We start from the raw sequence: 103,161 nt of genomic DNA on the forward strand, positions 1-103,161 counted from the left end.
AGAAAACTTGCAAATAAATTATCGAGCTCCCATATACACTCTCTTTCCCTAACTATATAACCATAGTACATTTGTCAAAACTAGGAAATTATCAGTGGTAAAATACAGTTAACCAAATCGCAGATTTTACGTACATTTCACCAATTTTTCCCCTAATGGCCTTTTTAGTTTCCAGGATCCAATCCAAGATACACACTGCATTTAGTCACTATGTCTCTTTAGTCTCCTCCACTCTGTCAATTTCTCTCCTTGTTGGTCATAACCCTGACCATGTATTTTGTAGAATGGCCCTCAACTTGGGTTCCTCTGATTTTTTTCTTAGGTAAAGTTAATTTTTAATACAGTCAGACTTACCGACCTTTTCCTTTATGATTAATATTTTCCATGTCTTGATTAAGAAATCTTTTCCTATCCTGAGTTCATGAAGATATACTACAGTTTTTCCTTTAAATTTTAGTCTTAAAACTACCTGGGAATTGATGTTTGTATAGGCTTGTACATGATATGCTATAGAGGTACAATTTCAATTTCCCATGTTGACATCAACTCCGGCATCATTTATGGAAGTCTTTCCTTGTGGCTCGACAATGTCATTGTCAATAAATAGAAAGTCTTTAACATTTGCATGAAGCTTTCTGTTTTATTATATTGGCTTACTTGTTCATCCCTGTAGCAGGTATTCATGTCGCAATGTCCCATATAGATACTTTCAGTGTATCCTCCTGTTTTCAGTCCTACCTAACTCCTAATTTCAGAGGGACTCGATGCCTCGGAGGTTCTTTAACACAGAGAGGGGGTTTTAGGATGAAGTTAATGAGGCTTTGATTTCAGTGCCCCTCCACCTACATAGGACCCTTCTAAGACTCAGTGTGTTCTACTGAGGGGAGGTGGGAAGGAAGCAGAAACCCCATCTACGCCCTGAAGGTAGGAACACTGCCCCCAGCATGGGGTCAATCTCTATGCCCTGGTCCACATCATGGGGCAGCTACTCAGAGGGATCAGAATGGGTCTAGGGACGGGGTACACAGGACACTTCTTCTGTAAGGGTTCCTCCCTCTCCTTCCTTTCTATTTTCTTCTTTTTAAATAAAACTTAATATCAGTATTTGACAAGTTACTCTAAAGTTGATAAACTATGTAATTTTAAAGGGTGATATGTACATTGCTCAACTTAATACTGTTTTGTACTTTCTTTGTATGATTTTGATATCAAGTCAGCACTTGCTTCATAAAAATGATTTGGGAAGTATTCTGTCCTCTTCTCCTTTCTGGAAGAGGTTGTATAGAATTGATGTTAATTCTTCTTTAAATATTTGGTAGAATTTGCCAGTGAAACCATCTGGGCCTGGAGACTTTGGGAGTTTTTAAAATTATGAATTCTACTTCCTCAATAGCTATTGGGCTATTCAAATGATCCATATCATGTTGGGTGAGTTGTGGTTGTTTGTGCCTTTAAGGTCCATTTCATCTAAGTTGTCAAATGTATGTGTGTAGAGTGTTTTATAGTGTTTCCTGATTATCCTTTTGAAGTCTGCAAAGTCTGAGGTGATATATCCTGTTTCTTTCCTGACACTGGTAATTTGTGTTTTTTCTTTACCAGTCTTCCTGGATGATTATAGATTTTATTGATTTTTTTCAAAGAGCCAGCTTTTTGTTTCATTGATTTTCCTCTATTGCTTTTCTGTTTTCTTATTTTAAAAACAACTTTATTGTGGTATAATTCCTGTGCAGTAAACTACACGTATTTCAGACATACAATTTGATGAATTTTAATAGCTGTATACACCTATGAAACCACAGCTACAATCAAGATACCTAACATTTTCATCACTCCCCAAGAGGTGCAAATTTCGAACTCCCAGTTTATCCCTTGCCACCCTCCTTACCCCTGGTAACTGTAAGTCTGTTCTCTGTGTCTGTGCATCTGTTTCTGTTTTGTAAATAAGTTCTTTTGTGGTCTTTTTTTTTTAGAATCCACATATATTGCTTTTCTGTTTTCAATGTCATGATTTCTATTTTCATCTTTATTACTTCCTTACTTTTGCTTTCTTTGGTTTTATTTTGTTCTACTTTTTCTGGATTCTTGAGGTGGGATTATTGATAACCTTCCATTTTCTACAACAGAAGGGCTAAATGTAAAGGACATTTGGCATTACTTACCTTCCCACAGAAAACACAGTCAACCCCACAGTAATTTTATGACTTGCATAATAGTCTTCCAACACTACTTCATTGTAAGTGCCATGCCACACAATTGGAGCTGACCAATTGGTAGTCATTTTCATGGGCCTTGATGCACTGGAAGGAAGACATAAGATTTATGAACAAAATACCTTTTAATAAAACTGTAGTAGATATTACTAATGTATAAAGCCTGGGCCAGATTGCAGCATTTCCTTACTCCAACCCAAAGTCTTGATGGTCATGATAAACTAGAGAAACTATTTATCAGAAATGGCTGGATCATTACAAAAGCACATGTACAGATTAGTTATACTGTGATTCCAAGATCTTTGAGGATACAGAGTTGAAATGCCACCCAAAGTATAAAGTAACAAGTTCTCTTATATTTGGACAAAATCTATTGCCTTAGGCTTTTGGACACTGATTATTTTCAGAGGCCTTATTTTGAAAAATGAACCTCCCAGTTTTCATAATCTGAAATGCTGCCAATGTTAATATTACTACACTCTGTCAGAATCAACTTTGTCAGAACTTTGGAAGATAGCCAGAGAGGTTCAGAGCAACTAAGCAAAAACTATCTCAAAAAAAAAAAAAAAAAAAAAAAAAGGAAGAAAAGACTCAACATGGTAGGAGTAAGAAAGCTCTGTTGTATTTTAACTTAGCCTTACACCAACTCCCTCCCCAGTATAGCATTGGAATTGAAAACAGCAAGCCATGTTCTCAGTGTTGGTATGCGATTCTGGAGGAAGAAGAGTGGATCTAATTCCCAAGGAATTGTGCTTGTCTGGTTTGATCTACCTGAGAGTTCCTTGAAGGACCAACTCATAATGCTTTTACTTAACTCAGAACTCTCTCAGAATGGAAAAGTGGCTAAATAGAGAGTGTTCCTTGAAAACATATTTAAAAAGAACAAGCCCCTGCCACCTGGGTTAAAAGATTAAGTTGGAATAAACCCTAGATATGCTGAAAGCCTGGGGAGGAATCATTTGGAAGACAGTTCTTTGAAAAGTAAGGGCTTTGACAAGATCTCATGTGTAACAGGAAACTGAGAAATCCATGCACATGTTCAGGGCAGAGTGCATGTTCAGAAAGATCTGTGGATACCCTAGGTTTTCACCTCTGGCTGGTATTTAGGCTCAAGGCACACAGGAAGTGAAGGCTAAGGCAGAGTTGTAAACAGCTGGGTTGTGTTGAAGGAGGGCCCAAATACAGAGCCAATCTTCAAAGACTGTGTTTTTTTCTTGTTCTCTTTGTTTTCTTTTATTTTCCTTTCTCTTTCCTCTTCTCTTCTCCTCCTCCTCCTCCTTATGCCCTCCAACACCTCCCTCTCTCTTAGGCTCTCAGCACTTAAGGAAATCTCTGTCTAACTGCTAGCTGACCACAAGCTAAAGGTACAGAGACTTCTAAAACCAAACAAGATGAAGAATACAGTCTTTAAAAAGAGGTTCAGAAAATCCACTAAGCAAACAAACAACCATAAGCAACAGCAAATAACAACAAACTCTGAGGAGGCAAAAGTATCTGATCTCCAGAGAGATTATATTATAATACTCAAATTGTTTAGTTTTTAACCAAAAATTAAGAGTTATGCAGGATGGGGGGAGGGTATAGCTCAGTGGTAAAGTGCATGCCTAGCATGCACGAAGTCCTGGGTTCAATTCCCAGTACCTCTGTTTAAAAAAAAAAAAAAAAAAAAAAAAAATATATATATGCCTAAAATTACCTCCCCCCCATTAAAAAATAAAAAATAAATTAAAAAAAAGAGTTATGCAAAGAAAGAAGAATGTATGGTCCATTCACAGGAAAAAAATTAACAAAAACTATCCATACATTGAGCTTTTCTAGAAAGATTTTAAATCAACAGTTTATACTGTATAGCAGAGGGAAATATATACAAGATCTTATGGTAGCTCATGGAGAAAAAAAGGTGGCAATGAATATATATATGTTCATGTATAACTGAAAAATTGTGCTCTACACTGGAATTTGATACAACATTGTAAAATGATTATAAATCAATAAAAAATGTTAAAAAAAAATTTAAAATAGCCTTAAAGGGCCAAAGGAAACCATGGACAAAGAACTAAAGGAAAGTAGGAGAACAATGTCTCATGAGAAAATATCAATAAAGAGATAGAAATTATAAAAACAAACCAAATAGAAATTCTGGAGCTGAGAAGTATATAGCTGAAATGAAAAATCTCACTTTGGGGTTCAACAGCAGATTTGAGCAGGCAAAAGAAAGAATTTGATATACATAGAACACTTTACCCAACAACAGACTACATATTTTTCTCAAATACAAATGGAACATTCTCCACAAAAGATCATATGTTATGCCACAAAACAAATCCCAATAAACTTAAAATGTTGGAAATATACAAACCATCTTTTCCATTGACAATGGAATGAAATTAGAAATCTATAACAGAAATAGATCTGGAGCATTTACAAATATCTGGAAATTAAACAACACATCAAACAACCAATGTGCCAAAGAAAAAAATCATAAGGGAAATTATAAAATACATTTAGATGAATAAAAATGAAAATACAACATGCCAAAACTTATGGGAGGCAGTGAAAATCAGCACTCAGAAGGAAACCTAAACATCTATATTTAAAAAGAAGAAAGATCTCATGTCAATAACCTAATCTTCTACCTTAAGGAACTAGGGAAAAAAAAGGTCAAACTAAACCCAAAACAAGCAGAAGGAAGAAATAATAAGGTTTGGAGCAGAGACAACTGAATAGAGAAAAAGAAAAATGATAGATTCAATGAAACCAGAAGTTGGTTCTTTGTAGAGGTCAATGAAATTGACAAACCTTTAACTAGACTGACCAAGAAAAAAAATCAGAGCAGAGTCCAATTACTAAAATCAAGAATGGAAATCAGGACATTACTATAGATCGTACAGGCATATAAAGGATTATAATAGAATACTATGAACAACTATACACCATGTAACCTAGATGAAATGGCCAAATTCCTAGAAACACAAACTACCAAAACTGGTTCAGGAAGAACTAGAAAATCTTAACAGACCTATAACAAGTAAAGAGATTGAATGGATAATCAAAAATCTCCTAACAAAGAAAGCCCAGGACCAGATGGGTTCACTGGTGAATGCTACCAAGCACTTGAATTAACACCAATTATTCTCAAAGTATTTCAAAGAAATAGAAAAACTTTTTTTATAACATTTTTTATGATTTATAGAAAACTTTCTAACTCATTCTGTGAGGCCAGCATTACTCTGCTACCAAAACCAGACAAAGGCATCTCAAGAAAAGAAAACTCTAGACCAATATCCATTATGAATATAGATGTACAAATCTTCAACAAAATATTAGCAAACGAATCCAGCAGCATATTAAAATCCCACCATGACCAAGTGGGATTTTTTCCCAGGAATGCAAGGCTGGTTCAACATACAAATATTAAATCATTGTGAAACACTGGATTAATAAAATGAAAGGAAAAAACACATGAACATTTTTACTTATGCAGAAAAGGCATTTGACAATAAAAGTCACACTCTTTCACAATAAAAATACCCAGCAAACTAGGAATAGAAAGGAATTCCTCAACATGATAAAGGTTATCTATGTAAAACCCATAGTTGACATCATATTTATTGTTGAAAGACTGAAAGCTTTCCCCCTAAAATCAGGAATAAGACAAGGATGTCTGTTTTATCCACTTCATTCAACATTGTACTGGAAGTTTAGCTAGAGCAATTAGGCGAGAAAAAGAAATAAAAGACATCCAAATTGGAAAGGATGAAAACTAAATACTAGCAGAGAAAATTCTAACTATCTCTGCTAGCAGAGAAAATTCTAAGAAATCTATAAAAATTCTATTAGAACTAGTAAATGTTGTGGGATACAAGATCAACATGCAGAAATCATTTGTGTTTCCACACACTAGAAATGAACAATCTGAAAATGAAATTAAGAAAACAATCTTATTTATAATATCAAAAAAGAATAAAATGTTTAGGAATAAGTGTAACCAAGTTTGTGCAAGACTTGCACAATGAAATGTATAAAACATTGCTGAAAGAGATTAAAGAAGGCCATATGAATGGAAAGACATCCAGGGCTTATGGATTGGAAAGCTTAATACTGTTAAGATGGCAATACACTGAAAAGTGATCTATAGATTCAGTGTAATCCTTACCTATAGAGGGATTAAATAATGTACCTCCCAAATTAAAGTCCACTTGGAATATCAGAATGTTACCTTATTTAGAAATAGCATCTTGCAGATGGAATTAATTATCTTGAGGTCATTCCGAATTCAGTTGGGCCCTAAATTTTATGACAGGTGTCTTTATAGGAAGATAAAAGGATACATAGAGGAGAGACACAGAGAAGAAAGTTATGTGAAGACTAAAGCAGAGGTTGGAGGATTCTTCCCTAGAGCTTTCAAGGGAGGCATGACCCTACTGACACCTTGATTTTGGATTTTTGCATTCCAGGACTGTGATAAAATGAATTTCTCTTGTTTTAAGCCACCCACTTTGTGGTGGTTTGTTATGGCAGCCTTAGGAAACGAATGCACTATCAATTTTCTAACTGCCTTTTTTTTTTTTTTTTTTTAGAAATAGACAAGTTGAGCCTAAAATTCATAAGAGATAGACGGATTTCAAAATTGTAGAATAGATAAACAAGATTATACTGTATAGCACAGGGAAATATACACAAGATCTTATGGTAGCTAACAGAGAAAAATATATGTGACAATGAATATATATATATGTTCATGTATAACCGAAAAATTGTGCTCTACACTGGAATTTGACACAACATTGTAAAATGATTATAAATCAATAAAAATGTTAAAGGTGAAAAAAAAATTCATAAGGATTTGAGGGACCCCAAATAGCCAAAACAATCTTAAAAAAGAACAAAGTTGGAGGACTCACTTCTTGATTTCAAAATTTACTACAAAGATACAGTAATCAAAACAGTATAATATTGGCATAAAGATAGATGCATAAATCAATAGAACTGAGTCTGTAATAAACCTGTACAATTATGATCAATTAATTTTAAATACAGGTTAGAAAGAAAACTACAGTAAACTTAGAAGAAAACTACAGTAAATTTTCATGATCTTGGATTTGGCAGTGGTTTCTTAGATATGACACCAAAAGCACAGGCATCCAAAGAGAAAAAAATAGATAAATTGGACTTCATCAAAATACAGAACTTTGTGCATCTAAGAACACTAACAAGAAAGTGCAAAGACAACCTACAGAATGGGAAAAATATTTGCAAATAATATATCTTATAAGAGTCTAGTATCTGGAATATATAAAGAACTCTTAAAGTGCAACAACAAAAAGACAAACAACCCATCAGGCAAGAGAGAGAAATAAAAGGGATCCAAATTGGAAAAGAAGAGGTAAAAGTGTCACTGTATGCTGACGACATGTTACTATATATAGAAAGCCCTAAAAGGTCCACACAAAAACTACTAGAGCTGATTGAAGAATTCAGCAAGGTAGCAGGTTACAAGATTAACATTCAAAAACCAGTTGCACTTCTTTACACTAATGATGAAAGAACAGAAAAAGAAAGCAAAGAAACAATCCCCTTTAAAATAGTACCCAAAGTAATAAAATACCTGGGAATAAATCTAACCAAGGAGATGAAAGAATTATACCCAGAAAACTATAAACCATTGATGAAGGAAATTAAGGAAGACTTTAAAAAATGGAAAGATATCTCATGCTCTTGGATTGGAAGAATCAAGATTGTTAAAATGGTCACACTGCCCAAGGCAATCTACAGGTTTAATGCAATCCCTATCAAATTACCCAGGACATATTTCACAGAACTAGAACAAATCATAATAAAATTTATACAGAACCATCAAAGACCTAGAATTGCCGAAGTATTACTGAAGAGAAAGAAAGAGGCTGGAGGAATAACTCTCCCAGACTTCAGACAATACTATAGAGCTAGAGTCATCAAGACATCATGGTATTGGTACAAAAACAGACATATAGACCAATGGAACAGAATAGAGAACCCTTCTACACTGCTGGTGGGAATGCAGCTTGGTACAGCCACTGTGGAAAACAGTATGGAGATTCCTCAAAAGACTAGGAATAGACTTACCATATGACCCAGGAATCCTGCTCCTGGACTTATATCCAGAAGGAACCCTACTTCAGGATGACACCTGCACCCCAATGTTCATAGCAGCACTGTTTACAATAGCCAAGACATGGAAACATCCTAAATGTCCATCAACAGATGACTGGATAAAGAGGAAGTGGTATATTTATACAATGGAATACTACTCAGCCATAAAAACCGACAACATCCATTTGCAGCAACATGGATGCTCCTGGAGAATGTCATTCTAAGTGAAGTAAGCCAGAAAGAGAAAGAAAAATACCATATGCGATCACTCATATGTGGAATCTAAAAAACAAACAAACAAAGCATAAATACAGAACAGAAATAGACTCATAGACATAGAATACAGACTTGTGCTTGCCAAGAGGGTGGAGGGTGGGAAGAGACAGACTGGGATTTCAAAATTGTAGAATAGATAAACAAGATTATACTGTATAGCACAGGGAAATATATACAAGATCTTATGGTAGCTCACAGATAAAGGAATGTGACAATGAATATATAGATATGTTCATGTATAATTGAAAAATTGTGCTCTACACTGGAATTTGACACAACATTATAAATTGATTATAAATCAATAAAAAATGTTAAAAAAAGACAAACAACCCAATTTAAAAATGAACAAAAAATTTGAATAGACATTTCTGTCCATATGCAAATAGCTAGTTAGCACATGAAAAGATGCTCAACATCATTAATCATTAGAGAAATGCAAATCAGAACTATAATGAGATATTTCACACACTAGGATGGCCATAATATAAACAAAAACACCCCCCCCCCAAAACCCCAAAACATTAAAATAACAGGTGTTGGATAAAATGTGATGAAATTGGAACACCCATACCTTGTAGAAATGTAAAATGGTACAGCTGCCATGGAAGCGTTTGGTGTTTTCTCAAAGAGTTCACATAGAATTACCCTGTGATCCATAATTCCACTTACAGATATATACCCATATTAAAGACATGATTTCAGATTAAAACTTGGACATGAATGTTCATAGCACCGTTACTCAGAATAGCCAAAAAGTGGAAACAACCTAATGTCCATTAACTAATGAATGGATATTTAGTATGTCCATACAATGGAATATTATTCAACTATAAAAAGGAATGAAGTACTAATATATGCTACAACATAGATGAACCTTGAAAACATGCAAAGTAAAAGAGGCCAGACATTAAAAAAACCCACATATTATTCTCCATCCATATGAAATGTCCAAAATAGATAAATCCAGAGGCAGGAAACAGATTAGTTTATCAGGGACTAGGGAGAAGGGAATGAGAAGTTACTCCTTAATGGGTACAAGGTTTCGTTTTGGTGTGATGAAAATATTCTGGAATTAGATAGTGGTGATAGTTGTACAACTAAAAGCCACTGGATTGTACATTTTTAAGTGGCTGAAACAGTGAATTTTACATTATGTGAGTTCAAATCATAAAAAAAGAAAGCTTATCGAACGAGGATGGTGTTGGGGAGGGGAAGAGATAAGAACTGGCATTTTACAAAAGTGAATGTCCATGTGGCCAATATTCATATGAAAAGGTGTTAAACCTTAATGGTCATGAAGAGGAAAAAAATGAAAAATGCAATGGGAATTGAAGTGCAGTTGGAAGAAAAGGATTGTATTAGCTGTTTCAGAACCTGTTATAGACTGAGTTGTTTCCCCCAAATTCATGTTTGAAGCCCTAATTCCCAGTGAGACTATTTGGAGATGGGGCTTTTAGAGAGGCAATGAAGTTTAAATGAGATCATAAGGATGGGGCCCCAATCCAATAGGACTGGTGTCCTCATAAGAAGAGGAAGAGACACCATGGACATGTGCACAGAGAAAAAGCCACGTGAGGACGCAGCAAGAAGACAGCCATCTGCAAGCTGAGAGGAGAACCCTCAAGAGAAGCCAAACTTGCCAACACCTTGATCTTTGACTTCCAGTTTTCAGAAGTGGGAGAAAACAAATTACTGTTGTTTAAGCCAAAAAAAAAAAAAAAAAAAAAAAAAAAAAAAGGCAGTGGGACTTGAACTTTATCAGTAACCTATTTCGAATCTATTTAAATGCCTGTATGGTTTTCTCCTTTGTTCAACTGTTGTGGTTGATTATCACCTTGAATTATGAGGATATGCCTGTCTTGTTAGTGGGATGCTGTGTCAGTTATTAAGCTACTATCTTTCATAACTAATCCCCCCCCACTCTGCTTTATTATGTTGAGCGGGGGCTCTGTAAACCACATTTCCCCTTTGCCAGTGGGCATCTTGTTAGGCTCTGCTAATAAAGGGCATTAGAGGAAAATTACAAGACTGAGGAAAGAAGGAACTTGCTCCTTCCTGTTTCCTGTGAGCTTTTTGTTTACATCCTGTTCCTGCAAGTCCCTTTCCAGCAATGCATCTTCACCACAGCAATAGCAATTCCTTTCCCAAACAGTGGTTGAATCCAGCTTTCAGTTTTTCCAGCACTTGCAAAGGCAGTCTCACTGTGCCTTTCCTTAGAGGGCTGGTTCCCTGCCCCAACGGGCCTCCCCAGAGCTCAGAGGCAGTAGTGCCAGCTGAGCAGAATTGGTGTTTCTTCTCTAAATTTTTAAGGTTTGATGATTCCAGATGCTTCCTTTTGTTTCTTCAGCCCTAGGGAAAATAGTCACTTTCTAGTGTTCCCTCTGTGACACCTTAGAGTTCTCTTTTCAGTCTTTCAAGTTACCTCGTTAACAACTTTGTATTAGTCAACAATTCTTTATATTAAATTCTCTGTTTAAATAATTGGTATGCTTTCTCTGTCCTGATTAGATCTGACAAATGCCATGATGTTATGGGAAGATGAGTCATGGTCCATTATCCAATTGTGATCTTAACTAGACATCTTTCAAAGTTTTAATTGAGAGAAGTGCTCAGAAAAACATAGAACACTCTGACATAAATTGCAGCAATGTTTTTTGATCCATCTCATAGAGTAATAGAAATAAAAACAAAAATAAGCAAATGAGACCTAATTAAACTAAGAAGCTTTTGCACAGCAAAGGAATCCATAAACAAAACAAAAGGCAACCTATGGAATGGGAGAAAATATTTACAAATGATGCAACTGACAAGGGATTAATTTTCAAAATATACAAAAGCTCACACAGCTTAATATTAAAAAACAACCTAATCAAAAAATGGGCAGAAGACCTAAAAAGACATTTCTCCAATGAAGACATACAGACGGCCACCAGGCACATGAAAAGATGCTCAACATTGCTATTAGAGAAATGCAAATCAAAACTACGAGGTATCACCTTACACTGGTCAGAATGGCCATCATTAAAAAGTCTACAAACAGTAAATGCTGGAGAGGGTGTGGAGGAAAACAAAGCCTCCAACAATGTTGATGGGAATGTAAATTGGTGCCACTGGAGAACACAATGGAGGTTCCTTAAAAAACTAAAAATAGTTACCATATGATCCAGCAGTCCCACTTCTGGGCATATATCTGGAGAAAACTCTTAACTTGAAAAGATAAATGCACTCCAATATTCATAGCAACACTATTTATAATAGCCTAAATGTCCATCAACAGATGAATGAATAAAGAAGTTGTGGTATATATTTACAATGAAATACTACTCAATCATTAAAAAGAATAAAGTAATACTATTTGCAGCAACATGGATGGACCTAGAGATTATCATATTAAGTGAAGTAAGTCAGGCAGAGAAAGAAAAATACTGTATGATATTACTTATATGTAAAATCTAAGAAAATGATACAAATGAACTTATTTACAAACCAGAAATAGACTCACAGACATAGAAGACAAATTGTGATTACCAAAGGGGAACGGGGTGGTGGAGGAGGGATAAATTAGGAGTTTGAGATTAACATATACACACTACTATATGTAAAATAAATAAAAAACAAAGACCCACTGTATAGCATTTGGAACTATTTTCAATATCTTGTAATAACCTATAATGAAAAAGAATCTGAAAAAGAATATATATGTATATGTATAACTGAATCACTTTGCTGTACACCTGAAACTTACACAACATTGTAAATCAACTATACTTCAATTAAAAAAAGAGAGAGAGAGAGAAGTCCTCAAGATGAAAGATAGGTGGGTAGGGTGAGAAGGTGGAGGCAAAAAGGCCAGAGGAAAGCTGTCGTGTTAAAGCATGAAGTGCACAGATAGCCCATCTATCTGATTTGGGCTTTGGTTCTCTCATTGGTGAAATGTGGAGAATCGACCAACTGATCTCAAGTTTACCGTTACACTTTTGACCTTCCATCATTCTAGGACCTTTTGAGTTTCTATCATCTAAATTCTCGTTCGTGGAGGATGTAGATCCTAATGTCCATTCACAGGGTCTTGGCTACTGCTTATTTTTAAAATGCAATCAAAGATCCATCTGCTCTCAAACATCTGGAATGCCAGTCATGGTATTGTTGCCATCTGTTAACTTCTATTTAGCAATCTATGGATTAATCTCACATGTGTTAGATTTGGAATACTTACTTGGGCAAAAACCAGTCTGATAGCTTTAATTCTTCTGTTTGAGTATTCACAGACCTATCAGGAAAAATAATGCAAAGAGTTACATTGTATCTACTAGGGTTTGAGAAAAATGAATGCCTATCAAGTCATGAGCTGTGTTCTCAGATATAAAATGCAAAATAAGCATGAAGTGGTCAGAAAAATAATAATGAACTTTGATGGTGGTGGCATGGAAAAATCATGATTTCCAAACTCAAGTGAATTCTCTGTGCTTCCCAGAAGCTTTTATGTGTTTCCATAGCTCTCACTGTCATCTTCTAACTCAGAGAAAAAAGCAGCCATCAGATGAAAGCTCCCTCAGCTTTGTGCCGTCTCACTTCCAAATTTACCTATAGTACTGAGTATTTTTTCTTTCTATCACAATGAAAATATATTCCTACTTTTCCATCTATGGTTGGCTATGGTTTCCATCTATCTGCTCATCAGCCATGATTTGATAATTAGTCTCAGAAGGGTTTTTCTTAGGCCTTCTGTTTGATCAATGGATCCGTTTGATCTTCTGGGCATTTTCCTGTGGCTTCAAATTCTTATGTATAACTAATACTTCTCCCTTGAGTTTAAGACTCGTGTCTCCAGCTGTGTCCTGAAGTTTTCTACTTGAATTTTGCACAGACACTACAGAATGAAGACGTTTAATGTTAAAGTCATCACCTCTTCCCCAAAATAGGTCCTCTTCATATGTTGCCTTAATGAACTCTTTGGATCTCCTTGGATAGGCAAGGCAGAAATAGGAGAGTCATCCTACACTCAGAGCACTTCCTAAATCTCAACATCGAAACCATCATTAAACCCTGCTGGTTTTACCTCCAAAACATCTCTCAAATCCATCCCCTATCTCCATTCCCTGCCACCATATGACTTCATCATCTCTTGTCTCGGCTACTGCAATAGCTGCCTTATAATTGGCCTCACTGTACACTTTTTAAAAAGACTTTGTAGTCTGAAAAATTTCAAAGGTACAAAAATGTAAAGAGCATAATATAACGACCCCTCATATTTTCATTGCCCCTTTTCAACTCATTCTCCGTATTTCCACTCTGCTTCCAGTAGCATGTTTCTGAAGCTCCTGTGCTACCATGTCCCTATTCTGTCTAACAGTGTCCAGTGACCTCCCATTGTCATTTCTTATATGGCCATGATATTCTACATGATCTGGCCCTTCACACTGTTCCAGCCACCTCTCCTATTTAGCCCACACCTACAATTTTCCAGGCTTGCTGACCTTTTGTTATTTCCGTAAACATGCCACAGCTTCCATCAGTTAATTCCCACATAGTCTTTAGGTCTCATTTCAAATATCCCTTCCTAAAGGGGAGTGTTCCCTAACCTGCTAGATGAGGTTAATAGCTAATACTTATTGAATACTTTCGTAAGTGCTATCTAATTTAATCCACCCCTATGAGATAAACTGAGGCACAGAGAGCTTTTATTATCTTGTCCCCAGTCACACATTAGGTGGAAAGACAAGCAGCTGTGCCTGAGTCCTTCCTCTTCTTCTTTGCTAACTACTCTGATAGCTAGGACGCCCTTGGGGAGCTGATTCTGGGCTGAGTTAATGAGGGGATGAGGCAGCTATGGAGCTGAGTTGTATGTCATGAGGCTGTCTTTGTGCCTGTGCACATGGAAAAAAGCGACTGCAATATCCGGGTGTGACTGAGATGTGATATTCTACCCGGGCACCCACTTCCATCAACAGTGATGCCTGGGAAGATGAGTATTGCTATGCGAAGGCTGTAGAGTCCTGATGCTAAGAACTAATATTAATAATAGAGACAATGATTGTTAGGTTGTATTGCTTTGAGTACATTTTGCTAGAAAACATTTCAATCCATTCTTTCTCCCAGCGTCTGCTGCAGCAGACTTACCTTGAATGTTCCCACTTTTGCCTAGGAGTTTTTCTGCCCTTTTCAGGTGATTGACAGTTCCAATGCCCTGCTAGCCATGGCTGTATATAGGGGGAACATACTCTGCCTGGTACATGAAAACCTTCTGACTCTATTATTTTCGTGCATAGCACAGCTCACCCACACATGGAATCTTAGTCTTAGTGGGACTGTTGTAAATCATGGAACCACCAGAGAGACAAGGCCCCTGGATACAACAAGCATCAGAAAGGAAAGTTGCTTTCACTTCACTATGTATGTTCCCATGACTATAAGGAGAAGCTGAGGAACATCTTATGATATTGACTCTCGGATAATCTTTGGAGAAATTTCCTCTCTGCACTCATTTCTCATGGCGTGATTTTTGTAGGTGGTATGGGATTAATACCTGAGAGTCTTTTAGCCAAGACTTGACTCCTGTGTATTTGCCCAAAGCTCTAAAGGATTCAGAGTTCCTGGAGGCTGAGTTCTTGCTTCCATAACATGTTTCCTCTAACCAGGTTTCAGTCTTCTATCAGAGACTGCACCCTGCCAGTCTGCTCTTTCTTTGACTCCTCTTACTCTGATCTTAAATTAATATCTCCAATGCCTGTTTGTAGAATTGCTTCAGTTTACCCTGCCTATGGGAACCAAGGACTTACAGGTAGTCCATTGCCCTCCAACTGGTTTTGTCTTCAAAGAACTTATAGCATATTTGTAGTTAGAGACTTACCAGCACTGATATATCCTCTGAAGTTTCTTTGTGCTTAGGATAAGTGAAAAGCGTTATATTAATTTCAAACTTATATAAAGAGTTTCCACATTTAAGATGACTAGAGTTATATATACCCCCATAAACCCATTCATTTTATTACCTAACTTTACTACCTAATATTACCAAATGTTTAATGTTTGCATAAGGTTTTGCATGGAATGTTTGTGTCCCCATCAAATTCATGTGTTGAAGTCCCAACCCTCAATGTGATAGTTTTAGGAGGTAGGGCCTTTGGGAGGTGATTAGGTCATGAGGATGGAGTCCTCATGAATGGGATTGGTTCCCTTGGAAAAGAGATCCCAGAGAGCTCCTTTACTTCTTCTACCATGGGAGGACATAGCTAGATGGTGGCTGTGTATGAACTACAACATGGGTCCCCACCAGACACCAAAACTGCTGGTGCCTTGATCTTGGACTTCCCAGCCTCCAGAACAGTTAGAAATTTGTTGTTCATAAGCCAACCATTCTATAGTATTTTGTTATAAAAGTTCAAATGGACTAAGATATATAGGATGCATCAAGTACAATAAACATGCCAAAAAATCACTACAATTATGACCTTGTATGCTATATCTTTTTTTAAAAAAAGTAATTCTTTGTGATACAAATGAAAAAGAAACTTACTTAATAACATTAAAACAATAAAATTTGCCAGTTGCCAATGAAGCCTTTCTACTTGTCTCAAATATGTGGAAGGTAAATACTATACGTAGTGACTGAAGTCAGCAACATTAGGAATATTTCTTTAAAAAAAAAAAAACCACCTATTTAAAAATGGCAGTTTCTCTATAACATTTGCTAAACTTACACTGCCGTAATTACATGGCAGCTGTCTTGGTAGCTTACATTGCTTCTCCTCACATGTATGAGCCTACAGAAATTACATTTAACTTTGATCACATTAGAAACAAAGAACTTTTTGCTGAAGGCTATGTTTATGTTGATATATTTGGATGTTATTTGGATATAATTGGGTATATTTGGATCAATATATTTGGGTGCTGTTTCATTCAGGGGGCAAGCCTATCACCTTTGTAACATACCAGATCCTTACCAACCTCAGGATAAAATATTCATTAATTTTTAAAAGTTACCTGAGATGATAATACTTTCTATGCAAGGCCCATAGAAACAATAAAAGTAATAAAAATCGAATTGTTTTTCTTTTGTGTCTCATCCTTTCCTGGGAGGAAAAAGAAACAGATAACAGATTAAATAAAGCACAATGTACAGAGAGTATGCTGTGTTGAATCCTGCCTCTCCATGACTTAAACTAGAAGAATTAATAGACCTTGGCTAGGATGTAAGGCACCTCTGGTCCTTGGATATCTTCTGATATGAAAATAGAGTTGAGTCAGTAGACACTGTTTATTTGAGCTAGCTGCCCAGAGACTTAGGACATTATGTAGTCTAAGCTGACCTTGGTACAAGAGATCTTACAACCTTTGTCTTTTCTAAAGTACAAAGGGCTTTTCCTACAGAAAAGAAAAATATAAATGCCATTTCCAAGCCTAGCTCTCAGAGTGGGTGTCAGAGAAAGAAATCATTATGAAAATACTTACTTGGACTCTAAAGAGTTGTATAGTTATGAAGGAACTCATTATTTTTAGTTAAACAATATTATGAAGTTGATCATTCCAAGAAAGGTGATAGGACTGATAACAGCATAAAATATATGCCCCATCTCAAAAGTATTTGAATATAAAATTGATCCAAACCACTGGCTGGAGGTTAAACTGTAATTTTTATATTATTTGTGCATTGACCTTGAAATTTGAGCCATCCAGTTTACAAAACTCCTTTGAGATTCATCTTTCATCTGTGGAATATGAAATTGTCTGCAGAAAAGGAATTGGATGTGGCTAAATTTGGCTGACATTAAGGACAAACTCTTACCTTTTGTTTTACAAAGATCACATAGGAATTTTATACAGCTTCTTCCTTGGAGACTTAACGTTTATGGTGTAGTGGTTTAGGAATTCACGTGGAGAATCTAAAGAGGGTAGGCAAGTTTTAGGCAGGACATTTTGAGACTTTTGAAAAATCGTGAATCAGGTAACCTAGTATTGTTTCTGTGATGCTCTCCAGTTTGTGTGTTTGTTATTTCAGTCTTCTGTGATTGATGATGTCATCAGATTCTCTTTTGATGATGAAAGAATTAGACACTTGTAGCCTTAACAGTTCATATGCCACTAGCTTCTCTTTGTCATTACCAGGGGATTAGATTTTGTCCAATTAAAAAAAAAAACATAGAATGACTGAACTTTTTTTTCTTGGGGATTTTTAAAGCTTTATAATACATTTCTAATTGAAGTATAATTTTCATAAAGTAAAACACATACAATATAAGTGTACAGTTCATTGGATCTGTAACAAATGTACTTGTGTATGTAAAAATCACTTGAAGATCTAAAACATCTCCTTGACGCCAGTAACTTTCCTTGTGCCCCTTGGAGTCACTACCCTCCTCCACCCAGGAAACCAGTGTTCTGATTTCTATTACCATAGCTGAGTTAGTCCTGCTATAGAACTTCATATAAATAGAATTGTACTGGATGCATCCTTTGCATTTGGCTTTTTTCACTCTAAGGTTTTTCAACTCACCCATGTTGTTGTATGTATCTCACACCACACAAAAAGTTAATTCAAAATGAATTATAGATCTAAGCATAAAAGCTAAAGCCACAACCTTTTAGAGAAAAACATAGGAGAAGATCTTTGTAACTTGGGGATAGATAAATAGATAAAATAATCTTTGGTGACAAAACAACAACTGAAAAAATGACAAATTATATTTTATTGAAATTAGAAAAGCTTTGGCTCATCAAAAGACACCATTAAGAAAATGAATAAGGAAACCATTACTAGTCATCAATGGTTTACAATTATCTGATATAATATATACCATACGTGATCCACACAGGAAATAAAATCCATATCAGTGTTAGAAATTTTCTGTTGACTTCTATTCTTCCTAGAGGAAAAAAAAAAGGTGATGAAGGAGGATAATTAAATTAAATTAGTGCAGAATTAGAATCTGTTTTGAGTCACAGCAGAGTAGATTATACCAGACTAATGCTCCTGTAGATAACAGTCATAAGCTCTGGATGAAATTTAAAGAAAAATTTAAATAAAACTATTTGAAGGCAAAAGAGAGGGACCAAAAACAGGCCAGTTCTTGAAAGGAGGAAAGTGTATTGGGCAAAATTCACATTTATACAGCTTTTCATTTGAGGTTATCCCCCAATTCACACAGAGCTAGGTGGCTAGAACTCATATAGAAAAACTTGAGGAATCAGAGGATGGAGTTGTTAGATGTAAAGGAGATTGAAAATAAGAGAAATCCTAGAAAGAGGGAATACAGAATGGACTACCCCCAAATTGGCATAGAAACTCAACCCAAAACCTTGGATGACAACTGAACTGTCCATGCATAGGAAAGCTTTCAGTTTCCCCAGGAAATAGCGACATTTGAAAAGCTATAAAAATTGAGTAATTTCAGCTGATGCCCCTTTCAGAAGAAATAGGGTTTGGAATTTGGGTCCAGATCAGTTGACTAACTGTTCAAACAAAACCCAGCACTCTACAGAGGAAAATAACAGAATCCAGACTCTCTACCACATGTCATCCATAGTGTCAGATATATAGTTTTAAAAGGTTACTAGACATACAGAGAAACAGGAATATGTGATCCACAGTGAAGAGAAATGGACCTCAATATAACTCAGATTTTGGAAGTGGTAAACAAGGACTTTAAAGCAGCTATTATAAAAAATGTTTGAGAATTTAATGGAAAACTTGGTCTAAGTGAATAAACAGATAGGAATTCTCAGCAAAGAAATGGAAGCTATTAAAAATGGCATTCTAGAACTTGAAAAGTATTAAATTTGAAATGAAAATGTTGATGGATGGGCTTAAACACAGGTTGAAGATATAGAAGAAAAGGTCAGTGAAATGAAAGATAGATCAATGTTAGTCATCTTTTGTGAAAAGGAGAATAAATTAATATCTATTTACATTTAAATTGTAATCAGAAGCCACCTTCACCACCCACATATGGGAGTTTCCACACTCTCTCATTATGAGAATCTCTCCAAGTTGGGAGCCTTCTGGAAGAAGGAAAAAGAGGGGCAGAACTAGGGGATGCAGTGCCCTTTGGTTGGACAAATAACGTGGTGAGGCATGAGCAATAATAATGATATTACAAAACCTATTTTAATGCCCATCTACTTTTAGGAAGTGTTTGAGATGGCTTACAATAAAGGTGTGGTTTTAATAAACAGGGAAACAATACAAGAATAAAAAAATGAACAAAAGGGAACAGAAACAGAAATATTTATTTAGTCACTCAGGTAGGAATTTTCACATAGCTTTGGTCATCCTAGGCACTCCATGAGAATAAAGATTTTACCTTTATTTTCATTTACATTTATAGTAAAGTGCTGATAGAGAGGAATTACTTCTGTTATTTTGCTATTTGTTTCATATATGCCTTTTTTGTCTCTTATTTCCTACATTACTGTCTTCTTTTGTGCTTAGTTGACCCTTTTTTGTTAGTGAAATACTTTAATTCTTTTCTCATTTTCTTTTGTGTGTATTCTTTTTTTTGTTGTTGAGTTATAGTCAGTTTACTATGTTGTGTCAATTTCTGGTGTACTCTTGTGTATATTCTATTGGTAGTTTCTTTGTGGCTATCATGGGGATTACATTTAACATCCCAAAGTATAACACTCAAATTAGAATTTATGCCAGCTTAACTTCAATAGCACACTAAAACTCTATTCTTTACAGCTCTGTCTCCACCCCTTGTCATTACTGATGTCATGAAATTACATCTTTGTACATTGTGTGGCTCAAACATTAAACTAATAATTCTTTTAAATGCACTAGCCTCTTAAATTATGTAGAAAGCAAAATTTGCTGTTACAAAGCAAAGTTATAATAATACTAATTTTAGACCAGTAATTTTTTTAAAAATGTATTAGTCTCTTTAATAAAGTAGAAAACAAAAAATACAGTTACAAACCATTTTACAATACTATATTTTATAATTGCCCATATATTTACTTTTATTGAGATCTTTATTTCTCCATATGGATTCAAATAACTGGTATTGTCTTTTCATTTCACCCTGCAAGACTCCCTTCTGGCTTCCAAAGTTTTTAATGAGAAATCTGCCAATAATCTTATTGAGGATCCATTGTATGTGACGAGTCACTTCTCTCTTGCTGCTTTCAAGGTTTTTCTCTTTGTCCTTATCTTTGTCTTTTAAAAGTTTGATTATAATGTGTTTCAGTATGAGTCTTTTCAAGTTCATTTTACTTGGAGTTCATTGAGCTTCTTGGATGTTTATTTTCATGTCTTTCATCAGACTTGGGAAGTTTTCAGGTGTTATTTCTTCAAATATTTTTCTCTCTCCTGTCCTTCTGGGACTCCCGCAATGCATGTGTTGCTCAGCCTGATGGTGTCCCATAGGTCTCTTAGGCTCTATTAACTTTTCTTCAGTCTTTTTTCTTTCTGTTACTCAGACTCAATAATTTCCATTGTCCTATCTTCAAGTTTACTAATCCTTTCTTCTACCTCCTCAAGTATGCCTTTGAATCCCTCTAGTAGATTTTTCATTTTAGTTATTATACTTTTCAACTCCCCAATTTCTTTGGTTTATTTTTAGGTCTTCTGTCTCTTTATTCACATTTCCATTTTGTTCATACATCTTTTTTAAAAACTTTTTCCACATCTTCCTTAACAACTTTGAGCATCTTTGATGGTTATTTTAAAGTCTTTGCCTAGTATATCTGTCATCAGGTCTTTTTTAGAAATACTCTTTATTTTTTTCCTTTGAATAGGTCATACTTTTCTATTTCTTTGTATGCCTTGTGATTTTTTTGTTGTTGTTGAAAACTGGACATTTGAATCTAATACTGTGGTAACCCTGGGAAGCAGATTATCCTCCTTCCCCTAGGGTTTGCTGTTTTCTGTTATTGTTTTTGTTTATTATTTTTGCTTTTTTGATTCTTGTAGGCTGTGTCTGTGCCGAGAATCAGACTAACATGTAAACTTAAGGTCTTTTGAAGTCTTGTCTGAGACTTTCCCTGGGCATGCAAGATCACTTACTAATTTTTCCCTTATATGTGTTGTTTTTGAATGTCCTAGTCTTTAATGTCTGTTCCCAAAGGAGGAAAAAGAAAAATGAAGGAAGAGGTAAAGGATATTGCCCTTTTAAATCCCCTGGAAGTCACTTCAGCTGGAGGGGGAGGGGCTTGCAACAATGAGGGAGGGTGCAACAATTGCTGCCTGCCTCTTTGTCTGCACCTCTGTGATCAGAAGCAGTAATCAGCAATAAGAGCACAGAGACCCAACATTTGGAGTATAGGGTCCTTTTGGCCCACCCTGGCTTCCACAAGCTATGTGTAAGCCGCTCCAGGAACATATGCACAGCTGTCTGCCAAATGGCTAGAAGAGGGGAATGAGTGGTTGCTACTGTGCTAAGAGCTGAAATTACTGAAATTAACCTTAATTTACCATCTAAGACTTCCCCTGGAAGTTTCAAGCTTTCAATAAACTCCAGAGTTCCAAAATCGTTACATCAGACAGTTCTGCCAATGTAATTATTGCCTAGGTGGAGAGACAGATTCCTGGTGCTTCCTACTCCATCATATACCAGAATCCTCTTCACCTGGGAAGCACTCAAAAGTCCCAATGCTTACCCATAACAAGTGAATCCGAATCTCTGGGCTTGGAACCAGGCATTAGTATTAGCTCTCCAGGTAATTCCACGATGCAGCTAAGTTTGATAATCAGTGCCTCTGTCTCCTTCAACTAGAGAGAGGCATCGTTCCTATGGGATACTTTGGATTTTGAGGCACTGTTCCCACACATCAGAGTATCCAGCTACTTCCCACTTGCCTGACAAGTGTAAAAACAGTGAGCTTCTAGTAGGACCCTGGACAAGAGAGGGCTCTCCAGCTAGTCCAAGTTGTAGGCAAGTTGCTCTGCCACTGGACTCTTATGACAAATCATCTCTTACATAGTTAAAAGACTCTGAAGTCGACTGGGATGATGGATGAAGACTGTTGCTAGAAAACTTAACAGCAGAGGCCAACTAAATTCCAGAGTAAGGAAATTCCCCTTGAGCAGGTAACCATAATTTCCTCTTTTTAAATAGGAGTTACTGTAATTTTGTCCCCTCTTCCTTCCTTGTCTCACACTATTGACTCTCGTGTATTTGGGTGTGAGCTAAATTTACCATTTATATGACAGATTGCAGAATGGTCAGATGGGCTAAGGAACCCAGGGAAAAAATAGTTATTGTCTGGAGATAGTAGACTCTGAGAAGCCTGGCCTCTGACATTATCTGTGGATTCTGTTATCTGCTATTAGGAAAGAGGGCTGTGCTAGAGTAGTGCCTAATGGTTTTGAATCAGGGTAGTTGGGAATATTTTAGATATGTGGAAAGAAGTGATTGACAGCCAGACAGCTACAAGTCAGTGTGGTAGACATTTTTAGAGGCATCCACCCAGCTCACAGCAATATGTGCTTCTCTGAGAACTGCTCCACACTATAATCCACCCTCCAGCAAACCTACGCCATGGCACAGCTGCTGGGACCATGAGTGGATGCTGTACCATTTGGGTTTTCTTTTCCAAGAATTTAGAGTTTTGAAGGAAGAAACATTGAATCTGGAGATAGTTGGAGCTGGGTCCTATTTGCAGGGGAATTTCACAGTTTTCAGCTGTTGAAGCCCTTGAACTTCCCTGGCTCTTGCTTATGGTCTGCTTGTAGTGATGTGCTAGTAAATTTTTACACAACCACTTCCTAAAAAAGAAAGATGAAAAGGAAAGGAAGGCAAAAGGATTGAAGGGATCTTTGATTTTTAGTGTTTGCTGATTCCCATGGTGTAAATACCCCCACCATGGCCAGTATCAAGCTACCACAGTGAAATCACTGAACAGAACAGGGAGTTGGCGAGTATTGCATACAACAGGTTCTCACAAGCAAGTGAGAACTAGCTTCAGTATACCACTGTCTGGTTGTCAACTCTCCCTTATATTCTGTAGAACTCTCCAGTAGCCTCCCAATAATCTCCCTTGTGGGTTTAGACAACTCAAGGAGAATGTTTGTTCTTTGCAACCAAAATATCTTTAACTGAAACACCTAGCTAGCATAACCATCCTTTATTCCTAACAGTTACAGTCAGTTCACTAAGAGTGTGTTCTAATTTTGGCTGACTTTTCACAGCCACATACCTTAAATATTTATAGCGATATTCATTTATATGCAAAATTTATATCTATTTCTACAAAGGTGCAGTCTTGGCCAAGTCCAGAAAAGAATGTTTTTAATTACTGCAGTTGCTTGGGGTAACAGTATTATCTTTGGAAATTCCTGCCCTCTAGTGTTCAGTATGGAGAACTACTTTTGTCTTAGCTGTTTATGTTACAGGAAGACTAAGAAAAGATGAGTTCAAAGCTTTGGACACCCATCGAGGACTATTCCCAGGGTATAGACATGTGGGTATTATGCATATTGGCTCCCCACGTTTCTTTCTTAATGAAGTTCAAGGGAATTTTATGCCAGGTTTCTCAAACTCATCACGAATGACATTTTGAGTCAGATGATTCTTTGGTGTGAGGCTGTCCTGTGCGTTGCAGGTTGTTTAGCAGCATCCCTGGCCTCTACCCACTAAATGTGAGCAGCAACCCCTGCACAAGTTATGACAGCCAACAATATCTTAAGACATTTCCAAATGCCCCTGGGGTCAGTGCAGGGGGTGGGGCGTGGGCATACAGTGCTGGTGGTTGTGCACATCATCCTGGTTGAGAACCACTGCTCTACTCTGATGGAGCAAATCTGTCCCATGCACCCTTGGCCTTACGTAGCACCAAACCCAGTAGGTTATGGTACCAGCTTAGAGCCTGAAGCTCAGACCGCAACTCTTGAGTTCCCATACTGTGCACTGTAGGAGAAGTAATTCCAGCTGCCAAATAGAAAAGCACCTGCTTTGTAATAGGATACAGAGTTCATAAACAAAATTTAAAATTTTTTAATTAAAAAAAGCACTTCTTATGAGGCATGATGGGAGTGGATGTGATGATTCATTCATTCATTCGTCTGGTGGATATTCACTAAGCAGCGCCTCTGAGACTGTGACGTAACAGGTGCTGGAGCTGATGCAAAGGCAGGCGATGATCCTACCTTTAAGGAACTAACAATTCTAGAAGGGTTCCGCAGGAATATATTCAGTTATAAGAGAAACCCCTATTTTAAGTGGCTTTAACAATATTGGGACTTCATTGGCTCATACATTCGAAAAGCCCACCGGCAATGCAGTCTTTAGGTAAGGCTGGAGACAGTGGCTCAGTGTTGTCATCAAGGGCTGCAGTTCCTTCAGTGTCCCTGTTCCTCATGTCCTGTTGTCAGTTTCATCCTAAGGCTGACCTCCCTTGTGGTCCCCAGAGGTGTTAGCAGCATCTAATGTTACATGCTTCCTCATTTGCAGTAAAAGACCTGAGATTCATTTTGGTTGGACTAGTTTAGGTCACCTGCCTACCCCAGAATCAGTCATTTCCACCAGGGGGAGGGAAAGAGCTGACTGGTCTAGTCTAGGTCACTTGCTTTAACCATGGCACCAGTTTTCATAGAAATCACATAAACTCCATAAAGGAGACCTAGCATTGCTGGGAAGGGAGAAAGAGAGCCACGGATGCCAGGGAAAGGTCCAGCCTTTAACCAGCCAAAGCCCTCTCATGGTCTTTGCTGCTCTCCTCACAGGCTCTGCTATGAGATTTCATCCAGGGCATCAGCACCATTTGTGTGGGCCTCCGTGCGAGTCTTATCACAGTCCTCTGTGCTTTGCCTCTGCTCCTTCTCCCTCTGAAACCTCATTCCGTCTCCACTCCTCACAGCCATCCCCTTCTCTTCTCTCAAAGCTCCATTCCGAGGTAGCCCCTCTGAGGCTATTTCCACCTCCTCGGACATCCTTCCCTCCTCTGCACTCCCTTGGCCCTTGAACTTCCCTGGACATTGTATCACTCAGGTTTCACTTGGCTGCTCCTCTAGCGTGGCTCTAGGATGAGTTTAGACCTACCTTCTGCCTCTGAAGAGTTTCTGGTCTAGTAAGTTCTTGCTCTTTAATGCCTAATTGAGAGCTCTTGGTGGTGATTCCTTGCTGTCCTCAGATTTCAGACAAGATGGTTAAAGTGTGTGTGTGTGTGCATGCGTGCACGTGCACAGCAGACTGGAGCTGTGGGAAGAGCAAAAGATTTAAAGTCAGACTGTCCTGGGTTGAATCCTACCTCTGCACCCTTACAGAGCTGAGGCTTTGACCACTGGATCCCCACTTAACACTGCTTTCTCTCCTTAAAAATGTATATATTGTATGTTATGTGTTCATGCTTCCTATGATGTTTCACACGTGTTTGTATGCTACCATGCCTGTGTTATTCATTCACGTAAGGTACATTTAATGAACAGTGATTTAATAAATATTTGTAACTATAAGTATTGCCATAGTTCCCTTATTAGTAAACCACATGGTGGCTTTGGCTGGGAGAGATACAAAAAAAATGAGTTATTCCAGGAAGGACAAGAGCAGTCAGGCCCTTCTGGCCTTTAAGAAACTTCTTGTCTTTCAGCTGCGTGGGACCCCCAGATTAGAGGTGAAGTGGAAGGAGGAGGTGTGGCTGTGCCTTCCACGCCACCCCCGCCCAGCCATGCCCTCGGGGAACTGCCTTGAAATAACAGCGTCCGTGTGCCCATGGGGCTTACAGCAGCTCCACAGGCACGATATCAAGTTGAGAATGATCACAGAGTCTTTTATTTATTTACTTATTTTTACACGATCCATTTTAACTAATTTAATGCACTTGGGCAGTTTTTGTGCATAAAAAAGTGGGAAGTGGTACAGGTCTAGGAACATATCTTGTTTTTCTTTTAAAATATTAATTCTTATGGCAAAAATTCCTCTTTATTAGATTCTTCTATAAAGCGACATTTTCCTCGATAGGAAACATGGCCCTCCATATGTGTGGTGTCAACACTTCTCCTTATCGGCTTCTCTGATGTGACCTCAGCTCAGCTGCCTCCCAGCTGGGTGGCTTAACCTTTCGGAACCTCACTCTGCTCATCTACAAAATGGGAATAATTCTCTACTATGAGGGAACCATGCCTTGTTGTGTACCCCATGCACCACACTACATCATCTTGCTCCCCTTCAATCTTTATTACAAATACAGCCACCAGCCTTGCTGGAAATCCATCCAGAAAGTCCCTCCCAGGCCTCCCTTGGCCAGATGTACTCCCCAGGGGTCAGGACTAGTAACCAGACAATGGTTTGGTATTGATTTCCCCCTCTGACCTCGCGCCCCGCCCTGACCTTTGGGGGCAAGGCTTACTCTAGTGGTTCTTCCACTGGCAGTTAATTTCTTCAGTGCTTCACTTTGGAAAGTTCTATATGAGCATTTGTTGTTACATAAGTTAGCAAATCTCAACCATGTTCTTTCTATCTTTAGAATAGTGGACACAGTTTTAAAAGGACATGAGGACTTTTCAGAGTCTAAGTATTTAAAATTCTGCAATCAATGGTTCTGAACATCTTTGGAAGAAAATGTACAATCTATGACCAGACCAGAATATACTGAGAAAATAATTTATTCCATTGGAAATCAGGAATTTTATTTTATTTGTTTAAAATATTGAACTATTAATGAGATCTTGACTTTGTCCACTTGGAATTTAAATTTAAATGAATTTGTTTAAAAAAAAAATCAAGATTCCCTCAAAAGGAAACATCAGTCCTTTGACCTCTGAGGACAGATCATTTCTTTGGTTTGGGACTGAAACCGTGAACTTCCCCTACTCCGGAACGGATCCCAGAAAACTTGAGTGTAGAGAGGAGTCCGAACTAATCTGTGATCTCCTTTTTCTTTTACAAGGCCACTTCTCCAGGATTTTTGTTGGTTTTATTTGTTTTGCTGGGTTGTGAGAATTTTTGGCAGGAACGGAAGAGTAGGAGGCACAGTGAAATGGTAGAGAAAATGTAGGTTTCATTTTATCAAAGCAGCCCGTTGTGCTGAACATCAAGCCAGTGCAAGCCTCTTCAAGTAAATCCCTTGAAAATGGAAACAAATGACCTAAACTGGAACACAAGCAAAACATAAACAGAACTGCATGTGTAAATATTGCCTCCTAACTTCCTTTACATTGAATTGCTTAACTTTAAATAATATGTAGGGTTTCCTAGCTTCTGTTAGAGAAAGGAGCTGAATGTTAAGCTGTTTAGTCATGAGGACTGGGTCTTCATTGCCATCCCCTCTACTCTTGATATAAAATCAATTAACCATTTTATTTATTAAACGTGTCTGGTTGCTACACTTCAGTAGTGCAGAGAGGGCAGGGGGAAATGAGAGGTTCCCTGATGAGTGGGCTTTTCCTCCACTCCAGTCCTTGATGTCAGCCCTCCAGGTTGCGGCCTGATGGGCTGAGGGACCCTGAGGGTTAGAGCAAATGGTGGCAGGACTTGCTGATGACTAACCGTCATGAAGCCCAGGTCTGGGAAATGTGACCCTTTGCAAGCCTCTTCAGTCCATGGTGGGCCTTTGTCTACTCTGGCACCATCCACTTCCTCTGGCCAAGGATTTGAAGACACAAGTTCCAGAATCTGGCAAACTGAATGCGACTTGGCCCAGACAAGAAGCATCTTCTAAGACAACGCTGCTCTCTGGTTGTCTTAGGGTTGAGGAGGCTGGAGACCAACCGCGCTGCCTCCCGTTCAGCGCCTGGATCCACGCTGTGTTTACATGCCAACCCCATGCCCTGTTGTCCCTCAGAGTGGCACTGCCCCACAGTGATCAAACTCTCTTTCCACTCTCTCTTTGCTATTTCATGGCCAGCTTACTTTGAGGCTTTGTTTTCACTTCATGCTGAGCACCCACTGACTCATTCAGATTCCCTGTGACCCCCAACATTCACCCCATGATATCCGCTGGGACTCTTGACCAGTCTCTGCACAGAAGCCAAACAACGTCCTGATGAGAAAAGGCCACGGACTACAAACTGCCTGAAGCACTCTACTATTGAAACCATTTGAGGATTCCCAAGGTAGACTATGTCCTTGAGTTCTCCTGCTGCAAAGCAGCTCTGTGTTGCTTTAGACTTGGCAAAGACAGGAGGACACTGGAATCAAGAGGACAGCCCCTCAGGATTGTATCTTGTTGCCAAACACTTCCTTTTGCACGCTTTTCTCCAGTATATCATCTGGCACTTGTAGAGTGTTTCTGACTTTTTCTTTGCCTATGACAATTTTTCTTTTCTTTTCTTTTCTTTTTTTTGGTTCAGCTGATCACATATTCCCCAACCCAGAATAGATAAGAAATCACTGGGAATTTACATCTGATTACAATATGTTCATTCTCCCATATTATAAGGCTCAAAGTTGCAAGGAGGAATAATATGTACTTGCTGTGTTGGTATTTTGTTAGTACTTTTTTTTTTTAAGTTAAAATTAAGTGTTACTTTTCTGACAAAGTAGCCAGAATAATACTCTCTCAAATTCAGAAACCTACTGGCACAATTTAAAGTCAGACGTTATTTCTAACCAGATTATACTCTTTTGCCTGCCAAGATACCTTGACAAGCTTAATATCTGAAGGCAGGCCTATATGATAATCCCAGCAATATTCTGGGGATAAGATTTTAGTGGGTTTGTTGAGAAGGAAATACTTGTTTAGATGGCTTTCATCGTGCCACTGAGCTTCTATGTCATTTTTCTTGTCCTGGAGGATTCCCTTAAAGCACTCGCGGGTGATATTTAGGACCTGAGTGGGTGTTCCCCCAAAAATGGCCGCGTGGTAATAAAAATCCCCCTGGCCGAACGGAATATATGCTGCGGACTCCTTCCGCCTCTCGTAGGTGAACTCGTCAGGATCTGCCTTGTACCACCAGGCCTGTAGCTGAGCCACCGACTGGCCCAGGGTCTCCACCCCAAAGCTGTCTTGGAAGACCTGGTCCACGTCCATGCAGAAGAGGAAGTCCACCTCGTGCTGGATGTGGGCCACGATGTGCTCCCCGATGGTCTTCATGCGCATCATGCTGATGTCCTGCCACCTCTTCTCAGGCTTGATCTCAAACACTTTGAAGGAACGCAGAGGACCCAGCTCTATCAAGGGCATCCTGGAGACGTCATCCACCAAGATGTAAAATATGACTTTGTGGCCAACCATGAAGTGCCTGTTGGCAGATGTTAAGAACTCTTCCAAGTAATGCTCAATGTATCTGAAACAAAGAAGAATGGGGTAGATATAACCTCTGGGATTTCTACAGGAGGTGATGTGTTGTTCTGACTATCTTGTCTGTAATTTGCTCTTTAGGAAAGGAATGACTTTTCCCCATTCCAGATGAGTGTTTTCACACAGAGGGACATCTGCTGCTGTAACATTCCTGCCAGTCTCCACCATTCATTCACTCAGCTTTGGGGAGGCGGAGTAACTTACCTGACTGCTGATTCTGGAGGGGTGACTGGGCACGCACAGCCCGGCCCCCTCCTCTCCCACTCTTAGAAGCTGGCCAGGCGGGGAGAACATGTGTTCTCAACTGCTCTGGGCCTTGCAGTAAGCTTAGTGGTACAGACCCTACTCCCACATCCAGAGGCCTGTAATTTCTGGTGCTGTTGGTGCCTGGATGCCTAAGTCTTTCTAATTCTGTGGTTCAGTATTAGGAGGCCCAGGGCCTGCAGAGATAAGCCACATTCTCCAAGAACAGCTTTAACTGTAATGAACTATTTTGAAGGTAATATTCACTACTGTCTGCCTTTGTCTTATTTATCAATTGGTTCAGACTTCAGGCAGGCACAGTGGGCGCTAGTTCTATTTTTTTCCGCCTTATTGAGATAAAATTGACATATATCATTGTGTAAATTTAAGATGTGCAAAGAATTCATTTGGTACACATATATTACAAAATGATTACCACCTCAGCATTAGTTAGTACCTTCATCACGTCACATAATTACCATTTCTTTTTCTGTAGTGAGAAAATTTAAGATTTCTTCTTTGAACAACCTTCAAGTATGTAATACAATATGATTAACTGTAATCACCATGCTGCACATTAGATCCCTAGGACTTATTCATCTTATGACTGGAAGTTTGTGCCTTTTAACTAACATTAGGGGGTGCTAGTTCTTAGGATTCTCTCAAAAACTCCAATCTATACCCCAGTGAAAACCTGTTGTCCCACCAGATGCAAGGGTGACTTGACTCTTGGGTCCTTTGGGGATGCATGAGCCTAACCATCGCCATTCTTTTATCCTTTTCTGAGACCCAGAGACTGGGTTATGGGACATGGACATCCTTCCACATTACATACTCACTCTGTGAGTTTCCCACTGCTCACCCCAAACACCAATCTGTTATCCAGACACCATCATTATGAGACCCAGCCATATACCAGAGCAAACAACCTCTGATTTAACCTGATTTTAACTATCTCATTTCCTTTTTTAAAAATAGATTTTATTTTCTAGAACATTTTAGGCTCACAGCAAAACTGAGCTAAAAGCGCCGAGAGTTCCCTCATACCCTGCTGCTCCCTCTCACAGCTTCCCCCACTGTCAACATCAGGCAGCACCAGGGTGGCACATGTGTTGCAATCAATGAATCTACACTGACACATCATTATCACGCCAAGCTCAGTTTACATTAAGGTTCACTCTTGGTGGTGTACACTCTGTGGGTTTGGACAAATGTATAATGACATATATCTATCCTTATGTATGTACTATACAGAGTACTTTCACTGCCTTAAAAGTCCTGCATTCTGCCTGTTCATCCATTCCCCAGCTCCAGCCCCAGGCAACCACTGATTTTTTCACTCTCCTCATAGTTTTTCTTTCTCCAGAATGTCACATAGTTGGAATCATACAGTATGTAGTCTTTTCAGATTGGTTTCTTTTTCTTAGTAATATGCATTGAAGGTTCTTCCATGTCTTTTCATGGCTTGATAGATCTTTTTTTTTTTAAGTTCTGATAATATTCTACTGTCTGGATGTGCCACAGTTTATTGACCCATTCAACTACTAAAGGACATCTTGGTTACTTCCAAGTTTTGGCAGTTATGAATAAAGCTGCTATAAACATTCGTATGCCAGTTTTTGTGTGGACATAAATTTTCAGCTTTTTAGGATAAATACCAAGGCATGCAATTGCTGGACTGTATGGTAAGAGTATGTTTAGTTTTGTAAGAATCTGCCAAACTTGTCTTCCAAAGTGGTTTCTGCATTTTGCATCCCCACCAGCAGTGAATAAGAGTTCCTGTTGGTCCACATTTTCACCAGCAGTTGCTGTTGTCGGCATTTTGGATTTGGGTCATTCTAAGAGATATGTAGTGGTATTTGAGCTAGATACCTTTTCATTCAAAAAACATCATGTTCATGTCTTCTGTAAGCCAAGCCACATGCTAGCTTGTGAAGTCACAGAGCTGATGGAGTAGGGGAAAGAGTGGTCAGCTAGCTTAACACAACTCTTGCCACCCCAGACTCACGCTCAGTGAACATGGACCGAATTTAATTTGCTGATCACACTAACAGCCAAATTACCACATTTTGTGAGTAATAATAACTGGCACTTTTTGCTTTTTGGTTGCTGCTTGGATCCCCTTTCATTACCACAAAAGTAAACTGTGCTTTTAATGTTGGTCTCTGGAAACCCAAGTGTTTACAGTACTGATTTTTTAAATAGAACATATCTGAGCAATATACAGAGGGACTTCGACATGGCTCTGGGGCTGGTAGCCAGGAAATTCTTTCATTCTCTGGAACTTTAAAAAAAATCCATTGTGTCCTAAAGCTTGGGAGACAGTCCAGAGAGGGAGGGAGCCTTTGTGAGGTTTAACATTGTTTAGAGATTAAAACACTGCTGTTGGCTCTGTGCATTGTTATTTGAAAACAAACCAAATATCACACCTCCTAAAAGTCCAAATCCTCTCTTGGGAGGATTTATTGCTGCTGAGTACAAACAGTCCTCTCCTGCCTTAGAGCGGAGAGCACGGGGTTTTCACCAGGGTATGCCATCTACAGTTTAGTTCTGCTAAGCTGCAACGAGATAGCTGAAGCCATAGTGGAGCGGTATGATACGTTCTGCTCTTTTCTGAAACACCACGATTAAATCGATCTGCAATGTGCTGGTTTGTCCCCTCCTGTACCAAAGGATTAGGTGAGCTGAGCATCCTGTTCCCAACTCCTAACAGTACAGCTTCTTCTAGTAAAAATGTCAAAACTCCAGAGTCAGCCTTCTCTACAAGAGACGCCACGTAGGTCCCGGGGACGAGCACATTCAGTGACAATAAGGCTTGGTTAGTATGGTGATGGTGATGGCTTCTGGGCTCTGAGTTGGAGGTCTCGGGAGAACTCTCAGATCTTCACAGAACTCTCCTCTAGGCCCTGCAGTGGGCAGAGTTCAAGCTCAAATCCACCTGGGACTTCAAATCTCTTTGTACAAGCAAGGGGTCAACTTCCCACGTGGCTTTCGGAAAAGATACAGATGGAAAGCCCATTGATGGGGAGGCAGGGCGAATAGGGAAAAAACATTGTCTGTTTTTTGTTTTTTGTTTTTTTTTTTGAATTTCTTTTGAAAGAAAAAATTCTCCTAAAGAGCAAAATGAGTTATATTTTAAAACTAATATTACAGCTACTTCTTTTAAGTAAGAATGATTGCAGTTTGGGGAGAAATGTTCTAATCAAGGAAATGGAAGCTGACACAGGAACCTCTCTGACCTCTGGAAGAGGCTGTTCTTACCAGCCAAATGTCCTGGGGCCAAAGCCTCCAGGTGGAATAGGGCAGAGGAACCCATGGAGGAGTGGTCATCTGTGCTGATGTGGAAAACCACTGCGCTTAAGTCACTTCTGTACTTGGTCCTTGGTCCTTGGTCCTTGGTCCTGGGTCTTGAGAGCAAAGGAGAAACAATGGTATACGTTTGGGCTAACAGCTGGCATTCTTGGAATTTCCAGAGAGCCATGGAGGCCAGGGAGGAGATGGATGTGGGTGTGCTGTAGACTCCAGAGTGGGTGTAGCAGACATTCTTACCTGCAACCCGAGCCCCTCACTTTGAGACTCCTGTTTTGTTCTCAGCTTTTTGGGGCCTCATCAGAAACGAGCCTGCAATGGTCCCATTACACCATTCTCCTGCCCAGGAATTCAAACAAGTCACAAACAGCTTCCATAAGCCCAGGGGGCCCCTCACTAACCCTCTAACAGCGGAACCAGAAAAAGTCAAGGTCAATTTTATTAGTGACACCTACCTTCCGACAGCAAATACTGTCAAACCCACGGTAATTTTCTGTTTGGCATAATAATTTTCTAAGATGGCTCTGTTGTAAGTGCCTTCCCACACCACTGGCGCCTTCCATCCGGTCATGGTCACAACCTCTGGGCGTTTCCTGGTGACAAAACAGAGAGTTCATGAGTCACTTTGAGAAGCTGGGGCAGAGACAGTCTGGGGGAAAATGGGTCAGCCATGACTTGTGGTGACTGTCCTTGAGTCCTGACTGTAGTTTAATCCCAAGCATTCAGCTGGAGATGTGACTTCTGCAGCATCTTCGGGGTGAAGGACCAGAGGACTGCCTTGCGGAGCCCTGTGGGGATCTGACCTGTACAGCTCATACCCTCTTGTCTCCCTTTCCTGCTTTCCTTGTCCTCATCCTCATCCCTCTAAATCCCTTCCCCTCCCTCCCCAGCCCCTTCCTAAGCCGCCAGTGGCATCTCTGGGTGTTATTTATCCCTGTGGATGACATCTGACCCTGAGAAAGCCCTAATGCTTGACGCAGGGGGATGAGAGAGTGACATTAGACCTCAAAAAGGGAAAAGCTGTTTCAGTTTGTCTTTTGCCAGAAAGGGATTTCTGGGCAGGAACCTGGTTATAGGACGAAAAGGGCCCCAGACTTAAAGGAGTTCTGGTGTTATCATTCATTTTACAAACACGGAGACAGAGTCACCCAGAAAAGAAGGGACTCATCAGACCACGCTGCCTCTTTACTCGGAGCACAAAGGTGGGGGGATGTTCTCTGCACTCAGAAGACTTGAAAGGGATGTGGCAAAGCCAACACAAACACAGGAAGCAACGTCAGAACAACAGCAAACTGGCAGACTAGACAGAGCAAATGCGTAAAGGCTGAGGAGCAGTGGGGGCCCAGCCTGAAGTGGGAGGGGGTGGCGGGGACCAGGCTCTGACCCCGATTTGCTCTGGAAGTGGCTGCATTTCCCCCACTGGGAAGCAGAAACTGCAACCCAGTCATTTAGATTCAGCCCCCAGCATGAGGGCCCGGCCCCTGCCAGCCCTGTGCTTGCACTCCAGCCACTGTGGGGAGAAGACCGGTGACTGGGGCAAAGTCTTGGTGGCCCCATCGGGTCCCTGCTGGCTGTGTTCTCACCACGTGGCACTGTTGAGGAGATATTAGCAAGTAGATCGGCCCAGTAAAACTTTCCCCTACCCTCACACATGGATTTTCACGAAACTGCCCCTCCCACACTGGCAAAGCTGGGTTTTTCCAGCAAGGCTAGGTCACCCCCACGTCGCCTCAGCCCTCAGTAGACTCTCCCTCATGCCTCCTGTCCTGCCTCCTGTCCCTCCTGCACCCAACTCTGCACTCCTGTTCTTGAGCTGACTCAGCCTCCCACCCCTGCCCTATGCCCCCCGGCAGGCCTGCCTCCTTCTTCCCTGCACAGTGATTTGCCTCCAGAACTGGGAGGGACACCGCCTGGCTGCTCTCTTGGTGCCCCCCCATCTTGTCTGGAGTCTCAAACCCCACACACAGCTCTGCCCCTGCACCCCAGGTATGCCAGCTGCACGGGGGACAGTTGCTCTTATTTTCTTTCCATCATAAAAGAAGTTGTTTTGGACTCTGTTTTTGCCAGGCACTTTCTCATTTCATCCTTGCAACAGCCTTGCCACATATTATGTCCATTGTACAGATAAGACAGCAAGGCTCAGAAAGGCTTGTTAATTTGTCCAAGGCCAAACATCTGGCCACTGATGATGGTAACTAACACACACTGGCTACTTCCTATGGGGCCAGGCACAGGGCCAAGGGCTTCACCCTTCAGAGGTGGTCACTGTTTTGATTCCCATTTTATCACTGAGGAGACTGCAGCACAGAAAGGTTAAATAACTTGTCTGAGATCACACAGCTGGTAAGGGGCCAAGCTGGGCCAGATAGTCTGAATCTGTAGTCAGTACTCTGAACCATTACCTTCTATTGCTTCTTGAACTGGATTTGTACTTGCCATGCTCATGAACTGGGATTAAAAATCCAGGTTTGTCATCCTTTCCACTCAACTTAGCTACTTTGGCATTTTTATCAGTGCAGAGTGAGAAATGATGAGTTTTTTTTTTTTTTTTCAAGAAGCTTATGTGATGTTTTTAGTCATATAAAACCCCCAGCTTCCTTGAACGACAGGATTTCAGACCAAAAACCACACTCACACACACACCCACCCACCCACACACACACACATGGCTTAGAATTCTATAACCAACATTTTAGAACTAAACCCTCCCTGTATCGTCACCTCATTCACTTCAGTCCTTAGTGTATAGAGCCTGTCAAAGATCTCTTAGACGTTCTGACCCAGCCCGTCAGCTAAGCCATGCAGCTGCGTGTGAGCTGAACATTTGGCAAGCAGGTATTATTGTTTTTAAGAAAAGGAAGAGAAAGAGGAGGAAGGGAAGGTATTCTTAATACTCCTGGACACAGGGGCAAGTACTTGACTTTCATTCTCTCATTGAAGCCTCGCAACCTTCCAAAATGGGTGCTATCACCACTCCCATTTTACAAATAAAAAAGTGGGGGTAGGAGAGCAGAAGGGCACCATGTCTTTAGCCAGTTAATCGTTAGGGAGGGCTAGACCAGGGCACCCCTCGATGCACATTTGCTAAGTGCCTGCTCTGTACCAGGCCCAGTGCTGAGCATGAAGATCAGAGGAATGAGACCCGTCCCAGCCTTTGAGAATCACCTGCCACGCACTCCTCAGTGGCATGACCACTCAGTCTACACCTTCTAGAAAGACTGAGTCAGGAAACCAGTGTCCAGTTTGGTTACCTGGCTGGGAAGATTCCTTCCAGCAGGAAAAAAAAACAAAACAACCTAGCAATATTAAAAATTAATGTTTAATTAAAAATTAAAATGTTCTATTTCCCAGCTGTTAATTATTAAATTCCACTGGCCATTCCAACATGTCAGGGACCCTGACTAAGAAGCCAGACTACAGGCTGAGAACACAGGCAGTAGAGGAGGAAGAAGGGGTGGGAGGATCAGCTTCCTGGATGAACCTCTGCTCAAAATCCACCCCCATTCCACCCCCAACCCCTCAACAACAACAAAAAAGAAGAGACAGCCGGCAGATGAGCTAGCATTTGCCAGTGTCAACTGCCAAGGTCACCAAGATGGGGTTCTAAAAGGAGGAAGAAGTACCAGGAAAGACTGAAAACAGCCCATATGCCTTCTTACCAAGCAGGGCACCCACTGTGTTCAGCTTGTGGGGTCCCACCAGTCCAGGCCAAAGGCTTCCCACAAAATAAAATTGCCTCCATAACCCAAATACACACCTACCTAGGTAATTGGTAGCTTTTAAATTTTATGTACTTAATTTATGAGTACATTGTGGTCCCCAAGAGTTGCGTAGAGGAAATGTTAAAATTCTGTGAATCACACAGCAGGTCAGAAAAGATGTGGAATGCATACAGTGCATTATTTACTGGACTCCTCCCAGGTAGCAGTGCGTGGACAGTGATCCAGCAAAAAGCTGATGGCGACATGAACAAGGGTGCCTGTGAGATGGAGAGAAGAGATGATGTGGGAAGAATCTGGGAGGAAGAATTAACAGAATATGTAAACGAATTAGACTGTAGGGGTGAAGGAAAGGATGAAGGATGAATCAGAGTGGTCTCCTGGACTCAGGCTTGCTTGTGATGGGAAATTAGAAAAACAAGGGTGGGGTGGAATCAAGAACTCCATCTGGGTCACGTGAGACATGCAGAGCTGTTAGGCAGTCAGTGAGACACAAGCAGGGGCTCAGAAAACCTCTGGGCTGAAGATACAAAGGCGGGAGTCATTCTCCCACAAATGGTATCTAACGCCATGGAAATGGATGAGAGCACATTGGAAGATGATGTATGAAGAAAAGAAATGAGGACAATGGACTCAACCTCCAGAAACTACTATTTGATGGCTGAGGAGAGGCAGGGTCCCCTGTCAAGGAGACTGAGAAGGGAGACAGGAGAAGTAGGAGGAAAATTAAGAGGATGCGGTGATCAGGTGATCAGACATACAGAGACTAAGAGATCTTGATACAAAAATGTATACACAATATACTTAATTGTTTCTGATAGCTTATAGAAATGGATACATTTATATAAATATATTTGTAAATTTAGTTGCTCATCTTTCATTCATTTATGCAAGAAACATACTTTGGTGCCTTGAGAAGGCTTGGATTTGGTGCCACGTCAAATCGATATTCTTTAAGTATCTGCTCGCCATTTGTTTGGAGGAGAATCGTACATGGAGGAGAGCGGAAAGAGTGACAGCTGATGGCTGTGATCTGTTTCTTCTCTGACCCCAGTAATTCAGCTCTGGCCTTGCCCCCCAAGTCCCACTCAGCAAACCACAAGTACACAGTAAAAGCGGGCCCCCCTCCTTTGAAGGAAGTTTGGCAACCATCTCTAGCTCATCTAGCTGGTCCTTGGCTGGGGTGGGCAGGGGGGTCTCACTCCAACATGCACACACACATCTAAGGGACTTATCAAAGCTGCAGTGCTTCCATATTCTTACATTTCCAGGAATGGTTTAGCATCTCATAGATGGCTACCCTGTTGTCCAGTTCCTCGAATGACATACAAGGGGCCAAAATTCCCATCCTTTCACACAGGCGTGAATCCCAAATCCCAAAACAATAGGAGAACTTGCTAAAACATATTCAGTCTTCCGAGATCCCAAGACCCCTCGTGCTAGAATAGTTGCTATTCTCCCCTGATCCTCCTCCTCCCTCTATGGCTGCGCCTGCTCCTTTTCAGACTTTTATTCCTCCACTGGCCCTTTAAATGCCGATGTCAGACAGGATTCGGGGTTTTGCTTCTCTGCCTGGTGGCCTCATCCTGGCCTAGAGATCCCACTGCCACCCGCACCCTGATGGCTTCTCTTCCTGTGTCTCCACCACGTATCTTCTGCCACAGGTATGGGCACAGTTATAGACTGACTACTGTGTTCCCCAAAATTCATGTGTTGAAACCCAATCCCCAAAGTGATGGTGTTAGGGGGTGGGACCTTTGGAAGGTGATTAGGTCATGAGGGTGGAGCTCTCATGAATGAGATTAGTGCCCTTAGAAAAGAGACCCCAGAGAGCTCCTTGCCCCTTCCACCACATGAGAACACAGAGAGAAGCTGGCATACAGAAACTAAGAGGTGGGTCCTCCTCAGACACCATATCTGCTGGTACCTTGATCTTGGACTTCGCAACTTCCAGAACTGTGAGGAATACATTTCTGTTGTTTATAAGCTATCCCATCTGTGGTATTTTGTTATAGCAGCCTGAACAGACCCAGACAGGTACCCTGTGAGTCTCTGTCCAGATGCCCCACAAGTATCTAAGTCCACATACATCCCTAATTGAGCTCATCGCCTCGCCCTCTCCTAGACCTGCATCTCCTAGTCCCTTTCCTGGCCAGTGGCACCACCACCCATCATCTCTCAGACCTCATGGTCATCCTGGGCAGCTCCCCTCTGCTTACTCTCCAAACCACACCCTTCTAAATCAAGTTGATCACACGTCCTTACTAATCTTGGTAAATATTTCATGTCTAGTGTCCCTACAGGACCGTGAACTTCTTGCATATGACCATACTCACTGATTTCTCCTGTCTCCTGTGCCTAACACGATGTCTAGGACAGAATTTTTGACGTTGACTCATAGTGAGGAATACATGTTGCATCACAACAAAACACATACACATACATACATGCCGAAACAAAAATTCCGCTAAACAATATTTATCCTTACTTCATGTGATGCCCTCTGATTTTCCATTTGAGTTCAATTTTTTTAAAAAAAAATCTGTTTTTGACCCATTAGCTAGTTTCTGAACACATTAATGGATAGTGACACCAGCTAGCATATGAGAGGTGTTTGATAAACATTTGTTGTATGCTTGCTTAGTGAACACATGCATGGCCCTGTGAGATTTTGTATCATCACTACCACTTTACAGATGAGTTAACTGAATCTCAGAATTTTCTTGCTCTGACTTTAGAACCTGTGGCTTTCCACAACAACCTGTGGCCCGTAAGACCCCTCCCAACCCCAGGATTGTGTGATCTGCTGCTGCTGGCTAATTGCCATCAGAATCACTGCAGTTGTTACTCAAGCATTTGAGTCAAAACGTCCAGATTGTTTCTCATCTAATCTGTGTTAAAGGTCCCATAGGTGCTAAGGCTCCGCCTCCCCCATCAGGAATGTTCTCCACGGTACCGCTGCCCACACAGCCCCCACCACCTCCTGCTAAGCTGTGGGTTTACTGGACTCAGGCGACACTTCTTTTCTTACTGTGGATCAAACCAGTCCGAAAGCTGAAGCTTTTCTTCCTCGTCTTCCTGTCTTTGTCCCTTCTCTTTGTCTATGTCTTCTTCATGGTAACTGTGGGTAATGAACAAAGGGAAAACAAGTTGAGGAAGGCAGGGAAGGTGACTTGTGGTGTTGGGATGGTGGGTGAGGATCTTGTCAAAATGGGTTCTAAGGCAGAGAACATGCGCATCAAGTGAGTGGAGGAAGGTTTGTGGTACTAAATGTTCACTCATAAAGATGTACTGTGGATGAAAAGGTGCGGGACTCGCCTTTCTTGTTATCCTTCCAGGTCAGCACGGTTAGCAACTTTATGAGCCAACAACCCTCTGGTTATTTCAGGGGGAGTGAAACTTGATAAAACAGTCCTCAGAGGAGCATTTCAGCTTCAGCCTGGGCCTCACTCACCACCCCGCCACACCCCGCCTCCCCAGCTGAGTTAAAAGGGAAAAAAACAAAAACATGAAAACCAAACTTAATGTCCAGCTCCCAACCACAACATGAATTCCCTGTGTGATTCCATAAGCCAGAAAGACAAGTGACTGAGAAGGTTACAGCCAAGAAACCATTTGATTTGGACTCTGTAGTGCTAGGTGGAGACACAGATGGTCATCCCACCGCCTTACCCATGGCTAAACCAGATCGGAAACCACCAGCCCTTCTGACTGCTGCTGTCACCAACTTCTGGGTTTCTAAGAAATGAGAAAGATGACAAACATTTTTAGAAAATGAGGCAGTCCCAAACTTGGGCGGGGGGGTGGGGAGGGAGGATTTGAAACTCTTTTTATGGCAGATTATTAAGAAAAAATTGTTTTAATTGCTAATTTGTAAAATGAAAAGTACAGCTGCTCTAGCCAAGTAAGAAGATAGACCTGACACCCCCTGGATCTCCCCTCCCTTTGGTGGCTTCCCACACTCAGCTTGTCCACGGAGCCCTAGCGGGGAGAGAAGGAGAGAAAAAGAATGGCAGGGTTGGGGCATTAATACCTAAATCTGAGTCCTGAATCTGCCTCTTACTAGTTGTATGACTGCAATGGGACATTTTCCCTCTCTGAGTCTCAATTTTCTCTACTTTCAGGAAATGCTTGAGATGGTTTATGATAAAGAAGTTGTGCGTAGAATAAACGGTGGAACAATACAATAGTAAAAACAAAACAAAAGGAAACAGAGAAACATTTTAGCCATTCAGGTAGGTGTTTTCACATGACCTTGATCATCTCAGCCACTCTGTAAGAATCAAAGTTTTACCTTTATTTGTATTTTATAGCTAAGATGTTAGCTGAGTGGATTTGGGCAAATTGCCGAGATCCTGTGGTATGTAAGCACAAAACAGCAGGGGGTAAATGGTATCAGAAGTGAAGGCTGAGGAAAGTACAAGCCGTTAAGTACAACACTCTGTTCTGAGCGTCCTGACAACCAAGCCAGGTTGAAACCAGAGAGAAAACTGAAGGCTTACAGATTCCTCACTGACAACAACAATAATAATATATATACTAGTTCATCAGGAGACCCAAACGTTTTTCTTGATCCTTTGCAAACGTCTTTATGTAACATGTATTGGGCAGCCTAATGGACAATGTCTACTCTGATTCTTTTTATGAGCAAGGCAGGAATGTTCTCCAGTGACACCACTTAAAGAGGCAGATGCTTGATGAGAAGCAAGAGCAAAACACGATTCATGCCCATGAGTCTGTAAAGGCAAATCTAGGGGGCTGGAGGAGTACAGTGCAGACCCCTGGGGCCCCATCCCTGCCCTCCACCTGTGACCAGAGCGCCATCACCACCTGCCATATTTAGAATGGACGGTAGGGGGTAGCAGAATGGACAAGGGAGACCTCCTATTGATATCTAGAATTCAAAGCACTTACTTTGAGTGGTATATCCACAATAAAGAGCCTTCTGGGCTAAAAGCAAATGAGAAATAAAAACATATCATGTTACTTTTAATTCGGAGAAAAGCTATTTTGCAATTATTATCATTGAAGCCCTAGGCTGAGTTGAGAGCTTGGGTTTTGGCCACTTCTAGGTTTCTTCCTTCCTTTGAGATGGAACCAATGATATCAAGGGACTGCAGTCACTTCAGGATTACTCAGAACAAGGGGTGGGAAAGAGGTCTCTGGAGAATCTCAAATCTTAGTTTAAAAAAAAAAGATGGCAGCTCTGCATTGTCTAGGGTGGCTTCGCTGAGGGAGAGAGGCTCCACCTGGGTCCTCTCCTGCCACCTGCTCAGGAACACCATGGCCCAGCCATCCTTCACCCAGGATTTACCTTCCCCCAGAAAACCGACTGCAGAGCCAGCACCCCACCAGCTCAGAGCCTTCTAAAAAACAGCCTCAAAGGGCATTTGTTAAGCTAATGAAGGCAATGAGACCATCTTAAGGCACCTACAAATGTGGACCAGTGAATATATGACTCCACTAGTGGATCACCTCCATTCATTCAACAAATATTTGCTGAGCATGTGTTACAGAGACAGACACAGTCCCTATGTGTCCTGGTAGTGTAGACGATCTAATGGGCAGGGTGGACCCTATTCAGATAATCACACAGCCATAGGACTTCAAACTCCAAGAAAAGCTATTAAAAAAACTAACTAACTAACTAACTAACTATCTAACAAAAAAACATAAGTAACTAGGAGCACTTAACATGAAGACCTGGAAGGCTTCCCAGAGGAAGTGGTAATGTTTTAGCTGAGTTCTGAAGCATAAATAGGAATCCAGGTGAAGAGGAAGTGGGAATAGTATTCCTTACTGAGAGAAAAATAAACAAAGGCCCTGCGAAAGGAAGGAAGCATTTAAATGTGCAAGGAAACAAACACAGAAGTAGCCAGAGGGCCCCTACTGGGACTGCTGGGGATTTTGCCCTTGAAGAGTTTTAAGCAGGAGAGGGATAGGGTCCTATCTGGAGCGGATGTAAGAGTAGATGTCGGTGGCCAGTCAGAGGGTGATGGCAGTGGTCCGGGCACAGACCAAGGCAGCTGAGGACATGGAGGAAGAGGAGTGCACTGACATGAGAGACATTTGGGGGTGGGGTAAAGGGACAGGACTTGCTATACTGGATTACTCCATTGTTCTGTGCCCAACAGCTAAGCCTTAATTGCTCACTCCCCTCCCTGTAAATAAAAGGGACAGAGCCGGGTAGAAAGAGTCCTGGACGTGGGCAAAGGCACCTGCCCTGGCTCAGCGCCTGTCTGGCCCCAGCTGCCCTCATCTCTGAAAAAGATAAATGACTAACATTTGTTTCAGACCCTGTCAAAGCCACTTAACTCCTCCCTCTGCCTCTGCCTCTGCCGCTGCTGGGAGTCCACATCTCCTGGTAGGAATGAAATGCATGCCCTCTAACCACCTATGGTTTCCCCTCTGAGCTCAATACGCACTGAAGTCCCTTGTTTCTAAATCTGTTTATTGATCTGACAATATTCATAATAGCTAATACTTGGCCAGGGACTGTTCTAAGCAACTGACATGTATTAGCTCCTTAAATTCTCACAACAATCAGTGAAGGAGGTTCTGTTCTTCCTCAGAGGCACAGAGGCATTAAGTGATTTTGCCGAAGGACGAGAAGAAACAGTACTTGAACCTGGGGAATCTGACTCCAGATCCTACAAGAGGAGCAAGGGAAAAGGGAGAGAGAAGGGGGAGGGTCAGCTGCAACACAGCACTCAGACCCCCAGCTGGCACTCAGGGCATCAGTTTGTAGATTCAGATTCGCCACCACATCCCATCTTTTTAATTATTCATCCTTCTTGCCCCTCATCGCCCTCAAATTCCAGACCCCTTCAACATCTCAGGTCACAGCAATATCCACCCTGCAGTGTATGGCATTTAACACATTCTCACCCTTCATGCACAGCTCAAATACCACCTCTTCTGTGCCTTCCTTAGTACGATCCTAGCACAGTGCCTGGCACATAGTAGGTGCTCAATAAATATTTGTAAATGAATGCAAAAACATAGATCCCCCTCTAAACCAAACATAATCATTTCCTCCTTGAACTCTCATGGTTCCGTTTTTCTCCCTCCAATATCCTTCCTCCAGTTTGCATCCTTGGTTATTTTTGCATACATCTGCTTGCTCCATCTAGAGCATAACCCCTAGAGGGCAGGAATTCTTGGCTCCGACTATTGCTCACAGCTCTCGGCATGAACAACAAGCTCAAGAGGGAGCCCTGGGCAACAAACCAGAAGACCTGAGTTCTAGTTAGAACTTGGATGTAGCAAATGGGGGTTACATAGCTCAGTGGTAGAGTGCATGCTTGGAGTGCATGAGGTCCTGGGTTCAATTCCCAGTTCCTCCATTAAGAGGAAAAAAAAAAAACAAACCTGGACATAAATTCACTGTTAAGTCAGTTCAACTATTAGGTCTCTATTTTGTCACTTGAAAAATGGGAATCCTCAAAGGAAGAGTAGTGCAAGTAAGAGAATGAGCTGCAGTCAGACAGCCCTGGACCTAAATTTTCCTGAAACTATGACCTTAAACATTAACATTTAACATTGTGGAGACTCAGTGTTCCTCATCTAGAAACATGGACTAATTCTTAACTTGCAGCACTACTGTAAGAACTGGAGGGACAGCAGAGTGCGGTTCCTGACACGTGCACACACTCAGTAACTAGTAGCTGGTATCATCATCATCACCATCACCATCATTACTTTTAAAGTTTCTTCCATCTCTAAAATTCTAAGTTCTTTTTTCATCCAGCTTCAAATCAAATGCTGCCCTGGATGACTTTCTTGCAGGATGCTCTCCTGACAGGAGTGGTATTAACTAATCAGTTGATGTGTTTGATTTAGTTACCTTATGATCCTTTTTTAGCTACAGTGCAGCCCACCTGTCTAAGGTTAATGCCCTCAGCTTACCTCAGACCATCCCGTGGCCAGTTCACATGGTGGCAAAGAATCTGCTGCCTTTTAAACCTCTCGCAGACATTCAAGCAGATTCCTCACATTGAAGAATGATGTGGCTGCAGCCTGGCTGCCAGACTAGGGCCCTGAAGAACAGCCAGAACCTGCTCCAGTTACCGCATAGAGAGAGTGTGCCCAGCACTGCAAAATAACCCTCTTTAGGTGAGGCCAGTGCCAATACACACATTTGGGCCTTTGGCTCCCATATTTTAATTTTGTGAAGTACCCAAAATATGGAAGTATGACTCTGGCTGCAGTTCAAAACACCAAGGTGATCTAATCAAGCGTTCAGAACTTAAAGGTTACCTACACAAGCATCTCAACTGAGGGCAGGGACCCCAAAGGATGCTTGTTCTTCTGTTGGGTTCTTCCAACTGCTAGAGCTCCTCCTTCTATTTGCCAAAATCCCCTGTCCTAGTCCGCCCTCTGGGCAGATGATGAGGAGGGTGGGGATGATGATGGTGGTGGTGGTGATGGTGATGATGGTGGTGACAATGGCTAGCATTTACTGAGTGCGTTGCCCTAAGTGCTTTATACACAATAACTTATTTAATTCAACATGTTAAACAACTATGAAGCAGGTAGTACTATTATCCCCATTTTTAAAGATGGAGGAGGGAAATAGCTCAGTGGTAGAGCGCATGCTTAGCATTCACAAAAGAGGTCCTGGGTTCAATCCCCAGTACCTCCATTTAAATTTTTTTTAAACGATTAAAAAAAATATATCAGGAAACTGAGGAAGAGTGGCTGAGTAACTTGCCCAAAGTCACAGAGGAGGTAAGTGGTGGCCCAGGCCCCGGCCCCGGCACCTTAGCTCCAGACTCCAACGAGGATATTTCCTCAGCCTCAGGTACCCAGGGGAACCCCAGGGCCCCTGCATCCAACTCTAAGTCATCTTTTCTTCGGACCATTTACCTCCTGTTTCTTCTGTTTGAAAGACCTGGTTTGTGACCACTTTACCTTGGTCACTCTCTAGCTTGTCTTGTTCATCTTGAGTTGTTCAGAATTAAACAGAGTAACATTCCAGAAGTGGTTAGATCTATTCAGCACCCTGGGGAATAACAGCTCCTATTCTGGAGGCTCTTCCTACTGAGGTACCTGAAGGTGCAATTCTTGGTCCTGCTGACTCATCAAATCTTTAGAATTTAAAAATTGAAAGGGACATCCTGATATTAATCCAGGCCACCATCTTGAACTTGGGGGGCTACTAAAACACTTCATCATGAAAATATCAGTGGTGACGAGACAGCTGTCCCAGCGCAGTTGTACGGTGGCCTTTTTGAAAGAAAGGCTGAGCTGTACCAGTGCCTCTTACAGTCACAGGCATCGTGCATTTGTGTAGCTGCTTGTGTCAGAAGCCTCTCCAGCTGGAATCCCCAAGGCACTGTAGTTTCCAAAAACACAGAAGCAGCTCAAATATTTGGGGTGAATCCACTGATGAATTTGAAAACTCAGAAATGTTTAACTCATTTTGCTCTCCAGAATTAAAAAAAAAGGCAAAACACCCAAAATTTTAGCCAGGCACAAATGAATCACCAGCGACTCAGAGTGTATTTTGCAGCAAAAGTCAACAACTTGAGTTGTTCCTTTGAACTCTGCAGATATTTTAGGACTGCAAAAATTAGGGTGGATTTCTCATGGAATTCCTGCCTGAAGTTTCTTAAGGTAATTTCCATATCTGGTCATATAAATAATTTAATATGACATTTTGGTCTTAATATGACCTTGCTGTTTTCAGCTCTAGCCAACCCAGAACCACAAAAGTATAAAAATCAAGACATTCGGAACATGGCAGGAAGGAAGATAATAAGCTGGGAGGTGCTTGACGATGTAGTGATTTTAAAGGCAGTCGGGCTCAGGGGATGCAGGAAGGGTACACTCCCTTCTTAATGGTGTCAGTTAATTCTAATTTTAATTCAACCTGGTGACTTGGCTGATACTAGGAGATTAGAGGAGACTTTGATCAACATCATTTCATCATATTTTGTAATTACCTGTTGATATATTCCCAAAACACAACAATTACAGTTGAGACAGCCAGCATTGACAGAATCACTTTTCCTTTGACATTCATTATTTTTTCCTAGGGGAGGGGAAAAAAAGAAGAGGGGAAAAAAATAGATTAAATAAATCCAGAGTGAGATACGGTTTTTAAGAAATGCTTCTACCCATATCCTTCCTAAAAGGGAAAGCCAATGAATATTTAACGAGGGCTAAGAAGTGTGTTCTACCTTAAATTGCATAAGCCTGCAATGGCAAATTAGCCGATTCAATTGAATTGACAGGGCTGCCTGTGTTGGGGAGGATGCTAAGGCCACTTTGAGGCTCAGAGGGAAAGTATCCTGACTTTCCTGCCAAGGGCTGCCATGGGTGTGGGAGAGTGAGGGTCTAGCTAATGGTTACCAGGGCTCCAGCTGCCTCTGAATTCAGATCGCCCCAATTCTCAGCACATGACTTCAGGGAACCATCCATCCAGAGCTCTGCTGCTCTGGATATACCGACTGTACACCCCATCCTCAGAGGAGAAAACCATGCTGTAGGCTCAGCCACTTCCCAGCCCCCCCCCACCAGCTTTTCCCCACCACGCCCACACCATTGGCGCACAGTAGGTACATAAATATTTCCTGGTTGCTTCATGAAATTGTCGTTGAAGAGGGGAGGGATACTGGGTGGGGGTGACAGGTTGGAAAGTACTTTAATTTGGGTGGCCGGGGACGGCCTCACTGGGGAGGTGACTTTAAAGCTTCCGAAGGGATGAAGATAGGATAGAAAAGGATGAAAAGTGCCATGAGAAGGGATGGGACTATTTTGGAAACAGCATCTATAACAGGCTGACAGGAGAAAAAGCTGCTTGTGTTTGAAGGAAAAAAAAAAAAGCAAAAACCTGGACAAGAAAAAAAGTAGTGAAGCTCTCTCACCTGAGTGGGTGGAACAAGGGAGGGGTGATGGTGGGACGCAGGCAGAGGGTGGGCAGGGGATGTCAGAGCCCAGAAAGGCATGGAAAGTGGGACGGGGACCCACAAAAGCATCTGAAGCTGGAGAATCACCTGATCCAACTTCATTCAGAGAGACCCGTCTGGGTGCTGGGGTGTGGAGAATGGATTAAAAAGACAAGGGCAGACTATTCTAAAGGCCAAAAAAGAGGGGAGATGACCTGGCTCAAAGGGTAGCTTCATTCAAAGTATACTTTGGAGAGAGAATCAACAGGGTTTGGCTGGTTAATTTCATCATCAGGGCTGAGAAAGGGAAGGAGCAAGTTTTCTGCTTAAGCAGGTGGGTTGGAGGAAAATCATCATGAATTCCCTTTTGGATGTGTGAATTTCAAGGAGTGGGTGAACACCTAAATTGAGATGGGTAGGCAGGTGGACGTTCGAGTCTAAAGTTCATTGGAGAGATGTGGGCGAGCCATGCAATTGGACCAGGGACCAAGGATGGTATTTAACATGAAAGGAATAGATTCAATTACCAAGGAGAGAATGGGGATAGAACAAAAGGAAGGAAGAGGGATCTGGGCTGAAGACTGAAGATGTGGACATTTAGGGGTAGGATAGAGGATGGGGTGAGAAGGAGAGGAACAGGAGGTAAGAGAAAACCCAAGAGTGGACACCTGGGGGGCAACGTCACGGCCTTTGTGAAGCCACTTCCCACCCTGACCCTAACCACCAGCAAAGCCCCCTTTCTCTTATCCAGCTCTTCCATCATGTTGCTCCTCCAGCACCTCCTGTATTCATGTTGCTGTACACATTGCCTTGGGAGGGGCTCACATGGTAACATCCGCATTTGGCTCTGTCTGCTCTACCCATTTGTTCGAGCTTCCTGAGGGCAGGAGGGCTGTTTTCTTATTCGATCCTGAACCCCAGTGCCCCGCAGAGAGCAGAGAAGGCCATCAATAAATATCTGGTAAGTGAATGAAATAAAATGAGAATGGCATTGAGATGTGTCCTTTCAGGGGACAGGTTATTTTCCAGTTCTTTTCAGAGAGGGTTGTGAGATGATTCCAGGCTTGGATCCCATGGGCTACATCACCTTTATTATTAAATTCAGTTAAAGAAGAGAAAGTAATGGGATTATCAGCCATGACACTCGATTCTTTCTTGCTTAGAAAGGGAGTCTGATTGGAAACAGAAAAGCCATGACTCAACCTCCAGCTTTCAGATACAACCGTGATCCGTGGCCTTCTGGAGACCGTGAGAAGATAGGCCCACTGGGCCACAGGGAAACCTCAGTCTGGAGCTCCTTCCCTGTGAGTACCTCGTGAGCTGGCCCCTACAGCCAGGGCCCTCTGCAAAGTGATGAATTGCAGAAGGCTGCATGCAGATCGGCCCCTCTGCTGGAAAAAGCCACTTGATGGCTACACTGAGTGCTAGGAAAGTCCTGGGTTTGGGAGCAAACAGATCTGGATGCAGGCTGTGGCCACATTTGCTGCTGTCTGCACTCCCAGAGAGGTGTGGATGGCGATAAACCACATGAGCTTTGGAATGAGGCTGGGACTTGAGACACACATGGAACTGGGTAACCCTGAACCCGGAGGCATCTCTCAGACCCTCATCCAACTCCAACAAGCTCTGAAAACCGAAAGCCTGTTTGTACTTCAGTTGGCATCCAGGTTCTGACTGACATGAGGCTGTTTATCATCTCCAACCCACTTAGGGAGACTGTTTAAACGTTTCTTTGCATAAATATTGATGTGTTTTGTTACATGCTGCTGCTGCACTGGGGGCATTACATAATATATGATAAATAATCCACATTCAAAAAATTCTGAATTCCAACATCTGGCCCTAGGGATTCAGAAAAAGGATGGTGGACCTGTAATTGATCTCATTCAATTGGTTCCCTCATCTTTAAAATGGGGGTAAAAATGGTACTGTTTGCAAGAGATGGTATCCATAAAATATTTAGCATTGTGCCTGGCACCGTATAAATGATCCAAAAAAAAAAGCTAGTTCTTTTTACTGATACCTATAATACAGGCTGTTGGGAGGATCCAGTGAAGATAGCACAGTGCCTGGTACTTAGCAAGAGCTCAAAACATATTTGAGGGAAAGGGATAAGGGTATTGGAATAAGAACATGCTAAACAGTGAAGCACAAACTGATGCAAATTCAGGATGCTAAAGGTTTATCCGTATGTTCTGTGTGGCAGCCTGATTAAGAGCTCCTCGGAAATGCCACGTGACTTCGATTTTCTTTCATCAAGTCCAGGCCATCCGAAGCTTTATCATCCCCACTTGCTGAGAATCAAAGACAAATTTTCTCCCGGTGTAAGAAATGTTAAACCGAGAAACACACAAACTCCCGTGGAGAACACTGACGTTTAAATCAGGGAGAGCCTGAGGTAAGATCAGACACACTTCCTAATCCTCTTGCCAGATTCAGGTGTCTGATTTTTTTAATTTCAGAAATTAGCATCAGAGGCAACTCTTGAAGCCCATTTCTTTCTGGACTTTACAGTGATTGAATCTGCTTGCTTTATGCTGAGGTCAGGCATCACTCTTGCTGGAGACTTATAGTTGGAAGCTGCCTAAATCAGCCAATATTGTGTCTTTTAGCAAAATGCTGGAAATGGGTGTCTATAAGCTTCCTGGAATCTGGAACCCAAGTCTCCAGGGAAGAAAGGGTTGGCAGGGTGTCCAACCGTTCTTTTAAAACATTTTTATTTTTCTCTCTGGATAAAAATGAGGCACGTGGCAGCCAGCGTGGTCTAAAAGCCCTTCACTTATGTGTCCGTCCCTCAGAATTTTCAAAACGGTGTAATTCTCAAGATTGGTGGTTAGCTCTCTTACCCAAGTAGGAAAGTAGGGTTGCTTCTGAACTTCCCATTTAAGTGGTAGAGCACAGAAATAGGACGTGCAGAGTGCTAGCACCCTGGCTCGCGGGGGGAGCGTGTAACCACCTCCAGGTCACCTGGGCCCCACCCCTCAGGGGATCAGGTGCACCCAGCCAGGTCTGGTTCCAGGGGAGCCCTCCCAGCGTCTCCTCGGCCCTCTTGTTGAGGTGTTTGTGAGGTCTCTTTGAATCCATCCTACCACCCACATGGGCTGCTCCTGGGCCCCTCCCAGAACTCAGCTCCTGCAATGGTTTCCAAATGAAACCATTCACAGCCCCAACTCCTGGAACATGTGCAGACTGTGCTAAACTCAGGTGCATTTCGCAAGGCAGGGTCACGTTGTTAAGCCTGCCATTTCTCCACACTCCTCTCCACCCACCCCCTTCGCCTTTTCCACTTCTATTTCCCTGGAGTGTCAGACAGACTTTTCCACGTGGCCTATCAATTTAATTCTTCCTTACACCCCCCCGGCCTGTCCTACACAGACCGATGCCCACACCCAAGACCTCAGAGAAGCTCATCGTTTCACCCCAGCTGGGCTAAGTCAAGGTATTCCTTCCAAACACAATCCCTCTCTGAAAGGAATTCAAGTGGACCTTGTTTTCTCCATCTCATGTCACGGGGAAGGGTAAGTGTCTCAGCTAAATCAGAGCACTCAGAAACCCTGGAAAAGCCATTATCTTGGGAGAGCAGGGGAAAAGCAGTGTCAGAGGAAACCAAACCTTCCCATAGGCTGAAGAGTCTTCCTCTGCCTGTGATACACCCCCTGCCCCTGAAACCTATCCCGTCCTCCCCAGGAAACTGCCCCTGCTAGGTGGAGCCTGAGTCACTTCTCCACCATTGCAATGGGTCAAGACACACAAAAGGACACGTGTCAGGTGGTGATTAAGTGTTGCGAAAGAAACAAAGCAGGTAAGTGGTAGGGGAGGGCGCAGGAATGAACTGGGTATTAGTCACCTGGGGCAAAACTCCTATCTTTAGTCCTCCTTTGCTCCACTGTACCGTTTAGATCCCGCACTCCAGGCAGCAATGAGGTCAGTGCTAAGGCTCTGAAACCTGCAGTCCTAGATGCACACCCTGGGCAAGTTCTCTGGCTCTGAGCCTCTACTTAAAGAGACAAACTGGAGCATCAGATGCCCTCCTCTAGGGTTCTAGAAAGGACAAAAGGAGACCGTGTATATGAAGCACATTGTGCCTGGTGGTCAGTAACGCCCCACAAATGGCAGTCTTCACGGGGATGATGTTGTTAAGGGGAAGATTCAGAAACACGTGGCTCTGAGGTTAGAGCTGTGGCTTCATCTGAGAGGAGCCCTCCGCCCCAAGCTGTGAATGTGGTGACAGTCAGCTCCCTGACCCGCTGCCCCCAGCTCAGGGGCCCCGCTGCTCAGCATGTCTGCCCTCATCACCTGGCGCTCAGGTTGGGCAGGGAAGGAGGGTGAGGCTCAACCATCACCCCAGCCCCCACACAGAGCGGCTCTGTAAACTGGGGGTCGTGGATTTCTCTGGCCTCAGTCTCTTTGTCCGTGAAACAAGCCCTCTGGACTTCACTTTCCACGACAGGCTTTCCTGATCAACCCAGGACCTGGGTGAGAAATCGGCCACAGGGCTGGAAGTCTCATTTTACAAGGGTAAGTTCACTCAGCCACATGGAGCTCATCTTGCCACCACGGCAAACATGGATTCCTTGATGTGAAGATCTAGCGATAGGACTGACAACCAACATGTGCTGAGTCCGAGGCCAGTTCACCCAGAAGCTAATGACACCTCCTGCCAGGCCCCCTGACACTCAAGAAGGGGCCTGGTCTCCTGCTGGGGTGGGGCGTGAGTGAGGCCCAAATGCTTCCCCAAGGTGAGGCGAGGGGAAATCACTTCAGCCTGGGTGCCTGTCCTGGGGCTGCAGGTGGGGCCAAGGGACTGACCTGACTCGCTGCACCCCAACCTGGGTCCCAGTAACAACCTGCCCCAGGTGGACCTGGCAGAGCTCCCAGGAGCCTCCTACTTTGATCCCAATGGAAAGGAGCTGAGCTAGACGCTGCTCTGTGCCCTGCTCAGGGGTCACGGGGATCCCTGGTGTCCATACCTCCCACCCCATCCAGGATCAAAGAGCTGAGTTTTCTGGAGCTCTGGTCAGGGCCACCTGAGCAGGACTCTGCCAAAAGATTTACATCCTTGATAAGCTGGAAAGCCGAAAGAAACTTTTCTAAACTCGTAGTAATAAAGGGCAACCACTGATTAACCATGGTAGAGGCAAAACCAGTTTGTCTTCCTTTTGTCTCTATTGAAAATGATATTACAAACTCATTACCAGATAAAGAGGCAGTCCAAGAGAATGCAGCTGACATATGACAAGTGCGTCAGACAGCTAAGTAATACTAAGTATTTTTATATTATTTTTCACATCATTTGATTATGCTGTTGTTTTCTGGATTTTGCCCTCTTTGGAGTATTTGTCAGTTTTTGTTATCTGTTGCGATACCTCCTCATATTCTAAATGCAGTCAGCCTTCTGTAGCCATGGGGTTCCACACACACAGATTCAACCAACCACAGATTGAAAATTTTTGAAAACAAAATATTCTGGAAAGTTCCAAAACTTAAGTTTGCCACACACAGGCAACTGTTGACATGGCACTTACATTGTATTTATGACTATTTACATAGCATTTATATTGCGTCAGGTATCATAAGTAATCTTGAGATGATTTAAAGTATATGGGAAGATGTGCTTAGGTTACATGCAAATACTTCACTGTTTTATGTAAGGAACTTGAGCATCCTTGGATTTTGGTATCCGAGAGGGTCCTGGAACTAATACCCAATGGATACTGACGGAAGATTGCATTCACTTCTATGCCTAATATTATATTTGCAACTTTGCATTCTTTTTCTTAAAGCGGGCCCTGAAAATTGAATAAGCTTCCGGCCCTGCAACCCTTGGACGCCCCCCAACTGAACCAGGCCAGGCCCGGACTAACCACTTTACCAGCAGCCTCTCAGGTAAGCCTCACAACAACCCTGTGAAGTCACTCTCGTATTATCCCCATTTACAGACATGAGAACGGAGGCTCAGAAAGGTTAAGCAACTTTCCTAATGTTACACAGCAGAAAGTGATGGAGCTGGGATTCAGGTTCAGACAATGGGCCTCCAGTGTCCACCCTTTTAACTCTTCTGTTCTCAGTAAACAGAAGGCTTATCCATGCACTAATCACCCAGGTCTCTTTGGCTTAGCCTCTCATTTTGCCTTTCATGATTATCACTTAAAAACTGACCCGAAGCTAGCCAGTCACGGGCTAGCCTCACTGAGGGTTAGGCTCTCCTTGGACCAGCTGCTGAGCATGGGCTCAACTCCTCTGCCATTTCCAGGTGCCTCCTGTGTGCCTGGTGTGCCTGGCATGAGCCTTCCTCACTCACTCCATCCTGTTTATCCCTCATCATGGTCAGGACAGTGGCTTTTTAGCTGAAGAAACTGAGCTTCAGCAGAGGCTGAGATCACTTGGCTCCCCCACAAGGGAGGTGCTGAGTTTGAAAAGCAGACTCTCTGCCCCCAGCCCAACTCTCTGCACGGGGGTGGCGCTGGGGGTAAGGAGGGAGAGCGCTGCTTTATCCTAAAACCTCTCCAAATCAGTGCGCATGATAGGGAAATACTCTCTGTTGGAAGAAACATGGTACAATTTGTGGGAAAAAAAAAAAAAAAGAAAGCGCGGGGAAGGCTGTTTCCAGTTGTGTTTTTCATTATGAGAGTCAGAGTAAACACAGACAGAGGAAACTAAGAGACAAGCCTCAGACTAAATACATGACTCGCTGACACTCCAGCCATCACAGACTGAACAACCTGTTCTCTGAGGGACATCTTGTAGTGCCCTTTCCTGTATCCCCTTCAGGAAATCTGAAGCCTGGATCCAGCCAGCTTTTCCTTCTGCTTGGCCCAGAAATCATTGTGCAAGAGTTTTTCCAAGAGACATAAGGCGAGGTAAATGAAGGGTCGGCACAGCCTGAGAGGACGCTGCATCCACCCACAACGCGGCCCCAGGCCCGGGCCTCACCCTCCAGCCCCTGCAGGGGCACCCTGAGTCCTTCGGAGGGAACTCCAGGCCACAGCCACACCCTGGGAGGTCCTGCTGAGGGAGCAAACTAAAGCCGAACTTACAGTGACCGAGCCAGCATCCCACGAGCCCCACTTCTAGGTCCAAGGATGCCGGGGAGAGGAGGACTGTGTCTTCTCCCAGATCTACCGAGGGGGCCAGCAAGGTGAGGAGGAGAGCAAGCTCCCTCCCCGGGTGAATCCACACCACAGCCGGCTCACCGTACCCCCAGTGACCCCAACAAGGCAGAGGTAAATCATTTCAACGTTTCACCTACCTCATCGTCTGCGTCTCTCCCCCCAGAGTAAAAGGCAAAACAACCAAGTTCTATTGAGCTCCGTTCCACAGAAGGAGGCAGGGCTGGGAGGAAGGGAAGGTGCCGCGTTCCAGCTCCTGTCAAAAGAATAAACAGCTGTTTCAGGAAGAGGGAGGAAGATGGATCCCGCAGCAGCCCGGGCTTTGTTCCTTGCTGGCCCTGGGAAGTGGGCTGTTTATCAGGCCTGTGGACTCAGCTGCTTGCCAAGGCAGGGCCGTTTCTCTCTGGGCCCGTGGACGGCCTGGCCTCCCTCACCAAGTGAAACTACAAGTCCAGACTCAGCTTGGTGTCGGAGGAGGGAAAGCCACCACCCCGGGGAGAGACACACAGGCTGCCTGCGACACCCACTCCTGGGGGAAAATGGGACCGTTTTGAACCCAAACAACCCCAAGTGACAATGGCCAGGAACAGCCAATGGAGAATAAAGAAAAGAAAAAAGAAATCAAGAGGAGGGTGGCTGAAGGAGAGAGTCCTCAAGACTCCTGTTGAAATGCTACCTAAATGTTCCTCAAAGTCGAGCCTCTCGTCCGCATCCTTCAGGCTTAGGAAGTTGTTTTGTTTGAACGCTATTTTTGTAGAATGTTCTAAGGTCTCCTGCATCGCAGGCCAAGCTATAAGAACTTGAAAAGGTCACTGAGGCCCAATGCTGCTCTTTGGCTGAATAATGCTTAACCCTTCCCACACCCACCTCCTGCTCCCAAAATAGACTTTTCCGGCTGGAAGGGACCTCATGGCAGTGGGTTTTCAAATGTCGAAACAGCCAAAGCTTTAAAACACAAAAACAAAACCAACAAACACGTGAAGTCATCCTCAGCGTGTAAAGCAGAGGACATGGGGGACTTTGGCTGAAGCAGGGAAATGCAGCTTAAGGCCCCCTTATCCCTCCCAAGTGGCCCCGGACACCTCCTGGGAGTACAGACTGGAAACCTCAGACAAAGGACAAGGGGCCAAAACTGGACAGAAAGGAGCCACGGACTGCCCCCCAGCCCCTCCCTCCTGTTCTGTGGAGGAAATTTCATGGCCCCCTCCTCTGGGGGCATGAGCTAATTGACTGCAATCTTCTGGGTCTGGAAGTCCTGCTTAACAACTTACTTAAATCCTTCCTGCTGGCAGCTACTGAGGCTGAGCCAACCCCACTTACGACCCTGTCATTCCACCCCAAAGAAAGTACACATGAGCTCACTCCGAGACGTGGACTGGAACATTCATAGTGCACCAAAACCCGGAAGCGACCCCCAGGCCCGTCATCAGAACAGGTCAGGTGCGATGTCGCGTGGCAGCCCACCAACGTGAGTGACAATGAACCAGCTACAGCCACTGACATCAGCAGGGTGACCCTCACACAAATGGTATCGAGAGAAAGCAACCCTGAAAAACTGCACTTACTTAACGTTCAAAAATAGGTAAAGCCAAACTGCAGCGTTAGAAGTCAGAGTGGGTATGGTGGAGACAGGGAACGTGCCCAAGAGAGTTGCTGGAGGCATGGTCACATTGTTTCTTGAGCTGGGTAGTGGATACACAAGTGTGTCCACTAAGTGAAAATTCATCACTAATGTGCCTTTTCTGTGTGTATGTTAAAAACAAAAAAGGAACAGAAACCTCTTTGCCAGAAGCTGCCTTCTCAGGCATTCTGTCTTCCCCTGACTCTAGCTCGTGGGCCACAGAATCATGGATAGACCCTGCCTTTCTCTTCTCTTGTGTCTGATGCTCCAATTCCGGGCACCATGAAGCATCTCACTGTGGGCTCAGGCAGGATCTGTTGCATCCAGCGATCCAGGCATCTGGACTCTGGTCAAAGGGGAAGGGAAAGATGGCAGCATTTGGAGGGCTAAGATACAACTGCGCCTTTCAGCAAGCGGCACCGATCACGGGTCACAGGGGGCTCCCACTTTACAGTTACAAAGCAGCCTCTCTCCTTCACTTCAGTGGATCCTCAGGCTCACGCACCAAGTGGTTGGGGCGGGGGGGAGTCTCTGGGAGCCTCTGACCTGCTCGAGGTCGCCGGCTGGTGGGTCCCATGCTGCCCTTCCTCCTTAGCTGCCTCTGGTGGACACTCAGCAGGCTTCTGAGGACAGTCTAAAGGTTAGCAAGATTAGAGGCTCGAGGTTGGTTAACCACAGCTCACCAGAACGTGTAAATCTGGAAGGCAGAAATTTCAATTTCCAGAAGATCCAACGTGATCTTCCTCCTTGCCTGACATACCTTCATGTTCAGACTCTCAAAACAAGGGTGCACATACTTATGGTCCTTCCTTAATTGAGAGGCAGGGAACTGTAGCAAATAAGCCTCAGGCCACGTAGCTCTGCTGATCAAAGGAGGCCAGAGGCTGCCCAGGTAAGAGCTTGGCATGGTTCCCAGCCAGGCTGACTAATCTCATCGCTCGACAGTCACCAAGGCTGAGTCCATGGGCCTAGCAGATGACAGCCAGCATTCAATTCTGTCCACCTGCCACACCCCGAGCCTGAGGACTGCAGGGCCTTGGAGCTGCGGCCAAGGCAGCTGCAGCCCAGGTGTGCGGTGCCCTGGCTTCACGTCCCAGACCTCCTCCAGCTGGGGAACACGAAGGTCCAGATCCTCACTCTGCTTACCTCTGTGGGAGTGAGGATTAAGTGTTCTTGGCAAAAAGGCTACAGACACAAAAGTTGCAGGCTGTCACTGTTTGCTTTAATCCTAAATGTGTTTAGCGCAGTTAAAAAAAAAAAAAACATTCTTGATGTTGCTTATGAGTGATGGAGCAATCTGATTGGTTTCTTCTTCTGTGCATTGAAGAAAATTATAATCCCCAGCTCTCAGGATGTGTGAAGGGCTTAGAGCATGGTGGTTATGAGCATGGACTCTGGGCCCAGGGTACCTGAGGTTTGAGTCCCACCTCTGCCCCATATACTGTGCAATCTTTGGCAATTTACTTCTCTGTTTCTGTTTCTGTAGTTGTAAAATGGGAATAATAGCAGTTGGATGGTAGCTGGCACACAGTGAGTGTATAGAGATACATATCACCCATTAGTGCAAGAATTAAGAGGCAGTCCTTGAAGAGTGCTTGAGGTACTCAGTCATTGTCAGTCTCAGGTGTTAAATTAATCCAAGGTTGCCACTCCCTCGATTTTATGTTTGTGTACGAAATATATATTTTGATCACGTAGTCCTGCATGTGGGGGAAAGGTAGGGAAGGAGATGTTCCTGGCACAGTGTTTCCATTACGAGGAAGCATTGCCACACACCTGTGAGTATCAGAGCTGAAATGATCTTGGCGAAAGCTGATGCAATAAATAACTGCAGTCAGAAGCATTTGCACCTGTAAGTCTATAACCTTGAGAAGAGCTGGAAAAATGAAATCATAGCTCTTTCCAAGCAGAACCTTGCAAACCATCTTGAGATCTGCCTCCGCCCCACCTAACTCCAGGACGGACCCCACCAAAGCCATGCTAGAGCATTCCCTCTGCCTCCACAAGCTTCCATCCTGAGCCTCAGCCGTCCTCCCTTACACCAAGAAGTCCCTCCAGGGGGCTAACCTCGGTTCTTCATGCTGTAGGTCAGACACTTTCTAGAGAAGGAAGAAGCTGGCTTTGTTAACAGCTTGGAAGATGTGAGGAGCTCCCACGAGGGGCAAGGTCCAGGGACTGATGATAGCTCGGACTTGAGCTCCCGGCACAGGTGGGAGGAGGATTTTTCCAACCAAGGGGTCTCTGCCCTCCTCCTGCCCTCTCTCAGTTCCTCTCACCACTTCCTCAGGCTGGTGACTGCAAATGGAGATGAGAAAGATGAACCTGGTCGTTCTTATCACAATCTGGCCATGGGTACCAGGGGGTGCCCTCGCCTCCCTAGAAGTTCTCACTCCTCCCTGGGCAAAGAGAATCTTGAAGCCAGGTAGGCCAGCTCCCTGCCTCAGAGCAGAAGTTCTTCTTGAACAGAGGAGAAGCTCAGTGCCCCTCAAGGTGACAGTCCTGCCCTGTTTAGAGCCCACTGCCTGTCTACAAGACCCATCTAACTTTCTCACATCCCTAGAGGGTAAGCAGGGTAAAGATTACAGTCCCAAATTATAAGAAAGGGAACTGACAGGGAAGGGATAGCTCAGTGGTAGAGTGCATGCTTAGCATGCACAAGGTCCTGGGTTCAATCCCCAGTACCTCCATTAAAATAAAAATAAATAAATAAAACCTAATTACCTCTCTCCACAGAAAATATTTTTTAAAAAAAGGGGGAGCTGAAAATAAGGTAAGAAACTTGTGTGGTCTGAGGAATCAACCCTAGAATGGAAGACAAGTTTGGGGGTCTTTCCATGATTCTATCCCACCTTAACCTCTCCCCCCTCAGTGGTTATTTGTTGAATGAATGCTGAGTGGAAGCCTACAGGAGCCAGGCAGGCAGTCAGCAGAAGGGTGTGAACTGACCAGGTATAATGCAGTCGGGCAATTGGGAGTGGTGGGGTCTGCAGTCAGCTGGGGAACTTTGGCCCAAATCAGATCAAAGTCAGATTATAAAAAGAAAAAAAAAAACAAAACAACTGTGTGCCCCAAAAGCACTTCTCTGATTACAGAATGGGCCATATTGGCCATAGAGAACTCTTTTTTTAAAGGGTATTATTTTTTTACCAGAAGCTAAAAGTGTTGTTTGAACCCTTGCTTCACCATCACCAGCTTGTGTGATATAGGCATGTCCGATTCCCATCTCTGTGCCTCTGTTTTCTCATCTGTGGCGTGCAGCGTCCCTCCTAGCTCCACCCTGCCCTGCCTGAGCCTGAGTCTGGGGGTACAGCTGTGAATCCAGGTCCTATAGAAATATGACTGGGGGAATCTCGGAAGGCTTCGTGGAGGAGGTGTCATGACTGGACCTTTTCAGATGGGCTTCTCCTGCTTCCCAGGGACCTGGCATGTCAGCCTGCACAGGCCCTCATCCCTCTCTCCCTTTCACATGCTTCCTGAAGACAGGCTCGAAAATTAACCTGCAGGGGGAGGTGGGCGACCCCACCCTTCAGGATTTACAAATCCTATTCTACTCAGGCCCCCTGGGAGGTCCTCTGGGGTCATCTTATGAACCAACCAGCTTTGGCTTTCAGAGGGGGCCAGGATGTCACAGAACTGCCAGCCCACTCAGGAGCCCCACTGAACCCTCCTCGGGAGGCTCAAAATGCACTGGTGATAGAAAAGAGGAAATTGGGCACAATCTAGCCCTGAAACCGAAAAACCCAGCCAAGCAAAAAAAGGGGAAACCAGCTTCCTGAGAGAGGGGACTCAGAGTCTGGTAGGGCCTCAGAGAACTTTCTCCCACCCTAGCTCGCTGCAAGGCCAGCGTGAGGACTCCAGCAACTGTGAAGATAAGGAGGGCAGGCAGGCCCCCACCCCCTAGCTCAGCCCCAGAAGCATTTCTCTCCAAAGAGCCTGTGGAAGGGAGTGGTTTGCTGTGAAGTAACTTTTGAAAAAAACTGAAGTCAATACTAACAATACAACCAGATAAAAGAAAGCCCAGCGAAGTGCTTTATAAACCCAATGATGTGGTTCCACAGGCCGTGTGGCCCCAGGCGCGTTATTTTTCTCCCTCTGAGCCTCCTACCCCATGTGGGCACTGGTCAGCTGGAAGCAGACATTCCCAGGATCCCTATGGCTCCTTGGCAGGGACCCACGTGGGCTCAGTGGCTGCTAGGAGCTTGTTCTCGCTTGCTCTGCAAACCTGGCTGATGAACGTGCAGCCTTCAGAGCTCAATGCCACCTCCTCTGAGATCTGCTTCCTGGCCAGAGCTGATTGTCTCTGCCAAATTCCCACAGCCCTTGTGCAGCTGCTTGTTTCATGGCACCTGGAGCACAGGTTGCCGGGCACGTGTCCATCTCGCCCTCACGTGCAAGTTCTCAAGTGCAGCAGGGAGCTCTGCTTGAACTCAAGGTCCCTGGTGGTCCTCACACATGGTCCGGTTCAGAGGAGGTCCTGAGGACTGGTAGACCAGTGGATAGATGGGCAGGTGGATGCTGTATTGGCTTGCTAGGGCTTACCATAGCAAATACCACAAACTGGGTGGCCTTCACAGTTCTGAAGGCCAGAAGTCCGAAGTCAAGGTGCCGGCAGAGCTGGTTCCTTCTGAAGGTCATGAGGGAGAATCCATTCCATGCCTCTCTCCTAGCTTCTCGTGGTTGCCAGCAACCCTTGGCATTCCTTATGGCAGTATAACCCAACGCTGTCTGCATCGCGACACAGTGTTCTCTGCGTGTGTCTGTGTCCAAATTTCTCTCTTCTTATAAGAACACCAGTCACTATTGGAGTCCACCCAAATCCAAAATGACCTCATCTTAACTTGAGTCATCTGCAAAGAATCTATTTCCAAAAAAAACCTCGTATTCATAGGCACCCGGGGGTTAGGGCTTGAACACATCTTTTTGGAAGCCACAGTTCTATCCACTAGAGACAGTTATCCAAATAGCTATTGGTTGGCAGCCTGTAAACACTAGTGGAACCAGAACTACCCTCGAGGTCAGAAACACTGCATGTAATTAGCAGCGTTGAAAGCAAAAGGTTGGAGATGGACGAGGAGAAGGGGTAGTCTTGAGAAAGGGGAAAGTGGATGGACTCCTTAGAGCATCTCTGTGTGACTAGGATTATGGGAAGAAGGGAAGTCCCTCCCTGGGACAGGCTCTGTGGGATGCACAGTAGAGATGCTGCAGGTCTGTCAATACTCAGCTCTGGGTGTCATAGAGATGTGAGTGACTGAGATCACCCCAGGAGGGGTAGGATGTGAAAGAAGAGGGGGCTTCCAGGGCAGCTGGCATCAAGAACCCACGGCAGCACGGAACCGGGTGCCAGATTGCAGTGGGTCAAGGAATGAACCTCAGGTGAGGAAGTGACGTCAGTGAGTGTAAGGACCTCTTTCCAGCAGTTTGCCTTGGGAAGGGTTGGAGAGAGGGTGCCAGCTAGAGAAATCATGAAGATAAGGGGAAATGCTCCTGAGTACACTGCTGACAAAGGGAAACCCTTGATAAGACAGAGCAAAGGAGAGGAGGGTTTGAAGATTCAGAAGAGACTGAGGACAAGTGTTAAGATTATCTCTGCGGGGAGGATGGGGAGGAGGTGCCACCGAGACAGGCAGAAGGTGCTTCCCCTAGTACAAAAGGGAAAGAGACAGAATGGATGGGATGGTAAGTTTAGGGAACAAAGCTCCAATCCAGAGCAACTCAAGTGTGGAGGGTGAAGGGGTCAGAGTAGGAGGGGTGGGGTCAGGGAAGAAGCTAGAGGGCCGTGCAGAATCTTATCACCAGGAGCCTCGAACCCCCACCTGAGGAGTCTGCATTTCATCCTGAAGATACTGAGGAATCCTTGAATGCAATTCAGCAAAGAGATTTACATAATTTGCTTTTTAGAAGAATTCCTTGGCTGCAGGGTGAGGGTGGGTGGGAGAAGTTAAATCTCCAGCCAGGGAGCCCAGCCAGGAGGCTGCTGGCTGATGTCCAGGGGAAAGAGTGGAGACCTTGCCCCATGGAGTGAGCTAGAAGACAAGAAAGAAGTGGCATCTTGAGACCTTGGGTTACATGAATTGAACTATCTTTCAAAATTTGCTTCAGTATCACCTTGGAGAGACTGTCCCGGAGTTAAAATTACTTTCTTTTTTGTAGTTTACTTATTTATCTTTTAAATTTCTTTCTTCCTCTACCAGAATGGCAACTCTATGTGCAGATAGATACTTTGTATGTTTTGTACAAATGCGAAAAGCCCTCTTACAGCACCTGGCACTTAGTACATCTTCGTAGTTTGTTAAAGCACATGCCTGGTGCAGCGTGTGGCACCTGAGTGTTCGATAAATGTTAACTATGGAGATAATAACAAGAATAACAGTGAGCAATGGGATGAAGGGAGTGAGGCAGAGATGAGTCTAGTCTAGCGAGACTCAAAGTGTGGACCGCACGACAGCAGCATCAGCATCACCTGGGAGCTTGTTAGAGATGCAGAGCATCAGGCCCCCCCCACCCCTAACGAATCGGGACGCCCAGAGTGGGGCCCAGGAATCTGTGTCCGCATGTGGTCTGCAGGGATCAGAAACCAGATGGGTTCCCCGGTTTCTAGCTGAAGTAGGAGAGTGGATGGTGTTGCTATTGACTGAGAAACAGAGTGTGAAGGCTGGAGTAGGGGGAGTTGGTGAGTTCTGTTCTAGATGTGTTGAGTCTGAAGACTCTGCAGAAGCCCGCTCAGCAGGGGCATCCTAGAGAGAGAGCCCGGGGAAGAGCCCGATTTGGGAGCTGCCAGCATGCAGGCAAGAGTGGGCAGGTCTGATGTGAGCAGAGGGAGGGGAGCACCGAGGACAAAGCAAGGCGTCCTTAATGGGCACCACCCTGAAACTTAAGGGCCACAGCCAAAAAAAGTTGTCAAGAATGCTGGGAGAAGCCCCGTCTGAATTTTTAGCTCACCTCCACCCTCAGCCACTCCTCTGACAGCCCTGGCCCCATTCCCCTCACCGCACCCCAAGAGAGTAGGCAGCGGACCTGTACCCAGGCAAGGTCACTGCTGTCTGAGAATCCTAAGGAGTGGGGTTGCCAGGCAGACACAGGGGTGGTGACAGACAGAGGTCCTGTCCCCAGCTATGCCTCCAACTCTGGGTACCTCCCTACATGTGCCTGGTTGATTCCCACCCGCTCCCCGCCCCCTGCCCCAGTCAGATGAAAAGGTGGGGCTGGTGTCTCTGACCCTCCATCACATGCGAGCACGATGGGCTCACAGCACCCCTCGCGCCCAGCCGCAGACTCCCGGCGAAGACCCCAGCATAGGAGCAGAGCAGCTGGTGCCTTCGGAGGATGTGATGAGGCTCCAGAGACCTCATCCGAGGGGAGATCACAGCCTTTGGGTGGAGGGAGGCCACTCGGGGTAGGCAGCCAGGAGCCCAGAGCCAGTAGGAGGCCCTGGAACCAGCAAGGGGCCATTTCATGTGGGGAGAAATGATAGTTTTCAGGGGGCCTCTGCCTGTTTCCTGTTCTCTCCCAGAAGCAGATCCTGCCTCTCTAGGGGTCAGCTCCCAGGCCCAGCCTGTTGCCCCCATGTGCTCCCCTGGCTGGCCGACAGCACAGTCTTCTGGGTGACCTGAGGAGTGATGTAAGCACGTCACTCTCTCCCTCAGGAGGTCAAGTCCCTCAGGCTTTTATGCCAGTGGTAGTCTATCAACTCTCCTCTCCTGGTGTCCTGCTAGCCCAGCCGCCCTCCCAAAGGTGGTCACTCCATTTACAGCATCCATGCCAGACGGCCTCTGCTTGAAGCCTTCTAGGGGCGGGGAACTCATCACTTCTCTGGGTAGTCTCATTCATTTCTGGATTATTCTGATTGTAAGACACATCTTGTCAGTGCTTCCCAGAATGTTATTACATTTCATTTTCATATACCATCTCCTTTAATCCTTCCTACAATCAGTAACGATCTCTCAGTTTCCCAGATGGGGAAACTGAGGCTCAGAGCTTACGTAACATGGACAAAATCACAGAACCAATACACTCCACCTCTCTGTGTAGCCTTTCTCATTGACCCTAACAGCTCCTCAGAATAGGGTGTCTGACTCTTCTCCAAGCAAAACACCATCTTCCCTGGCACACTTCAGGAAAGCCATGCCCACAAGCATTTATTCCATCAGTAAACACGTGGAAGGCATTTACTCAGTACCGGGGACAGAATGAATCAGACCCACTCCCTGCATTTGTCAAGTCCAAGTCTGGTGATAGGGACACGTGTGCCCATAAGTGCCCAGTGCTGTCTCCAGACCGCAGCTACTGCCGTTGCGCGAACCCACCTGGGGCTGGCACAGCGTCCCCTGGCGGAAGGCAGTGTTCCTCTCCACCTCATCTCCTGTTCTGTTTTGTTTTCCCATCCTCCTATTTTTGCCATTTGTGCTTCACCTTTTCACAGCAAGCCCTCCTGGTGTAGGTCGTGTCCCAGAGCTGGTAGAATCAGGGTGCTTTCCCTAGGACAGTTCTGGTTTATACCTGCTGTGGGTCACTTGGCAGGTTAATGTTTTAGTGCCTCCCTTCACTCTCAAAGCTGTGTAGGTCTGGAGGATAAATCACAGGGTCACTCTATGTAAAAACAGTTCAATAAAATAAAGAGGGTTTGATGAAGTCCCTTTCAAGATCCCTCCCAGCTTGGACCTTAGGATTCAGGGCTGTGTTTACTCTCTACAGGTGCCCAGGACACCCCTCTCCAGCATCCAGTCTTTCCTGCAGCTGCTCAGAGGTGGTACAAGTCCAGTCCCTCTGGACACATTTCTGCCCCGCACCCCATCCTCAACTTGCCCCCCTGCGCCTGCAGCTGGGATCATCTCAGTTCTCCCTGCCTTCCCTGTGCAGGCCAGAAGGTCTCAAAACCTAATTTGCTGGAAAATCATGAGGTTGTTTGTCTTGGGGTTTTTTTTTTCCCCTTTGTTTTTGTTTGTTTGTTTTTTGCCTCCATGAGATTTTTCTGGGTCTCTTGTCATAAGCTGACTTGAGCATAAACGGCCTTTCAAGAATTAATCTCTAATGATGAGGTTCGAGGAATCCTAGAGCAAAACAAAAAACCCCCCAAATTCCAGCCCCCCATGCCCACTTTCTTGCTGTGTGGCCCTCAATAAGTCGCTTCACCTTCTGAGCCTCAGTTTACTCATCTGTAAAATAGGGCTAATAATTTCTTACTTCCTGAGTTGTTGCAAGGGTGAACAATAACATCTGTAAAGTTCCTGGTAGGTACTTAGGAAAAGACAACTTGTTTTATTATCGCTGGTTCCTAAGAGACAGGCACTTTCCCCACGTCATCCTGGTGGCAGGAGGCAGGAGAGCGTAGAGGTTAAAGCCTGCATTTGAGTGAGACGGGCGTGGGCACTGACTAAATACATGACATTGGGCAAGTCACATGGCTTTCTGGGACTTGGTTTCTCACCTCTGTAAAATGAGAATCCCCATGCCTCTTTCTTAGACCATCATAAATGAGATAGTATACACAATACTTGGCATGAGGCCACTCAATTCCTCATAATGATTATTCCAGAATTCTCTACCTCATAGGCTCCGGCACCACCTGCTCTGTGTTCCCAAAGAGTCCGCCAAGTTCCCATGTCCTAAAAACAACCAGCCCTTCCTTTGCATGGGGTGTTGGTGAATCTTCCCGCCCGTTGGAGCTTCCACCACAGCCTGTGAGGCAGGGTGGGTCTTCTCTGCTCTCCCTGTGTGCCAAGGAGGAGCCTTGGGTGACATGCCCAAGGGGCCTCAGCTGGGACTGGAAGCTGGGTTTGGGCAGAGCCAAGGATTTCTTCGATCTGCTTCTGTCCCATAGAAAGTCTGCAAGTCCCGGATTTGAAGTCAAGGGGGTTACGTGTTCATTTGATCATTCATTCATTAAATATGTATTTAATATCAATATTGGCACCTGCTGTGGGCCAGGCACTATTCAGGCTGCCGTCTACAAGGACCAGCCAATACGGCCTCTCTCTCATGGAGCTCATGCTCTAGTCCAAAGCTGAGCCCCAAGTCGAACTCTCATACCAGCACCTGTGATGAAGGTGAGTGTCCTGTGACAGCAAGGAGTCACCCACTTCCTCTGGGCTCCGTGGACTTCTGGAGGACTCAGTGGTCTCACCTGCCACCTCGCCCATGTGGCCACAGGAGCACCCTCACCACCCAGCATCACTCTCCTCTCAAGCACCGCCCCAGTCTTCTGAGTGGCTTCATTTTACAGCTGAGAAAACCACAGCACCATGGCAGGGAAATGACTTTTCCAGGGCCCCTTGGCAGTGAGGCGAGGCGGCTGGGGCTAGTACCCAGGTGCCTGGCATCACTCCAGGACAAGCTGCCTCTTAACCACAGCACAGGAATTCAACAGCTCAGGGAAGGGGCTGAGGGCTGCAGTCAATGGTCTTCTAGAGTTTCCTTATTTATGTCTGAGAAAATCCTAAAAGACTGCCAGGGGTGGCCACATCTCTGCTCTTCCTTCTCCCCCACCCCCACTACTCCCGAAGCTCTTGAGTGATTTTGGATGCCACAATGGGACACAGAAATGCCATGGGAAGAGGTGAGCATCATGTGTGGACTGAAGACAAGTGAGGCATCCAATTTGGAAAGAAATCCCTCTCATAAACATGAAATAGCTCAGAAATGGAGCAAAAAACACCTAAATACATGCTCCACTTACAAACACCATATAGATCTGTGATGAAAAATGTGGTTTGGATACCCTGACTCGACCCCATTGCCTCTGCCTTCCCCATACATTTAGCACCTAGAGCTCCCAGCAGGTATCACCCGTCCTCTTCACGGCTGTTGCATTCTTCACTGAGCTTCTGCTTTTCATTCCCCCAGAGACGGTGGCAACTGCCTGTCCCTTTTTGGTCCTCTGCTTAGTACTTGGGCTGAGAAGTGGCGTTGGGGTTTTTCGTCTCTGGGCTTGGTTTCCTAGCACTCACAGTGCAACACCTACAGCCTGCTGTCTGTGCCACCAGCCTGCCTATCTCAGCTTGCGGAGTTTATGTTAGCATGCTAGGTACAGAAGAGATATCCTGCTCTACCAAATATTTCCAGCTCTCCACCTTCGTGGTAGGATTTCGTTTCCTGGTCCCCTTGCGGTTGGGTAGGGCCCTGGAACTCATCTGACCAATAAGATGTGAGTTGGCCCAAGCATTTAATTGTAGGTGGAAAACCCTCTAGGGCTCTCTTTCTCTGTGCCATGGAATATATTCAGAAGGCGACTCTTCCATCAGCCTGGCTCCTTGAGAGAAGAGCACAGCCCCAGTGGACCCAAGATGCTCATATTAATTAGTAAGAAATAAACCTTTATGGGTTTGGCTCCTAAGATTCAGGGGTTATTTGTTTCTGCAGCATAACCTACTCCATCCTGACTGATACACTGCCCATCTCACACAGAGTAGGATATTCTCTAGATATTAGTCTATCTTCTTCCTTATAAAACCTTTACCCTCCTCACCAATGAGAGCCTTGCATAAACAAAGGAAAGTGAAATGGAGGCAAGAACATTTCTCCAAGGTCCTGTGGAATTTTTCCTCCTAAATCCCAGAGATGGGTGAACATTCAGCTAAATTTGAAAGGTGTGAGAAGTTCAGAGTGTTGACTTCTATGGCCTCCCTTTCCTATGAAACAGGAAACTAGGTCACTTGATGAGATCAAGTCGGGCTAGCAGCTTGAGAGCCACCCAGTGTAGGAGCAGATGCCTTGAGCACTGGGAAAGGGCACTGACCAGGGATGAGGACACAGGGTGCCAAGCAGCACTGCAACCCTTCTGGGGTTGTAACTGAGCCAGTCGCACAGTCCCATTCACCAGGTCAGGGACAATGACAGAGATGGTAACTTATTGGCTCCCTCCCCAGTTAGGGACTGACTGGCCAGGAGGGAGATGTGGTTAAGCGTAACAAAGGAGGCGTGATTTAACTGGCTGATCGAGGGAAGAAAGGAGATGGTGCTCACTGCACCCCTATAAAGTCAATTCTACTGTCATTCCTATTTTACAGAGAGGAAAACTGAGGCTCAGAAAGGCACTATCTCTTGCCCAAGCTCGGCCAGCTAAGGATCAGGGTGAGGACGATTACAAGTCTCCTGGCACAGAGGCTGAGCCACCACACGGGCTCTTTCAGCCAGAGGCCACTTCACTCCCTCTGAGCTCCCCTCGGCCCCTTATCAGGCTTACACTCTGCACCTCTACTTCCACTATTAATTACTCAACATAATTACATATACCCCATTCTAGACTGTGTGTTCCTGGAGAACAGAAATCTGAACCTTACGTAATAATAGTAACAACGACAGCAGTAGCAGCAAGGGCTACCATTTCTTGAATGCTTATGACAAGCCAGGCTGGGTTCTAAGCACTTTACGCTCGGCACTCAGTTCTCACTAAACTGCGAGGGGAGGTACTGGAGTCATCCTCATTTTACAGATGAGAAAGCATCTCAGTTTGGTGGAGCTGAAATGCAATCCCTAATATTAATATTTTAAAAACTATAGTTTGATTTGAGTCATTTCCTGTATAATCCTATTCATTTTATTTTTCACATTTGAAAACATCTTCAGAAGGGGTCTTAGGCTCCTCCAGAGGCCAATGGAGTCTATGGCACGATACAGGTTAAGAAGCCCTGCAGAGGCAGATGCCTGGATTCCAGAAGCAGGGTTCTGTGCTCCAGAATCCCACAGAACCCAGAATTCCTAGCTGGTATGGGGTAAGGGCTATACCATCTTCACGCAACAGTGGGAAGTGAATCGTAGCTACTTTATCCCATCCACACATCATAAATACATAAATACCATAGATACTTTAATTTTAGCAGTGTGAGCCCATGTTTAACATTCATCATAATAAACAAATCACTTGTTTACCCAATTAAAAAAAAAACAGTTTTTAGCATCCAGGGTGCTAATTAGAAAAGCATCAATTGGTGATCACAAATTGGGGCAACCAGAGGGCTTGCAGCCACTGCCTCTGGATAGGATGCTGGTGACTCCATCCCCAGACTATGCATCCTTGAGGGCAGATTGGCTGAGCATCTCTAGTAGATTTGCTTTCTTAGCTTCTGAGCGCTGGCTTGGTCCAAGCAGCACTCACCTAATATCCTATACAGTATATGATGAAGTTTTATACTTTATAAAACGTTATGAAACTAGAATTTACTTTAAATTCCAGGCATCCAAACACGTTCCCTGAATCATGAGCCAGGCACAACTCCCTGGATTTCAGAAAACCTGGGCTATTATATGACTCGGGAGTAGGGTGCGGGGCCAACGCTCTCTGCCCAGAGCAGAGAGCTAGTTGCCCTCCTTGCCAGCTGGCCAGTGCTGAAGGCTGAGCCTCAGGACAGCCAGATGACAGTCTGGCACTGCCCCGCCCAATGGGCTGTATGACCTTCCGTAAACTGCAGACTCCTTCTGGGCTGCGGTTTTCTTATCCGCTAAATATGGGGCTGTACTAGGTCCACATCCAGCCAATAAACAATCACAAAGCACTGACTCTATGCCTGGTACTGCGGGGAATGCGGGGATTATACGAACTCCCTAAGGAGCTTACGTTCTAGCCGGGGAGCCAGGCCTGGAAGCAATTAACTACTACTCATGAAGGAAGGAGATAAGTAGGAGTGGGGTGGAAGCCCCCTGTTGTGTTCTGGGGCCACAGAGGCAGGACTAAGCCACGCGGCACGGGGCTGGGCAGCCAGGCTGCAAAGAGGAAAGGGCTGCTTTTAAAAACTTTTTTTTTAATTGAAGTGTAGTGAGTTTACAACGCTGTGTTATTTTCTGGTGTACAGCATAGTGATTCAGATTATATATATATGTGTATATATATATGTGTATATATATATATATATTCCTTTTCATTATAGGGTACTGCAAAGTATTGAATATAGTTCCCTGTGCTATACAGTAGGACCTTGTTTATCTATTTTATATATAGCAGTTAGTATCTGCAAATCCTGAACTCTCAGTTTATCCCTCCACCCTACTCCCCACCACTTTCCACCCTGGTAACCACAAGTTTGTTTTCTATGTCTGTGAGCCGCTTCTGTTTTGTAAATAAGTTCATTTGTGTCATTTTTTTAGATTCCACATATAAGTGATGTCATATGGTATTTTTCTTTCTCTTTCTGGCTTTCTTCACTTAGTATGAGAATCCTGGTCCATCCGTGTTGCTGCAAATGGCATTATTTTATTTGTTTTAATGGCTAAGTGTATTCCATTGTATATATATACCACATCTCCTTTATCTAATCATCTGTCGATGGATATCTGACATTTAATATATCTGATATTTGACATTTAAATCTGACATTTAAGTTGCTTCCATGTCCTGGCTATTGTAAACAGTGCTGCTGTGAACACTGGGGTGCATGTATGATTTCTAATTAGTTTCCACAGGACATATGCAGGGAGGGGCTACTTTTGAACTGGGCTTCAGAGGGTGAGTAGAAGTCCTGTGGGTGGGGAAGAGCATTTGGGTTGAAGGACCAGCATCTGTAAATGCAGGGGCCAGAAGGAGAACCTATCCCCACCACCTGCCAACCGGGAGCCCAGTGTAGACTGTGGAGCTGGGGTCACCCCTGATCAATCCATAGATCTACTGTTTTGTAGTCTAGAAGGAAGAGTCCTGGCAATCTGTATTTTTAACAACCTAAGTGATCCCGACATGCAGAGGCAGTAGGTGTTATGGGTTGAGGGAAAAAAATAAATGAATAAATACAAAAATGAACTGGACCTCAGGCAAGTCCCTTCCTCTCTCAAGATGTCTACCCTTCATTAAAATAAAGGTGCTGGATCAGCCTGGGGGTTTTCAAACTGTGTTCCATAAATAGCCCAGAATCTCCCTGAAATCCTTCAGAGACATAGAGAGGAGCTGGTGGCACATAGAAGGCTGGACTTTGAGCCCCATCCACCCTCTCCAGATCATCTCTCCTTTAATCTCATTGCTATTTTGTTTGTAGTAAAGATTCCTTGGCTACAAAGAACTTTTAAAACCACTGAATTGGATGATCCCCAAGAATCCCCAAGGAGAAATTTTAAAATTTCTTGAAGGCAGCAACTTATCTGTATTGAATATTGCTCAGACAAGTATGAACAGAGCATAAGGCTGTTTACCAGAGGCAAGTTATTTATTTTATCATCATATTTTAAAATCTTTTGCTGTGGCCCAGAAATCAATGAGTGGAGAGAAAAAAAAATGTGTGGTACAGCAACGCAATGGAATATCATGCAACCTTTAAAAAACACTTTTGAGGGATAGTTAATGAAAAGGAAAATTAAGTGAGAAAGTCAGATACAAAATTGCACACAGACTATGATTTACTGTAGGTCATATACGTCAAAAAGGTCGGTCTTGTGTGGCAGTTCTTCCAAAAAATTGAACATAGAATTACCATATGATCCAGCAACCATACTTCTGGTTATAAGTCCCAAAGAATTGAAAGCAGATGTAAAATGCATAATCTTAGAAATCAGATGGAATTTGGGTTAATTGTAAATTTGTATTGATAATTCTGACATTTTTATTCACTAAACTTTCTTTTAACTAAAAAAAAAAAAGAAGAAGAAAAGAAAGCAAGGATTCAAAGAGGTATTTGTACACCAATATCTAAACAGCAGAATTCACAATAGCCAAAAAGGTGGAAGCAAGTCCAATGCCCATCCCTGAATGAATGGATAAACAAATGTGGTCTAGACACACAATGGAATGTTATTTGGCTTTGAAGAGGTATGAAATTCTGACACATGCTTCAACATGGATAAATCTCGAAAATATTATGCTAAGTGAAATAAGCCAGACATAGAAGGACAAATAATGTATGATTTTACGTAGATGAGTTACCTAGAGCAGTCAAATTCATAGAGACAGAAAGCAGAATAGTGGTTACCAGGGGCTGTGGGGAGTGGGAAATGGGAAATTCTTGCTTAATTGGCACAGAGCTTCTCTTTGGGTTGATGGCAAAGTTCTGGAGATGGACACTGGTGATGGTTGCCCAGTATGGAAATGCACTTAGTGCTACTGGCTAGGACACTCAAAAAGTGTTCAGAGAGTCTATGTTATGTATATTTTACCACAATTAAAAAAAAAAATACTGGCCAGAACGAGCTGCACGTGGTAACAGTGGTGAATTCTGTGCAATGAGATTGTGATCACTTTAGTCTTTCCACTTCTCTGCAGTTTTCAAATGTTCTACAATGAGAATACATTACTTTTAAAACCAGATAAAAAGCTATTTAATTAAATAAATCTAGTGGTTCTCTGACACTTTCCAAAAAATGCATTGTTATCTTTTGTGTAAATGTCAGCAATACTTTCTCTACTTAATTAATAAAACGGAGCCAAGTTCAAGGATGCCAGTCAAGGATCCACCAAGCTGCTCAAAGTGACTGACAAGCAGAGTGGTCCTCCCTTTTCAGACTAGTTGTTCTCCTCTCTATTGAAATAAATATCAAATAAAGACGGAACCAAAACAGATCCTCTAATGAGCCTCCCAAGAAGCCGTCTGGCTTGGGGAAAAAAAAAAAAAAGCTCAGAGGCAAACTGAAGAGAGAAAGAAAAATGGGGAACAGCCAGTGTTTTTTTAGGACATTAACTCAATGCAGCTGGGAAAGTGACTTTGTCAGTGAATTTCTATCCCTTCTACTTCTGGAAGCCGTTCTCGTGTAGAATGAATTCAGAACGGGGTGGGGTGGTGCTCACCATTTGCATTCACTGCAAATCCATTTCTTCCAGCATCTCTGACCCCAGCTAAACGTTGAATAAAGATTTAAAGACTATTGTTTTGAAGGGCGGCCATGTGTCTGCCTGCCAGGGTGCCCTCTGCCCTCAACCGCATGGGTCCACTTTTCTGGCTCCTGGGCCCTTTGCTCAGGACTGGCTCAAGGGCACACAGACCAGAAGGTAGCTTCCAAGATGAGCAGGCTGAGGCTACCCTCACAGTGGCCCCTCCCTGGCTAGTGATCTCAGTGTCCTTACTAACCAACGGGCAGAAGGGTACCCACCTTGCAGGCTTAGGGGGAAGGTTAAAGGGTGCTGCCTGTGGGAAGTGTCTACTGAGATGCTGAACGCATAGAAGGTCCTCCCAAGCTGGTGCCTTTGTTTCCTAGTAGTTCACTGTTCAAGATTCACGTGTCTTGGTGGGGCATTGGTGCCAAATGTAGTTTATGCTGCGTGGTGACTTACAGGATTACAATAAAACAGTGGGGGGAGTGGTGGTGGTGGATGGGGGAAAGGCTCCTTTAGTCTTGGAGGAGACATGGGAGGGGAGCCGGCAGTCCCACGGCCATAGTCTGCCTCCCACAGTGACTGGCTTTCACAGGAAGTCTGTGAGACTCACAGAGCAGGAAGGTTGGCTCCACTTTACAGATGAAGAAACAGAGGCTCAAGGAGGCTGACTGTCTTAGTCAAAGTCACACTGTTAGGAAACAGCCAGTTTTAGGGTTTTCTAAAACCCCCTTGGCGTGAAGTTGGAGAGGAGTGTCCCGGTAATTTTAGCTCTGCCACTAACTCGTTTGTTTAATTCATTGTTTATCTCCTGCCTCTTTCCTTTTAAAAGAAAGAGTTTTAAAGAAGTCAGGGGTTGGGGAGAAGAAATATTCTTGGGGGCACCAAACTAAGTCAGTTTCCCATCTCTGGACTTCGGTTTTCTCATCTATAAAATGAAGCACTTCCTGCCTCAAGACCTTTGCGCATGTTATTCCCACTGCCTGGGACACCTTCCCCCCCGCCACACCCATTCACCCCCCTAATGTCCTTTTAGTCTCAGCTACAATGTCACTTCCCAAGGGAAGAATCTGGTTCTCCTTGTAACGTCCTGTTCTTTTCCTTGAGGGCACTGACCGCTATTTGTACATGTATTTGTGATTATTTACTAATATATGCCTCCCCACCAGACAGAAAGTTCCCTCTTAGTCAGAATCAGGGTGAGAGATGGCATTGAATAGTATTTGATCAGAAAAAAAGTTCTCAGGGCTCTGCCAGCAGCCAGCTCTAAGATCTTAAGAAAGTACCCTCCCTTCCCTACCCACCTCCACCCTAACCCAGCTTCTCACCTGCACAACGTGGGGAGATGGACTGGGGGCATCTATTAGATTCCTGCCAGCTCACACATTCTATGATTGTATCATCTCAAAAACAACAATAAAACAAAACAAAACCCAAAGCCTAAACCGAGGTGATTCCAGCATCCTATATGACCTAGGCCAGGCTCTTACACCTTGGGGGCCTCAGGCTCCCAGTCTGCAAAACGAAGCGCTTAAGCACAGTCTTCCAGCTCTTTGCACCTCCAACAATTCTAATTCCTGTAAGGAAGGCCCCATCCTCCCCCAAGCTCTATCTTGGTTCAGGCTCACAAACAGGAAATGTGACATCCAGGAACAGATGAACTGCTTATTTCTCTACAGCCTGGGGGGCTGATGGGGGAACAAAGAGTTTCTGAACTTTTCCAGCTGAAGCCACGACTCCATGCCCAAGACCTTTCCTAAGCGGTGTAGGCAGAGGACGCTGCTGAGGTCTGGCTGGTCGCCCCCACGGCACCCCCACCCCGTGTATTCACAGTCAGCCCCGCAGCACAGAGTTAGCAGATTAGCGGGTCTTGGGGATGTTATCTTGTGACTGTCACTCTGATGCTTAACTGAAGGTGGTAAAACCCCTGGACAGAGCAAGTGGTGTGCAGGACCTCTGGGGTCCAGCACAGACCGGTGTGACCTTAGGGAAGCCCCCGCCCCTTTCTGGGTTTCCCCATCTACTGAGTGACAGGGCTGGATCTGGGGCTATGCCAGCTCCCTACTCGCTCTGATGTCTTCTTTCTGAAGGCGGCGTGCGGCCCTGAGGGGCCACCTCATCTGGCCTGTGTCTGGGTCCCAGATCTCTCTCTTACCACGTGGCCTTGGGAAATGGCTAAATCTTTCTCTGCCTTTGTTTCTTCAAAGAAAAACTGGGGTTTCTGGATGACAGAAAGGCAGGGCTCCTGGAAAGCTCCTAGGACAGTGTCTGGAGTAAGTGCCCAGGAGGCATGAACTGTTACCGTTTTATGATGTCTCCGGTTTCTAAATTGTTTCCCTTTCCCAGCTTGCCATCTGTCGAAGGGACAAGCAGAGCTCAGACAGCCCGGCAGGCCCTGCTGTCCACGTCCAAGCCCCATCCCTCAGAGAAAGCAAAGCTGAACCTCAGTGTGAGCCGAGCACGGCAGGAAAAGGCAACTATGAGGGGAAGACAGAAAATCTCATGACGCTGCCCCAGAGCAGATGGATTTGGGGGTCGGCTGCTCCCCGGGGTTGCTGGGCACCAGACAAGGCCTCCAGCTGCACCCAGATTCAGTAGGGGGCGTGGGAGGGTCCCTGGCCTATCTCCAGCTTGCCCTGGGGAGATGACCTTTCGGAGGAGGACAATGAGATTATGTCGGCCTGGGTTTATCTCTGTTCTTACTTCTGCCCTGAACCCCCGGGGAGGAGGAGGCTGAGATGCTGGACTCAGTTGTCTCAGCCCCGAGGGGAATGGAGGACGGATAAGGACGACTCTGTCTGACAGCACTGGCGGGCTCTCTCCCAGGGACATGGAGGTGTGGGCGGCACCGCCTCCCCCTGCTCCTAACCAGGAGGGTCTGAAAACCTGCCTGGCCTCAGTGTTCCCACCTGCAAAGGGAAGAGACTCAGACACCTGTTTCCGCCAGCCACTGTGAGGCTCAAAGTGCGGCTGCAGACTGAGGCTCCCTGTTCCTCCGTGGGGAGGCACAGAAATTGGGAGTAATTCACTTTTACTGTATTTTACCAAAGTACCAGTCCCCAGAAGACTAGAAATAGAGGAAGAAAAGACTGGTCTTTTATCACACTGTCCTAAGATGTAAAGCATGATGCGAGCGACAGGTCGGGTCCCTGTTCCGCCTCCTGATGCCGCCCCACTTGGCTCCAGTGGGCTCTGTGGTCTGGGTGGAGTTATGGGCCCCCATCTTGCTGGCACAACTCACTCAGGCAGACTTCCCTCCTTGACCCTGTAGCCTAACACCCAGTGGCAAACGCAATATCTGCTGGGCCCTGAAATATGCACTGCCCCCGAGCAGGGCTGGGCCGGGACCAGTCACCGCCGCTCAAGGGAAGCCACATTGCAACCACAAAAACTGACAGTCGTAAGGACCAGTGCGCTGGTTTTTAACCTTGAAGATACTCAATTGAGAATCTCTGGGGTTTCTGTTTTGTCTTTTTAGTGGAGCTACTGGGGATTGAACCCAGGACCTCATGCATGCTAAGCACGCACTCTACCACTGAGCTACACCCTCCCCTAACAGTCTGGCTACACTGTGGGGAAAAGGATATCTTTATGGGGTGCAGAGACTTTACAGTTGAAGGGAACCCTAGAGGTCTCTGCTTAAACCGTTTTACAGATGAGAGAGCTCAAGGAAAGGTGCACCTTATATCAGAGGCAGGATTTGAACCCTTGAAGGCTCCTAGCCCTACCTCCATTCATGCAATCAATCCGTGGTTATAAAGGCCAATTCTGCATATGCAGTGTTCTAAGCACTGGGGGTTCGGGGATGAACCACTCACAGAAGTCCTCTGTTCTCACAGAGCTGACATTCTAGTTGGTAAACAAATAAACAAAATCCATCATTATAATTACAAAGTGATTAAGGATGTAATTTCGGGTGGGGAAAAGGGTTATAAAGCAAGTAAAAGACACTGGCATGTTAGAGAGTGACTGCAGGGCATGGGCTGTTTGGGGCTGGCCCATTTGCACTGGGTCTTCTGGGGTCCCCAAGGACCTCCAAAGCCAACAGCACACTGGAGTTGGCTCATGCTGGTTCCAAGAGCCAATTGTTAAATTTTCAAGAATTTGGCAAGCCAGTTGTTGAACACGGCCATGATTAAAAATTAAATTATAAGCTTCCAGCTAAATGAATTCTAGTAGGAACAAAGGTAGTCATCAAAGCTCATCACATCCTAATTGTTTTACTGCATTGCTATACTCTTGAGGTTATTTACATCTTTTGTATCTAGACACAGCAGAAAAAACTGGATAACAGCATGGTCCCAACTCCTCCAGTGGTACCTGGAAACTGGTCATGGTGGAAATGTTTATACTGTGGAAACTGGCAAATACCACATGTCACATGTCTTCATTTTTCGAAGAGCTGGTCATGGAACTTTTACCAGCAAATCTTGACCTCTGGCTCGAATCAAGGCCTTCTGTGTTTGTGGGAGCAAGATCTGTCTGTTCCGGCAAAAGAAGCACTCTCTTCAACAGTATTTATCCAGGGTCTGTAAGATGGTGATTCATTCATTTGTTTGTTTCTGTGTTGTTGATCAGTTAAATCCTATCAGTAAGTGTCCTGAGGAGGTAAAAATTTAAAGGGACACTGCAGGGAATCTGTTTGTGTAAATGTGTGTGGTCACTTCTGAATTCCTCTAGCTTTGCACATGTTGGGTTTCCTTCCTTGGAGAACAGAACTGTTAACGGTAAAGTTACTGTTACTTCTACTACTACTGCTAACAGTAGCTGCCATTTAATAGCACCAAGTCAGGCACTAGACACATATTATCTCTAAAGTCCACACCAACCCATTTTACACATGAGAACGTTGAGGTTCAGGGGGTCAATACCTTGACCAATGCCAGGCTGCCTTTGTGAAAGTTTCCCCAGAAGATTTCTCCCTCCCACAGCTGTGGCTCTGTGACTCTCTCCTCAGACCTGCAGGATTCTATGGCACTAGAGGACCCCCATCTCTGGTGGCTTTGGAGGATTTTGTGACTTTTCAGCTTAGTGTCAGGAATCCTGTCAGACCACCAAAGCAGAATGAGTCGGACACTGCCCCTGGCCATTCATTTGCACCTGGAATGCAGGAGAGTGAGCTGGGCCTGGTCATTTACTAGCTTTGCATCGTAAAGGTTCAGAAGCCAGTGAAATGTTACAGCAACTCCAGTGGTGGCAAGAATTAGCCCCTATTGTGAGACCCTAACTGTGCTGTCTGTTGCCTGACCGCTCCTGGTTTGGGGCAGCTTGGTTTTCCAGCCTCCCCGGGGATACTGTGAGCAACAAAACAGTCCTTCCGGTGCATGCCTCTTCTGCCTCTCTGAGCTAGAATCTCCATCGGTTGCTTGCAACCATGATTTCTGACCGGTACCTCTTTTCATGTGCTGCTCTGTCAGTCTAAAAGCCACAAATGTTCACTGAGCATTTTCATACCAGGGAAGGAATCCCTAATCCCTCAATTAATTTGCACACAGGAATATTAATTCCCCCTTCCTATACACAGCTCTAACATTAGAGTTTGCTGTACAAAATACCAATCCACAGACAACCGTAGATCTAGTCAACCAAGAGCAAATCCAGACCCCATCTTTGCTCCCCGGGAGCATATCCCCCTTAAAGAAAACCCCACACTTGATTTTGTGAAGTGTTTTGTCTTTCCCCACCCATGCGGGCAAGTTCCTCTTGGGGACAGCTGGCCGGCCACTTGAGGACTCGAGGTTTCCCTGAAGGGGGAGAAAGGACAGCTGCACTTCTGCATGTGGATGCTGCCAACCCCGACGTCACCCCTCTGGGCAGCTGACCCATTGCCCCAGGCTTGCTCCCTCCTTGGTGCCCCTTCAGACACCAGGGCCATCTGGATTCTGGAATAGCCACGGGGAAGACCAGGATGACCGGTTCTCAGGGCTTTTTCCCTTTTCACCCTCTAACTCCTGAAGGCTCAGTTTGAGGGTCACTTCCTCAGGGAAGTCCTCCCTGACCCCTTCCCCCAGCAGGTTCAGACCCCTGTGACCCGCCCCCCCTCCCCCCGTACTTCTCCCTCATGGCTCTCTCTGTGCAACTGGTTGTTCAATGACTGTCTCCCAAGCTGAATTCTAGCCTCTGCACGTCAGGGGTTGTAGCTCTCCACTTGCTGCTAATCTCAGGTACCTAGCACAGCACATAGCAGATGCTCAAGAAATTCTGGACACTTTAATAAATGAGTGAAATGGTAGGGGTGGGGGTAATAGCTCAGTGGTAGAGCACATGCCTAAAATGCATGAGGTCCTGGGTTCAATCCCCAGGACCTCCATTAAAAAAAAAAAAAAAGTGAGTGAATGACATTATGGTGGCTCAGTGAATGTTGAATGAGTATCTGACTCATAGCATGAGCCCCTTCGACAGGAACATCTTTCAGAACCACAGTTCCTGATGCCCAAACTCACAAGTAGGGGCTGACAGTTTGGGATCCCTCTGGGCACAGCTGCCACTCCTCCTTTGCTCATTTTTAGTTTGACTGTTCGTTTCCTATGGGTTTGGACTTGCTCTGTTTAACGGCAGATACTGCTCAGAGAGCAGTTTGCCGTGAAACCAAGGCTCCAATAGCTCCCACTGCTGGTGGCACCATCTTACTTTCGGCCCTTTCGTCCCCTCCCCTGCCCCCCTCCCCACGTGGAGCCAAGTCCAGGGCATTTGAAGCAAGGCTCTGAAAAGTAAGCGTGGACTGGAATGGAGTTTGAAACTTTTATTAAGAGCTGGAAAACAAACTTATGGTTTGGGGAGGAATAAATTGGGAGCTCAGGATTTGCAGATACTAACCACTATATATAAAATAAACAACAAGGTCCTACTGTAGAGCAGAGGGAACTATATCAATATCTTGTAATAGCCTGAAATGAAAAAGAATATGAAAAGGAATATATATATTATATTTATAACTGAATCACTATGCTGCACACCAGAAATTAACGCAACATTGTAAATCAACTATACTTCATTTTAAAAAAAAAAGGAACTAATCATAAGACCTGGCCTCTCTCTCCACAGCCTCTTACGGCTGCTATTTTTCATTCTCTCTGGCTAATTTTGGGCTGAGTAGTGCCTGGCAGGGGCCCTCTCCTGGGCTGGACATGGATCTGGGCCCCAGCACCGCCCCCCGCCCCCAACCTTGAGAATCACCTTCACTGCACACAGCCCACCAGGGTCTCTAAGCCAAACTATGTTCGGCATCAGGACTGCACTTTTGTACCTCAGTTTTGCCACTTCATTCTTGAGAGATTTGGGGCAAAAGATAAAAACTCTAAGCCTCAGTTTCCCCACATGTAAAATGAGGGGGGAGGGGAGGATAATTCCTGCTTTGCTGACTTCACAGGGCTTTTGTGAGGCTCGAGTGAGGTGCATATACGGTCTCACTTGTCTAACTGTCCACTAGCGCAAAGAACTCCAGGAAGAACAACTCTAAGTATTTTTCCCTTCCCAGCAGGGTCTTGCTGTCGATCCACAGCCAGCTGATCTCTTCCAGAGCCCACTCTTCTACCCAGCCTCTCAACCAGGCCACCCTCTTGGCCATATCCTTCTAGAAACCCTTCTCCCTCTACCTTCCCAGATGTGCTCCCACTGGGCTCTCCTCTGCCTCGGATCACTCACTCTCAGTTAGAACCTGGCCCAAGCGGCAGCGCCAGGCTTTTTCCTGCCATGCGTATCTGCCAACCACACACGGCCTGAGACAGGAACTCCAGGAAGCACGTGCCCCATGCTCAGCTCCCTGGAGAATGCTTGCATGCGGTTTCCCCCCGGGGCACAAAATGTGAGCACAAAGCATTGGATCCCCACCACCGCTCCTTGAGGAGACTTTGTTTGGCCACAAAGCCGGAGTCTGAGTCCTGCCAACAGCCGCAGCCAGGTCTGACCACAGGCAGCCGAGGTCGATCGCTTCCATGCTGGGTGGAGACAAGTGGAGCAGATCAGCTCTTGATGATATGTTTTTACTTCCTCTTTTTAGAACTGCGAGGACTTTTATAAATAATTCTGGGTTAAGTCTGCTAAATGATGATGCCTTTGCCTACCATCCATGGTCCGAATCTACATCACTTTTTGACTTCCCAGACTGACCCATGTGGCCTCACTCTCTTAGGACGGAGGGTGAAGCTTTTCTCAGCAGACCTTTCAGCCCAGGCGGAGGGGGCGGTACTTTGCCCCAGGTCTGACAGGCATTAGGAAGACAAACTCAGGCAGTGGGCCTCCAGAGGCCACTCTTACCCACCAGTGAGGGTCAGGTAAAGAGCACTGTGGTCACGGGCACAGTGCCCTCTGGTTCCAGCAGCTCACAATCAGGAGGGAAGAAAAGGTGACATGTGACAGAATGTATCCAGGGCAGTGTACTGAAGGATGCCCAGACACCTGGGGGCTGGGAAGTCGGGAGGCAGTGCCTAATTCATGAGAGGCAGGATGAAGAGATTGGCTTCTCAGAGAGGGTGATGATTAAGCTGGGTCTTGAAGGATGAGCAGGAGTCTGCAGGTGGGTTTGGGGAGGAGGTGGGGAGGTTGTTCTAAGAAGAGGAAGCAGCATGAGAAAAAGCCCAGAGGCATCAAACCAGGAGAGGGTTTCAGGAATTGCCATAGTTCCCTCAGGCTGGAACAGATATTCCAAAGGGTGGGGAGGTGAGGGTGGTGAGAGGTTCAGAGAGCAGCTCATGCAAGACCTTGGATGTCACCTCAAGGAACATATGCTTTATCCTGAGAGCAGAGAGGAGCCTTGGAAAAATGGAAAACCCTCATTAATTTGGTGTCTGGAAAGAGGACTTAGGGTGCAGGGAGAGGATTTACTGGGGGATGCAAGTCTGGAGCAGAGAACAGGGAGCACACAGGGCTAAAGAGGGCTGCATGCCAACTCAGCAGGGGCAGTGGGGTTGGAAGTAAAGGAATTCTTTGGAGAGCTGGTAAAGAGGTAGGATTGACAGAATTAGATTAGATGGGGGTGGGGCAGGGTGATGATGATGATGCTCAGACAGAGGAACCACTTGTGCAAGGATAGAGACACTTGAAAGGCCACTGTCATGCTGAGGAAAGGGGAACATGGTACAAAAGAGCAGGCTGTGTGATGGGGATTAGTTTGGAGAACGTTAAGTGGGAACCTGCATGAAGGACTTTCTAACAAATGTTTGTGGTCCATTGAATTGTTGTTCCCAAGTATCCATTCTGGGCCAATAGGCAAAGCATATATCTCTGTCCTATTGACTTTGGACTTGGTCATATGATTGGCTTTGATCAATGCAATATGAGTAGAAATGACCATGTGCCAGTTCAGAGTGGAGATTTTAAGAAGCATAACACATATCAGCTTTCACCATATACCAGGTCTAGTGGCAGCTTCAGCCTGGGTCTTGGGATGAGAAGATACATGGAGTTGATATTCTGTCTGGCTAGCACCTGGAGCAAATCTACAAAACCATGTAGTCACAGCTGCCCTCCAGCAGACGTATAGTGGAAATGATAAACCTTTGTGGTTGTAAACTAAGATCTTGGGGGGGAGATGTTTGTTAAGCAGCATAACTGCAGCCATAGCTAACTGATTTATACTATATATATATATATATATATATATATATATATATATATATATATATATATATAAGAGATAAGAAGGGAGCAGATAGTGAAAAACCTCACATGTCATGATGAGGAGTTGTGCATATGGAGAGTCAACAGAGAATTTTGTAGTTGATGAACTTTCTCATCTTTGTTGACTCACATCCAGTCTTAGAAACAGAGACATCCATCTTTCTTTCAAAGCCAATCCTCCCTACTCCCTCCTGCTCCTCCTAGCATCTAGCTCTATCTGCCATCCCTTCCCTCTCCTGGACTGAATCCTTCCCCTGAGACTATATCTCACTTGCCTTTTCCATCCTAAAATCCTTTCCTTCACCCTATATTCCTACAACTATAGCTCAATCTCTCCTTTGACCTCTTCAAACAAACTTCTTGAAAGAGCTGACTCTACTCACCATCTCTACTTCTTTCTCTCTCACCTACCAGCAATCTAGCTTACCTGCCCTCCATGCCACCAAAACTGCCCTCACTGTATTTCAGTACTCTCCTGATTGCCCAGTGCAACTCAGCTCTTATCTTCCTCAATTCCTCCACACCACTTAGCTTGGAACTAAATTCATTATCTCTTTGCCCAACCACAAACATTCCCCTTTCCATATTCCCTCGGCTAGAAACACCATCATTCATCCAGTGACCCATGACAGAAAGCCAGCATGAGATAATGAACTCTGTTCTGGATTTATCCAGTCTGCAGTGCCTTTGAGACATCCAAGAAGAGGTACCCAAAGGGCAATGAGATGTGTGAATTCCGGGCCTACAACAGAGATCTGAACTGGAGATAAAAGACGCGTATTATAGTGATAGCATTTAGCCACGAGTATGAATCAACTTGCCTATTTACCGAGCACAAGGATCAGATCTTTAAACCTCAGTTGATACACAGAGAACTCTCCTGAGCCCATACATTCCTATTCCAAATGTTCCAATTCCAGGTACAATTTGGTTCCTTCCCTCTGGAGTAATGGCCTCCATACAACCATCTTATTTAATATTCTTCCCCCTGAAATCACATTGTCTTCTCCAGCAACTCTTAAAATTCCATCATAAAAGCAGAAGCTATAAGATACCCCTACCAGGCATGAAAATGGCTATTTGTATTGTCAAGGACATGGAATAATCCTAAGTCTGACACATTGCTGTGGGAATGTAAAATGATATAGCCTAGGACCCATCAATTTCACTCCTAAGTTACAACAAAAGTCCATAAAAGACTTCTACATGAAATAATAGCCCAGAATGGAAATAACCCAAATATTCATCACCAGGAGGAGAATAAGCAAATGATGGTAGAGCCATAAAATGGAATACCACTCAGCAGTAAGAAGGAAAAAACTACTCATTTACACAACAACACAGGTGAATTTAACAAACTCTACATTGTCAAGTGAAATAAGCCAGACATGAAACAGATGCACAGTGTGATTCCATTTCCGTGAAGTCCAAGAGCAGATGAAATTAATCAAAAGTGAGGAAAATCAGAAAATGGTTGCTTGGAAGGGTGGAAGGAACATTAATTGGAAATTAATTTCTATAATGATGCAAAGGTTTCATATCTCATTTTGCGTGGTGGTGACATAGGTGCAAACAGCTGTCAAAACTTGTGGAACCTGACACTTAGAATCTGTGGATTTTATTGGAGGACATTATACTTTGTTTAAAAATTAGGAAAATAATTTTGGAAAATGTCTATAAAAAAAGACTAAAATAAAGAGAATGTATGAAGCAGAAAACACATTCAGTTCAAATATAATTATATTTATGCTATGAATGCACCTATAAGAATGTCCAGTCCCCCCTTAGTGTAGCCCTCTTTCAGCAATTCTCCCCTCACCCTTGCCCCCATCTTGATGACATCTGTCCATTAGCCATTTTTGGGCCATCATGAGAGATGATATAATGGAAAGAGCAGAAGCCTTAGAGCCAGATAGAGCTGCATTCAAATCCCAGCTGCCATTTACGAGCTCAATGCCCACGAGTTACTCAGCGTCTCTGAATCTTCATTTCCTCAACGATAAAATGGATTGATGATATATACCCTCCCCTGTTGGGCTGGGCAGTGTGCTGATGAGTTTCTGGAGAAACTAGTACTTTTGACCTCAGCCAGTGAAACAAACTTGCATGTGAAAGTCCCTGGAAAAGCTCAGAGGATGAGAGTCACAGGCTTCTCCCTGAAGGGTAAGGAGGCGGCCCTGGGGCCCTGGAGTTAGGGGTCTAGGCCGGCTGGTGCTGTGAGCTGAGTCGGTGGCTCAGTGCCACCGAGGCCGGGAAAAGGCGTTCCTGACCTATGACTAAGGAGCGGGGGGGTTTCCTGGTCAGGCATGGCCCCTAGAGGGTCTTACCCAAATCCGTTTGCACACCTCTGGATTCAGTTTCTCCACCAAAAATAGCCAGATCTAGTGGACTGGCTCTGAAGAATTCCATATCAAACACAGCCTCTGAGGTTTCCCAACATGTAGAAGACACAAAGGCAGAACTGAACTGGTTCTGTCTGAAGGAAGGAAAGGAAAGGTCCGAGCCCTGACGCCTAGGCGCCCCTCCCCCACCAGGGTGGCCCTTGAGCCAGGATCCTAGGCCTCCAGGGGCAAAATTGGAAATCTCCCTGACCAGGTAACCCCTAGGGACTCCTTCAGCTCTGTCTTACTCACTGTGCACCTGCTACATGTAACAATAACTGGGATCTGCACCTGCCTCCGCATTTGGTAGGGGTGGCAAGGTACACCCAGAAATAACTCAAGGTGGAAAGTGTTTAGTGTAGCCACGTAGACACACACACACACACACACACACACACACACGAGCCCCCTCGCACTTTGCATTTCCTTACAAAAGCATCTCTGCTTCCTAATTGTGGAAACTGAGGCTTTCCTTGGGAAAGGGTTTCTCAGCTGGAGACAGCGAGCCCAGCGCCCCTCCTGCATCGCCCGCCCCCCCCCCCCCCCGAGACCCACCTATTTCTTAGTAAATGAAGGAGGCAACCAGGCCTGCTCCGGAGCCAGGAGTGCAAACGACAAGCAAAACCACAAAAGCAGCTGCCCGCGTCTCGGGTCTTTCCTGCGGGGAGGAGCAGCGCTCGAGGACGGTGTCCGCGCCGCCCTCCCTCCCGCCCCCGCCCGCGGGAAGATTGGGGAATCTCAAGTCGCTCTGCCTTCTCTCTTCGCGCGCTGACATTTTTTTCCACTTTACTGTTTCTTGGACGCCTTTCAACAGTTTGTGCAACCATTCTGTTTAGCTGTTTTTCTGCCATTTTCAAACGCGGGGTGGTGTCTCTTTTGAGTGGGAACTTGGTGATTCGAAGACTTGAAGGGACCCCTTCGCCTCCGCTCACCCTGATGCAGCAGGCCGCTTGGCTTCCAAAGTTACAATGTTTGGAACTTTCCCCAGGCCCGGTGTGGGGCTTGGTCCTCGGCTCTCCGAGCTCCCTGACCTCTCCTCCTCTGCGCCCCTGCTCTCAGGGGTCCTTACGCCCCTCACTTCACCCTCCCAGGCTTCCCCTTCCTGGAGGCATCCTCTTCCCATCTCGTCCTGGGCGAGAGAGCCCTTCCCCTAGCCTGCTCCACAGATGGGGACAGATCCCTCCCTCCTTTCTAGACTTCCTCGGTGGTCCTACCCTGCGCCTCCTGAGCCTCCCCTCTCCTGCCTCCAGCCCGCGGATCCCGAGGGAAGCCCTCAGCCCGCAGTCCCTTAGGCCGGAGTGTAGGACTGGATAGAGGCAGCGACAGGCACAGGATGGGGACAGAGATGGGGTAAGAGTTGGGATCAGAGGTAGCGACAAGAACAAAAGCGGGGACACAGGCAGGGCAGCAACAGGGCAGGGCCGGCGCGGTGGCCCGTCCTCTCCCCGGGCCGCCCGCACCCCGCGCCAGCAACCCGAGGCCGGGCCGGGCTCGCGGCCTCCGGGGGCTCGGGCGGCGCCCCGCGGGACCCACCTGATCCGCAGAAGCTGGGCGCGCTCGGGGCTGGCGGGCGCCTCGGCTCCCGGCCCCGGTGGCGTCCTCGGCTGCCCGAACGGTCGGCGCGCTGCCTCCACCCGAGCCCCGCGGGGCGTGCCGGGGCGGGGTGTGCCGCCTGCGCTCCGGCCGGCGGGCCGCCGGGCGCTTCTCCCGGGCGGCGGGCAGCGCACGGCGGGCAGGGGCGCGAGGGAGCCGGCAGCGCTGGGCAGCGGGTGGCGTGCTCCCAGCCCCGCCCGGCCCGCAACTGTTTGTGCAGAGCGGGTCCCGCCCCGGACACGGCAGCTAGGAGGCCGGCGCGCGAGTGCGGGAGTGTCGTTGCGCGTGTGTCTGGTGGCGGGGAGGCGCAGGGGGTGTTTGTTTCATTTTCACTCAGGCAGAAAAAAGCCTGAAACCAGCAAAAAAAAAAAAAAAAAAAAAAAAGAAAAGAAAAGAAAAGAAAAGAAAAGAAAATCCCTGGTGAGGGTGGCTGGGCCTCTTTGCTTTCTCGGGCCTGCACGTGCTGGGGGTGGGGGTGGGGGTAGGGGTGGGGGGACCCGAAGCATCAGAGCGTGGGGTGTTTTCTGTCACCCAGCACCGCAGGGAGGGGCCCCGGTGCCCTGGCGCCCCGCCAAACACGGGGGAAGCGGAGAGCCTGGGAGGTCTGATCCACCATTTGTTTCCTGGGGAAGGAAGGGCGCAGATGTAGACAGCGACAGGCCGGCAGGCTGGAGCCGCTCTTGCCGGAGCCCCCAAGTCCTGAGCTCTGGACGTGAGGAGTTGGTCACTGGGCAGCTAGCGCAGGCCCTGCCCGGGTTTATTCGCAGACTGCGTGGTCTTTGAGCCCAGAGTTTCTCCGACAGGATTCTCCACACACCCTGGGGTTCTCTACTAGATTTATTTCAGAAGGGAACTTAAAAAAAAAAAAAATCTATTGCAGAGTTTGTGCTTCTGCGCGCCCCCAGTATGACAATGATTCACTTCTGGCGAGTTGATGTAGGCACATCCGGCTGCCCTCACAAACTCATAACCACAACAGTCACCCCACTCCTTGGGCTTCCTGACCATCTCTTTTGCCTGTGCAAAAAACTCGAAACTTCCGCCAGGATCATTTGCTGTGGAAAGTCAATTCCAGAGACTAAGAAATCAGACTTAGACTAAGACTAAGTTCTTAAATATGTTAATACCTTGGAACTGTAATTTCACAGCTTGAAAATGGCACAGAGCCTGGGTGTGATGTCTAATTTTAATTGTTTCACAGTAATGAGAAAGGAACAGAGGCCTTGAAGGATGCAATGAGGCTGCAAGGGGGGCTGGGTGATGCCTTGGAGCTTGGGAGAATGAAGTTTCCTGATGGGTCCAGTGGAGTAAAAATGGTGGGAGAATTGAATCATCAACCCCACACAGTGGCTCAGGAATGACTGGCAGTCAGCACAACAGATCCTCAGCAAAAGCATAAACTGCTGCATTATTGTCTTTGGTGAACTCCCTTGTAATAGTTCATTAGTGGTGAATATCACAGTAAATATTCAATGAGCAATGGTATAGGAAGTGCATTATTTCCCATTTTTCATTATTGCATTTGAGGATGCATTGTTTAAATTGCTCAGCCCATCAAATTGGATAACAAAGGATTTTTTTTTTTAAGAGAACAATGACAGTAATTCAGACAGTGGCTCAGGAGATGGCTCATAGTGATCAAAATCAAAAGATGATGACACAGGAAACAAAACATGTAAATTCTCACTCTGCTACCATTAAACTCGATATAAGAGGTTTGATTTCAGCAACACATCATCAGTCACATTAATTTAATGTTGTTAATTTGGATTTTATTGGTTTTGTGGTGGTGGTTGTATTTCCTTAGAAGATTTGTTTTGGTTTTATGGTTGGTTTAGAGGGCTATGAGCATGCGGACTTCATGCTTAATTTTAGGTTTATACCTATTTTGGTAACAATAAAATAAAGATAATTTAAATCAACACTGCCATTGTGGGTCTAGAAGTTTGGGGTTTTTTTCTATTTTCTTTTTCTTTTTTGGTCTTGTTTTGCTTTGAGAGGAGCTATATAGTTCTCAAAATCTAACAGTTCTACTGACTGAATGTCTGAGCTGGAAAACACCTTCAAGATTGTATACATTAGCTTTGGGGTCAGGAGTTCTAGGTTTAAGGCCTTAGATGAGTCATTCTTCCCCTCCGAGACTCATTTGAGTCATCTGCTTAACGGGAATAAGATGACTAGTTCACGGGAGAGGAGAAATCAAAATGGGATGGCCGTTGGTGCCAGTGCTCTGGGGTCTACAGGACCATCACAGGAGCGTGAGGCTGAATAGTTGCGGAGGAAAAGGCAGGGCAGGCAAACACAGGTAGCTCTGATCGCTTGCCAGGCTTTGCTCCAAGTGCCCCACACCTACCTGAGCTCACATCATCCTCTACAAACCCTAATCGCATCTCTGTCTTCCAGGGAAGAAAGCCAAGGCTCAGGCAAGCTAAGTGACTTTGTTCACCCTCTCTTCTAGATGTGACCAAAGTGCTCTGGGCCCAGAAGACCTTCCTTCCTGATTATCTCCTTTATTCTTTTAATAAATATTTATGGGGACCCTCCTCTCTGTCAGCCCCTGTTCTTCAAGCTGAGGTCAGCAAGGCAAACAAACAAGACGGCATCATGGCCCCAGAGGAGCCTGCAGCCCAGACTGTAAACCAAGACCCACCTAATCAATGATTTCAGGACCACAGCGATCAGGGCTCTGAGGGAGAGATACAGGGTGCCAAGGACCCTGAGACCAGGGGAAGGAGGAGTTCACTAGGTGAAGACTTGGGCGAGAGTGACCTAGGTAGAACCACAGGCCAAAGTCTTTAGATGGGAGGGAAAAGGCCCATGAGTCGGTGATGGAAAGCTTCAACATCACAAAGACAGCCGTTCTTCGCAAATCCACCAAGAGACTCAAAACAAATTGAGTTTTTTCCCCAACAGAGTTTTTGTGGAACTTGGAGCCACTCCTAAAATTTGACTGGAAGAACAAAGGGCCAAATACGACTAAGACGGTCTTGACAAAGCAGGGGTGGGAAGAGTTGGGCTCTTGCTTGACCAGATATCAAGACGTACTGTGAAACTCTAACAATGAATGCAGTATAGTTTTGGTGCCAGGATGGATTATGGAACAAATGGAACGGAATAAGGAGCTCAGAAAGAAACCCACACCCGTGGGGAGACTCGGTGTCAACCAGCAGTGAGACAGCAGATCAGCAACGGAAAGAACAGACTTCAAAAAGTGTTGCTGGATTTAAAAGAATTGGAAGCAGGTGCGCAAGCAAAAACTTGTATAAGACTGTTCATGGCATCATCACTATTTACAACAGCTGAAAAGTGGAAACAGCCCAAATGTCCTTCAACCAATGACTGGCTAAACAACATGTGGTACATCCATACAATGGAATATTATTCATTGTAAAAAGGAATGAAATACTGAGTCATGCTACCACATGAATGAACCTTGAAAACATTACGCTACGTGAAAGAAGCCAGACACAACTGGCCACATATTGTGACTCATTTATAGGAAATCTCCAAAACTGGCAAATTCATAGAGACAGCAGAGAAGTCATTGCCAGGGGCTGGAGGAGGGAGAGTGGGAGTTAACTGCGTAATGGGTACATGGTTTCCTTTTGGGGGTGACAAAGAAAGCTCTGGAACTAGACACTCCTGATGGTTGCACGACACTGTGAATGCACTAAATGCCACGGAAATGTGCCCTTGAACATAGCTTAACCATTTTAAATGTAGATTTTATGGTACGTGAATTTTATCACAATTTTTAAAAGTACTTCTGGGCAATTGGCTAGCCATTCAAAAAGTAAAATAAAGTTAGATTCCTAACATACACATACACACACACTACATAATAGATGGGTAAATGACCTAAAGAAAAAGAGAAACTTTAAAACTTTTGAGGAAAACATCATTATTACCTCAGACTAGGTGTATGTTTATTTAACCACTCACACACAGAGCACTGACCTTAAAGAAGAATATGCGTCAATTTGACTACATTAAAATACAAAACATACAGAAAAGACACCACAACAAATTAAAGGGCAAACCAGAGATTGGGAGAAGATGTTTGCAACCGAGAAAACTAACACAGGATTGGTATCCAGAGTTTACAAGGAACTCCTGCAAATAAGCAGGAAAAGACACTTCTTCCATTTTTGCACCTGGCTAAAGTCCTAGAGGAAGTGTCACGGGGTCAAGGTCCCCCCAGGTCCCCTTTGCGGCACTTATCGTAACCATATGGGTGGAACTCTCTCGTGGGCAGCCTGCCCATCAGTCCATGGCCGCATCTGTCCTGTGACATTGCACCCTCAGCACACCCCTGGCACCCAAGAGACGCGTGATGCACACGTGTTGACTGAGTGGAGAGATGGGTGAACAGGTGGATGAAGGACGCGTAACGAGATTCTTCACACTCCTGCCTCGTCAACACGGGCAGCTAGCCTCCATCCTGGCACCCTGGGCTCCTCTCTTACCAAGGTCCCTTTCTTCCTCAGAGTCTCCGTGTCAGGAACACTGATGGGAGGTGACCTCTGGTAGGCAGGGTTTGGAATGCGAATCCAGAAGGTTCTTAGCAGGGAAAATTACCTCCTTGAGGCCTTTGTGGGGAAGAGAAATGTCAGCAGGGGTGGTCTGGTGGGGAAAATCAAGGTCCCTGGCATCTGATGAGTCAGAGAGAGAAAGAGAGGAAATACCAGCTCAAGGAAACGGGAAACTTCCCCAGAAGCAGAAACACACGGGGCTTAAGCTGCAGGAGATGCCGGTCACAACCCTCAATTTACAGAGGAGGAAATGAGATTCAGATGGGGGAGCAAGCGACTTCCTCAAAATCACTCAGAACTTTTCAGAGCTGGGTTTCATTCCCAGTTCTCTCACGTTCCCCTCCGGCGCCCGGAGAAGTGGGCCAACTCCCAGGGCCAGAGGGGAAAGTGTTTTAAAGCGGCTTCTAGAAGCGTTCCAGTGAGTCAGGAGAAGCAGGTGAGAGCTGAGTCGTGGAGGTGGTGGGGATGAGGAGAGAGAGAAGCTGGGAGGAGGCAGCCGGCGGGAGAGCAGCTTGTGCAAAGGCCAGGGGTTGGACAGGCCAGATCCATGGTGGGGGGTGGGGGGCGTGCCGGACCACCATTGCAGGCTGAGGAGCCTAGGGAAGGGGCTTTGGGGGGAAGCCAGGGACTCCCCTTTCATCCCTCCATAGAAGGGAGCTCTGGAGCATCCCTGGGAAGGGAGGGTGGTGTGATGGAGGTTGTGATTGACAGGATTTGTCCCACCCCTGCTATCACAGTCGCTGAGAAATGAAGTCACAAGGGAGGGAAGGAGAGAGTAGGAGACAGGAAGGAAGACGGAAATGGAGGGAGGAGGGGAGAAAGAGAGGAAGGAAGTTAAGGGAATCCACTCCAAAATGTGCCACGTTGGCATAAGGATTATTTGAGCTGAAGGCAACTGAGAAGCAGCCGATGCAGGAAGAACTCTCTACCTCCACTTTCCCACCTCACCTATTTGCCTAAAAGCAGGGCATAAATTTCCCTTTGTAATGGTGACATAAATCCTCCTTGTGAAGGAACACCCCCTACTCAGATCAGGAGAACAACGTTTATCACCAGAGATGGAGGTGAATCTGCATAAACAAATCTTCCTAAAATTACCCTTAGCTTCCACCAGCTTTCCCAGATGTTTACCTTCCTACAGTTTATGTCCCACCCCCCTTATCCCCAGCTCCTTTCCTTCCGTCTAGTCACTTCTCCACCATTTGTTGCTCTTTGTTAAGATGGTAGATAAGCCCCTGAGTCTAACCACTTCTTTGAGTTTTCAGTTTTTTTCCTGTGAAGCCCCTACACACATAAATATATTAGCCTCAGTAAAGGAATATATGCCTTTTTCTCCTGTGAATCTGTCATTGTCAGTTTAATTTGCAGGCTGCATGAACAGAACGGTAAGAGGGTAAAGGAAAAGTTTTTCCTCCCCTACAGAAGGAAGGAAGGGAGTAGGGGAGGGAGGAAGAGAGGGAGGGAGGGCGGAGGGAGAGAGGGACAGGGGGAAGGAAAGAAAGAAAGGCTCTCTGGCTTGGGGCTGGCATCAGATCATGGCTTTCCTTCCAGTCTGACAATAAATAAGATGGGAGAAACTGACAAGCCCAGGAGACTGGAGGCAGACTTGGCACCATAGAGGCCCATCCGCTTCTCTGCCCTTTACTGAACCAAGGAAATGCTGCTAAAAATCACCATCTCCAGGGGAGGAAATAGCCTTTTTACTTGGTTTTGTACTTGGAAGTCATTGGTTTTCTAAAGATATTAAATTTCACCTCTGGCATTTACATATATCTGATTTCAAAAGGCAGAAACAGGGAGGAAGCCAAGTATTTTAAGCTTTGGGGTTCATTTTTGAAAACTGTCAGTTCTCCCAGGGCGAAAGAATTCTACCAGCTGAAATAAAATTTTACATTTGCAACCGAAACTTATAAAGTTACATTCCACCAGTTTTAAAAGTGTGTTCCTCTCGACCTTCAAAAAGGGTCAAAGAAATAATCCACTTGAGTGGAAGAGAGGGGTGGGAGGGACACTTTTACTATAAACCCTTTTCTATTTCTGGATTGCCATTCCCTGAGCATGTCTATTTTTTAAATTAAGCACATCAATAAAATAAAAACCACAGTAATTCAAAAAAGCGAATGTCCTGCGTCTTCTCGAGTGTTTGAATGCTATCTTCTGGGCATTAGAAATAAAACTTGTAGCAGAACAAGCCTGGATCAGCTTGGGTTCAAGCTTTATTCCTGCAGTTCCACAAGCCGGGTCACCCTGAGGGGGAAAAAAAAATTACTTAACCTCTCTGAGCCTCAGCTATCTTATCTGGAAAATGGGGATAATTATCTCTACCTCCCAGGGATTTTTAAAGATAAAACATGGGATGAAGTGTGTTCTTACAAAAGGGGTTGTAAATATATTAAGACACCAAAGAAATGTGAGCTACTACCAATTGTATAAGGAGATTCTTTGAATTCTTCAGCCACTAAACCCAGCAGGAATGAGGTTCACAGCTATGCTGTCTGTGCTTAGTGAAACCTAACCCTGCACATCTCAGCTCAGGAACAACCTGTCTTCCTGGTGCCTCATCTCCTCCCACTCTTTCCTGGCCCCCTGGGCACATTCTCCTTCATGTTGTCACTCAAACAGATCAAGTACAGTCCATACCTGGGCCTTTGCACCTGCTGTTCCCTCTGCCGGGGATGCCCCCGCCCCCACCCCCACCTACACACAGTCACTTCTCTACTTGTTGTAAGTGTGTACTTCCCAGCTATTTTTCACGAAAAATAAAACAAAACAAAAAACCTTCTTTAGTTAAGAAAGTCTGTTAAAACCTGTCTCAATCAGTCCTGGCTTTTGATCTACGGGGCTGTCAAAAAGCAAAAAAACAAAAAGTCCAAAACACATGTGCCAGGAGCCAGGTTTATTTCTCTGCTTTGCTAGCCCTGTCCAGGGGTCCCTGTGCAAAGGTTATGAGCCTGGATCTGGATGTCCCCCATCAGGCAGCCTCATAGTCGCCCCGGGGCTTCACTTTCTATCTAAACATCCTTAGAGCCCCCAGCCTCACACTGGAGACATTCCACATGAAATCCCACTTCTAGGGGCAGAAGTCACAGCCTGGAGGACTCCAAGTTACCAGTGACTGCTCCAGGAAAGAAAGTCCTGAATTCTAGCGAAAGTGAGCCCCTATCTTCGTCTGACCATTACCAGCTGGGGTCTTCGGTCAAGATGCAGTCGTTTTCAGAACCTCAGTCTCTCTGTGGGTGTAATGAAGAATCCCACCTCTCAGGATCTAGCGAGAAGAGGTGTGTGAGGCACCTGGCTGTGTATGACAGCTGGGATGATTATCAGGACACAGAGGAAAGACTCTCAGGTGGTGGAATGTCAGGACTTGGAAGAGGCAAATGGGAAGAAACGGGGTGGATGGGCATTCTTGGGTCATCTCAAATCATAACTGCAGGCACAACCAAGTTACCCAAGAATCTAGCCCTGGGTCTCTTTTTGCACAGAAGGTGGGGGAGTGACTTCCGTTCTGAATGCTCACTCTGGCAGTTGGTCTCTCCCCACTCTGTACGTTGCACATACTGGGGCCCTAGACAAAACTGAGCTGCCAGTTTGACCATAGATCATTTTGAAACGATGTCAATGCTTTTGTTTATCCTGGAGTTGACTGTAGCTCTGACCTTTTTTCTTTCTGTACAGTGTGACTCTCCATCTTGGAAAGTCCTGGCTTGACTGGAGTCCTGAAACAGACTCTGCTGCCATCCTGCTGTGTGACCTGAGCAAGTCCCTTCCCCTGGGCCCCAGATGCCCGCTCTGGATAGTGATTCGATGCAGTGGGAGGGTGTCCCCAGCCTCTCTCTGCTCTGGCATCCTGCCTCTGGGTCATTTATGAGTCAGGGAAGTGTCTTCTCTGAGTCTGCCAGGCATTATTACCAGTTATGTGATCTTGAGCAAGTGATGTCACCTCTCTGTGCCTTGGCTGCCTCATCTGCAGAATGAGAGTAATAATTTACTAAACAGTTTAGAATAGAGCCTGGCATAAAGTAGTCATTTGAGTTGATACCCCTCATCACTACCACTAGTACCACCACCATCATCATTATCACCACCACCATCATCATCACCACCACCACTACCACCATCATCCTCATCATCCAGCCCCATTAGGCTGTTGGTTGATGTGGCTGGTATGGGGAAAATTACTCAGAACAGGGTATAGAGACACCTGGGACAAGCCATTGCTCAAGCAAGTTTCTACCTCTTCTGCAACCTCATCCTTTCTTCCTAAGGTGAAGGGATTGGGTCTGATAGTTGGGACAAAGGGTGCTCCTATGACAAAAGACTAGATCCTTTCTTTGTTCCTCTAGCTTTCCAACTAAATTCTTCAAACTGTGGGTTCCAGGACAGATTTCAGTCTTTTTTTTTTTTTTTTTTTCCCCAGAAACTCATCGGCATCTGGCCCCACCCTCAGCTAAAGGCAGTCAGGCTGATATGAACAAAAGAAAAAGGGTTGGCTAAGTGTCCATCAGCAGATGAAAGGATAAAGAAGATTTGGTATCTATACACAATGGGCTCTTACTCAGCCATGAAAAAGAATGAAATATTGGCATTTGTAGCAACAGGGATGGACCTAGAGATTATCACGCTGAGTGAAGTAAGTCAGACAGAAAAGGACAAATATTATATGGTATCACTTCTATGTGGAATCTAAAATAGGATACAAATGAATTTATTTACAAAACAGAAACAGACTCACAGACATGGAAAACAAACTTACGGTAACCAATGGGAAAACTGGGTGGGGAAGGATAGACGAGCAGTAGGGAATTAACTGATAAAAATACTACTGTACATAAAATAGCTAAGCAACAAGGACTTACTATAGAGCAGAGGGGACTATTTTCAATATCTTGCAATAGCCTATAACGGAAAAGAATCTGAAAATATATATCTATATAACTGAATCACTTTGTTGTACACCTGAAACTAACACAGTATTATAAATCAACTATACTTGAATTTAAAAAAAAGGAAAGAAAGGAAAAGGGTTGGAACATGCAAAGGAAGAAAGAAAGCCAGGCCTACAAGATTTTCAGGTTGAATTTCTTATAACTGTGTCAATGTGGTAGCCACCCATCTTCTGAGAAAAATAGGAGGCAGATGGGAGAAGAGAGAAGGAGGGGACGGATAAAAGGGGGAAGGCAAGCAGTAAAGGGAGAAAGGATATTGGGGGTGGTGGTGGGGGCCAGTGATGCAGGAAGAAGCCACCAAGGCAAGACTTCTCAAGAAACCACACCCCTCATCATTTTCACTCACAGAGCAATCCAACTGTGTGTGATCCATCATATCTCAATAAAGCTGGGGAAAAACTGGGTGTGTTCCTAGAGTGCAATTGTGTGTACTTGTTGCCTATGTGTGTGAGTGTGCACATTTTGCCTTTATGACTGTGTGTGTGGGGTATGTTTAAATGTGTGTCTGCGTGTCCACGTATCTGCATGCCTAGACAGAGCCTGGCCTGCCCCGTGGATATCTGATGATTGCGTGAATAGGTATGGGAGCACATGTGTGTATCCTTGAGTAACTGACAGTCACGCGCATGTGTGGCTGCGTGTGCATTCCTGTTTGTTCTTCTGAATGTGCCTGTTTGTGCCTGTGATGGAGGTGAGGCACAGGTGCATATTAGTGTCTGAATGGCTGTTGGAAATGTGTGTCTGCACACGTGGGTGTGTGGGTGCCTTTGAAGTGAGTGTGTGTTTCAGTGTGTGTGGCTGCGTAGCTGAGTGTGAGGGAGTGGGTGCTCATGTGCACTTGTGAGCTTGCGTGCATGTGTGCTGTGACGGTGTGTGCACCTGCGTGTGCAGGAAGCCTGGTAGCCTGGGGCTTGATTTCCCTTCCCCAAGTCAGGAAACACTTCTGGTTTGTACGCCTGGTCAGTTCCCCTTTCAATTCATGGGGGCTCAGGACAGCCTCTTAGCAGCTCTCCTCCACCTGGTTATTTCTACTTCCTTTGCAGGAACCAGAGGGGTGAGTTTGCAAGAGCTCAGCTGAGGCTGGTTGTACCCTGGTGCTAAGGATCTGGAGGAAATACCACAGCTCTGGCCCCTCGGGGGGGGGGGCCTCTTCTGCCCCTTCCCACGGTGCACCCAGATTCCCCACTGGCCAGGCCCTTCCCCAGTCAGGTGAGCCTTGGCACCTGGAGCAGGAATGGACAAGGCAAGAGATTTGGAGGCAGACAACCTGAGTTCAAGTCCTGCTCCCACCCTTGACTGGACTAGGGGGCTTTGGACAAGTCGCTGAAACTCTCCAAGCTCCCACTTCCTCAATGGCAAAACTGGATGCCTGATATCAAGGTTGATCGCTTCCAGTTCCAATGACCACGAATACGTGCAGTGGAGGCTGCCCGAGCCCACCCAGCTCTCCTGCACTCCCACTGGTGCACCTGTCTGGCCCCTGTGGGTACTGGCTCCTGTGGTCACAGCTGCCCCATTCTTACCCTTGGCCGGATGGAAGTTATTTGCCTGGGGGGGGGGTCACATCCTCAGAGCACCCAGCAACCAATGACTCCTGACTCCTGTGGGCTACAGAAAGTCAGCTCCCTTGTCTCAAGATGGAACCAGCTCCATCACACAGTTCACACTCTGGAGATCCCCAGGGGAACAGGTTAAGCTAATCACCAGGCAAGTCCATACCTTTCCTTCACTTTCTTTCCCTGCCCCACCTGTGTCTTTCAACACACTTTTCCTGAGAACATGCCCCTAATCAGTCACTTTAACAAGAAGCCCTTCCCAGGCCCTGCTTCTGGGGAACCCAGCTGAAGACAGCGTGAAAGCATTGTCACAAACAATAACCCCATGGCTTGGGGTATGATTATCATCATCCCATTTTAAGATGAGAAAATGGAAGTTAGGGGAGGAAGAAGGACAGCCCCGGGGCCTCTCTGACAACAGCCAGTGAGCCGCTCTGTCGCAGTTTTCCTAGCCCTTTATCTTCCTGGGATCGAAGAAGACCTCAGAACTCATCTGGGATGTTCATCTCATGCTTGACTCTTCTCTAGACAAATACCCTCCCCAGGTAAACATCCAGCTGTATTTGAATGCTCCTCACTGACGGAGGGCTCATTCTCTCCAAAGAAGCATCTTCTACTTCTAGATGGTGCAACTATTCATCTCCTTTCCTCCCTTCAGCAAATATTCTTTAGGCTCCTACTGTGTGCCAGGCACTGTGCTGAACACCGAGGATGCAGTGATGGGCCGAAGCCAGCTCAGTTCCTGCCCCCAGGGAGCTTACGGATGGGTAGGAAGAAAATCAAGCAGAAGGAACTTCAGAGGTAAACACTGCAACCATAAGAGGTGTGCGGACAGAGGTACAGGGTATGAGAGAGGGTCAGGGGTGCCCTCGAGGGCTTCCGGTGGGGGCATCCAGATGTAGGTAGGGAGGACGAGAAACACTTTCCTGAGAATGTGATGACTGAACTGGCTTCTGAAGGATGGGTAGAAACTCACAAGGGGACGGACGAGAGAGGGGGACGTGTTAGAGAAAGACAGACAGCACAGGCAAAGGGCTATAGTGGGCAGGAAAGAAACCTGACTCACATGCGGCCCTGAAAGGGAGCCGGTGGGAGGGGTCAGCACTGAGAGAGAGCCAATGGGAGGGGTTGGCCCTGAAAAGGAACCAATGGGATGGGTTGGATAGCAGGGGTGGAGTGTGGCCGGGAGAGCAGTGGAAGCCTGAGGGTTTTAGATAAGTCTCTCTGCATTCAGATAGTCGGTCTCAGCCTCTAGCTCTGCTCAGGACAAGCCTCCTTTCTACCTGGTTGCGACAGCCCCTCTCCCAGCAGGATTCCTCTGCAGGCTCCGGCAGGCCCCCCTGCAGGCTCTCCTCACCAGCCCCTCGTGACTCAGAACACAGGCATTTGGGATCTCATTTAAGAGACACACCTAGAAATGACTGTTGCCACCGCAATCTGCATCAAGGACCAGGGTCTCGTCAACAACCTAAAGGCGACCAGGGTGACACAGGGCCTGGGAGCAGAAAAGCAAGTTTTGGGGAGTCAGAGGAACCCACCTGAGAAGCCTGGGATTCTCCTCTTGGGCACCCTGCCTGCCTTCCCATGCCTCCCCCCCCCCCATATAAAAACAGAGACACGCATCAGGCCTGGGTTTTAGTTTACTTGCCGCGTGGTCCACCCTGGCCCCGCTCTGGGAGGAGGACATAGCTGCTGACGCCGCACGGGAAGGAGACCCTTTGGAGGCAAATGGAAGCAGGAAAACCCACATATCAGCTCCACCTGCTCCACCTTCTCCCAGGCCCCACCTCCTGCCTGCCCACTGCCTGGGGGTAAAACGCAGACTCTTGGGGCAGAGACAGCGGTTCCGCCCACGTCCGCAGTGGGACCCAGGAGTCCGCATTGCAATAAAGTGTGGTTGCAGACGACACGGCCCCTCAACGACACCCACGTCCCCATCCCAGAACCTGTGAGTGGGTTGCATCTCGTGGCAAAGGGAATTGAGGTAGGGGATGGAATTAAGGTGGCCAATCAGCTGGTCTTAAAAGGTGAAAATTCTGGATCACCTGGGTGAGCCCAAGACAAGAATCTTTAAAAGTGGAAGACAGAGACCAAAGAGGAGTCCAAGAAGGAAGCAGAGTCTGGGCTGGTGTGATGCACGGATTCAACCCCATGTTGCTGGTCTAGGGGTGAAAAGAGGCCACAAGCCAAGCGATGCCAGCAGCTTCTGGAACTGGAAAAGGCAAGGGAGCAGATTCTCCCTGAGAGCCTCTGGAAAGCAACACAGCCCTGCTGACGCCTTATGTTAACCCGGTGAGACCCGTGTCAGAGTTCGAACATCAGAACCATAAGATAATAGATGTGTGTGCTTTAAGCCTTCAGTGTTCAGTCATTGTTTCCGCAGCAGTAGGGAACAAACCCACAAGGGCCCTGATATGCTGGTGCAGTGGTCAGGGCAGTGCCAGGCTCCCCTGTCCAGCCCGGCTTGGGGGGTAGGGCTGCACCTCTCTAGCCCCAGAGGAGGCAGGGTTGGGGAAAGAGGTCTCGGGATCTGAAGAGACACTGCCCTGGGGCCCCAGAACGGATGTAGGTCTGTCCTAGGAGTACTTGCATTCTATCAGGGCAACGTGCACACCAGCTCATGCTGGTAGGTTCTTGGTCACAGCATTGCCCTGAAGACTCCAGAGCTATAGTGGTGAAGAGGTGAGGGCCCAGCTTTTGAAGAGCCTCTATGCAGGAGGAGAAACAGATGTGTGAACAAACTGAGAGTCAAAAACCACTGAGACCCCAGGGGGAGGTTATAGCTCAGTGGTAGAGCACATGCTTAGCATGCATAAAGTCCTGGGTTCACTCCCCAGTACTTCCATTAAAATAAATAAGTAAATAAATAAACCTAATTACCTCCCCCACCAAAAAAATAATTTAAAAAACAAAACAGAAAACACTGAGACTCAGGCTAATGATGTCCTACTGACAGAATATCCAGTAGGTGTGCCCTATGCATGCAGGACGTCCCTGGTATCGTCATCGACCCCAGTGGCCTGCTGGGGACAGGACCATCACTGGGCAGCTGCACTTCCTGTCCTGGGTCTTGGTTTCCCCACGTGTAAGGTAGGCTCCTCCCTCTTTCAGGCCTCTTCCTTCTGCCTGGAGATGCAGGAGACAGATGTGACCGTCCTGACACTTATTTATCCATGAAGGTCTCTAAGCACCTACTGACCCCCAGTCATAGCTGTTGCACACATGTTTCAACGATCCTTCAAAATACCCTAAAGGAGTTAAATGAAAGAGGCTAGACACAGAGGACAAATATATTCTGATTCTACTTATACAAGGTACCTAGAGGAGTCAAGTTTGTAAAGACAGAAAGTAGAGTGGTGGTTACCAGGGGATGACAAAAATGGGGGATGGGAGTTATTATTTAATGGGTAGAAAGTTTGGGATGATGAAAAATTTCTGGGGATAGAGGATGGAGACAGTTGTACAACCATGTGAATTTACCGATGTCAAGGAATTATACACTTAAAAACAGTCAAAATGGTAAATTTTGTGTTACATATATTTTACCACAATAAAAAAAAATTTAAATACCCTAGAGCAGAGCTGATTCACCTCATTTTACAGATGAGAAGCTGAGGCTCAAGGAAACTGGTTGATTTGCTCGACCATGCAGCTAGAGAATAGCAGAGCTGGGATTTGAACCCAGGTCTGAATCTACATCCAGGGTCCTTTTTCCTAATAACTTCCCTCCATTCTCTCCAAAGTTCCTTTAGGAGCATCTGTTCCTGCACTAGGAACAGTGAAGAGGGTGGTAGAGAAATGAGGCAGAGGGACATTTCTGGGAAAGTGAGGTGCAGGCACTTGGCTCTGCAGGTCAAAAAAGGAGGCTGGTCTCTGGCCGTAACCCCTTCACCCCCCACCAATTGGATGCTTCTCTGAGCTTCCCTTGACGATCCTTGCTTTTCATGGCAACAGTGGAAGCAGCTGGCCCTGGAGACCAATGAACCAGGGAGAAGTTGTAGACACTCGTGTGCTCTCTGTTTTGTTGCAATGGTAACTAGAGAGCTGTCAGCATCCTTGGCAACCCTGCCACCCAGAGGGAGGGAGCAAGGTGAGGGGGAGGGCAAACAGCCACCCAGCGTTGCATAGCAAACCTGCAGAGGTTTTTCAGGATTAGCGCCCTCCACGACCCAACTCTGGGCTGGGCTGTCACCCTCCATCAAAGTGGGATGCCTCAGAGCTGGAGGATGGCACAGAGAGAATCCCGGAGAGACCCACTGGGATAGACAGGTTCTGCCCCCACCCCAGAAGAGCCCAGAAAATAGAGGGACAGATGGCTGGAGAACAGCTCTAATGACAGCAACCAAAGCACAAGATAGCAGAGACTGGGGGACATCAGGGTTGGTAAGGGAAGGGCAAAAGTCATTGGATTGGTTATCTATTGTTGCTTAAAATTATCCCAACATTTAGTGGCTTAAAACAACAGACATTAATGAGCTCATATTTTCTGAGGTCAGGTAGCCTGGAGCAGTTTAACTGGGCGCCTCTGGTTCCCATCTCTCCTAAGGCTGGAATCAAGATGTTGGCTGGGGCTGCAGTCTCTACTGAAGACTCGCCTGGGGAAAGTCCATGTCTAAGCTCACCCACGTGCTTGTTGGCAGGGTGAGCTGTTGGACTGAGGGTCTTAGTTCCTCCCTGCCTGTTGACTGGAGGCGGCCCTCAGTTCCTTGCCTCACGGTCCTCTCCACAGAGCAGCTCCAACATGGCAACTGGTTTCCCTCAGAGTAAGAAGTGAGAGAGCAAGAGAGAGAGATGGAAGCCACAGGTTTTTGTAATCTAATCTCAAATGGGCTATTCTTAGTTTTTCCATATTCTGCTCATTAGAAGCGAGTTCCTAGGTCCAGCTCACACTGACAGGGAGAGGATTACATGAGGAAATGGATACTAGAGGTGGGAATCATTGGGGGTCATCTCAGAGGCTGTCTACCACCACCATCTAATCGTTGCTGCTGAAATATTTCCTCAGGGTGGAGCTGAGATGGGGTGGAAAGAGGGCCGTGGGCTTAGCTCACTGGGGGCAGCCAACTCGGGAGGGGATGGAGCAGATCCAGAAGGAGAGAGGGGTGGCTCTGGAGGGTGATGCCTAGGCGG

General features: G+C 45.2%; 2 protein-coding genes, 1 long non-coding RNA gene and 1 other non-coding gene across 9 annotated transcripts in view; 2 read left to right on the plus strand and 2 right to left on the minus strand.

Moving 5' to 3' along the window:
* The window catches only part of LOC105065278 (N-acetyllactosaminide alpha-1,3-galactosyltransferase-like), a 7,783-nt gene extending 2,566 nt beyond the window's left edge, over positions 1-5,217 (minus strand). The window contains exon 1 of the mRNA XM_045513132.2: positions 2,160-5,217. Coding sequence (XP_045369088.2) covers positions 2,160-2,284 — 125 coding nt within the window. The 5' untranslated portion in view covers positions 2,285-5,217. The remainder of the gene's footprint in view (positions 1-2,159) is intronic.
* Positions 5,218-27,143: 21,926 nt separating this feature from the next.
* GGTA1 (glycoprotein alpha-galactosyltransferase 1 (inactive)) lies at positions 27,144-87,233 on the minus strand. 5 transcript variants are annotated; one of them, XM_074362152.1, is made up of 8 exons: positions 86,938-87,233; positions 55,208-55,323; positions 47,014-47,102; positions 41,981-42,016; positions 40,739-40,804; positions 40,098-40,187; positions 33,803-33,940; positions 27,144-29,781 (listed from the first exon to the last, which is right to left on the minus strand). In XM_074362152.1, the coding sequence occupies exons 3-8, from the start codon at positions 47,091-47,093 to the stop codon at positions 29,088-29,090; spliced, it is 1,104 nt and encodes a 367-aa protein (XP_074218253.1). In that variant the 5' UTR covers positions 47,094-47,102; positions 55,208-55,323; positions 86,938-87,233; the 3' UTR covers positions 27,144-29,087. The 5 variants fall into 5 exon arrangements, with proteins under 5 accessions (XP_074218253.1, XP_010948628.3, XP_074218250.1 ...); XM_010950326.3 differs by lacking the exon at positions 86,938-87,233 and adding an exon at positions 55,744-55,865; XM_074362149.1 differs by lacking the exons at positions 41,981-42,016; positions 86,938-87,233 and adding an exon at positions 55,744-55,868.
* Positions 79,643-79,715, plus strand: TRNAF-AAA (transfer RNA phenylalanine (anticodon AAA)). Its single transcript has one exon. It is a non-coding gene; the product is annotated as a tRNA-Phe (tRNA).
* On the plus strand, positions 86,189-96,898 carry LOC141577490 (uncharacterized). Of its 2 annotated transcripts, XR_012506536.1 has the most exons (4): positions 86,189-86,754; positions 89,456-91,965; positions 94,604-94,807; positions 95,205-96,898. It is a non-coding gene; the product is annotated as an uncharacterized LOC141577490 (long non-coding RNA). The 2 variants fall into 2 exon arrangements; XR_012506535.1 differs by having other exon boundaries at positions 86,191-86,754; positions 94,604-96,898.
* The last annotated feature ends 6,263 nt before the right edge of the window (positions 96,899-103,161 follow it).

This window comes from Camelus bactrianus, chromosome 4, assembly GCF_048773025.1.
Source record: "Camelus bactrianus isolate YW-2024 breed Bactrian camel chromosome 4, ASM4877302v1, whole genome shotgun sequence".
NCBI classification, from domain to species: Eukaryota; Metazoa; Chordata; class Mammalia; order Artiodactyla; family Camelidae; genus Camelus; species Camelus bactrianus.

Bases quoted from the DNA above. Each gene is read 5' to 3' on its own strand.
- GGTA1 (XM_010950326.3), bottom strand. From the start codon at position 55,846: ATGCAGGAGACCTTAGAACATTCTACAAAAATAGCGTTCAAACAAAAC. The intron at 42,017-47,013 runs GTAATTACAAAA...ATTTGCTTTTAG, and splicing joins TTTTGGGAATATATCAACAG to CCCAGAAGGCTCTTTATTGT. The intron at 29,782-33,802 runs GTAGGTGTCACT...TCTTTGTTTCAG, and splicing joins ACAGTATTTGCTGTCGGAAG to ATACATTGAGCATTACTTGG.